Source organism: Corvus moneduloides, chromosome 2, assembly GCF_009650955.1.
Source record: "Corvus moneduloides isolate bCorMon1 chromosome 2, bCorMon1.pri, whole genome shotgun sequence".
Lineage (NCBI taxonomy): Eukaryota > Metazoa > Chordata > Aves > Passeriformes > Corvidae > Corvus > Corvus moneduloides.
In genome coordinates this window covers 52,136,641-52,280,819 of record NC_045477.1, presented here as the reverse complement: position 1 = coordinate 52,280,819, position 144,179 = coordinate 52,136,641, and the positions used below count along the sequence as shown (strand labels likewise).

At 39.4% G+C, this 144,179-nt stretch overlaps 3 protein-coding genes across 17 annotated transcripts; 2 read left to right on the top strand and 1 right to left on the bottom strand.

Moving 5' to 3' along the window:
- The first annotated feature begins 71,793 nt into the window (after positions 1-71,793).
- On the top strand, positions 71,794-101,832 carry SUPT20H (SPT20 homolog, SAGA complex component). Of its 12 annotated transcripts, none has more exons than XM_032099616.1 (24): positions 71,794-71,871; positions 72,589-72,686; positions 74,663-74,698; positions 75,821-75,879; positions 75,963-76,029; positions 77,348-77,474; positions 78,085-78,188; positions 78,725-78,841; positions 78,979-79,032; positions 79,231-79,370; positions 80,619-80,775; positions 80,862-80,918; positions 82,532-82,603; positions 83,575-83,732; positions 85,929-85,961; positions 87,855-87,966; positions 90,133-90,238; positions 90,488-90,646; positions 92,398-92,710; positions 93,714-93,868; positions 96,108-96,163; positions 99,697-99,802; positions 100,334-100,461; positions 101,305-101,832. In XM_032099616.1, the coding sequence occupies exons 2-24, from the start codon at positions 72,669-72,671 to the stop codon at positions 101,440-101,442; spliced, it is 2,472 nt and encodes an 823-aa protein (XP_031955507.1). In that variant the 5' UTR covers positions 71,794-71,871; positions 72,589-72,668; the 3' UTR covers positions 101,443-101,832. The 12 variants fall into 12 exon arrangements, 11 of the variants coding, with proteins under 11 accessions (XP_031955507.1, XP_031955504.1, XP_031955513.1 ...); XM_032099613.1 differs by having other exon boundaries at positions 90,130-90,238; XM_032099620.1 differs by having other exon boundaries at positions 71,806-71,871; positions 77,345-77,474; positions 92,641-92,710.
- Positions 101,759-111,400, bottom strand: EXOSC8 (exosome component 8). 2 transcript variants are annotated; one of them, XM_032099627.1, is made up of 11 exons: positions 111,339-111,400; positions 109,610-109,646; positions 108,432-108,495; positions 107,808-107,881; positions 107,193-107,238; positions 106,077-106,182; positions 105,946-105,991; positions 105,585-105,681; positions 104,437-104,584; positions 102,377-102,483; positions 101,759-101,973 (listed from the first exon to the last, which is right to left on the bottom strand). In XM_032099627.1, the coding sequence occupies exons 1-11, from the start codon at positions 111,353-111,355 to the stop codon at positions 101,858-101,860; spliced, it is 858 nt and encodes a 285-aa protein (XP_031955518.1). In that variant the 5' UTR covers positions 111,356-111,400; the 3' UTR covers positions 101,759-101,857. The 2 variants fall into 2 exon arrangements, with proteins under 2 accessions (XP_031955518.1, XP_031955519.1); XM_032099628.1 differs by having other exon boundaries at positions 104,437-104,557.
- ALG5 (ALG5 dolichyl-phosphate beta-glucosyltransferase) lies at positions 110,951-131,970 on the top strand. 3 transcript variants are annotated; one of them, XM_032099626.1, is made up of 10 exons: positions 110,951-111,052; positions 112,779-112,920; positions 113,771-113,817; positions 114,483-114,551; positions 115,812-115,904; positions 117,355-117,468; positions 118,782-118,841; positions 121,529-121,680; positions 129,447-129,532; positions 130,706-131,970. In XM_032099626.1, exons 2-10 carry the CDS (start codon positions 112,812-112,814, stop codon positions 130,816-130,818), a joined length of 843 nt encoding a protein of 280 aa, XP_031955517.1. In that variant the 5' UTR covers positions 110,951-111,052; positions 112,779-112,811; the 3' UTR covers positions 130,819-131,970. The 3 variants fall into 3 exon arrangements, with proteins under 3 accessions (XP_031955517.1, XP_031955514.1, XP_031955515.1); XM_032099623.1 differs by lacking the exon at positions 110,951-111,052 and adding an exon at positions 111,545-111,674; XM_032099624.1 differs by lacking the exon at positions 110,951-111,052 and adding an exon at positions 111,907-112,181.
- Positions 131,971-144,179: the final 12,209 nt, after the last annotated feature.

Below are 144,179 nucleotides of genomic sequence, written 5' to 3'. Positions count from 1 at the left end.
TGCACCTAAATATTGCCTCAGGAAAGCTATGACCACATAAATAGTCCATTAAGACCCTATTTTGTTCTTAAATAAACTAGACCTGAGACCTAAGTAATTATGACATTCCTTCTCGTTAAAGTGTACTCTTCCTTTCTTAGTCTCCCCATAGACCTCTGTTAAATCTGGGCCTTTTGCTCCACAGATAAAATCATAGGAATTGCAGTATTTTGTCCTAGAACTGATAGTGGGAATAAATATACAGAAATAAGAGTAGCAGTTTCTTCACAGACTAGGTTTCCCTCACCTAAGCTGGTAAAGCAATACAGAAAACAACCTGGTCCAAACATGTTATGATAACATAGTGTGAGATCTAATTTAAGCCTTCTATTACAGTAGCATCAAAAATATCCTAGATGCTGCTGAGAGAAACAATTAAAAACACTTATTTGGTGTCAGCAGACAGATTATCTGGTTTGCAGTCAAGACATATCACAGAGGCAGAGTTTTTGGTGATGTCTCAGCACATAATATTTTGGGATGACATAACTTAGTCCTGCCTTATTAGGCTCCATGCTGTGCAAATAACTGCAGTCCTCCTGAGGTCACCATATCTGCTTTTTGCCACCATTGGTTGACTACAAAGTGCCCAATGGCTACCTCTGCTCTTATGTGGCAGCCTGCTGTTTTTTAGAACTGCAATGATCTAGTCAAAACAGAGGAAATTTAAGTGAAGCACAGGACAAAAGTTTATGTGGACAAGAATGTATTTACCTTGACTTATTAGGAGAATTTCCCCTGATTACCTGTAAGGAATAAATGTTCTGTTCTTCCATGAGTGAAGGCAGTAGAAGAGAGCCAGGGGAAGAATCTGGAGGGCTGAGGACAAAAGTTACACACTGAGAGCGCAGCCAAACTAGTGAGGGGACTGAGAAGCAGGGAAACACCAGGGCAATTCCTGACTGAACCAAGCCTTGAAAATAGTGTCAAAATGCCCTAAAAGGCTGTGCTAGGAACACAGGGAGGGAAGGTGAACACTGGCAGCAGCTGGAATGCAGGCTTTGCACCACATGCTTTGTCAACAGTGTTATGCCCCCAAGATGAAAGCTGTTTCATAAGGCAAGGGCACTCCTCCAATATGCTGAGTGACATTTTTCTCCAGGCTGCCACTGCTGGCAGCTCTGTGCAGATGTGCTCTGAGAGACACCACTCAACTCCCATCCCCACCCCACAGATGCCTGGGCAGGGCTCACAGCCAGAAGGTGCTCCTGGGCTGGGGAGAAGGTTCAAGCTTGATGGTGTTGGCAAGCCCTCCCATGCACAGGCAAGAGCTGCTCAGAGCATCTGCAGTGAACTTCTCTATCCCAGACTTCCTTACAAGACTGCAGGCTCTTCCAGTTGATGACCGTGAGTGAAACACAAAGAGAAATACATTAGATTTATATGTAAATTTATGTATTAGAATTGTATTTCCAGCAGCGCGGCTCTTGAGTAGCAACACGGAAATATCCACTCGGCAATACGCACAAGTCTTATTCCAAAGCTGTGGTGGCACTGCCCTGGGGTGAGGTGTGTGGGCTAAGTGAGACACACTCCTGCACAGGGCACAGCAAGGAGGGAACAGCGTGGCTGCCCACATAAACTCTCCTTCTGTCCACCATGGCTCATTTTTTGTGCTTTTCCCTCTAGACCAATCTTTTCTCATGTCTTGTACAAAGATTTTGAGCTCTTCAGGGAAGCACATCTTCGCCTCTGCTTATTGCTTGCAGGTTTGTCCACTGATTTCCTCCAATGCACTTCTGTCTGCACCAGGACCTACACAGGACTAGCAGTTTCTCTTCAAAATATGCTAAATCTATACTAAATCCCAAAATTAGGTCTGTAAATCCACCAGTATAGGGCAGGAGGCCCAGAGCACCATTGAGAGAAAGACAGACAGCAATCTTGCTCTGGTCTTTCCATCTTTCTCTGCAAGACTACAGTGTTCACGCTGAACCAGAGCAGCCCTCCTCAGTCACAGATGTGACTTCATTTTATTTTTTTTTTTACTGCAGAGGACTTCTTTATTCCAAGGAGCAAAGCCTACAGGTCACAAAGGATCTGGTAAAGCCATTTCTGTTCTGCTAGCTGGAGCCCAGTGGCTGGGTCAGGCACCTCATCCTAACCAGATTCTTCTAAGAGCAAAGGTGAGTGACCAAACCCAGAGACTCTGTTTCATGACAGATGAACATGGGAATGCCAGCACTCAGAGCAACCCACACTTCTGGTCTGGCATCACTTCCACAGGGCTGCTCCACCACTGCACCTTGTCCCCTCGGGCTACCTCTAAAACACACAGATCAAACCACCTAGCAACCAAACTCTGGGCTTAAACACCTGTAACACATTCAGGCAGGAACTGCAGAAGGAGAGACGCTATTGACTTTGGTCCAGATAATTATTCTGCTTAAGAAAGCTAATATAATCCTTATTACTGGGATAATGGAGAATTTTAAAATAGCTATGAATAATTATAATTAAATAAAAATAATAAAAATAACTATCATAAATATAGTCAACATGAATCACAATAATGTACTTTGCATATACTTCTGATTCAATATCTTTGACATATCAAAACCCAAATGATTTTCTTTGTCATTTCAGGTCCCTAAGTTGAGAAATTCTCTTGGAAAGGAAAAAGATGATGAAAAACCTTGGGTTTGTTGGCTCAAAGTTCTAAGCAATCCAGGTTTTAAGTTTTATGTTCCTACTTTTGTTTGCATAATACTTGGGTGATGAACCTGCAGACAGAGAAGGAAAAATAGGGCACAATTATTAAAAACAGGAGGTGATGTTCTTCATCACTTCAGCTTCAAGCAAAACCAGCACTTCCTCTATTACTCAAGTCAAGAGATGTTCTAAAGAAAAAAAGATAAGTTACAAAATTGGTGCAGATGATGAATATCCATGGTGTGCTGAGAAGCAGCCAAGTTACTCAGCTTTTTCATGTGTTCTGAAAGTAGACCTACAAAATGCACAGAAAGAACTGAGGGAAGAATTCAAGGTTAGATAAATGTTGCTTTTGTTTTTAAGGGAAAAATAAATAAAATCTTCTGCAATTTTGTTTCTTCCTTAAAAAAAAAAAAATTAATTTTCTTTGTTTAAAAAAAAGTCCATTACAATTATAGTAATTCCAAAACTGCAGAACCAGCCAGCTCCTGCTTCCATGTCCTTTGGAATTTCAGCATTTGGACACAATAACTTATTTTGCCTAAATTATTGTGAATCTGTCAGTTTCTGGAATGGGAGCGAACACCTGTATCTATATGAAATCCAGGGTAAGACAAAAAACTTCTGTTTGACCCAGCATGTTTAGAATCAGTGAAAAGATTCCAGATCTTAAAAGTGTTACTACATTGAGACCCTTTGAGCTATCCTCAGATAAACCATATTATGCAAAGCATAACACAAATCACAGATAATCAGGTGAGAATGTTTATTTCTCTTCCATATTTCTGCTAAGATTCTTATCACAGTTGTATGCTTTCTACCCATTACAATCAATTTTTCTACATTTTTTTAACATGCTATTGTAAAAAAGAATTTAGTATCACTTTTTTTCCTGTTTACAAAACACCTGACAGATTTTTCTGGGACATCTCTTCCTGCAAACTATCTGGCTCATTTAACGTAGGACCTTGCAAGAAGCCCAGGGAATGTCCCTATGCTAAGAACACCAACATAGAGTACAGATGACAATGACTTGCTATAACTTGTTGTGGGATTGCATCTTGCCTAGGGATCAGGCTGGATTAGGACATGCTTGCAGGTCTTCTTGAGTTGTCTGCCGCTCAATACTGTCTCATCTGTCCGAGGTCACCAGGCCCAAAAGCCATCCATCCCCAACTGCACTGTAGCAAAATTCTCCCTAAGGTGAAACTAATGTTCAAGAGATGTTTTTCTTTTTCTTTTGGGTCAATGTTGTGCTGAGCGGATCAGAGCAGATACAGCTGGGTCAAGTCAGTGAATTTATTTTCCCAAGGGACACATTTGTGTATCCCATATGATGATATCAAAAATCATTTAGATACACCTGTGTGAATTGGGGGCATTAGCACGGAAGGATGTCTGACTCCCTTTCCTCAGAACTGTGATTTACTCCACACAAAATAAATAATCAGTTGTGCAATATGTGAAGACAACATGGTGGACTGGAGTGACCAGGTGTTCAGTAACACAAAATAGACTCCGCAAGCTGCTGAATTGCTCCTCACAACTGCTTCTCCTTAGTTCTCTGCTATGGAAGTGACAAATATTTAACATTAAAGTTTGTTTTTCATTTTGTTTTTCTCCTGGCTCTCAACATGGCATTCATATTGCTACTCTTACGTTTGCAAACAACCATTATTTTCATCATCTCTTCTCTCACATTTAATTTTTAAAAAAACCCTACACTTCTAAGTGCATATTTCCATGTTCTTGGAAAACAGTACTTTGGATTGTAGTAATTTTATACTCTTTTTTATTATTAAGATAAAAAGAAAGAAGCAAGAGGGATAGGGAGTTACATGCCTCCAAAATCACATCCTCTTGCATACAGAATGGAAACAAGGCCAGACACAGAAGAGCTGGAGAGGCTGCCTAGGATAGATGGTGTTGCCATTACTGAACATGTCCTGTTTCCATTAAAGTAGGTTCAAAGTTCAAACTCACTGTCATGATTTATCACGGGCTACTATTTCCATCATTGTGACAAACCAGGCTGTCAGTAAATCAGACGTGCAGGCCGCATCCTGAGACTTTGAGGCTACAGTTTCAAGACACAAAAATGAAGCTGATCGGCAGGTTTGCCTCATCTTTAATCCCCAAGCTGAGCTGTGTCCACCGTGACACCCCAGGGCCTGTACACTTTTGAACTGTGACACCCCAGGGCCTGTGCACTTTTGAACCCTGAGTCCATACTTTCTGCGAGGAGCCACAGTGAAATCAGTGATCACAACAGCTCTCTCCAGTTACCATGAGTGAACAGCAGGACACTGTGTTACCACATTCCTGCATGTAGTTTCATGTCCTAATGACAGCTTTGCTTTGAAACTAGTTATGCTTTTTAACACAATTTTAAGGGGTTCCAGAAGTAGAAAATGTGGAGTGCCAAAAGGCCCCATGCATTTCAGATGGCTGCTAGAGAGGCCATTAACTCCAACTTCATGAACCCTGATGGCCCAGGAAAACAGTGCATGCCTGGAAGGAACTCAAACAGCAACTTGAACATTAAATGAAATCCAGACAGACAAACTACAGACCCAAGATCTTTCACCCCCTGTCAGCAGTGGCAGGCAGAGAAACTCACAGTGTTCAGTGCACCACATGAGGATAGAGGCGCAAAAAAAGACGGAAGTTTAAGGAATTGATGAAAAACTTTAAAGATAATATCTAGACAGCTTACTGTGTGTTTTTAATAGCTACTTGGGGTAACAGTAAAGGAGAAGGGATAAATAAGATAGAAGTTTTTCAGAGTTCTGCATCTGCAAAGTAAATTCTGTGAATATGAGATATGAAAAGGCTCTTTAAATGGCAGATTGTATGAATAAACATATACAGGTAACCAGGGTGACCGCCTATCCACAGTTGAAATGCAAACAGTAGCTTTATTTCATTACCTTGCTAGCAACACCAGGCAGCAGAGACACACAGGGGGACAGGCTCCCTTAGGCTTAGCTCATCCTATCAAAAAGGGGGAACCTGTTGCCTGCCCCAATATGTCAAAGGGCTTCATGCATGCACAGTTTATTACAAGGCTGTGATTTTATTGTCTCTGTCTCTTCCAGCAGAAGGCTCAAGCATGTCTGTGAGAGTGTATTTTCCCTGCACAGGAGTACTATTAAAAACAGGCAGAGGATGAGCAGTAGGCGCAATAAAAGGAGTTGTCTCAAACTGATATTCTTAGCATTCCCAGCTGAAAGGTAAGTTTGAGTGAAACTATTCCTCCCTCACCAAATCTTCTGGTTTTAACCCTCTCTTCCCAACTCAGATTAACCTGGCTTTTAGTAAAATTATTCTTGTACAATTACTGAGGAAGGTCATTCGATACTGAAAAATGGCCAATTACAAGAACATGCATAGTAGACCCGAAGCCACATCAGATAAAACATCTAGTCTGTCTATGTTCTCTTCTGGTTGAAGGTGTTGTGCACATAGTGAATTGTTTTTTCAGACCAAGCAATGTAGTAAGAAAACTCTAAAAAGCCAAAAAAGCACTGCTGACTCTTGTCACTAGATCATTTAGTGAAGTCTTTTGTAATGCAAAGGTGCACAAATGCCTGAATACAAGAAGCAGGACACACAATAAAGGATGTCTTAAAAGATGGTATTTCAAGAAAATGACCAGAAATCCAAATTTTTACAGGAAAGAAATAAGGTGCCTTTCATCACTATACGCCAAGAACGAACGGGGAATTTGAGTGATTGACATTGGTCAGTCAGAACTTTCTTGAGTTAAAAATTATCCAGTTGCTTATGCCTGGGAATCCCAAAAGAAAGTGGAATCCTAGGAATAAACATTGAACACCAGCTCAAGACACCTGGAAATTTAGCAGGCAGAAGCTGAAAATTATTCACAAGCTGCTCCTGCTCGGTGAATAAAACCCAACTGTTTGTGAGCAGTAACAATTTTCCTAACAATGTTTCTTACTATAGGACAATTGCTGATGCACCAAAGATAGAGATGAAGAGAGAGGCAGACACAAATTGTGTTTGAGCAGTGTAAAGGGTTGTTCTATTGCATTTGTTATAATTTCTCAGTTTAATCTAGTCACGCACCAGTTCTTTCAAAAGCAAGGTCACGTAGCTTTCTCCACGTTTCCAGTAACACACTAACACACTGGTGCTAAACAAAAACATGTGGAACTATGTAACTATGTGCAGGTTACAGCCACTCAACAGTAAGAAGTTCTTGTTACCTTATTTCAGCATATAATTTCATTTCTTCTGGATTGAGACCAACACTAGCTAGCAGCATTGTTCTCCTTCATTTCCTAAGAACTTCGTGGTAACTGGTCTTGCTGTGCCACTGTCCTAAAGCTGTGGGAGCCCCCTCCTCCACCACTGCAACCAGAGACAGACAATATACCTCTATCAGACAGAGCACATGCATGTGCATGCATCTCAGTGTGAAGCATCCCCTAGTCATATTAGAAATCACATTTGTCACTGTCAAGGTTTCCTGGTGATGCTGGGATAAACAATGGGAAAAAGAGGTGATGGACATAATGGCTGGTTTCTGGTGGGAGCTGAAGGAGAGACAGATGTGGAAAAAGAAGATGGAAAATCCTCAAGACAGCATGGAGGATTGGGATGAGCTTATGCTTGGGGTGGGGGGGAGATGAAGAAGAAAAACAGAGATAATTCAGAGATGCTCACTAAGTACTAATGGAAGGGAAACACTATTGCATCTCCCACATAATCCACAATTAGGAAGAGATATTTGTAAATCCGTAGCAAGGGAGTCACAATATACAGCCATCTTCATACCACCTATGAACCGGAATGACCTCACCTTTAGTGGTTTGACTATGGCTAATACTTTTTTTCTTAAAAACATGAAAAGATGAGCTCTGGCCACTCCCAAAGCAAAGAAGGAGAGTATCACACATAAAACTGAAATACTATTAGTAAAAAATACTCTATTAACCCCATAGCCTTTGCATTATATCTTGTTTGATAGGCCAGTCCTTCTCTGGAAAAAAACAGAGAATGAGATAGCTGCTTCTTCCCTTATAACAATCGCAATAATATGACCGTGCAAACTTCAGCCAACAGAATTCTTTAGGGTATGAATTTTGCACGTGTGACGTTCACCAGGTTGCGATGAAAAAACAAATGAAGCATTTTGCAGGGACAGATCCAGGCATACACTACCAGTGCCTTGGGATAACAGCGATCTCTCTGTAACACCAGTAAGAGCTCACCCCAGGCAGGATTAAGGCGTCTCCTGCTCCCTTTGCACCACCTGTGCTGCCTGCTCATGTGCAGGACTGAGAGCTCAGCTCCCTCCCTCCCTCCAGGACCTGCTCACCCAGCACATGCCAGGTCAGCCATGTTTGTACAGTTCCTAGCACGATGACTCATGGCTGCAAGACAGCTCCAAATCATTCATCATAGAGGAACCAGGACTCGTGCTGGCACCCTCTTACAGATTAACTGCCAGCAGTGGTTGTGTTCTCAGATTATGATACTATGACCTTAACTGTTTGTAACATTATAAATTTCCCCTTTGCTTTACAAGACTCAGCATAATCTTCTAAAGCTTTCCTTTTCATTTTCAATAAGGATTGTGATTATTAGAAAATTCTGCAATACACCTGTATACACTTTATTCTTGCTTTTTCAATGTTGTAGATGCTACAATAAGATTTGAGGTCTTCAGACCCATTTACTCTTAGACTCTGATTATGGGAATTTTCTGACTTTTTTGCAAATTTGCAGATTTACAGATTTCTTCTCTAGGGTGTTTCTTTCAGGTTCTAATTGTCCACAATCCCTGGATTATTCAGAAATAAAGAGAGGATAGAGGCTGTGGGAGATGTGTTATTTAACTAGTTTAGATGACTTTAAATGCTTAACTCAAGTGCAAGTGTAGGATAAAAGTTAAGAGTTTATGTTCTCAGGAGAATCCAGAAGAGCAGATTCTGGCAGTGCGAAGGGAATAAGGAGCTCATTGAAAGAGTTTTAAACTAGGGACAAAAGGATAAAATGAGCCTTGCTAGAGATAAACCTGTGGGCAGCATATCAATATTTGAATGATGGTGTGTAGCCAGGTCTTTCAATCTGTGAAGGTAGAGCATGAAGATCCTTGTGTCAGCAAAGACACAAGGGCTATCAATGTGATAAAAACCACAGAAGTGCCTGAGAATTGTCACAGAGAAATTTGGGCTTCCCTGTCCAAAAATGTGGCAGGGTCGATGACCAAACTGAAGTACATCTACCCCAATGCACACAGCATGGGCAACAAACAAGAGAAGCTGGGAGCCATTGTGCAGCAGGAAAACTATGACATAGTTGCCATCATGGGATGACTTGAACAGCTGGAGAACTGCAGTGGATGGTAATAAACTCTTCAGAAGGGAAAGGCAAGGAAGGAGGGGTGGTGTGGTAGTCCTGTAGCTTAGGGCATGTCTCAGTTGTCTGGAGCTTAATGATTGTGACAATAGGGTGGAATGTTTACGGGTAAGATTCCGGGGAAGGCCAATGAGGCAAATATCCTGATGGGTGTCTGTTATAGACTCCCCAACCAGGATGAAGAGGCAGAAGGAATATTCTGTAAGCAGCTGAGAAAATTCTCACAATCCCTAGGCCTTGTTGTAGGGGGACTTCTGCTAACCAGAGGTCTGCTGGAAATACAGCAGAGCAGAGAGGGAACAAACCAGGAGGTTCCTGGAGAGAGTGTTAAGACAACTTCCTGACACAGCTGGTCAGTGAGCCAACCAGGGTAGGTGCCCCACAGGATATGTTTTTAGTGAACAGAGAAGAACTAGCAGGGGATGTGATGGTTAAAATCTGTCTTGGAAACGGTAATTGTGAAATGATAGAATTTTCACTTCTTGGAGAAGTCAGGAGGGACACTGGCAGAACGGACAACTTGGACTTCCACGGTCAGGTTTTGGCTGGTTTAGGAGCCTGGTTGACAGCATCCTGAAGGGCAAAAATGTCCAGGAAGGCTGGATATTCTTCAAAAAGTAAATCTTAAAGATTCAAGAGCAGGTTGGACAGACCAATCAGGAGGACTACAAAAATTTTGTGATGTTATGCAGAGAAAAAATTAGGCGGTCAAAGCCCAATTAGAACTTAATCTGGCTACTGCAGTAAAAGACAACAAAAAATGTTTCTATAAATACAACAAAATTAGCAACAAAAGTAGAACTAAGGAGGATCTCCATCATTTATTGGATACAAGGGGAAACGTAGTGACAGATGATGAAAAGACTGAGGCTATTTGCATGTCTTTAAGAGTAAGACCAGTTGTTCATGGGGTACCCAGCCCCCTGAGACGGAGGACAGGGACACAGAGAAGAATGAAGTCCCCAGAATCCAAGGGGAAATGGTTATTGATCTGCTACACCACCTAGACACACACAAGTCTATGGGGATGGATGGGATCCACAAAAGAGTACTGAGGGAGCTGATGAAAGTGCTCACAGAGCTACTTTCCATTATTTGCCAGCAGTTCTGGCTAACGGGACAGATCCCAGTTGACTGAAATTCAGAAAATTTCCTCCTCAGCAAGTTCACTGAGGATACAAAACTGGGAGGAGAGGCTGATACCTCAAAGGGCTGTGAGACTCTTCAGAGGGATCTTGACAGGTTGGAGAGACAGGCAGAGAAGAACCTTCCAAAATTCAGCAAGGGTCAATGCAGGGTCCTGCACCTGGGGAGGAATAACCTCAAGCACTGGTACAGGTTGGGGGCCAACCTGCTGGAAAGTAGCTCTGTGGAGAAGAACCTGGGGTCTGTAGCACACGTTCTGTGAGGATCATCTGAGGGAATTGGGGTTGTTTAGCCTGGGGAAAAGGAGGCTCAGAGGGGACTTTATCACTCTCTGCAACTACCTGAAAGGAGGCTGTAGTGAGGTGTGTTTAGTCTCTTCTCCCAGGTAACAAGGGATAGAACGAAAAGAAATGGCCTCAAGTTGTGCTGGAGAGGTTTAGATCAGATACTAGGAAAAATACTGAAAGGGTCGTCAGACATTGGACCAGGCTCAAAGTCGTTGAGTTTGAAAAATGTGTGGATGTGTTACCTGGGGACATGGTTTAGTGGTAAATGTGTAACAGTGTTGGGTTAATGATTGGAACTGAAGATGATCTTAGAGGTCTTCTCCAACCTAAATGATTGTAGGATTCAAGGATCTACCTGAGATACCTACACCAACCAAAAGGTCTCCCTCTTCTATGCATTTCTTTAACCATATTTCAGTCCTAGCTTTTCTTTGATGGTGCCTGTCATGCATTTACTTTTGGATAGATAGATAGGTAGATAGATAGATAGATAGATAAATAGATAGATAGATTTTGCATACATATTCATTGATAACTGTCACACACAGTCACCTCTTTTTTATAAGTTATTTTGCTATACCTGTCACCAGTAGTACAATGAGAAGTATTTCTCTCTCAAGGAAGCACTGGCATTCTCTAGCTTGTTTAATATCCAAAAGACAGCATAGTATAACTGCACTTTATCAAAGAGATGCTCTAAAGATTGATCATGACTAATGATGTAATCTTGACTTCACAACCTGTACCAATGAGTTCCCACAAGGCCCTGACTGATTTAATTAGCAGTAAGCAGCTATATTCTTCAGGTAAGTGAGAGAATGTCATGGGTTAGCAAGCATAGTCCTGGAAGTGATGTTCTTGCAAAGGGGTGCTTACAGCTTCCTCTGTGACTTGACAGAACCTATCAGCTGGCCAGTTTGAATATGGACAATTCTTTGAGCCACTTAAGATTGTGACCGCCTCTGTGATCCACACTTAAGAATAGACAAACCCTGGGCAGAGCTCTCTCTCGTTTGTGGTGCTGGGACAGGTGGCTGCGAGCCCCGTGCGGGGGCCAGCGGGCCCGGCCCAGACCATGCTTGGGCCAGGCCGGGCCGGGCCACAGCCATCCTGGAGCCGATGGGCCCTGTTCCACCCGCAGAACTCCCGACAGCCTTGCTGTGGGCAGCCGGAGCAGCCCGGCTCCCCCTCTCCAGTGCAGCCAAGATTCAGCTGAAGCTGCCCTGCTGTCCGGCAAAGATCATGTGACCAACAGCGATAAGCGACATTCCAGCTGCAAGGCCTGGGTGAGATTAACACTTTTAGCACTGTGAAGAGCTGAAAACCTGAGGGAAGAGAAAGAGGAGTTGCTTAAAGCTGAAATTCTGTTGTAAAGCTATGATGTATCAGAGTACCCATTGTAATTTCATGAAGGCATGGGGGGTGGAGCGTTCAACTCGTAAGCAAAAGCACCTGCGCTGAGATAGGCAGATGCTGACGCAGCTGTAATTTCATGAGAAGTTTGAACAGGGAGAGACGGAAGCGATGAGGACTTTGGCTCCAAATGGGAAAGGAGAAACCTCAGTTCCTAGAGATGCTCCCAGAAATAGTCCTAGAGATGAAGATCAGGAGGACCCTTTGCTCCAAGGGAAGGAGAAGGGCCTCTACTCTTAGAGATTAAATGCTCCCAGAGATGGGTGAAGAGAACTTTTGTTTCTGAAAGGCTCAACCTTTAAATTCTACCCCAGTAATTCAAGAGTGGACCCTCGAAAGCAGCTGTGGGAAAAGCTGCAAGTCGGGGAAGGGATACATGCAAGCAGAGAACCAACCTGGGTGGCTGTCTCGTTGTGATAATGCTTTCATAGCATGGGCAAGAGAGACTCCTCTTCCTAAATGGACCGAACAAGGTTATTATGGAAGTGGTAAACAGACTGAACATCTCAAGGGTTGTCTTTTTACATTGTCACTGGGAGAAGGGAGAAAGGTGGGGGAGAAGTGTTCTGAAGGTGTGGTATGATTTCACACCCCCCCCCCCTTCTTTTAGGTCTGTTAATAAATTTCTTTACATTCTTTCAAGTTTGGTGTCTGCTTTGCATTTCTCCTAATTCTTATCTCCCAGAGGGTAAATAGTAATGAGTATTTTGGACCAAACCACTACACTAAATTGGTGTTTCTGCCCGGTTACAAACCCAACCCGCTACAGAGGATTACATGAATACATGCACCCATTGACATGTTTTGGCAAAAGGAAACATCTTATGAGAACTGGGGCCTTTTACAATCACACACTCTTGCTTTGCAAAGCATTTTCCATAGACTGTATCTCATAATTATCCTTTAACAACTTCATGTTTTCTGTGCTTCTGCAAACTGAACTTATTTTTGATGATTGAGCAGGATCTGGATGTTTTTGGTGTAATGTCACTAATGGGTGCTTCCCCTTGGGAGGTTTCCAAGAGAACATTTTTTTAGTGGAGTTTGCTTGTTTATCATGATCTGATGGAAACAGTCCCATTTCAACAAGACCTGTCAGGTATGTATTGCTTGATTTTCCCTCGGAGATTGCTGCACTCCTGCACAGGCAGTCCCTGAGCAGGCAGCAGCCAAATATCCCACTGTACATCAATAATTTTCCCTGAAGGATTTTGAAAATGGGAAACTCCGTTATGGGATTTCTGGAATTCAAGCAAAAAAATATTTGAAAATTTGAAGGTACACTTTACCAAGCCCAGGACAATTTCCACATTGGGTCCACATTCTCAACCAGATAATGAAAACAGAAGTTATATTTTTGGATATTAGATTCAAATGTTGCAAATTTCTTTGTTGATTCTTTCCAACAATAAAGCAGTAAAGACAGACAGATATACCTGTAAAGACAGCCCAAACACCATGCAGGCTTTTTAAAGATCTGTATTTTCCCAGTTCTGCCTCATTCTGCTTCTTCTCACTGACATCTCATCCACTAGTTAACATATTTCCTCCTTGTTCTTAACTTTTACTTCACTCCAGACTTTTCAGTGTAACTTTTCTTGACAATGTTTCAGGTTGCAGTTTTCAAAGCCATATATGTGAGAATTCAACATCAATACTGCAATTCCTGATGGCTTTACTGTCTCTGCTCTACCTTTCCCACATGCTATTTGTGGGAGTTAGAGGCTGCTCAGACAGGGAGACCAGCAGGAGGCGCTGAGGTACCTGCCCTGCTAAATGAGAAGAGACTGGGAAGCCAACTCAGCCACTCCACACAGTCTGTCCACTCTTCTGTCATTTTATCTTGCACTATGGTTCAGTCTTGGTGTGCTCCACCTAGCTGTCTCCCAGACAACATCTGAGTATGGCTCTGGGGTGCTTTACTCCAGTGGCCCCTCCAAAAGTCAATGAAAACTGCATTACATCAGATTTTGTACCTGTCCTTCAATACTCTCTGCACTCTGAAACATACCCCACAAAATTCCCGGCTCCCTCTCCCCAGAAGGTTCAATACACAATCTAATTTTCAGGTTATGAAAACACAATTTTGCAAGCTGCAACACAGCCCCTGCACTGTTTTAGATACCACGAATGGAAGCTTGGCACATGCTCTTTAAATCTTAGACTCACCAGACAGGGCCTAGAGAAACCCAGGATAAAGAATTACGTATAGTGTGGCTGCCATGTTGACACTGTCTTTCCAGGAGCATTGGTCACAATGCAGGGAGATTGCAGATGTCAGAGAAAAATTTCCAACCATACTTTTTCTAATCATTACCTGATGTCCCTTGATGTTCCTTTTCTCAGAGACAGGGCACTTGTTCACAGCCCATCCTTTGGTTTTACTCGTCTCTGCATTTGCCCCCACAACTGAACCAAGCTATTGAACTGTTACAGCTGCAGTTCCAGCAGCCTAGTCACCCCTCATAACGGTTCATGTGCAAACCTCATCTCCAGCAGCATTAAAGCATGCCAGACATGAGGTGTCTCATTAATTCTTGTTCCCAGCTTCCAGCAGCAGCTGGCACACTCTGATGCAGTTTAAGCCTCAGATGTCAGATGTCATTGTGCAAAGCTTCCAGACACAACCCTCTGGTCTCCTCCAGTACCTCTGCTACTTGTCAGACCTATACTCCACAGTTTCCATTCTTCACTTGGCAAGCACTCTGAGACACTGATTCCATTTCATTTTCCAGTGAAATCTCAGTTCAGTAATACTTAATTGGCCTGGCTTCCTATGTAGATATTTCCAAAGTATTTTTAAAAACAAAGATAAAAAAAAAACAACCTCTGGATATCTCTCTGAGGTACCTCTTCTCAGCTTGATTGATGGAAGGGTTTTTCTTCCACTTCACCACTCATCGTAGATGTCTGCTCATTGATACATTCTCCTACCAAACTGTCTGCTTCCAGACTTTCTTCACCTTGAGCTCACTGAGTTTTTCCATATGTGGCTAAGTTTCACCTGGGAGACATGGTTTATAATTCTCTTGCCTTTTTTAGTGAAGATTATAAGCTTTTGCTATGATGATGACTATATTTTACCTTAAGCAGTGCTTCTTTGGCCAGCTTTTATCCTTAAAGCAATTACTACCACCTACTTTGTGCCTCATCTGATAGCTTGGTATCAACACCTGCTATGTTATTTTCACTCATCAGAGAGAGTTTGAAAAAATAACTTCACATCTGGTGATCCAAAATATTAGCACCTGCTCATGCTTTAAAAGTAATCAGATTTGTATCTTTATAAGACATTTGCATCGTTGTAAGGGATTTGTATCTTTATATATCTTCATATATTTCTGTATATCTATTTTTTTCAGTATCATGAGAAAAAAAATTAATGTGTGGTATCAGCACGCCTTGCAAGCTTTTAGACTTGGGAATTATTTACTAGTCTATGTGCTTCAGTCACAAATGAACCTAAAGAAATTCCTTTTTGATTACAGCCACCAGTTTCCTTATCCTTCATTCATTCTGGGCTGCAGTGCAGTAGCAATGCCACCCAGGTTTAGTGTTCGATCTGAAAATCTAGCATCAGCCCTTTAAAGTAACCAGAAATTCAGTTGTGCCAGGCACAGAAAGTGTTCGAGGCCAGGCTGGATGGGAGTCTGAGCAACATGATCTAGTTGAAGATGCCCCTGCTCATTGCAGGGGGGTTGGACTAGATGACTTTTAAAGGTCCCTTCAAACTACTTTATGATACTATTGATGCCTTAGGTTTTAACTTTTATATTTTTCAAATCCTGTACTGCCTAGTGTGTAACTCTGAAGTTTCTTGTAACCTGTTTATTTCTGCTCTCTCAGGCTAGGTAGACATAACAAAGCCTCTCCAGGCCTGCTCTCCAAGGACACCCAGACTGTCCTAGGCCCAAAAAGTATAAACCAAAGAGCCTCTGAGAGGGAGGCAAGCTGAGGGGAAATGACATCATTAAACTGAAGCTTTAATTGGAGAATTAACCCTATATGCAAATGAACCAAACCTATAAAAGTGTGAAGAACTCGTGATGTGGGATCCATCTTGGGGTCCCTCTTGGCAATAGCCTCTGGCTCCCCAGGGGGTACCTTTGAAGGCCTTTCAAATAAATACTTCTTCTAATCCTTTACTCCTATCTAGTCTCTGTTTCTAGGAGGCCTCTCAAGGCATCACTATCATCCAAAAGCAAAGCTAAGTTCCCATTCAGTTATTCAACTTTCAGCACATGCAGGATGTATTTTGTATTGAAAGATAAGGAAAAAAAAAATACTGGTATGCTGCCTCTTTGAGACAGGAAAGACATTGTCATTCTTTCCTTGTCCTCTCAAATTGAAGCTGGACAGAACCAGAATAACTTGAAAAGATGTTAATAAATCCTTGAGTAAATAAAGATCATTTTAAGTGATCAGTTCGACTGAGTTGTAGGCAATTAGGATTAATCAACCTAAAGCATTTTAAAATTATTTCTTCATTCTTAACCTCAGTTTTCCTTTTAATCCCCTGATCCTCCTTACTTAGCTTGGCCTCTATGCACTGCTACTCACAGTGAAAAAAATTAATGTGGTGATGATGAGATGGAAATATCAGTCCCTGCAACTGAACTCTGCCAACTGAACCTCTGACTTCAGCATGATGTAGCTACAGAGCAGAGTGCTGCTGGACTACTCAGAAACGCTGCAATTTTTATTTTTTTTAGTTAATATAGGTCAATCATGAGTGAGTTTACTTCAGCTGTTATGAGTATGACCCCAGAAAACAATTTCATGCAGTGTATAAATGACACAAAAATGCATCTTTCACATGCAGCTTTAAAAAAATTAATTGGCTGGTTTGGACTGTGAAAAACAAATGTGTTTTTCATAAAGGCAAAAGATTTTGCCTTGCATTTAGCTGCTCCTCCCTTTGGTCCTGCAAAGATCATTTCCCAAAAATTTTTGACTTCTTTAATCAGATTTTATTCTAACTGAGGGGATTCCTAAAATTCTTTTTCCAAAACAATAGGATTTCAAGAAATAAATCATAAAAGCATGGAAGAAGTCACTGCTGCAGTAAAGCAGATGAAAACTCAACACATATCTCCCCATGAAGCTGACAAGTTGATACCCACTTCAACAGCAATTGAATAGCAAATGTACTGCAAAATGTTCTTTCTTTCCTTGATTTTCTCTTTATTTCACTTAGGGAGGAAGCAACTGCCTTTCCACTGTTACCAACTTTTCTAATGCTTCACAGAAATCACTGTTGAATGCATGACTATAAAATCTACTTTTATATTGAGGCACTGAAAGTTATAACAAAGGGAAAATATCTCCCCTGAAAAAAAATAGTCTGATTTTTATCTAAGAAGTCCTATCAAAAAAATACTAAATATCAAGGAGAACAAGAGCCATCAGTGAAATCAATAGTTTCTAAGGCAGCTCTAGGATTGCCATAGGATTTCTGTGTGCCTCAGTGGAGTAGTGGTTCTAGAGTCTAAAAAAAACCCTGATGGATGGTTCAAATGGTCAGTGACTGTGCTGCTAATGATAAAACTTTCATCTCCTCAGACTTAGGGCTCCAATTCTCATACTGATATTTGCTTCTCAAATGTGCAGTGAAGACCTTAGAGATACAAAGTCAGAGACAGAATTTATAAATGTTTTGAAATTATTTGCAAGTATGAAAAATATCTCAAAAATAAAATAATTTACAAATCTTCTACTCCCAGAGTTGATTCTTCTCTGTTAATCCTATTGTACATCCTTCAGCAGCAGTTGTTAACTTCATGACCACTGTTAGCCAGGAAAGCTCTCCTTTACTCTTCTAAATGGTGGAGAATACTTGATGGATAGCAAGGACCACTGAACTGCTTGTACCTGTTGATCTTAGTAACTATAAGTAGTAAAAATTATCTGTCTGAAAATCAAGCTCTGATTGACTTGCCTAATGTCAGAGTGAGAAAGAAAAGCCCTCCAACTGCACAGCTCTCTTTCCTTGGGCTAATATGTCTTATACATGGAGAAGAATGTAAAACACGTTCCCTTTTGTATGTGGTAAAGGTAACAGAAATACCTTCAGCAATGGAAAGTACAGACTGGGATTTTTTTCATGTTATGCAAAAATGTACACGTACAGTAGGAAAGCACTGCTTGTTCCTAAGAACAGGGGATGCCAGGGGAAAAGAAATAAAAATTCCACACTCTTTCATTGCAGTCTAGGACAGCAGCACAATGCCTGTAGCTCAGGAATATCTGACATTGCTTGAAGAAGTACTGATCTCAGAGCAGGTTCCTTTCCTGTTTTCTCAAGTGGATCTTTCATCCTATCTGGAGCTTCGTGTTTTCTTGGTTACCCAGCCGGCCATATTACGGACAGTGAATTAAAAGCTGCTCAGTGGCTGTAACCACAATGGAAATCTACTCCAGAGCTGTGACTTTCAAATCAAATTAAAAAAAAAACAAATACACCACTTCATGGTTTTAAGACACACTAATGTAAAAGCAGAATATTCAGTAAATTCATAACTTCATTTACATCAAACGCTGCAGCTCCTCATGTTCAAGAAAAGCACACCCATTTGTCTCAGCCAGAAATCCAGCCCAAGAAACTTTCTGTCACTGAAAGTGCAAGTCTGGATCTATCTCTGAAACCCGGAGAATTATTCCAAGTTCACATCAGCAGAACAAAGATCAGAATCTGACCCAGATATTAACTGATTTTTGGAGTCTCTGTGTCTGGCCATCAAGAAACGCCTGCTGGACACAAAGTCTGCAGTCTTCAGGCAGAACACAAGGAGACTAGCGAGTAAACAGATGTGGATGGTATTTTCTAACACAGGATTGTTGAGCAAAGTGTGCCAAGAGTTGTACATGTTAGGTACTGAAAAGTGGAACATTCCAAAATTAAATCACTCCCCATACCAGAGACTACATCTCAACAAAGGAATGGTTTGCAAGAATTAGCTTGCTGTTATATTTTAATCTAGATGTTCTTTTCCCTTTAATGGGTCAGCCTATGGTACTACCCAGGCAGGTAGCAGTAAGGAGTCACCTCTGTTGCCTTGCTGCCCAACTCCACTAAACAGACCTGTGGTATCTGTACTCTCTTTGGAGCATCTCTTGTCTCAGTAGCTGTCTTCATATCATACAAAACAGCATGCTGATGCTGAAACTAGCACTGAAAGAGTACAAATATCCATGAAACACTACTGGGACATAATGGAGATAATCTCCCAGATCCCAGAGCAGCACAGCAGCACTGACATATGAGCTAATGAGGGCTCTCACAAACACTCTGTTGGGGTCCCTCCCCTGCCATGGAGCCCTGGGAGATGGGCCCTGAGGGCACAGACACGGGGTTTCCCTGCCCCTGGTCACCTTTGTTTCCCATTGGTTGGTTTGTGTTCCCGGGGTGGCCAAGGACCCGCGGGTCCCGTGACTGCGGGGTTCCTGGGGACTGCCCCGGCCATGCAGCTGGAGAAATAAACATCTCTGAAACATCTACCACGAATCTGTCCATATATACTTCCTTTCCACGGGACTCCTGGTTTGAAATATACTTGTTGCAGTAATCCCCGCTGCAACAACACTCCTCAGCTGCAACATTGCGCTGGCCCAGCAGACCTGCCACTAGATAGGAAGAAAGCCCCAGCAATGTGAACTTAAGCATCTCTGTGCCTTTCTCCACTGCATGGTGTAGAGTACCTGAAATATCACAGGGGGTGAGTTTTTGTCTCACGATGAGGAATTCTATTACAGATGAATGCTGGAAAGTGAAATATTGTTAATGAACCCAGGAAAAGCTACTTCCTGTAAGAAGCCAGAAAGGCAATGTAGTCCAACTATTTGGGTCATTTCCTCTGCCACAAAGTGTCTAAGAGCTAAATTTTGTCTAGTTATCCTTAACATTTCTCAGCACTCCTAAATAATTATATTGATTATTTTTATGTAAAAATTGGGTAAAAAAATACCAGAAATACAATATGCAACTTCTTTCGAAACTGATTTGGAGTAACACTGACAGGTGATCTGGGACATTTTAAAGAGAAAATACTTTATTTTTTGTAAAGTTATAGGAATAAAAAATTATTATGAAGCCTACCACTTCATGAGATGGAGCAAGACTTTGTTGTCTGCCACTTTACCTGGCAGAGGGAAAAAGAGAGTCCTGAGCTGTGCTCCCTTCCTCCCTGCCTTCACAGGAAGCAATTAAAAGATAAAACATGGGGCTTAGATGTACAAAAGTTAATCTCCTTCCTAGTTCAGTGCTCCAACCAAGATGCCACAAATCTGTGTCCTTCTGTTTACATCTACTCACCAAGGAGAACCCAGAGCTTTCTGGTTTCGGTACAGCTGTGGAAGGTGGAAAACACAAGTTTGAAGCCCATGAAGATGAGACCAGGTGAGGCTGCACTTTGTGAGACGCTGATCTGGCAATGCTCAGGTACTGGGAAGAGCACAGAGACAAGAACATGTGGCATGGCCCTGCCAGGCACGAGCATGTCAGACTTATCAGGCAATGCCATGAGCATAACACCTTGCTCAGACCAAGGCATGTGCAGGCCATGTCCAATGCGTCGGGTTTGTTGCTGGGCCTCAGCAGAGAAAGGCCTGAGGCAGGGCCGGGCTTGAATTAGAAGCCAAGCTGGAGAGACAGGCATGGAAACTGATCCCAAAGCCACAGGGACCAGATAAAAAGATCTCTGATGAACATCAAGGTTATTAGAAAGTTTAAACATTCTCAGTGTTGGCTTGTATTCAGCAGAGGAATAGAACATGCATTATTTTGTCTAAGCCTTTTGGTAAATCCTTGTATCTACCCTGAGGACTGTGAAGGAGACCCTTGTGTTTATTCTCTGACAGTACTCAGCCTAAGTACAGTGGAGAGCAAAAGAAGAGTGTTGGAGACTTGGACAATACTCTAAAAACAAATAGAAGGTTTCTTTCCAGGTTTCACCTTTGCTCACAGTGACAATTTGCATGTCTTCAGCTCAGTTACCTTTGTGTTATCTCATCTGCCAGCAAAGCTGGTGACAGTTCCTGCCAGCCACATCCACAGCTACGTGAGCTTTTCGACCATGCAGGCCTCCTCACAGGCCTCCCATATACTTGATTTCCATGCTGCTCTACCCGATGCCAGCCTGTGTATTCAGCCAGTAGACTCAGTCAATTCATTTTGGAGAGAAAATACTCAGGAATATTAAGAAATTCCAGACTTCCAGAGCCAAAAGGTCAGTAGTGAAAGAATTGGTAGAAGGATAAAAAGTGAGCTTGTTTTCCCAGGTAATGAAGATCTAAATTTTTCTAAAGTTGTAGTAAAGAAAAAAAAAACAAATAGTGGAAATAAGGATGTACAGTAAGATGGTAGGATAGATGCTGACTTCATCCACCCAGCTTCTCTATATCTTATAGAAAATGGTTAGGGATGCTTCTTCCAGCTCTCATGGATTATCACTTATCCCTCATGTTCTCTACTCCAAACTGTACTGGACAGCTTAAAAACATCTGTGTCCAATCCCCTCCTTGGTCTATACTTCTTCATCATGAAACTATGCCTTCAGCATCACCTCAGTACAGTGAGAGGGACCCAGAGGTGTCTGGGACCCAAACTGAGGAAAAGGTCAGCAGGTGTTGCAGAAGGGAAGCACTCACACAAAGACACACATCCGACCTCCCCAGCTCCAGCAACACAAAGAACTGATACCTCTGGGAAAAGGAAGACCTCACAGAAATAAGAGCAATCTCACCATCAGAACAAATAATTAGCACTTCTTAATCTTATTATTGTATTAATGCCATACATCCCAGATTTTAAGATCCCACTCCCATGAGAAAAATAATTTTAAAGGGTGGTATTTTTTGCATTCCAGTCATTAGACAGCTACAGTACAGGGCCACACATGAGGTATCCAAGATCTTTTTGAAATGTAAGGTTTCCTGTAATAGACAGTTTATGCTTTGTTGGGAAAGACCTGACCTACTCCATACCACAGCCATGAATCAGCCTTTCATGAAGCATCTGTCTGTAAGCCAAAAGATACTACTTATGCTTTCTCATGATTTATGGCCTTGAACCCCTGTAGGCACAAAAACCCCTGAAAACAACAAAATTAGTACAGTTCAAGCCAACAGGAGAAATAAAACCATGAAAACATCAAGCAACACACTTGAGATGGTTTTTTATCTATATTTTCTTATTTTGTTTCTTGGTGGAGATGTGGGGGAATAAATTTACATTCCATTCACAACCTCCACAATATAACCATTAGGAAGTGGAAAAATACTAATCCTGTAAAGAAATAGAAGTCCTTCCCAAAGGAAAATAATCACTTGTTTGTCTTACACTGGCCCTGACACCACTTGAAAATAGAGAGCTATCAAAACCCACAATAAGAAAGAATCCCTGTCATCCTCAAAAATATCACCAAGAGACAATCCCCATTAAATAATTTCAAATCAACAACACCCATGAGAAATTGCCTCCCTCAGTGAAGCAATGCTTTTATACTACTATTATTATGTTATATATCATATAGTATAATATAATCATATATAATAAATATTAAAATATTGTAGTGTATTATTATTAACAACCCTTTCCCTAGGGGTCTTCACACAGGACAGGAAGCAAGATGCCAATACCTTGGCCATACTCATGCTGTGTCTCCAGGGAATCCATCAGCAGGTGATCTACAGGAAAGTGGGTTATACCTGACATGCAGGTGAGTTGCAGGGTGCACATAGTGTAGGGGCAGACTTATGGGAGTACTGGTGGCATTGCCTTCCCTCCTACAGGAGGCAGCTCTGCAGCCTGAAATTTGTGCACATTCTTAAACGGTGGAAACTATAGTCAGGTTATCCTTTATTTCCTCCATGCACACAACCTCAGCTAACCTTTGTATGGGTTTGTCTGTAGCTGTGATTCAACAGAGCCATACACTGAAGGTGCAGTTCCTCACCAGTGTTCCTGAACACTGTTTCACACTGGCACCCAGAAGCCTGCCATGTCATTGCCATGACCTTGCAGCTAGTGGTACCTCATCTTATCTTCCCTCCTCATCCCAGAACAGATTCCAGGAACAGAAAACATTCTGCTCTGACAGGTCTTTCCCAGCTGACCCCTGGCACTGTGGACCTTCAGTTCAGCATCCTGTGGTTGCACAACCTGACCTTGAGATATCTGCTGGGCTTAGTCAGGAGGATAGCCCTGCCCCACACACCTCCAGCCTCCTTTCCCACAGTATTCTGAGACATCACCTGCTTTCTACATTTCATAGCTAGAAGCAAGAAGGTATAAACACCATTCTCAGAAATCCCTACTTATAATAGCCAGCCCTCTTGTGAGATGTTATGGGGCAAAACAAAGAGCAGGCTATGAAAAAGTTGGTTCACATGCCTCAAGATAGGTAAAAGATATCTCACAATTGATCTTCTCTACCATTGTTGACATTCCTAAATATTAAAATACATTCTGTCTCAACTGCTGCCTTTACTCATCGTGCATGGCAAGGGCAGCAGTAAGCAGATGTCTGCTGCTTTGTTCTCTCTGTCATAAAACTTTCCAAGTTAACAGACACAAAATACTGTTTCCAGAGAGCTAATTATAATAGGTCAAAAGAAAACATCCTCTGAGCAACTTTAACTTCTAAGGAAATCTTTCTTACTCCGGGAAAGCGGAGATTACTCATAGCATGACAAATCTGGAAGAATTATTAAAGGTTTCACTCCCACTTGTCACCAATACATTAAAACTGACTTCCAGCTTCCAAAAATATTAATAATTTACCTAATATGTCCTTGGAAGTACATTTCCAAAAACGAGAAACTTATTTCCATCCTTTAGGGGATGGTAGATATTATGAATTCAGCACAATTTTTCATTAGTAGTCATTTGCCCTGATATCAAAGAAATTATACTATTGCTACATGGACCTAATAAAGCATTTACACATATAGACAGCTTCAATGGGAATAGTCATGTGCTTAAGACAAACATACCCCTAAGTACTATTTACAGATAAGAGCACCTTTTTCCAGGCCCATTTCCCTAGCTTGTTGAAATACAACATAACACAGCCATATAGAGCAGCAATACACCAGTTGCAGATACTTTAAAAGACACCCCACCTATTACATAGGATCAGATTTATAAAGAAAAATATCCAGTAGCTGCCCACAGAGGAATAGTCCTGACAAAGAGGAAATATGAGAAATAAAATAAGCAGAATAAAACTGAGACTTTCGAAAGAGTTATACAATTTATGTAACACGAGCAGAAATTTCATACTGTTGGGAAAATTCACCAAGTTTTTCCCTCCATAGGTGTACAAATAGGAGAGGGATACAGCTGACCTCTGACTGAAAACCCAATAAAACTAATGAGGTGATAGAAAGGAGACAGGATACGAGAAAAGTGCTGGTCTGCGGCAGCTTCATTCGTTGGGTATGAATGTCTTTGAGGTTTTGAATCACAGCTGTGGAAACAAGCTACTGAATTTCCTCCCCTAACTCCCCCAGTAATTTTGTTATTTAAGTATAAATTCTCAGGAAGTCAGCATTAACAGCAAACTGCTGAGTGCCCTTTGTGAGCAGAGGATGCCAGTGGGAGAGAAACTGTCACTTACAGCTGTGTTGTCATGCAACTAAGGAGGCACAGAAATGAGCCAGGCAAACACTGCTCAAGCTGGTTTTTTCCGCATCAGGAGCTGATCTACGTTATCTGAACTTTATAGCAAAAGTTAGTCCATTGATCAAACATTTTTAACCTTGCTGATTATACTAGATTAAGGACTCTGTGTTGCAGTGCTCTGCCTGAATCAGAATAAAATGTTTTCTATGAAAGGGAAGGTGACATTTGGATTTATCTTTATTCCTCAGACACATTATTTTAAGCACCTGTCATTTTTTTGTTCCTAAGGGGCACTGTTCTTACTCCAGGAGGTGCTGGTCCACTATTATTCTGGTAAGAAAGTCACTCAGACTCTATAAAGTCTCATTTTAAAGATTTTTTTTTTAATTAGAGCTAACTATAAAGAAAGGAAATATACTACAGATAATCTCATGTACCTTTAGACCCTGGGAACCCAGAGTTGTGTAGGATGAATCAGGTTCCAATCTGCATGCAGACCCTGTCTGGGGAGAATTTGCTCCATTTGGGTCACTCAAGCTATTGTAAGGTTTCCTTATAAGAATACAACTGTACTCATCATTTCTGCTGTCAAGTGGAGACATCTGCAGAGTTGTTATTGATGCACTTATAGATAAAGGCAATGACATGCTGGTGTTGAGTGGAACTGCCTTGCAAGTTCTTCCATCACCATCACCAGACTGAGTTTACCCAGTGCCAAGGGGGATGCACAGCATGGCATAGGCCTGAAGACAACACTGCAGGTGCAGAACAGCACAGTCCTGCACCTACACAGGTACCCATTGCTCCACAGAACCCTGACTCCTTGATGTGCAATGCTCTTCCCATCAGCATCATCAGAGACATCCTGTGCTCACCTACATTGTAGGAGACAAACAGGGCAAAGCATTACAGAGTCCTTAGGGTACATGGAATAGATAGATAGGTAGATAGGTAGGTAGATAGGGAGATAGATAGGTAGATAGACAGATGGATTTTCTTACAGGCTTTCAGGGACATGTCATGTTAGGCAGCTGTTTCAGAGGGATGAGATCTTCTTCTGGAGGTTTTCAACATTATCTATCTCTCTACATCAATAAATACTCAATGTAGGGGCTTCTGACTGCTTTGCTATGTGCTCAAATGTGAGCACAAGCTTGTAACTCAAGTTAGGCAGAATATATCGTGCAATCTTTTCTTACCTCCCACAAATTCACATTCTCTTGGACTGCCTTGATGTGAGAACCCAGAATAAAGAGAATACTTCTCTGCCTGTTTTGAAGGGTTCTACCCCCCTGGACAACACTGTTTTTGACCTTCGCCCATGGAGAAAATTGCCTACCCTCTGGGAAGAATTAGAATCTACACTGGTGTGAACTAGGTGATAGAATACTATGTAAGATTGTCATAGGGTGAAAAATTTAGAGGTTTTGGGTTTATTAGTATAGTAAGTAGATAAAAGCAAAAAACATCAAAATGGAGGATTGTTATTGTTCTCCAGACCTTCTTCTTCTTCTCCATCTACTCCATGTTCTGCAGTAGAAGCAGTCTGGGATGATTGGATAAAGAATTCCGCAGTTCCTGTTTGCATGACTAGATGATTTATTAGACATTGGTAGAAAAGTGAAAATATCTTGCGTTTTAAGCTTTCATTGGGTAATTTACTTTTAAAAAGGCTGTGCGATGTTGATAATTCAGCTTTTCCTGCATTCTCTGCTTCATGCTATGTCTGGGTCATGTCAGTGGCCTGAACTTTTCTGATAAGACTTAATAAACAACTACAGAAGAAAGAGAAGGCCAAAAGTCCCGTTCGTCTCTGACCCCAAAAAGTCTCCCCCATCAGGGGAGGCACAATCAAGGCGCGGACTGCGTTACCTTGACTTTTCCAATGGCCACATCTTGAAAGACTCTTATCTTCAATACTTAAGGAAGACTTTTTTCTAGTCCATTTCTCCTCATCCATGTATGGAAAACACTCACATCATTTCAGCATCACTACTGGCTCTGTCCCACTGTCCTGTGGGAAAGGAGGAGCAGGGAGAAATAGGGCTGCAGTTCAGATGTAGCTACCTCATGAACTACGAATGCAGAGAAGGGAGAGGAGCCTAAGAGCTCAAGCAGCTCAGAGGAAAAGGTTTAGGTTGTGGCAGCTCAACAAAATGCTGCCTCTTTCTGCCCACCTCAGCATTATGCCAAAATCTTTAGCAGGTGCAGATGGAAATAATTGCTGAATTCAGTTTTGCATTCAAAAATCTGGGGTTTATTGGCTCTGACATACTTTCAAGTGCCATTGGAGGTCGTACAGAGCTCTCCAAAACATCAGAAAGTCCTCCCGGGAATAAGGTAGGACAAATTTTCAAAATTTTTTCACTAATTTCTTCCTGGTTTTATAGCCACCCATCCCAGCAGACATTAAGTGCCTCTAGTTGAGCAGACAGGAAGATGATTACAAAATATGCAACACTTTCTTTGGAGTCCCTGTCTCCTTCCCCTTTTGATGACGAGCACACAACCCAAAGAAACACTTTTTTTCTCTCTCTGTTTTCGGTAACATTTTATTTCGATCAGCTGAGGGAAAGCTCTGAGGACTTCTTAGTCACACTTTGTAGCCAACAGGATACAATCAAAATTTTATTTCTGGGTAGAATTATTTTAGAGCATTAATCTCCTGAACCCCTTAAGAGGTGTGTAACAGACATGTTACACACATCAGGACACAACAGCACAGGGCAGATTTATTCTAGCTTTCTAAGAAAGAGGCTTATTTCTCTATAATTTATCATAATCTGTTGCCTGAATTCTGGCAAGAAATGAGGCAAGCTCTGACATATGGCAGTCTTTTATGCCATTATATTTGAACAAAAATAAAGAAATGAAAAGGAGGGCAAGAAGGAAACTCCTAAAGGATGGTGTGTTTGGTTCTCCTTTTGAAAACATCCTCTGGCAGCACCACAAGAAAAGGCTGTGCCTGGATCACCACTTTCAGACCTTGACTCATTCATCATAGCTGAAAAAGTCAAAAGGAGGTCAGGAGGAAGGAAGAGTCAAGCTTCATCAGAATCTGTTCCAGAAAGACTTCACATACCCTATTGCTAGCAAATACCTGAAACAGTCAAAAAAGCCTAAATTGGACTATGGAAAAAATCTGTAAACAGTCCTACAACCAGAAACATGTTGTGTTTGCTGTTTTCCTGGTGTATCCAGGGAAACTGTACCTGTAAGGTGGTTCTGCTAAAGCCAGCGGACCTGCACTGCTGTGGATGTTGCTGTGTCACAGGGTCAGAGAGACTGTCAAAAGGCAGACCTGACTTTATCCTGTCTCTGCCAGGCTCCCTGGGATGTGGAAATGGCCTACGGCTCTAGAGGTAAAACTAAAAAAATTAATTCTCTCACTAAAAATGAATACCTAACACGTCTCACTGCCCAGCCTGGACACTTGCCATCTATGCAAATAATAACTGGGAAAGGAAAGCCTCTACCTGAAAATTAGGCAGCAAATTAGAGATGCTAACCTAAGGGAGACACAGAATCACAGAATCACAGAATCAGAATGGGTAAGGTTGGAACGGACCACAGTGGGGCAATCTGGTCCAACCTCCCTGCTCAGGCAGGGCCATCCCAGACCACATTGTACAGAACTGCATCTAGACAGTTCTTGAATATCTTCAGTGATGGAGATTCCACAGCCTCTCTGGACAATCTGTTCCAGTGCTCGGTCACCCACACATCAAATAAGTTCTTCCTCATATTCTGGTGGAGCTTCCTGGTTTCTGTCCCTTTCCTCCTGTCCCATTGCTTGGCACCACTGAGAAAAGCCTGGCTCCATCCTCTTGACACCCTCCCTTCAGGTGCTTATAGACACTAATGAGGTCCCCTCTCAATGTCCTCTGTTGCTAATGAAAGGTGTTTTATGGTGAACTACTTTATGAGTACGTGACAAATAATCCAGCATGCTGAAAGGAAAGAGACTTGAGACAGAAAAATACACAGAGCTCAGAATTAGTCAAGAAAAATCCAACAGAGTCAAAAAAACCCTGCATGCTGTGACAAATAGCAAAAACCAGTCTCTGTGAAAACAGAAGGAATAATAATAACTGATTACACTGCTTGCAGGAACTTGACAATGTCATCATGATGAGAGTAACGTGGACAAAGATGACAGCAGAAATACAAGAAAAAATTGGAAAATCTTTCTTTCCTAGTACCAAAAAAAAAAAAAAGTCACAGCTGATAGAGATACAGATATAGATGGTACAGATATAGATATAGAGATAGATAGATAGATAGATAGATAGATAGATAGATAGATAAATAGATATAGCTGCCAGGACAAAAGCAGGAGAAGGCAAAGCAAAACTTGGGACTTAAAATATCCATCTTGCTTTGCTAAAGAAATATGGGAGCTAATAGCAAACTAGAATAAATAAAATGTCTAACATTATCACTAAACAGCTAAAAATATATTTGGCTTTTGTTGTTGTCTAAAGGCAGTACTAGGTCTGGAGCCAACATATTTAAGCAAGATCTTGACACCTCTTCAGAGTTTGGAAGCTCTCAACATACAGCATAGAATAGTCCAGAAGTCCCATACAATGACAAGAGGGAAAGCAAGCACTAAAAGAAGAGTAAAATAAGATAACTTCTCCAGAAATCACAGCCAAGCAAATGACACCACAGGGTTTGTATTCATCCATGATCACTGTAGGAAATAAATGTAAAAACTCTATCAGACAGTACAGACCATAAACTTAAAAAAAAAAAAAAAAAATATATATATTATATATATATAAAGAAACATATATTTTTTCAAAGTTTTTTCAACTGAAGCAATAAATATTTTAATATTTGAATTTTTATATTTTATTTATAGGAAATATTTTCATGCTTGATGAATCAAAGAGGCGATAGGAGGTACCCATAAAAATACAGTGATCTTTTTGCGCAGAATACCCTTTAAGGCATATTCTTTCTTTAGTCTCTATCTGAGCAGTTAAAAAGTTTCCCTGGAAAATATAATCAATATTCCAGAGTAGATAGGAAAGTATATGTAAAAGTACGAGTAGGAGTCTCTGAGCAGATTTCAGAGGACACGTGCCACTCTGATCTCATGTCATGTTAAAGAAATAAAAATCTATAGGAATAAATGTACCATGAGTAATGCTGAGCTCATTGCCCACATTCTGTGGATCGGAAACCATTACTTGAGAGCAGCATTGCTCAGATGAGGATCTGAAGTGGTGTGTAAGATATGAGAGTGATGTGACTGGTCTGTGAAATAAATGCATCAAAAGTATGCATATTCTCACCGTACAAAAATGTAAAGTGGAAACTGATACATCTAATAAATTACCATTAGAAATACATTCTATTTTTCAGCTGATTGTGAATTAAAGCCAGGATATTGTACAAGACAGTTGGCAGAATTCTTTTAAGAAAAGTTAGGCTGTTTCTCATCCGAAAAAATTTCAATTAACACATCTCTATAGTATTTGAATGCAGCGAAGTAGAGAAAAATAGGGCTGTGTGAGGAACACTTAAGACTTAAAACAAAATTTGCGCTATCTTGAGATTCTTGTAAAGAAACAGGAACAGTGTCATTCTGCCTGAGTTCGTGACTGAAAAGGGAACAACTTGAGAGGACCCCAAACCTTGTAATGAAAGCAAATTTGAATGCAAAAGCTGTTGAAACCTCAGATTAAGGACCCAAGATAGGACATGCCAAGATAGGACAAGCTGCACACTTTCCTGACTTATGAGGGGTTAAAATAGCTCTCCTCAGTGTTCTGTGATTTAAAATTGTTATAAAATTGGAGGCTAAATCAACCACTACGCATGGTGATATTTCCACTTTCCACCTTCTGGAATTCAAGGAAACAGCACAGATAGAACTATTACTTCCCCGGTGAGGAGGCCTATGCTAACAGGCTCTTGGATGGGATCAGTAAATGATGGGAAGTAGTAAATGTTCATCCCAAACATTACTAGGGCAGTCAGTCTAATCACACACTGATTGGGATAACAAGCTGGCTCTTTTCTCTAGGTGCTTCTTTCCCCTCTTTCCATTTCCCAGATTATTACAGAGCATTTATTCAAACATGTGTTCTTCCATAAGCAGCAAAGGATGGGACATGCATGGGCCATTAGCTGTAAGACTTGGAAATTAAACATTTGGAAGTGCTAATAAGCTCTCAAGCTCTCTAGCTATGCTTAACCCTTGAGCCAGTGCTCTAACAGGAGAGAAACACGCTGCTCTTCCTGTTCTCCCTCCAGCTCTCCATGTGGTGATAAGAAGCTTGGATACATTCCCCCAGTAAGAGCTGCAAGGTCCTCCAAGAGACGAGTGTGTGTGTGAACTATGCTCTGTTCGCCTCTGCTCAGTGTCCAGCAATGACGTGTGCTGTTTGTGCTCTAACTGGAAGGATGCTACAGAGAAGATGTATCTAGCTCTAGGTCTGATTTCAGCCAAAGGAAGCTGCAGAGACCACACTTTAATTACAGGTCTGACGTGGTTCAGTGGACAGCAGGAATAATCTTCAACATAACAGATGTGACTATACATGACAGAGAAAGAAACTAAAACAGACAAACCAAACCAAACAAAAAAAACCCAAAAAACTTTGAAGTGAAGACTAGATAGGCCTTTTACTCTACCAAATGTTATATAACCAGTGCATTCATCATGCCTTCATTTAATAAAATCTTCAATGTAAAAAGGAAAAGTCAATTAAAAGCAAAATAAAGTCACCTCAAAAATGACCAAAATTCACCTACAGCTATATCCTCATCTGTTCTCACCAAATTTCAGAGCAACCAATGAAAAATGACTGCCTGTGGTAGAAAGTCTGAGCAGTGAATGTATCTCACACTCCGGCAGCTCCTCAGCAAACTGGAGGCATGATGTACCTAGTTAACGCAATGTACTGTTCATTGAAAACAGTGAAAAACACAGCAAAAATTGGAACCAGCTGTCATAACCAAGAAGCAGGATAGACCCTGTACTGCTGTGAAAGTATGTAAACACCTACGAGCCCATATTGTGTTCACAGCAGAACTTTCAGTGACAGCAGCGTTTGCAGTATGAGTGTCCATAATGCATCCATAATCATAGGCAGAGTCAACAGCGAGGGAGGATTATCTTTTAACTAGTCTGCACTAGAGCATGAAAAGAAACTTTGATCCCTTGGAAACCACTTCTTTAAACAGGAATAGGATTAAACACTAACATCTTCCTTTTTCACCTTCCTACACTGTAATTCATCTGGAGTGAAACAGAACGAAGCACCAAGCCTCAAAGGACATTGAAATTATTGCCTTTAGAATACAATGTATCCCAGAGATAGTTTCAAAACATTGCTCTTTGAACTTTTAAAAAAGCCAGTTTCTTAAGCCAGTTCTTGGAAACTGATAAACCAGAGAACCCCAGAGCCTACATCTGCTGTCTGTACAAATTAGGAATTACTCAATCACTGAAACTGAGATCATCAGAGCAGCAGAGGTGAAAGAGGGCCTGTGTTGTCCATTCTCCCTCTCTTCTTTCCCTATATCAAACCTATATTGAGCACAAGGGCATGCATATAAAGCCACACGTACTTGTACATAATGATTTTTCAAGGAAAAATTATGAGTTTCCAATGAAATACATTTTCACTTGTTTCTTTTTTTCGCTCTCTGCGCATGATTATTTTGCTCATTTCTTGGTATGGCTTACTCATAATTCTGTATTTGCCTGATAGTATGCAACTTTGATAAACAGCATGCTAAAACACAGCCAGATGTTTTCAGAGGCTGTGTGTTTTTAAATAATTCCAGGGGATAAAGGTGGTGGAACCTCACTTTTCCCTGTAGTGGGAGAAAACAGATGGCAGTAGTTTTGACAAGAGCCAAAACCTATAAGAGGAAGGGACATTCCAGGAAATATCAGGGAAAGGTTATAATTATGAGAGCCCCCTATTACTGATGGATTTTGAAATACCAAAAAAAAAAAAGATGTGAGACTAGGGAAAATACAGGAGGCCTTTCCCTGGCATTTTCATGGCTGATCAGGTGATCTGTGCCAGGAGGACTGGCACAATCAGTTTCAACTTACCAACTGTTCCTGAAATCCCTTCATGTACACATAGTCACGTGGTGCGTAATCACAGTTGTGTGTGTGGCCAGACTTACAGAGCTCCCCTTCCTGCTGTTGGTCAGGCCAATCCACACATTAATTTTGCATTAGGCTTATCAAGTTATTATAGTGGCTATTTCAGCTTTTCTCTTCATCTGCTTTTCTTTTTCTCCAAGATCTCCAGGACTTAAAATAACTCCTGCATTTCTGTTTTGATACATTAACTAATGTTCCATGGCTTCATGCCACTATCCACTGCCTTCAGCTCTACAGAATTTAGGCAAAGCTGTCTATAGAAAGCAGCCAGAAGAATAAATCATAAACCACATTACATTTCATATAGTGGAGTTAAATTATTTCACTGCTACCAGGAGTAGTATTATTATTTTAAACAAGAAAAGAAGCAAGGATTTACAAGTAAAGCCATTTAGTTTCTCTTAAAAGTTTTGATATTTACATAAAACTCATTATTGGGCAACTTACTCATTTGCACCTTAAATTCAATCGTCTATAAATTCTTTCATTTTTAAATGCCTTTGACTGTTGTGTCCTTCAGACCCATTCAAGCTATTTTTATGACTTCTTGGTTTCTGTATTGCAGTCTCAAGTTTGTCATGGCACACCAAAAAATGGGAGCTTTGTGTGATGCCCAAAAAGGATGTTCCTTGGCTCTGTCTGAGTCAACAGACTATTGCAGTCTTATATTCAGCTTATAGCACAAACCCATCCCTTTCCTAGCAACTCCTTCTTCTATCCACCCGTTATGGCAGCTTGCTGAATAGCTGAGGTGCAGTAGTGGCATTCAGCAGTGAAGACCATACTATGCAGGGAATGAATTTGGGAGGATAATGTGGTAGGAATCAATGCTCACTGGAAGAGATGAAAATGTATGAAAAGAAAATTGCAGACTTAGGGCTCCTGAGGCATGGAAAGAGGAGGCTTTTGGAGGATAGAAAATAAAAAGGCCACTACATGCAGGGACCTGTCTGTATTTTCATAGTATTGGACCAAGTATTAATACTCCTATGCAGTGTAATACTGAGAGAAGACATAATAGATGATATACTTCATGAAGACAAAATTCAAGATTTAGAGTGACTTGAAATCGTATGGTTTCAATTATGGTTCCATATGAATTCATAACAGTTTCCATCAATAAAGCGTGAGGTGGAAATGCACCATAATGCCAATCTGCCCTTCAAACCCTGTCAGCAGAAAACCCACCCAGCCTGTGGTTTAAACTCAGTGAACTAAATTCACACTCATTCAACTGCTAGAGAAACTTTCTGAGTTTTGACAGTATTGGTGTGCCTTTTTTTTCCTCATTTCACAATGTTCCAGCATAATCATATCCTTCAGTCAATTGCACTTGTACTGACAAAAACCAGTTCAAAATGATTCAAAGGTACTGTAAGCAGAAAAGCCTGCAGGTCGTTTTTAAGTTCAACAGAAATCCCTCACATTGTTTTTGGGTTTATATGTAGTAAAGGACATGCATTAAATACATCATTATTAAATACACATTAAATACATATGTGCCATGGATGAAGGTAACTTGCTTACTTTCTTCAGGCACAGACATTTGCTCACACTTGCAACAAGAATAACTTGCAAACTTTTGCCAGATTCCCTCACATGCCCTCATGCTTTTCCCCAGCAGCATATGGTGGACCCCATCTCCAGCTGGTCTACATCAGATGAGTTTCACTGAAGTATATTAATTCCATAATAAATTAACCACAAAAGTTCAAAATAGCACATAAAATTTTGAAAGCACTTTCCCAATTTTCCATAGTATTTAATCTGCTAGGAACTGTACCTGTCAATAAAACCTGTTACTTCAATCTACTGTGTTAAGACTTGTGAGCCCTTTTGTGACCTTACCTCAAGGACATTTTCACTGATACACCCTGCTGCCAACTAAATTAGTCTTAATATAACATTTTAACAAATTATTGGAAAACTTATTAATGGATTTTCTTCCATTCTGAAAAGTCCTTCAGACAAGACAAATCATGTCCAGAATCTGCCATTGTCAATGAAGAAACTCTTTGTTGAGTTCAGGAAACTTGAGTAGGCTTCTATGTGTGTACCAGCCTCTTTACCAACCAACAAAGCTGAAGCTCCTGCGAAGATGACTGCTACCAGGTAGAAACAGAGTAATTTGAAAGCATTTTTGAGGAATTTGAAGAATTCCTCAAAGAATGAGAGAAATACTTTGTGTGGAAAAAAAAACAGAGAAAAGCCATTCCTCTGACGAAAAATAGAAAACACTGTCTTGCTGAACTGTTCTTGTGAGTTTTCCTGGTTAACACACTTTTCTTGTGACAGTTCTTGTGAGTTTTATTGGTTTACACACTTAAACACACACCAGCATGGAGCCCAAGAGGACAGAGGCAAGACCAATAACATGGAATACCTGAGCACATGAGCAATGCTCAATAATTACTGAAAAGGAGGGTCAGCTTCCCAGCTACTTTCAAAAACTCTGGCAGGCTCAAAGCCTGTTACAGCTTTGTCTATATTAAAAATTAAAAAAATTTTCTCTTAGCCTAAATTGTTCCAGTAAGCAAAAACAAGCTCAGTGAAAATGAAAAAAATCAGTGTCCCAAATCAACAGAACATGCATCAGTTAAAGGGACTTGTTGCAACTCCCTGTATCTTTTTTTCTTCGTGTAGCTGTAACAGAAATCCGTAATGCACGTTTTTGTAGACCATGTGCCATTTCTCGTGTAATGTTAGTGCTTCTAAACTGCATGGTTGTAGAATGAGAATCTGGACCTTTGTGTGAAACTGGTCTCTTTCTGAGAGATAAGTTTTGGAAGAAGTCTCATGCAAACAAGTCTTCCATAAACATAAGAAGAAAAGCCACAAGAAGTGAAACTGAAGGGAAATAGGTTTTACAGAGTTGCTTTTTACATGACATAGCATTACACCGTGTGAGTCATTGCTTTGTGATTCATTCAAGCATTGGCCAGCAATAAACATAGAATTAGACATTCATACAGATAATAAGAACATCCAAAGCTCTTTTTGAAAAGGTTAAAGATATGTATTATTCTTACCTTAGCTCACAAACTAATGAAACAGCCAGGAGGAGGAAGAACCTTCTGAAAGGCAGGTTAGCTATCTGTCTGACCTTGCATATATCTTTCTCAGATGTCGGCTCTGCTAGGACTGGATACTGAACTGAAGGAGCAATTCTTTCCAGCTCAGAGATAAGTACAGAGTTCCTGCTGTTATCCATGGTGTTCTCAGGTATTTTCCAGAGGCCCCTTGCACATGCATTACATTCCGTTGCTCACTGCACTGCACCCGTCCCCATGGCTCCTGAAGACCTCGTGCTTCCAAGAGTTTCTCTTGCTGTCAGCTGGCCTGGAGACTCCAGTGAGGGGTCCACAACACAGAGCTGCACCAGTTGTTATGAGTTCAGTCTGCAAGAGTTCAGCCCATTTCTCCCCTGAGATCTTGGAGGGGAGCACTCAGCAGAGCAGGGTCTGCAGCCCTGCTCAGACAGAACTGAGGTGCACAGCCACTCAGAAGAGCTTCCCAAGATCTGATGGACACCAAAGCACACTGCAGAGCAGCAGTATGCCAGAATACACAGTCATATGCAAAGGGCCATGTCCATCTTGAGGAAATGGGCCCAAACCAAAGCCCATTTGCAAACCATACGCGCAGATGACCCATCCGTTTACCCTAGACTGAATCCAAGACTCAGCCGTAAGGCCACAAGCAACTCTAATACTGGAATTTGTTCGAATTGGGATCTGAATCAGAGATTATGGCCACGATTTATGTTTAATATTTGGTAATATTTTGCTCACTGTAACACAGTGTGGAGGCCAACTCTTCTTTCTAATTGCCTGGCGTCACACTGTTGGATGGAAAATAATATTCCGATATAGTCAAGACCTCTGGTTTCCAAAATATATATATATATTTTTTTTTTTTTAATATCAGAACAACTGAGCTATAGGTAAGAGAATGCTTTCATTAAACAAACAATCAAAATGTCAAATTCTTATATCCTAGTGGAATAAGAGGCTGGAAGCCTGAAAGATGCAGTCACTTGTAACTTAAGCTACTAACACTCCAGAGAGTACTGACAGATTTCCAGCAAGGCAAGCACTGGGCCCCTCTGTACATGAATAGGCTGTATCCTCCAGAGGAGCTCAAGCTGCAAATGCCAACATGATTTTCCCAGAAACAAACTGTGCTTCATAGCAGCATTCATTCCAGACTGCAGGAGGGACAACACCAGAAGGCCAAAAGAAAATCAGCATAACGACCAAGTGATTTATAGCACTTATCGAAGGCAGTGTTATTACAAAATGAGGAAAATGCCTCCTCTTTCAGCACTTTAATCACTTGGGGCAATGTAGATGCCAAAGGCTCACACCTTTGTATGCAGCCCTATAATTACAAGACATAAAGCAGAGGAAAGAGACTAACAACTCAGCTGTGCTGAATGAGAATAGTTACAACATCAAGCAAAATCTCTCACTAGTCATTTTGAAGAACCGGGTTAGGAAACAAAATAAACACATTCTCAATTTATACAAAGCACTTTTGAAGCTTTTCACCCTGCTGTGGTGTTCAGCAATACAAATTTCTCTCTCCCACTGGCACAAGCAAGTAGCAGTGCAATAGTATTGACAGGAGCAATGAGATCAGCAAATACTTTGATTTCTACTTCACCATCTGCTTTTTCTCTATTGAGCTTCTCCTGATAGCTGGAGAATCATTATCTATAAAGCTGTAGTTTTCTGCAGTTTTGATTTGTTTTGTCTTTCCAGTTGCTTTCAGTGCCAATTCAGTAACTGCAAAGATGCCTTAGGAAATAGCTCCCAGAAATATGCCCTCTAACCAAGGAACTGGGCTGCTCCCTCACATATTCCTTCTTGCCTTCCTGAATGGAAATGTACCTACTTTCTACACCAAGTTAATTATGTGGTGCTGAATGGGCTCAAAATAGATCTCCTTGCCTACCTGAGACTTAGGTGAACAAGAAAACAATTTGCTGCTAATGGTCAAAATGGGTGATAAATAATCTGAGGTTTATATATCTCACTTTATTTTACTGAGCATGGAGGACAAATAGAAAGTCTCCAGTCCAGGATTTGCAAAGCTACAGAATACACAGACTCAAATCTGAGAAACTAGACAGATCATAAGAAAAAGGAAGATTATCGGTATATGAATTCATGTTCTTCATGGAAAAAAAAAGAAAACCAAAAAAAACAGAAAAACCAACCAACCAAAAAAAAAAAAAAAAAAAAACCCAAACCACAACTAAACAACAAAACAAACAAACAACAAGAAGAACCAAAAACCCTCCAAAACCCACTTTATTTTCTAATCACTTCCTTTAGTAATGAAAAGATCACTCTCTGCTTCCATGTGTGCTGCCATTCAGACTCCTGGCTGAAACTAAAAACGCAGATGAGGAGTATCAGAGCTCACCCTTGGAAATGCCACTTTGTGTTTCCGGGTCTGTTTTGCACTTGATGCTTAAAACATACAAAGGAGGGATTGCCATATGAGAGCAGACTTCTGATCCATCTATCCAGTAAAAGCTTTTGGGATAACCTATCTGAAGAAGGAATGCCTTGCTTCAGACTAGTTGCTCCAGATGGTTGCTGGTATTCTGAAGTCCAGGTACTTATCCAAAACTAACTCAATGTTCCCATTATATAAACATGTCTAATCTCTGGATGCCTGCCAAATTTTGCTCCAACAGCTCTTACCACAATCACCTAAAGAACTTCACCATTAATTGGAATGTTTCAGATCCTGATGAGTTGTCCAGACTCATCTTCTGATGAAAATGCCATGATTTAGAAAACTAACATACAACAGCATTGGCAAGCCTGGTAAAGACTCAATAGATAAAGCATTAATTCTCAATCAAATGAATGTCTCTTATTGAAACTGAGTGTCAATGGCATGCAGGAAGAGCAAGTCTTGATTTGCACTTTGCTTCCAACAGAAAATGTGTTACTACAGTTACAAATATGTTTTAGAGATCTGGTGTCACTGGAGGAAAATTAGGTTATAAGAACTAGGGAGCTACTCAGCCTGGATTTCAAACCTCAATTCTGGAAATATTATTATATTAGTATATGCTAACTAATATATGTCTATGTAGAAGAGAATAGAGCCAACCTCCTCTGACTCATTAGTTCAACTCCTGTCCAAACAAATTAAGAGAGAAAGTTATCTATTCATTATATGGAATGGAATGGATAATTTCAGTTGGGAAGGTCCTACAACAATTATCCTCTCTAGCTGTCTGACCACAAGTTAAAGTATATTGTTAAGGGCATTGTCCAAATTCCTCTTAATCACTGACAGGCTTGGGGCATCGACCACCTCTCTAGGAAGCCTGTTCCAGTGACTTACCACTCTCCCTGTAAAATGATGCTTCCTAATGTCCAGTCTTATCCTAATGTCAAGTCAATGTGATATGTCATACATGATCAGACATATCAGATAACTCCACGAAAGGCAGATTTTCACACTACATTGAAGTTGGTGCTCTATGTCAGTTCTGTGATAAGCAGGAGGGCCCTTCAAATCGTGCACATAGCAAAAGTGAAGAGATGCCAGTATCGAATAATAACTGCTCCCCCAGTTTCCTTAGGAAGCCCTCTCTGACAATGGGATTTAAATGATGGGAAAGAAAAAGGCTCCCTCTCAAACTTTTGTTGTTTTGCAAAAGAAATAATGCTCCAGGCTTTCCTAGAGACCTTTTCTATCTATAAAACATATTTTAAAGGGCAAAAGTTGTGAAAGAAATGTCTCTGATATGCAGATACAATGTCAAAGTGCTGCCAAATATCTGTGAAGTCAAGATTCTTCGAGAAACACAGTGTCAGCAAGTACAGTACCCTGGCTAGCTGACTCCAGCTGATCTGCTTTGTGTTTACTAGCAAAAACACAATTTGGTTTTTGGGGGTTTTTTTAGAGAGAGCAGTTTGCCTTCCCCTAAAACACAGAGTTTTTTAAAGACATCCATCCTTTTCAGTTTGCATCTCAGGAGCATTTTCTCAGAAGAGGCGATTTGGTGCCAAGAAAACAAAATATCTAGTTAGTGCTTCTGCTTGCAAGCAAAGCAAAGAGGTCAGCAGCCCATCCAACACTGCATCCCTCCCTGCTTCTGGCAGAGCAGCAGCACACAGAACAGAGCAGCTCTTGGGTGAAGGGGCACCCACTCTCCCTGGAGCTGCCAGTCCTTAATCTGCTCAGGCGTTCAAGTTTTCTCCACCCATTTTGCAGTTTCAACCTCTCCTTAGCAATTTGTCCAAACAAAATACAGAACCCTGTAACTTAAGCCCACAGCACACATGCTGTACAGATTTTCTCAGAAACTATTCACAAAACCCAAAGAGCTGTGGAACAGAGGTGAAAAATACCACCATCCACTTAAAAATAAGTAGATAATGGCTACACTTTCCTGTAAGGAAAGCTTAAAATGAAATTACTGCATTTATCCAAAGACTGGGGGCCCACATCTCTCAGAGGAGACTTCCTTGACAGCTAAAGCGGGCAGGCTTTACTGGGAAAAGTCTCCCAGTCATGACAGACAGAAGTAAATAAATTAACAAAGAAAAAAAGGAAAATCTTTTATCAGGCAGTTAAAGAAAGATCCTTTGACTGCTTTTTCCCAAAGCTTCCTTCAGGGCTGTACATTAGAAAATGATTAATGGAGTGTTATTTAGCACCACCTTGTGCTGACTTGTCCTTTTCAAAGGAATGCAATCAAGGGAGAGAAACAGATTCAGTCTTGACAACCCAATGCATAAGGCACTGGGTAAAACACTTGGGTGACTGGGGTGGGTTTGTTAGATTGGGATTTTTTATCACAACAGCAATTTCAGAATGTAATTAGCAAGGGTAAAAATTGCCATTTTATACCATTTAAAAATTACAACAACGATTAAACCGACCAAACAAAACCCCCAAACCTGTATAGGCAAGAGTGCATTTGATCATAAATAAGAGGAATTTCTTAAAGTTTGTACTTAACTGAATATATTACAAAGCAAGCAGATTATTATCTTTACTATACTACAGATAGTCTTGCCTCTAGAATAAATTTTTACCACACTTAACTACTGAAATTAGATATCAGTGTAAAAAATATAAGTTTACTTAAACCAACTACTTTTTGAAAAATGTGAGAGGGAAAAATCTGATTTTGAAGCCTGTGTGCCACAAATTTAATACATCGGGGCTGATCTCCCTGTGTCCATGGATGGGGCTTTGGAGTCCTGGTCCTCTACCTCAACCTTTCAGTGTTGACAGTGATGCTCACAGTCCTGCTCACAGACAGACCTGTACATCGGTTCATCCTCAGACACCTCTTTGGAGTAGGAAAGGGCTATTATCCCTCCCTACTGTGAAAGGCGTCCTTTGCTTTACCCCCTGCCCACAGTTGTGTAGCACAGAGTTTTTGGACCCAGAACTGGGGTTAGATTTTATTTCTGTGACCTCTTCTGCATGTCCTTCCAGTACCAAATCCAGTTATTGATGTTGTGTATAGACACTCCCAGCTCTGGGTAAAGGGTCCAGTCTGAAGCCTGACAAAACTGTAGTAGCATTTTCCAATTGCTTTCTGTGGTTCTTGGATTAGATGCTATGAGAACAGGTGATGTTCCATAAAGAAAAATTTGAGTCTGCCAAAAACTCCTCTCTCCCTAACAAGAAAAACCTCAAAAACCAAAAAACCAGAAATAAAGTATTTCAGTGATTTCTAAGAATCCACTGATACCTCGGAGCTTGGATTTTCTAATACTTTTAATATGCAACCTTTCCAAAGTCTGTGAGTAGTTGTGAAACACAGCAAAAAAGCAGCCTTTTCCCTCATTTTGCTGCAGAAAATCTGCACAAGGCAAGCCACACCTCTGCAGGGAGCTCCCACCCTGCATCAGCCCTGACACTGAACTCCCTGCTTCCAATCCCAGCTGGGAAGGTCAAAGGACTGCTTTCCTGGATAAACTGTCCATAACAAGTGTGTAAATAACATGTAGGTTAAACAAATGCTAATTATGGGCTGAGGCCCTTGGCAGCATCTCTACTTGCTGCCTGGACAAGGTGGTCAGGGATTTTGCATCACAGTATGCCTCAGAGAGAAAATTCAGTCTTGGAACTGCCAAAGGTTTATGGAAGAAGGGAAAGTGTAATTAAAAATTCCCCTGAGAGAAGCTGCATTAGGCCAGGTTGGATGGAGCTCTGACCTAATTCCAAACCTCCTGCCATGGGCAGGGACACCTTCCACTAGGTCAGATTGCTCAAAGCCTATCCAGCCTGGCCTTGAACACTTCCAGAGATGGGGTACCCAGAATTTATCTGGGCAGCCTGTGTCTCATCACTCCCATAGCAGACAATTTTTTCCTAATATCTAATCTAAGCCTACCCTCTTTCAGTTTAAACTCATTACCCCTTCTTCTATCATTATGAGTGAAATCATATACATATGAAGCTGCAAAAATACTTCTGGAGTACTGTTCAGGATGCTTTTTAAAGGGAAAAATGAATACTTAGCTTCATTATACTGAACAGCCCAGAGTGGATTGGAAGTATGAAGAGGTTCAATGTCAATTCATTAACAAATGACAATTAGCAAATGACTTGAATCACAAGTCATTGATAAAGACAGTACCGCAGATCTATCACTCATTATCACACCTTTGGTGTCTTCAGTCAAAGAGCTGACATTATCTAGAGGGTTTGAACTTGATAAATTTCAAAGGGAAACAGTGCCACAGCAAGTGATCTGACAATGAACCTAATTAAGTTTAGACCACAGAGAAGGAAATGGTTTTGTGATCAAAAATTATTAAAGGAAATATTTCCTTTGGTGCTACTACCAACTAAATCCTGTCTTGCAGAATCTACCATGATCTGCAATCAGCCTATACAAAATTATAGCCAAATAAAATAAAAGGAAACAGGGGAAAAAAAGACAAATTAGCCTAATGTCTCTGGATTAGGTATCAGGCTGTAAAATGGGTTCAATGTGCCATTGCAAGTGCAAAGAGACAAGCGAAGTTGAAATATGAGGAGTTTCTCAGTTCAAATAGAACAGGGAAAATTGTCCAAATTTATTAATTCTGGCCTGCATGTATCCCATTAAAGACAACTATTTGGAAATAGTTCTTTTTAAAGGCCTGTATTAATCTTAGGTTCACAATAATTCACAATGCACATCTTCATCGCCCATTTTGTGCACTCAGCTTGCTTATGTTCAGTGGTTGCCTCGAGGATATGAGTTAGACCTCCTAAAATTTGCACCCAGTTATGCTGGAACATAAGGGAGAGAAGCAACAGTGTCTGAAAATCTCTGAAGGGAGATCCTGTTTCCTTGCTCTATAGTCAGAGAAACTGATACCTAGATCCACTTTGGATCAGCTACCTCTCTTTCCCCTGAAGGACTAGGGACTTCCTGGCCACATCTCCTACCTTCTGCAAAGCTGCAAGAGCACTTTCAATGAACTGGCTTCCTTCAGTCAGAAGAGGTTCAAACCCACATCTTCCACAAGACAGCCCTGGGATTCAGGATAGCAGGTCACTCAGGACAGGTGATCTACCTGCTGTGTGATCAGGCATGCAAGAGTCATCAGACTAAAAGGAGAGCAGCTACAAGTGATTAGAGGCTAGCAATAAGGACACTCAGCTGGGACATAAGTATGGAAAACCTACCTGAAAGTCAGCAACAGAACTCTGGATCAGGTTCCGCCCCCTTTTCTTTACCTTTCAAATCACAGGTTTCTCTCTATACATTGGTGAACAAATCTGATGGCAACATCTTCTTGGAAGCCATCAACTGTCTTGTTGATACAGAGTTACAAAACTCTTCCTATCACCAAGAGATATTCTGCTTCAATGTTTGATTGAAGATGCATGAACTTTCAGAGAAGTGATTCCCAGCAGACTTAACTTACACTGATTTTCCCACAGCACATCCAGACCTATTTACCAATGCTGCTCACTGAAGAGTCACCAAGGACATCGAGTATAATACTTAATGACAAAGATAAGATTTCCTAAAATTTATGGACATACATGACAATCTTCTGGTATTCTACTAAACTGAAACTTTCCCCCTGGTTTTCTGAAGAATAGTTACATTGTATCAATACATTCTTCAACAGTCCTGTGATTCGTATCTGTAAAACCGAATGAAGAACCGGATACTCTGCCTGTGGGAGTCCTAGGATCTAAAAAAGATTTGCTGAATTGAAAAAGAAGTTGTCTCTTTTTCAGCCCAACTTCTGTTCACAAAGAAGTTGAGTTACATCATCTGAAACTTGAGCATAAACAGGAATTGGTGGGTTGGGAAGTGTGAGGAGGAACAATTTTTTTTTTTTTTTGAAAAATGTGTTTCTGCATAGAAACATTCTTATATATGCATGAACATGTTCTTTTGCTAAGTGTACAAATAACTTTTTTCTACAATATTTTTAGAGCTATAGTTTTCTTACCAAATTCAGCAATTACATATTATATGACAAATAATGAGTTCGTTTCATGTCCACAAATCCAGTTCAAAGCTACCTACCTCTAGTAGCGGTAAGACTGCCAGATCACCAGCAGAGCTGCAAAAACTACCATACTTGAGAATTTTCCATTATTAGCTTGTCCTGAAGCAGCTGCATGAGGAACTCAGTATCCCTCCTGCTCAACCTGGGAACTTTTCAAGCTTCCCATAGCCAAAAATCTAGTACTTTCTGTTAGATCATGTCTAGACACAGTCTAGACCATATCCAGCCCCCCCAGACAGGTACACATCCCAGTTCTCAGGCCCAGATGTCCATATCCCAGCTTCTCATCCTAGTGGGTGTGTTCCCTGCCTACACACCTCATCCTCCCACATGCCCTGATTTTTCTTGCAAAGGAAACCCACACACTTACCCTGGACAGGCTCTACGCAGCCTCCACCAGCTGCTGAAGATGCAGGACTGAGAGGCCAGGACCTTGAGGACAGCTGATGTGGCCAGGGTCCAAGCTAAAAATCCCATTTCTGAGATGCAGGGAAAAAGGAATCCAAGCTGATTCAGTTGTCTGGACACTGGTATCTAGAGTAATTTTTTAATTACTTACAGTAATGAAGACACAGATCTGGCAGGTGCGACAAGAAGCTTTGGATGACACATGTGCCTAAAGAAAGGCAGCTCAGCCCAGAGAGCCTACATTAAGACCTCCAACACATTTCCAGAAACCCCAACTAAGTTCCTCACAGTTCTATAAATGATGGAAGTGAAAAGCCATCTTTGTTTTTTTCAAAGGCTAGCTAAAATATTTGCAAAATAAACAGCTAGTACAGAAGTAATTTATCACCTCTAGCTTGATTGTCTTCCATAGCTTATTCTTGATTCCACCAACAACCATACTCAAACTCATCAGTAATATTTTTTTCCTGAACTTTACCATAACTAATGTGCATGTAATGTGTAATACACTTTTTTTTTGCTTTCACTCATAAGTCCATAAATATCTATCTCAGTGTCTCTGTAAAACAGCAAAGTTAAGGCACACCAGTGCTTCATATTCAGCTCCACATGCAGGAAGAGCAAAGCATCCAGCATCGTATTTTCTCACGCCCAAAGTGACTGAGCACCATTGCCCAGCTTAAACGTGGTGATAGATGAGCAAAGTACAGCATCTACAATGAGTAAAATTCCAGTTTTGCAGCAAGACAGCCTCACCATTTTTCAGAGTTGTGTGCATTGACGGAGCTAACTTCAAAAATCAACCCCAGGTTCATTCTGCTACTCCTCTGACATAAAGAGGTCTAAAATTGTCTTAGCTGCCAACTACCTGCACTAGATCAATCAAATGTTACTAATCAGGCCATGCTGGGGTCTGGCGCAATGTGTGCAGTGAGGTTACAGACAGTTTCTCCTGCCTGATCCAGGCATCTAATCATCTTTTATACTGTCAGAGCATGAGGTCTTCGATCAGTCCTTTCTGCTGATCATTTATGCCTTGGGAGTATGTAATGCCTTAGCAAAGTTACTATACATTTTAACCAAAATATTAAAAGCCTGAATCTCCACCTGAGGTTACACTTCAGATACTTAGAGCAAGGTGTTGTTTATTTTAAGTTTAATTAATTGTGTCTCCAATTTTTTCAACATAAAACAGGATTTCAAAAGCTTATAAAATACATAGTTTCCTTTTTCTTATTAACAATTTTTTATTAAAAGTTCTTTCTCCCTGAAATACATACAGAGAAGTAAACAGCAGAATTCTCCAAGCAAAACCAATGTCAATCTCATTGACACCCAACAATAAAATTTTTATTGACTACTTAAAGATGAGAAAATTAAAGCCAAGGAGTAAAGAGTATCAGTGGAATGTGACCTAAGTATCAATCTAAAGCATAGGGTTAAACCCCAATCCAAATACCCATGGAGAAATAGTAAAGACACTGCCACAGTATTCCTCAGAATGAACTCTTTCCATTGCAAACTATCCATGAGGTAGTAGAAGATAAGGTTTTAAAGGAGCTCCAGCTGGCAATTTACTGTGCCTCCTCTGAGACAATTATTGTAAAATAGCATCACATGGTTCATGATTATTGGGCCAAGCACAATGAGTGCATACTGAATGTATGTAAGTATTTTTTTCCCTAGCACAAATGCAAACAACTGTGCCTGGCTGCATTAATTCAGGTTCACGCAGCATGGCTAGACATTATGAGGGTAGGCGAGAATTCTGTAGCTAATTCAGGAGTTTCTGCAGGCTCCAGTTCTCCTTCCAAGACATGTCAGGTGTTTAGTGCTAGAAGGAGTCAAATCTAAAGAAAATTTATCCTCAGAAGAAGCTGAAATTACGTGGATTGCTGCCTTTCTTTTCATATACCAGCAGTGGACTATATACTTATATCCTCAGAGCAGGGTCATTTGACATCATGTCGAGTCATTTTACTTTACTGTCTGGAGAGATAATATTAAGACCACTATTTCTACAAAGAGGACTGGAAGAGTAAAATCGAGGCTTGCTGCATAAGTTCTCCAGTACAAAATCTTGAGATCTATACTCATGAAAAACATACTAAGAATGTAAAGACAGCTTATGAGTTACCATAAATAAAAGTTAAATGGCATAAGGAAATACTCCATTTGCATTTTGAGCCTAAAGTGGACTTCCAAATCTCTCTGCATACTCTTGCGTGGAAGGAAAGGAAAAAAAAGCTGTTAGTTTGTTTCACTGATTGAACACAGTGTAATATGACTAGTTTGGGCATAACTGGGACAAATGTCCTGTTTTATATTTATTCTTCTCTCTGATTATTACAATACAATCTGAGCTACTTTCATTTGGAAAAAAGGGAACAGAAGACTATGCAATGTTGTGTCTTTTTCCCATCAGTTCCCCAGTAGCAGAAGAGAGCAAAAGAAACAGAAATAGGACAGCTTTGTTCTGTTGCAATTCAGGTTTTATTTGGTTTGAGGTTTGGGTTTTCTGAAGGAGTTGTTTATTTCACCATTGTATTAAAATTCAGAGTCACATATACTTTTCTTAGAAAAAGCCAGATTAAAAGAAAAAAAAAATATGCTGGCATTTGCAATGATTCTTAGCTCCCCAGTGACTTCTTTTCAAATTGTCAGACTTTGCCAGGAAAACTTCATGAGTACTGCATTGTACAGAGATGAAAATCATCAACCAAGAGATTTAGAACAGATTTTAGATATCCTTGGCCTGAGGCACTGAGTGTTTTGATGAGCCCTTGAAACTTAAAACAGCCACAGGAAGCCAGAGTTTGTCTGAAAGACAAGTTTGATGTTAGTACCTGTAAAACTGAGAACACATGCAGTAGTAAACTGCATTATTTCAAATATGCTGAGAGTTAAAGGACTTATGTCCAGCTAAGTTACATGATAATAGTGAATGAAAATATTAAAAAGGCATGATTAACTAACTCAGCTTAATTACTTTATGTAACAAATATGTCTGATGCAGGATATTTTTTCCCTGGCACATCTTCCCAACGGCTGTCAGCCAGTGGTTTAGGGTGTCCCTGAACCAAAGGTCACATCCAGATTATGAAGTTTACTTGTCATCTGGGGATCTATATTCCACAAAGAAGATGCAGTACTTTTGCCTACTTCTGAATTAGACTTCTGCTGCCACAAGTGTTTCATGATATAGCAAATCATTATGTAGAAGATAATTCATTTTGTTTATTTTATCTTCAGGTTATCAGCAACTATCTCTTAAAAAGAAAAAAAAAAAGCTCATTATTGAAATTAATTGTTCCAAGTTTTTAAGAATCATGCTTTGTTCACCTTCTCTAACAGTCTTTTGGAGATTGTTATCAAATTCCCCTATTTAGACTCATTTCTCCCCAGCTCCAACCTGCTGAGTCAATCAGCAGGTTCTGCAGCCTTTTCTCACTGCCAACACTTTGTCTTCGGGTGCTCATGACCAGTTCTGGCATAGTGTGGCTGAACCTTGGGTGCAGCTGCTGGGACAGAACTGTGTGAGAAAGATCTAAGAGACGCCTCACTGGGGACCTCTTCCCAGCTTGGGATCTGCTTTTGGCCAGAGTCCTCGCCCACAGTCTTTGTCTGAGCAGCACTCAGGGATGCGGGTGCCTGGCCTTGTGCTGCGCCCATCTGCTGCCTTGCCTTCCCAGCATGGCTTCAGACCAAGTCTGTCACCACAACCTGGTCTAGAAATGAGGGTCATTGACTGCCCTGATAACCCCCCAGACCTGCTCTGCTTCTCTTGTTTGGGTACCATGGGACAGGGCTCTTGTCCAAGGGTCTCTACCCTTCAATACAGGCTCTATTTTCTTTCCAGAGCAGCCCAGCAACCACTACACCCTGACAGGCCTGAAAATGTCGAAAGACACTATGTTGGAGATATAAGCCTCTTTCACTACTCAGAAGATACATTCCTCAAGGAATTCTTCTAGTAAGCTAACCTGGATATTACTTCTCCTTGAGGCAAGATATCTCATAATCTGTACTGCTGAAAGCTTCTAAGAGACCTGACAGATAAGCATGGGTAATTATACATTGCTCATTGTTAGGAAAATTTATCCTAATTTTAATGACAATAAGATGGAATCAATTCTGTGAGCCAAATGGGTGATGCGGTAAAATATAAACAAATATTACATGGACATGAAATTTAGGCATTTAGGCAGATAGTCTATAAATCTACTGAAGAACAAAGGATGTTATAAAGGTTGTCAGATGGCTAGAACTTACATAACTTAAATATGTTTCCATAGTGTTTTTAAGACAATTCCCAGTCTTGTCAGTTTTAATCTTTCCGTAGGGGAACCTTACTAATTGAAGAGCTTTTAAAGGAGTTTTTATCCAAAGTTAAAGGAAAATCACTTGCCAGAGTAGATAAATCACTACGAATTCAAGAACCTTCCTCCTGATATAGAACCTTATCTAAGTGAATAGTTCTACACTAGTGTAAAAATCAAGTGTATGACCAGGAGAATTGTCTTTCTTATCTGATAGCCCATCTATAATCCAGGTGTACTACAGCAGATGCAAAACAAGACCTAAATATTCTAACCCCCTCAAGGATCAGTCTAGATGAACAGTTTATCACGTATTCTGAGTAAGGAAGAAATGACCACATTCAAATTGAAACACATAGTTTCAGGGCCCAAAGCTCCATACTCCACATTACATCATAAAAAGGTAAGGGGGTGTTGGGGGGAGTGTGTGTCTGTCTCCCTGTCTTTTTCAAAAGAAAGTTTCCATTATTATTCTTAGCAGCACAGAAAAAGAGCACGGTTGTGGGGGAAAAAACACCAGAGGGAAAAATCACATGAAAGTATTCCCATTCACATTAGCTTGGATGTCTAGACATAAAACGTGATAAGTTATCATTAGCACATTAACTTAACACATGTCCTTTAAAGATTCATATGCAAGCAATGAACTTGTTTTATATTTGTCCCTGGCACAACTCATAATCATTCTAAGCCAATAGCTGTAGACATGTCAGGTTTGCAAATATCTTTAACATTTTTATTTTACTTTTATTGCTTGTCTTCTTTTTACCCTGCTTCTCCCTTTACAAATTCTTTATGCTTTTGGAAACTGAAATCTTCCTCCATGAATTCTTGCCTTAATTCTGAACCAGCTATAATTTAAGAAGCTACAGACTACACTTTTCAGGTTAGACTTAGTGGAGTATATACAGCTCTTGGATACTTGAAATAACTAAAAGATTGCCTAAATTTCAGGATGGAGATTTTCTGTTGGAAAACTGGTCAACAGAATTTAACTTGTAACTTTCATAAGTCCAGAGTAGATAAATTAGGAAAAAAGTACCCAGGAGCAATTTTACATGCAAATGAGATAGAATATGCTGAGCTGGAAGTAGCTGTCATAGTGATGTAAGGCAAGTACAGCAATACAGGCTTTATTCATCACATGAACACCCATATACAGAATGCACATGGATATGCAAAAAAATAGGGAAATAAGTTCTTTGTAATAAAGCTAAAACTTTACATAGAACTACACAGAATATAGTAGAGATAAAAGAGACCAATTACTTGCTACAAATTCCCTTAAATTTATATGAAACTATTATTTTCTTCTCTGTTGAGAAAATAAACATAAATCCTTCAAACAGAAGCACATACTGGTAAACTGTCAGAAAAAGTAGATCACAGCATACTTACAGCCTTTGCTCACACACACTGGAAAGCAAACTGGAAAAGGAAGCACATAACTCAAAGCTCATAGTGATGCCTATGCCTGAAGTGAGGATCAGAACATCAAAGCTTCTGCTTCTGACTATTTTTTGACCTCAAGACAAGATACTTAAACCCATTCACTGGGACTCACATACATGCCTTCATTTCCAAGGAAGGTGAAATGAAGCCACCCACTTGAAGACTTACTCAAATTCTAGCACAAACCAGGTTCTTTGCTTCCCCTTATTTCATTTGTTCACACAATAAAATATTGTTAAAAACTTACCTAAATGAGTTAGTATAGGATTTTAAAGGACTATAAAATTTTACTATTACAGATTCCGTCTATTTTCTAAGGCTTTCTAATAGACTATCTTAATGGTGTTTTCAATGTCTTGAGCAGTGGTAGTTCAGATGCCTTAGTTAAAAGGTTAACTGTTTTTGGGTTCACTGCCATTGTCTGGGTAGGCCCCAAAGAAGTTTCTGTAATACCAAAGGAGACAGACAATAATTTTACAATTAAGAATCAAACTTCTTAGTCAGAGCTTCATGTTTTACTGGAAGATGTGGGCTTCTGTTCATAAGAATTGGAATCTGAGTTGATTCCGACATCTGACAAACAATGACCAATTCTCACGCAAGTAGTTCACTCCCACCTTCCTTCCCCACAGGACCTTCTTTACTGCCTGAATTAGTCATGTAGTCAGACTGATGTCTTACCACCACAAATAAGCAAAGTTTTTTAGCTGTAAAAAAAACCAATTTCAATGAAAAGTGTTGATTATGTTTCCACATGCAAGAAAATAAATACATGGTAAGGATGATTCACATTAACTTGGAAATGTCTAGGAAGTCATCAAACCTCACTGTTCCTCACAGAGAAATATTTTGCAGCATACTTCACTTGTCTGTCATAATAAAGTCCAAGTATCTCTGTGAGCCATAAGTATTTCTTAGTTACAACATATTTAACCTGGAAATACTCAGAATTTGAGATGAATTAGTTGCTACAAATGTCTGTTAAATTTATACAAAATTAGTATTTTCTTCTCTGCTGAGAAAACAAACATAAACACTTCAAGCAGAAGCACATACTGGTAGACTGTCAGAAAAAAGCAGATCACAGCATGCATACAACCTTTGCTCACACGATGAAAGCAAGGTGGAAAACGAAGTGTGTAAATCAAAGCACCTGTCCATATTGATGCCTACACCTGGGATGTAGCTCCCACTGCTCAATACACATATATGCAGCTGTATTCCCTGCCTCTTTAGTACCACTTTTCCCACAAAAGTAAATCAGCACCTCCCAGTGGGTCTTCTGGGAATGGCCAAAACCAGGTGACATTGTCTACAACAGGTCATATCCAAAACCACATTGTTCCACCTCATTCACTAGTGGAAGTTGAGCATTTGGAAGACAACCCATCACTGGGGCATAAACCGAGCTCAAATTTTGACAGTGAAAGTACTCAAATATGACTCAGCTTCCCAGAGCAGGGACACTCCCAAGCCCTGAACTTCTGCATGTTCTGAAAATAGGTTAATGAAATCTCTTAAGAACTAGCCGGCTACATATTGCCTTTTCATAATCTCTTTCAGATGTTCACTAGTTTGTTATGATTTGTATTGTCATAGTGACTGGAAGTCTCAGGGACTCTTATGGTAAATGACACACAAAAATGTACTGAGTCAAAACCCCTGCTCTGGAGAGCTAATTTAGTATTAAAGTGCTCTGATTCCTGAATGGAGACATAACAAAACAGGGCTATTGATGAAACTTCCACCCCAGAAGTCCACCTTGTCTCCAGTGGAAGGAAACAAAATGCATTAAACCACTTACAAATCACCCTCTGAACTGCTCCAGTAAAGATTATGGAATGTAAGGAGATGAAAGCTAGTGACACTTTACTTTAAATCATGACACTGCAGTTTGCCACTTCATTAGTTGATAAATAGTGAGTTCAGCTGCCCTCACATGAGAGGGGTGAAAGGAGAGGGAGGCATTAACTTCACTTTCTGTTCTATTTCACATGAATTGAGGCTTAAGGCAGAATACACTGATGAGACTTTGAGGGCAAGTAGTTTTCCCACAGACCCACAATGGTTGGAAACAATATTCTGAACCCAGATTTTTAGAGTGACATCTCAGGGTTGACCACAAAACACTTTAACTACACTCTTCAACTCAATGTTATATTGCCTTTTCCCCAAAACACTGTACAAAAAACCCCACAGGCAAACTAAACAAAACCAGTAGGAGAAAATCTGACTGGGTAAAGAAAGCCCTGCATCTCAAGAAGGAACACCCCTGTGGTTACAACAGTTTAAGAGACTTTATTTTTCTAAATAATTTTAATAATTTCTTTGTTCAACAAGATAAAGTGCAAAGTCCTACATGAGGGGATGAACAGCATTAGGCAGAGGTATATGTGAAAAGCACACACATAAACCAGGTGAAAAGCAGCTCGACAGAAAATGACCTGGGGTTTCTTGTGAACACCAGGTCAAACATGAGCCAGCAATGTGCCCTTGTTGCAAAGAAGCCAAGGTTAACCTGGGTTGCATTAGGCACAGCATTGTCAGCAGGTCAAAAGAGGGATCCTGCCCCTCTGACACTGGTGAGGCTACTCCTGGAGAGTTGTGTCCATGCTGGGCTCATGTGTGTGTCAGTGACTGAAAACAGTTCATGCCTCAAACACTGATATAAAGTTTTGCGCATTATAAAGAAGCCACAACCAAAGAAGCTTCCCTGAAGAGTGGGACTTTGAACTGAAAGTCAAACTGATGATTAGATAAAGCGTAATGTCCTCTCAGGCTGAAGGAAAGGTTTGCATCCACAAAAGGCCAAAGCCACCAGCTGCAACTATCCCCGGGTGAGTTTGGGGTGTGGGAGAGCACAGCTCACAGAAGCCAGGTTTACACAGACTGCCCCCAACCGAGGGGGAAGGAGGAGGTTTTGGGTACAACCTCTGGTGAGAGGCACTAAACACAGGGGGACATGGCCAGACATGCCCACCCAGCCTGAGCATGTACACCCATGGGACTCTGTGCCTTCCGGGGGGGACCTTCACCACCAAGAGACCAGCTGGAGAGGATTGTCAAGGCACCAGTGGGATCCATGGAGTGGTGATATTTTCCTTATTCTGTCCCTGTCACTCTTTCTGTCCCCCCCACTTATTTTCTACTTCTTTCTTTCTCTCTTTCTGTCTCATCGAATAAAACCCTTACTATTGTCACTAGCATGTGGTCTCGTTTGCATCTTAATTTGGGCAGAGGCATTTCTAAGAACCTTAAAAACAGATCATAACTGTGTGCAACAGAGATATGGACATATTGTAGAGAGTGCAACAAATGGCCACAAAGATGATACAAGAACTGGAACCTCTCCCCTATGAAGAGAGGTTGAGGGAGCTGGGACTGTTCAGACTTCAGAAAAGAAGGCTCAGGTGGATCACATCCACGTATACAAACACCTGAAGGGAATGTTTAAAGAGGACAGAGCTGGGCTCTTCAGTGGTGCCCAGGGAAAGGACATCAGAAAATGGGAAAACACTCAAACACATGACGTATCATCTGAACATCAGGAAACATTTTTTCTTGCTGTGAGGGTGACCAAGTGCTGGCACATCTGGCCCAGGGAGCTTGTGAAGTCCCCACCCTTGGAGACACTCAAAACCCAACTGGGCACAGTCCTAGGCAACTGGCTTTAGGTGGCCCTGCTTAAGTAGGAACATTAGCCCAGACAACTTCCAGAGGTCACTTCCAATCAATTATTCTGTGTTTCTGTGAAAATAAGCAGTTATCTCAATATTTACAAGTGTGTGCTCATCTTTAACTTATTTCATCTTTTCTTTCTTTTCTTACTTCGCATTTTATAAAGTAGTTGTAAAAAATGAAATGCAGAAAAGACTTACCACACCCTCACACTGCCTGTCATGTAAACACTTCATTTTTTGTTGACTGTAAATGTTTAGTAGACTAAGGCCAGGGTTTATCTTCCTTAACTCTGTTTACCTAAGTAACTAAGTAACTCATTTGTCTGGGCTCCTGCTGCAAGCAGTACAGTTCATTACAGGCATTGTTAACTGTGGTTAAATGGGCATTTTCATGCAACAGAAACCTGAACTGTTACCAAAAGGGACGTTTCCACATTCCCCAAGCTCTTGCATCCCTCCAGGGAAAGAGACAGTACACTGGAACCTGATCCTGCTCATTTCAGCAGCTGCTAAAAGAGACACAGAAGGAGCAATGAGATGAATGGAGCCAGAGGCATGCTGACTTAGAGTGGGCTTCTGGCCATGACCTCAGTCTACTTTTCTCCACTGGCTTAGAGGAGATTTAAAAAAATAGCTCACACTGGCCTGTCTGCTAGAAAGAAATTAATCTCTTCTGCTGTAATTAAAAGCATTTCATATTAAATCTGATCAGTTCAGCTGTGTCCCAGCAAAACCCTACAATCTTCAGTGGTTCAAAATCAAGTCTTGTGTGTCTGCATGCAGTTCCCAGTGATGAAAATATATGCAAGAAAAGAAAGGTAGAATTTTATTTTTGTTACTTTGATCAGACACCTTTACATCAATTGTTAGAATTTTAAACTTACTGAGAGTAGGAATCAAGATTCCTGCTACTACCTAGTGCTATGTCCAGATAAAAGTGAATGTGAATGACAAATATCCAGAAAGTACCTACTGAGAAGTTCCACTTAGGCACAGCAAAACACATTCAAACATAGCATGATAATAGCAAAGAATGTGCCAATTATCCAGAATAACACTAACACAGAAACATGCTGTCTTTGTGATAATAATGTGATCCACAAAAACTCTCCCAGAAGGAATGAGATCAGATTCCAGTCATTTTTAATATGGTCATTTTTCATCTGTTCATTAATCTAATTCATCATTTACATTCAAGATTTGCATATTTAACTCACTGGACATCTGTCCATTGCTTTCAGTCTAGCTTGTCTGACACAATGCTATAAATGCTCCCATATGTCAATTACTTCATTCTAGTAAACACAGAAAAGGGATGAGGGTGCCAATGAATCTTGCTAAACTTCTCCCAAAACTGAATCACTGTGGCACAAAAAATAAGATACTATAAAAGAAGTACTAGGAATCAGTCACAAGAAACAGCTGCCTAGATTCACAGCCTGGATTAAAGCAACATAACTGATGTTGGAACCTCTGGGGCTATGACTCAAAGGAGAAATAGACTGTTTGTGGCTATTCAAGCGACTTCTCTGGCTTTGCCTGAAGTGTTACACAGCAATACCCTGCCATCCTACCGCTCCCAGCAATCACCTACTGACTCTTGCATGTCCAGAAGCCCTTGAGAAGTGCCAGAGGCACATGTACAAATCTGTTGCACATACACAGTCTAATCCAGGGGACATGGAAAACTAAGCATCTCCAGGTTTCAAAAACTTTCTATGCAAAGTTCATTCTTTTTCAAAGAGCAGGCAAAAGGTGAGCTTAAAATAATCCTACCAGAAATATAAACATTTGCATTCACATAAGTGAAGAAAGCTGCAGAAGCTATACAATAACTTTTTGAATACGGAAATCACCAATTCATTACAATATTTGGTTTTGTTCTCAACCTTTCTAATCAACTACGGACTTTGGTGTCTCCAGCTTACTTCATGACAAAACAAACATTGCTACACCACCTCCATGCAGTCAGCTTCCCTACCTCTCTCTTTTCTTCTGCCTCAAAGCCAAAGTAGTAATGCTAATTTAAAGCCCCTACCCCCTGGGACCTGAGAGACTTGGACAGTTCAGAGCTACTCAGACAATCTGAAGTAGTGCATACAGAAAAAGACCAGCAGGAAGACTGCAGGACAGAGGATCCTTGGTAACAGGCTACCACATATTAAGCCACAATTTTCAAATGCTTTACTAAGAATACAAAACCTTTTCATTAGCTAAAACTTCTCCTTGAATGAAAAAGAAACTGAAAAAAAGAGTAGAAGAACCCAGGTAATGAAGTGGAAAGCCTGGAAGGGAAAGGAAGAGGGAATGATGCATTGTTCTGTAAGTCTGTAATATTTCTCTTGCCACAGAAGACCAAAAGAAAATTAGACCCCAGTTTTAAGCCTATTTAATTTTTATTAATTATTAGCCTCCAACTATTACTCTAGAGGTGCAAATATAAGCTGAGTCATCCACATGAACATTAAGATGTTCTTACAAGTTTATAACTGTTAGAAGTTACTTACAAGTTTAAAACCGTTCTTACAAATTTATCTGGACTGATTTCATTTCCCCATTTAATTTAGCTGAGTTATGACAGCAGATTATTTTAGATGTGCAACTATGAAGAAGGTGGAAGCACAGAAAAACCACAAAGAGAAACATTTTTTTTTAAGTATAATCCATAGTTTTCATATAAAGTTCTTCATCTCAGCTACACCTGGTTCACTCTCCAGGTTTTCAGATTTCTTGCAGGTAGTCTTGGCAATATGGGTGCAGTAGAATCACAAGTACAGAACTAACAGCTCGGTTACTTCTCTGTAAATCAGTGTGGTGAGCATGGAAATCCCCTCTGTCCAAATGAAGATTTGCAGATTGACTTCCCTGGTCACTTGCTTACAGCTGCTACAAGAAGATGTGGCTAGTCAATGGAAAGAAGACTAGTTTACAGTTTTCTCTTCATTTTTAAATGAATGACCTGTTTCATTCAAAAAATACTTTATTGTGATCAACCCATGGCTGTTTTTCTCAGCTTTTCAAATCAAGTTTCTTCATCACATGTAATACATAGAAATACAGTAAAGTTGGCTTTCTGCCAAAATAATTTCCCACTCAAAAATGAGAACGCTAAAAGTCAGTGAGAAAGTCATACAGTGACTCAGCAGGAAACATGTAGGACATAGACAGAATCTTAGTCAGAGACGCAGAGTTTATCGACTGTTGTGCATCTCCCCAGGAGAGAGATGTCAAACAATGGGCCCTGAAACATCTGACTCTCAAAACAGAAAATCTAAAATGAAGAACAACCCTTCATTCTTATGGCAATCTGTGTGGATTTGAAAAGTGTGTTAGCACATAAAATACTCAAAACATAAGGACAATGCTGTACCTTAAGAACATAAGAGCTGCCTTCCTAGCTACAAAAAGAGGTTCATTTGATTGAACAGCGTCCTCCAACACTTGATTTAAGGAAAGAGAATAAAAATATAAGTATGGAGAGATCTTCTTTTAATATTTTTTTCATTTCTCTCAATTTCCAGTCCGGGGACATGCTGAGCGAGATTTTGTATCTAGACCACCACTACTGAATTATGCAGAACATCTTTTACCCTTTTGACTAACCAAAAATACCCTTTTTTTCCACTATTTGTATAACGAGGGATTGTACAAAGTCATTCTCTTACTCAACTTCTCTACCAAAGTATTCAGAAAGTACAAAAATTGACTGCAAATGCCTTTTCCTCTTTGTATCACTGAATACAAATGCGTAAGTAAAGTTGAAAAGCTTCCCCCATATGTGGACATAGTTTTCTTCCTTTTCTTTTTTGCCATATTACCATTTTTTCCAATGAAGAGGCTATAAACTTACAGAGAAGAGGGGAAAAAATAAAGAACATAGCACAAATCTTAAATGCTATTCTATTTCATTCTAAGCGGAAAAGGAACAAGGAAAGAGTAGTTGTGAAAAAAAAAACCTTACACCATTTAGTCCAACTCTTTCTGGGTTTGCAAGAAAACTCCAGCTGGAAACCTTAGCTAGACAATACTCCAAGCTATGTGGTTTTCACATTTATCTGTCCAAAGAATATCTACTATATCTGCTATGCAAGCCACGTGTTATTTGCACTGTGCTGGGGGCGTGAGGTGGCTGCAGAAAAGGAAAATCTATCAGTGACAAATCAGACACATAATGAGGGGATGACATAATCCATTTTTTAGTGAAACTTTGCACACCCTTTCATGCAATCTTGAGCTTTCCACTTGAGTGCTTGGGTAACTTTCTCCACATTTACAGAGGTTGCTCTTTTTCTCAAAGTGGGACTGATTGAAAAGAGTGGGATTTTTTCTAAAATCACAACAGGAAACTTGAAGCAAATATCTTACTGGGTACACTTTCAACTGCTTTTTCTTTGGATAATTAGAACAACTCTGAAGCAATGAAATTAAGAGGTGAAGCTCACTGGTCAATGAAATTATGTATTTTATGTGCCATCAATTTGTTGCAGCAATCATATTTCTTTTACCTTGTATTTCAGTGAATTTCAGTACTGCTCAGCTGTAAAAATAGAATACTTTTGGCTAATAAAAACAGCCCCTCTCTATGCAACATGTTTGTCACACAGGACTATCTATGTCAGAACTAGGTGGACAGTGTATGAGGGGAATGATGTGTGACACTGGTCAAGACACGTAGAAGGAAAAATTAGACTGAAAAACCCCAAACTTTGAGAGACGTATTAATGTTAGCTAAAAATTTTTCTCATATAGTCCCATGGGCAATTTTTCCTGACTGTAATAATTAATGATGATAAAACTGATAGAGTACCAAATTAAAGAAAATATGAGGAAATCTGGAAATAAAATTTTATATACCAAAAAATAAAAATATTTTAAAAAAATCTGTGGAAGAGCATCTGCACAAAAAAAATTACTTGGTTACAACCAAGAGAAACCTGGTGCCTAAGTGATGCTGGCTTGCTGATATCTGGAGAGCAGACTTCTGTCTTCTGTGAGAAGACAACAGAAGCTGCTCCCACATTGGACTGGGCCAGTTCCACCCACCTTCATGATGAATGCACCACTGGCCAAAGCTGAGCCCATCAGAGAGACAGAGGTAATGTCTCTGTCAAAAATGCTGCACAGCAGCATCTGGGAGAGAGGAGTAAGAAAACATGAGAGAAGCAGGTCTGCAGACACCAAGGACACTGAAGAAGCAGAGGGAGGAGATGCTCCAGGTACCAGAGCAGAGATTCTCCTGCAGCCCGTGATGCAGATGATGAGCCAGGTTGTTTCCCTGAAGTCCCGAGGATCACAGTGGATCAGATATCCACCTGCAGCCCATGGCAGGGCATGCTGGAGCAGATGGGTGTGCCCCAAACAAAGCTGCAACCCATGGGCATCCCACACAGGTGAAGGATCCTGGCAGGAGCTGCAGCCTGTGGAGAGAGCCCAGAGTGGTGCGAGTTTTCTGGCAGGATTTGGGAGCCCATGACGGACCACACTGAAGCAATCCATTCCTGAAGGACTCTTCCACCCTGTGGAAGTTTGTGAAGAATTGCAGCCAATGGGAAGGACTCACGTTGGAGAAGGTCACAAAGGACTGTAGCCTTTGGGTAAGGATCCCACACCGAAACATGGGAAGAAAACAGGGAGGAAGGAGTGGCAGAGACATGTGATGAACTGATCACAGCCCCCATTCCCCATCCCCCTGTGCTGATGAGGGTAGGAGGAGATGGAGAAGTTGGTAGTGAAGCTGAGCCCAGGAAGAAGGGAGGGGTGTGGGAAGGTATTTTAAGATTAATTCTTATTTCTCATTATTGGAAAATAATAAATTAAATTAATTTAATTTTGTCAAGTTGAGTCTGTTTTGCCCATGGTGGCAGTTGAAAAGTGATCTTTCTGTCCTTAACCCACCTACGAGCTTTTCATTGCATTTTCTTCCCCTGTCCTTTTGATGGAGAGAGAGCGATAGAGCAGCTTGCTGGGCACCTCATGGCCCAGCAGGACAGGAAGGCACTGGAAGGTGAGGAGTATACAGCCTGTAAACTCTCACAGCTAGTGAATAAACCTTTACTTCTTGTGACCACAAGAACTGTGTCTCCTCAGTCTTCCTGCTGTGCCAGGAGTCTTCCTACATCTTAGACTGTGACATTATTTGAGTGTTATTTGAGTAATCAGTACTGAACTAAACCTTCAGCAAAATGTTAAAATAAATTCTGAATCTAAAGTTGTCTCTTCTTTAGAGAGAAACACAAACATAAGCCACACATACTCTGATTACTCCTTGAAAGTCTCTGAAGTTCAGAAAGGCTACCCTAATAGTTGGAAAAACTCCATTTGAGGCATTTCTATTTATTCTTTACTATGAATTCTTACTCATTTATTGTCATGAAATGTTATCTACTTTTTGATATATGGTAGAGTAAATGCTGCATTTGAAAGAGGTAGCTGTCTGAAATGATATACAAGTAGTCATTGCAGAAGGCATTAGTTTCAGACAGAAATAGCAAAAGGCAATGCCAGAGACTTCTCCAGCTTACAGCTGGATCAACTTCAAAATCTCATTTATTTGTCTAGCCATTCAGAATAGAAGAGTAAGGTTTTTTAATTAAGCCTGTTCATAGCATCTGCAGAATTGGAGAGTTGCTGTCTACATCAGAATAATGCTTGAGCTGCCTAAAAGACAAGGTTATGAAGTCAAGAGAAAGAACATACAATATTTATAACCCACATCATTAAATTTGTAGTAAAACTCTTCTTTAAAGAAAATAACAATTACACCAATTACATTACTTCTGAAGGATCCCAAAATTGCAATTAAGAATTACTTCACAAATAACTGAAATACAGCTGTACTTGAAAAACTACTATTTATTATAGTATAATAGTAATGCTATTCAGAAGGCCTTTTGTAAAGACAACATACAGTTACATAATTTCTGATTTAAATTTCTAATTAAAAAATTTATCAGGATGTTTTAACTGTCTGAGTAGCACTGCGAACTTAAAACCAGGACTGGATTACTCATATGACATAAAGTTTAAAACAAATGCAGGACCACTGTCCAACACTTTGGGCATGAGACAAAAATCTAAGGTAGATTAACAGAGACATGATTAGCAGAACAGTAAAGGATAAAGGCTTGAATCAGTGTCAGACTTTGAAGATGATATTTTGATGTCATCAGACCTAGAGAGGAATCCAGTGACCTTAGAGATTTCCAGTTTCATGGACAATCCAGAACACCTGCACAGAGCTGACAGCTACGTCACAGGACTTGCAGGAAAAATGTGGAGCAGCTGAATTCCAGGAATGTACCCCTACCACCAAAAAAGGGCATTAAGCTCCCATGCATAGGAAACAAAATCTTCTTCCCACCTATATAACAAACTGATCCAGTTTATCCTAAAAAAGACACCTACAAGTGATCAGCCAAATAATCTTTGAAGAGTATTGGGTTGAATTAATGCAAGTGAATCCCACTCTGTTCCCTGTACTGATCTGTACTATATCAGCATCTGAGGCACCTCACATGACTATAGAAACTTCTTTTGAGACGCAGAAGCTTATGTGACTGTACTCTGGGCATGACTCCCCCCCTTGAGTCCTCAAAGATACACATACTTGAAAGATACCTGTAAATATAAATAGGAATTTAAACCAGAAATAGCATAGCCTGTCTGGAGTTCTTTAGCGATTACAAATGTATAGGAACAAATAGAAACAAGTGGGATGTCCTCAAGTATCAAGTCTATTTTTCCACAGCTGTAGAATGGCAAGTCCAAAGTAAGAAATGTCCTTTCCTTGCCTTCACACACACCAGAAGCCATGACACACTTTATTTCCCATACCAAATGTGGTATTCTTAATACAAAAAAACAGTAGCACCAAAAAACAGCCCTTGCCACACCAAGAGTTTAGACAATACCTAAAAGCACCACTGACTTGAGAATATGCAAATATATGTGACCTGCAAAGTCAAAAAATATGTTATTTCCGAGGCAGCAGTTTATCCTGGGCATAGCATTAACACTTTTAGCAAAACAAAACAAAGACAAAACAAAAGAGACCTCAGATTGTGGAGGGACCCAGGTCAGTGAAAGGTGCACTATACTTCTTTTAAAGCCACAGGTTTTGGGCTGGCCGGTCTCTTCAGTAAGCCTAACTTCCTACACCTTCTTTCAGGACTGAAATGAAATCCATAGGCAAAAAGTCCTTAAAATCATGAGGAGTAGATGTTAGTTTTGATAAGACATTTATTTTAACACATAAACAGAATTTAAAAGCCAACTTTTCAGTAACATATGGAATAAATTGGCTGTGTTCATGTAAGAAAAGCCCAGATACTTTAGATTTCAGTATCAGTTCAAAGCTTTGGATTTATTTATCATTTACAGCATATGTAAACAAGTAATAATTCATGAAAGAAAGAAAATAAAAAGCCAAAACAAAAAGCAAGCAAATTCTCATAGGAGAGCTTTCTGGATTCTCTAAACAAAAAGATTCTGTCTGACTCTATCTGGAAAGCAACAAAAAGAAAATGGCTTTGAGTCAATGTTCTTCTTAACAGACACACTTGAGGCTCATAAAGCTGAAAAGCAGAGGCTGCCAACAGCTGGAAAGAAACATATATTCTCAAACAAAATTATGACCTGATATATAAGACAAAGTTACATCATAAGGATACTTGGCCTGCTAACCATGCGATTTTTTCCATGCTCTGTCAGCTTAGTAATATTTAATCTGACTTCTTTTCAGAACTACTTATTCATAAAAAAGACTATTATTTATAGTGAACACCATTTTAAATCGACCTAAAACAGAGGCATATTGAAAAATTTTAAATTTTGAGGCACAAAAATATAACACAATGACATTCTTTCTGGGCTTGAGAGAAAAAAAATAAAGGGTCCTGCTTTCAGCTATTTCATTCATCATTTATTAATTTTACTACAGTTAAAACTAGTACTAAATAACTTAATCCAGACTTCCTTTAAGAGTCTCACCACAGAGGAGTCCCAGCTGCCATTTCAGGTGTGTTAACTGGAAGCATAGCTCAGCAAAATCAGTGTTTGGTATCTCTTCGATTCATACAGAAACTCTGCAGCTGGCTACGTTTCTGATACCAGAACTCACCTGATGCCTAGGATGCTGTACCTGGGGCTTGTCAGAAGAAATGTGCTCCTGATAGCTCTGAAAACTCAGCACCTATTTCATGCATAATAAACCAGGTAAAGTGTTCCTCCAGGCCGAGGCCTATTACATTGAGAGTTCAATTCTTGAGGCATGTTCAGAGCACATGCAGTGTATCAATCTCTCCATAAGGGAGATTGAAGTGTCTGTCCTTCCATCATTGCACAGTGATTAGTGTGACTAGCAAAGATTTTGTACAATGGCTATATAAGTCCACTCCTTTCTTGGGTGATTAAAGATATTGCTCCTGCTGTCCCAGGGAATCCCCTCCCCACAGCTCTAGGATGTTCAGAAAAATGTATGTTTCTAGCATAAGACAGGGTGAGGGAAGAATGGAGAAAATGGGAGTTATTCTTGTTAGCTCCATTCAAATTGGGCCATTTTTCATTGTTAAGAAAAGGTTCTTCAAACTAGATAGGGAGAAAGAACATGGAAGACAGTGAGAAAAAGCTTCAGAGAAAGGACTGATAAATGTGGATCTAATCTTTGATCATCTTTTGAGAGCAAGGACTGATGTTGCCTTAGTTTTGTTACTATGGCTTTACCTTCAAAGGAATTCCTGTGTAATGATCCTGCTGCAGAGAAAGCTGGGAAATGTTATGATTAACAACACTGCTGTTTACAACAATTTCAACAGTGCAGTGTATATGATTTCCCAATCAGCATGTTGACACTCATGAAATATCCACAGGTACTTAGCTCTGCCTAACATAATTATAGTATGTTTCCACCAGAAAAAGGAGCATGCCAAAGCACTTGCTCTGCCCCTTCAGCAACCTGACATAGCATGGTGTGCATGCAGCCTGGTAAACTCACCACCTTCCAAAACAGAGTGACCTTGGGCCAGATGCCAGTTTGATGGCAGAGACTTGCACATGGAATCCATCTCCCAGAGCTTGGAAGTGGCCCACACACCTCTCTGCATGTCTGATAGGCCACATTGAATAACTTCAGACACACAGATGGGCACATGCTCACACATGGGCACTTGCTGAACGCACTGTGTCTTAACATGCTGCCTCTGCATGCTCATATTCCCAAAGCTCCAACTGCTTTGATTTTTTATTACTTATATCCATGTCAGACAGCTTTCCATGCTTTCTGAGGCTTGCCTTCTTGGTTGGAGACAACAAAATTGTTAGTCAGCAAAGAATTCATGACACGCTTAACCCACACCTTGTCTTGGGACTCAGCAATACAACAAAGAAAAGTGCTACTGAGGCCCAGAATTCCTTTCTAAGGCCAATTGTAATAAGGAGGGTCTAAGTTTGCTATGCATTACCTCTTAAGAGAGGAAAGGTCTAAGGCCTGAAAGACTAACACCCATTGGCAAGACTACACTGTGCTACAAGTGGGATGACCAACAATGGATGAAGAATTTCCCCATACAGAGGGCCAACTTTGGAGTTCTCTGTGGAGAACTGGCCCCGGATATCCACCTTGAGACCATGACAAGCCACCATCACAATGGAGAAAAAGACTGTCATTCTTTACTCTTCATTTCATTACCCCAACTTTTGCCAAATGCTGGGTAACCAAATTAGTTTCAGAAAGTTTCTGGCATGCAGGAAGGTGTATGAGATTGCTGAAGCAACCAACTACACCATCTACACACGACTACTACATAGCAGCAACGCTTGATTATTATTTTTGGCATAAGTAGTAGGACAGAGATGCACTGAACAAGTAACTCTTTTTAAATTGAGTGTCCTGAACGACAGTATCATGTGAAAAGTAAAATGTGAGAGTCAAAAGACTTAAACAACTGAGGCTTCAAAACCACGGTTTGTTCATACCACAACATGGGGTGGATCAGCCAGGTCTGGCAAAAAAAACAAACTATCCTGGACTGTCAGTGCGCTACAGCAAAAGTTCAATCAAGTCTACAGTAACAAAAAATCACAACATGTACCACCCTTCCTGCTGACAGAGATAGGTAAGTTTGTTCTGCACCATCTTACAATATTGTGAAAAATTTAGAAGAGTTCACATTGCTTTTCCTAATTTTGGTTCACTAAGACAAGTTGAAAACAAATCCCAGCACATAGCCAAAAGGATTTCCTTTGCTAGGGAGTATTAAAAATGCACAAACACATCACATTGCATTCTCCTGCAAATACTGGTATCAGACCTGCTCAGAAACATAACAACAACTTTCATTGTCCAAATTCAATCAAATCTGTCAGTGTGAGATTTTAAAAGAATAATTAAGCCAATTATCAAGGAAAGAATCTTAGTTATTCTGGATAAAAACACAACTGCATATGTGAAATTTTAAATCATTGATTTTTTCAAAAAATTAGGAAAGGAGGGAAAAATGATAAAAACAAAACACTATCAGATCTTTCAAACATCTTGCTCTCAGTTTAATGTTCAATCTTCTGGCTCTCCCACAGTCCCTTCAAGCTGTGGTTTTGCAGCTTCACTACTCCAGAGCCACACATGGCAGACGTCACATGTCAACCTGATCTGGGATTTGTTGACTACTGGTCACGTAATATGGCTACTGGGCTGGTAGAATGCCAGCAAAGCCAGGAGCACAATCCCACTGCACTTGCCTCTATAGCAGCCACAGCCCTCCCCTGCAGCTCCCCCAGCACTCACTTGGAGCACACCTACTCCACAGGCAGGCATGCATCCGTCCTGCAATGCCACGGGCACAGCAAGGAGCTGGTGCTGCTGTTCTCACCCCCACTTGCAGGCACACATCCATAATGCACGTAGACATCAAAATGACAAATGAATGCTGTTTTTTTAAAGTCTGGTCACTTGAGAGAGATGTCTCAGATATGTTAGACACTGATCTCATAACAAACAATGGCAAAGAAATGAGCATCACTTCCAGTCTGGATAAATACTTATCTCTTCAGGTTGCCTGCTCTTGTCACAAGATGGAGCTGGTCATCTCAGGCTTACAGTCAATACAGGAGAAAAAAGAATGTTTCCTTTCTTACACCAGAAGCAATTTGAAGCTCCTCATCTGCTGTCCCTTGGCCTTGACATGCACTGGTGTAGTCAGAGTGTTAAGCCTTTGTAAAGGTTTGCCATGAGCCTTGTGGCTCTCTTTGCTTTAGCATGCATGGATTTTACAAAAGGGAAACTACTAAAGAGCAGAATAAAATATGAACAAAGTAGTGATCATGTGCTGTATTTTAGCTACTCATAACAAGATTAAATCAGTTCTTACTATCACCAAGTAAAGTGCAGAAGGCCCAGGACCATGTGTGAAATGCTATGTCAAAGACCTTGCCCATGCTTTGGGTTACAAACCATTAGTATTGTGACCCCTTCCTTTAAAATGTTGCTGAGAAGGTTACAGGACTTGAAGAAACCCTTGTTCTACGGAACTAAGAAAAATTCCTTATACCTGTCTCTGATCTTCTTCAAGTAGACACTTAGATAACCAGTGTATAAAATGCAATCACAAAGCTGGAACTAAAACGGCAATAGCAATTTAATAGAATTTTAGAGATATATGAATTAAAAAACAGATTAGATATTTTTTGTCACTGCTCTATAATTTTATAATAACCATGGACCTGCCAAACTGACCTACTTCAGCAGTAGTAAATACAATGGATTATTTAGTATTGGCTGAGTAATGTAACATATTCTAAATTTCCATAATTTTCCATAATTTCTCAAAAAATTCTCACTTTGGCAACCTCCTAAGAGATTTCTCTCTAGTTGATTTTTAATCATTTACCTTAGCAGTACAGCCCTGACCTCTAGTGGGTTCAGTGCACACTACTGCAGGCAGAATAACATGCTAACTTGGTTTCATAAACAGTATCATTTAAACCTGGAAAATGTAGAATTTCCAGCAAAGCCATGCAATCAGCCAAGGAATAGCTGTTTTATTAAACAGATGAAAATTAATTGCAGGCTAACAGCAGTACTGTGTTTGTCTTATGCCAACATCCATCTGGTTGATGAGGTGTTTTGATTCTCAGCAGATGACTGCTCATTCCCATTGGGAACTCTGTATTAGGTAAACCCCATTATTAGTCTCTTAGTTATCCACATAGTTTGCTTGACTTATCTTTTTTTTTTTTTTTTTGCTAACTTACCTTCAGACCAAGAAATACCTATTATTGGATTCAGAAAAACAAGTAAGACAGGTTAAGTACATTCCCATTTTTCTATCATCTAAGAATTAGATTAAGACCTAATTGCTGCAAAGGCTTATGAACCTCTATTACATTCAGTAAAAATTTAACACTTGCATGATACAGTCCAGTTACTCAAAGACTGAGGATCTTAGGTTTCCTGTTATTTTTGTCCCACAGTGAAAATTAAACCCAGAGCTCTGAAAAGATTACTGCAATGATTTTCCAATTAAATATGGGAGGCTTCCACATAAAGACTGCAGAAAATATGCAAGAGACAACATTAAATTCAGCTGCCTTCATCTAGAAGGTCAAAGAAAGACACAAAGTGATAGAAATGTGGTCTGCCTCTTTCAGACCACATTACCCCTGACACAGGGTAAATGATGCATGGACAGCCTTAACAGGATAGCCACAGATACCCTGCCATGCTCCTTCCTACATGCCCTACATGTGTCTCCAGCACAGAAGTCCTCATGAAAACACTCATATAGTTGATTCTCTTAGTCACATTATGTACCCACATTCACATATATAATGTTGTTCTGATTTGCTGTGAACTAAGCAAATGGGAATCAGACCAAACTAGACAGAGAGAACATTGGAATTATTATTATTAATAATAATAATAATAAATTAAACAAAGATACCTCTTCCAAAGAGTGACAAATGTGCTGCACTTTCACATCATCTGTAAAAGTTAAAAATGCAAATATGCAGATATGTTTTCCAGATTCTGAGTTCTGCAAGAGAAGGCCAACAAATCTTTTACTCATGAAGTCTGGAATACTCAGTCAGAGCAGCCAACCAAAAATTAATTATGTAGAAATAGTACATTTCTTTGCTTATTCATTACAGAAGCAGCTCAATAAAGATGCACTTTTTATTCTTTCAAGGAGAAGAAAATATCCTATTTCTATCCTTACTACAGATTAATTAATTCAATATCTACATTAATTTTGTTCATAATCAAAGCACATATTTTATACTTTGCCAAATAAGAATAATGTTACAAAAATTTCTAGGGATCCTGAGGCTGCCCTTAACTTTGTTACACTGAGATTCTTGCATTCAGACATCATTGTCTTAATTAGAGGGCCTTGTTTTATTGTTCCACTATGGTTTGCCATGGCAACCTCATTGTTTAGTTGACTGCTTTGATTGGTCATGTTGGATCAACTGGTAGTGGACAAAATTCTCTTCCCTGAAATACTCTAAGTATAATGGCTTCGTTGTAAGCCTTCCTTTATATGCTAGCAACCTAGGTAAGTTTGGCATCATAGATTCATACTTAGATTTTTTGGCTGTATCGGTACTGCCCTAAGTTCTCCTTAATGTGCCTTCAGTGCCAAACTCCTCCAACCACAGGTTCCCTGGCTCTTGGAAAGAATATGACACTTATTCCAAATCCAAATGCAAACAACAGACTGACCTAGCACCATGAGACATTAATTAGTATAGGCATGCTTTAGCATTCTCATAATGGTTTCTGTGTAAGCCCACAGCAAGAAAAGGACCAGCCAGAGCAGCCTTCCTACATAAAGTACAACCTGGATTGCATAACCTCCTCAGGCCCAAGCTAACACTGCCTTGCCTGCCTCCAGATCATCAGGGAGCCGATCTACCCTGACCACTGTCCATCTTCTCAGTTCTTACTTCCTTCTCCCCACCTTTCTCAAGAAAACAGAAAAACTGCATCCAAAAATCAGTCCTAGGAACCGCATCCTCTGGCTTACTCTCTGTGGCTCACAACATTTCAGATTTATCATCTCTGTTAAATCTCCTTGCTTTATTTGCTATCCTGAAAAGGATTATTAGTTCCTAAATTCATTCCCTGACATCCCCATTTCTGTGTACAGAAATCCAAGCAAGTCTTTACGCACCTCATCTCCTACTGAACAGTTTTTGTTGTGTCCATTAGGAGCCATCAAGTTTAAACAAGTGGGGAACAATGGAAGAAGGGATGGGAATTAAATATTCTGGGCCAGGTTGCCCATCCTGCTCCTCTTTTATGTCTCCTACATGCTGGTAGGAGTGAGACAATCTTTTATGTAGGACTGGGGAGTAAAGTGTTAGAGGTGCAAATAAGTTCAGGGTAGAGAAAAATGGAGATGTTGAAGAAGTCACAGAATAGAGATTGTCTCCATGTGTTCCATATATCTGCAGTGTGAATTCCCTGATCATCCTCCTAAGGTTTCACAATGTCCTGCAGTGTCTATAGGATAGTCCAGCTTTAGGACCTTCACCGCAACTTGCATCAGAAGAAAACTTTCAAAATAATACATGATTGGAAGAGAGTAGCTTCAAGTGTTATATTTGTCTCATAGAAATCATAGATAATTTGCAATCGTAAATCAATTTCTTTAGTAATCGGTCCAGACAACCAAAAAAGATGCCTAAGACACTAAGTCAGACAATTCTGAAAATCAAGGCTGTTTTAAGGTGTCTCTACTAAGCATCTCAAAACTGAGGCATGAACAACTCTTGCAGAAAGGCCCAGTTTGAGATGGAGACAGATAATTCTAGGTGTCTCTATGTGTTAATGGTCCCATAGTCAGAGGAACCCTTTAATGCAGCCAAGAGGTCCCAAGGGAGTGACTTAGTTGACCAGCAGGAGGCTGACTAAGACAGGGGCAACGTCTCCAGCTGAAGAACACAGATCTCCCTCAAGTTCTGTGCTACATTTGCCAGTCCTCTAAAATTCTATTTAAACAGTCAAATAAGAAATACCTGCCTACAAAAGACTGGATGGTTATACCTGACAAGGTGTATCTGACCTTAAAAGTAAATGGAAGCTGTGGGGCTTCTGCATGTCTGCAAATCATTTAAGTCCTAAATACAGATGTACATAACCAGGGTAGGAAATGATACCACAGGGATTTATAACTGCCCACACAGAAAGTCAATGACATAACTGAGTCAGAATTCAGGAGTTCGCATCTGTTTGCCCTAAGTATCATCCACATGCCCACAGTCTGTCTCACTTGAATGAAGCACTTTCTACTCACAGCATGCTGTCATTTCTTTTTAATGTTTGTACTTAAATGAGAGAGACCGTACTTGAACCACTGTCTCAGCCTCAGCATATAAATCTGACTCAGATTCATAGGCCTGCAAGCCATTTAATTTTGAAACAGGACAGGAAAATGTAAAACAGCTTTGCAATTTAGTACTGGGACAAGTTTATCTATATGGCTACAGAACTCTGGTACTCCCAGGCACACAACACAGAACTTTAGAGAATTTAGGTCAAAGGATGGCACAACTGCATCCTCAAAGGAGCTTCAAAGTTGGATCAAATGCAGCTGCTGAACTGTTGGACCATGTACCTATTTAGTACCTAGATGAGTCAAGGAAGAACTGCCACCCGCTCCTGGACCAAGACAGGATCCTGGTCATCTTTTCTCTGGTGTTCAAGAACAACATGGGCTCCTAAAAAAATCAATAAAGTAGCCTTCCAATTGCTGAAATTAGGCGTCCAACTCATTTATGCCCAGAGCTGAAGAGCAGTGATCTCATCAGACGTTTTATTCTACGCACTGAGAACATCCGAGAGACTCCAGGCACCACTGGTAATTGATTCCCAACGTTTCGGTTATCCTGTAAGACACAGAAGGGCTACTAAGAATCCAGTGCGGAAACCAAAGCAGTGTCAGCACCAAGACAGAGTACCTGGGTAGTTCTACAAGAAGCATTTCACTCTATCCAGAGCTACCTGGAGCTCCCAATGTCTGAATTTTCTCGGGTTTTCAAGTCACCTCTTGCTAGGACATGTCTGCATCACAAGGTTAACAAAGGCATTGAAGAGTGGTGTTAGGTATGGCTTTTCCTACAGGACTGGCTACTGGTTCGCAGGATAACACATTTGCTCATTGCTGTGAACAAATAAATTATGACTCAGCCAGAAGTGCTAGAAACGACTGGGAAAAACATGCTACAAGTCATAAAAGTGCTCTGCCTATGGACATATGTACAATGTATGGCGTAGATGTCCCTGGTAGAGCTTGGAAATACTTAAAGAGTATGGATGCCCATAGACTCCATATGCCCATGGGCTCCCCAGGCAAGTGGTCACAGTACCAGGTTGACAGACATCAAGAAGTCCTTGGACAATGCTCTCACGCACATCGTGTGACTCTTGGGGACGGTCCCGTGCAGGGCCAGTAGATGGACATACCAAAACCCTTCAAATATCCTCACAGCACCCCTGACACACACAGAAGCCTATCCTGACCTTCACACGGGCATTGAACCTTTGGCTTGCAGCGCTCTTTACTACCACCAAACCCTCCGAACTCCTCGGCCCCCATCCGCGTCCCTCAGGCACGCACCCTCCCGCCTCCTCAGCGGCGCCGCGGCCGCTCCCGGTGCTGCCCCGCCCCTCGCGGTCTCCACGGCGACCTGCCCGCCCCTTCCGGCCGCGGCTCGGAAGCGGCCGGGCGGAAGCGGCCGGGGCGCCGCGGCGGGGGCGGATGCGCGGGCGGGCGGCGGGGCCGCTGTGCCGGGGGCTCCGCGGGAGAGGCCGCCAGGTACCGGCGCTCGGCGGGCACGGGGAGCCCCGCACCAGCCGGGGAGGGGGCGGCGGGCACGGGGCCGGGGCCGGGGCCGGGGCTGGGCCGGGCGGGACGGGGGGGCCCGGCCTGCGGCCTTGGCTTGGGCCGGCCCGGCCCTTCCCGGCCCTTCCCGGCCGGCCGCTGCCGTCGGTGGCTGCGCCGCTCGCTCTCTGCCCCGGCGGCTCCGCGGAGGCGGCCGCAGCAAATTATTTTCATTTCCTGATTGACAGCTTGCTGTGAGTCAGTATTAAACCAAACAATGCCACAAGACACCGCTAGTGGAGGTGTTGGCTATGGAATAACACCTTCTCAGAAGCAAAACAAAAGAGCTGATGGGGTGTGCTAAACGCTCTGCTTGTCATTAAACGTTTTAGCCTTGTGTGCATCTGAGGATGTGACATTTGGGATAGTCTAGGTAGACTGCTGCAGTAGAGAAAAGTATATATACACTTATAGGCTTTTTGCTTTACTATTGAGTAAAACCACTGTAAGGTGATTGTGAAAAGCAGTAGTAGTCATTGGACTGAACCTCTGCACTAGCAGCGAATGGAGCTCTTGTTCCTACTTTTGGAGGAAAGGAAACTATGCAAATGAGATTTAAGTACAATTAACCACTAAAAATGTTGTATTTAAATAAAATGCCCATTTAGTTTTTCAGTGGTATTTTTTTTCCTTGATTTTTTTTCTTTTCAGTACCCCAAGTCTGACCATCAAATATGATTCTTTGCCTGCTGCATGAAACTCCTTAAGTACTTCTTTTGCCATTTGGCCACATGGCTTCAACTACAATGGTAAGTTAAGATTCAGATGATATATTTTCAGATCTTTTTCCTCTAGTCTGCTAGCTGTCTGGCTGATGAGAAGGATGCCATTAATATTTGACATTTTCTTTAAAAAAAACCTAGTTTGCTTGGCACTGCTGAATTCTGATATTTCCTTCTTCAGGGGTGTCTTCTTTCATAGTTTGTGAATACTACTAAACACTTACTGGCCAGTGCAGCATAGGAATTGCCTTATCAAGCTAATGGTGTCTTTTCAGTCAGGAGTGTTGGCAGAAATTTGGGTGCATATAAATCCTGCTTCTACATAGTAGTCTTGTATTCACAGATGCTAGTGTTGCCATGGGTTTTTACCTAACGCTAAGCAGTCAGTGAATTGAATATCTGAAATCATGCTGTAACCCATTAGACATAAGCACTGTAGATGTTTCTACTAGATATATCCACTTATATAGAAAGCGTCAGTATTAGACATTTTCTTAAAAACACCTAGACATTTGAAAACCTAAATGTTCTGTCGTGGCAGGTTCTACCACACAATAGCACAGTAAGTAGGTGGGGGCATTTTCATGAACAGGTAAGAAATTTTGTTTTAGGTGCATTACATGAGTGGTTTTGTTGTATATTTCTTTGTTGTTCTTTTGTTGCTGTGTAGTATGGTTTTCTTCACTGCATCATATTCTAATATTATCTCTGTAATAACTGCTGCTATCTTGGATTGGACATGGCTCATGTGTCTTCAGTTCCTTGAGGCTTGAGTAGAGGTGTTTGCTTTAAGGAGCAGCTGATAGGGATGGTTTAAACTGAGGAAATAGGGCAAACACACATTTGGGCAGAGGTACCTATTACAAATGTTCCTAAGCTTTACTGAATATTAGAGCTTGTCATATGTACATTCCTAAGGACTTTGTCCACCTGCCACCGAAGTTAATGCATTGCTTCTCTGGACTTACCTGGACATGAATCAAGACTATGGCATTCTCCTACAACACTTTGGTTCTTAATATTGTCCTCTCTTTCCTCCCTGCCCCAAATCAGTTTCATTGTCTGGTTCATTTAGCAGCTGCACATTATTCCCACACAAAGGAAGTGTCAAAGCTTAAGTGAGTGCCAGAGAAGGAACATTAGGAGCCAAGGAAGACTTTCTTGGTTTTTTTTGACACTGTTGTCTAAAAACTTGTTTATTCTGGTTTGAAATACTTGTCAAATTTTAGTCCAAGAACTCATAATTCTGATATATGAAGCTGTTTGCTCTTTTTGACATAGAGGTATATCAACTGCAGGTGAACTGAAGTAACAGACATTCCAAGGGAGCTAAATTCATTAAAATAAATGGTATTGAGTATACTATGCTCTGGGATATTGAGAAGCTTTTGCAGGTTTTGCTGTGTTTCGTAGGGTTGGGCGGACTTTTAGCATGCCTTGGAGGAAGTCTGTAGTGGGAGCTGGTTTTGTTTCCTAGCCACCTAACAGTATGTTCATAAGGAACACTTGTCAAATTGTATTACATGCCAAAATAATGTTCTGAGCACAAGATCTTTGTTTCCATTTTGTGAAAAATAACTTGACCAATACTTGGGCACCAGTATCTAAAAGTTAAATGTTTTCTTCCTGGATGTCTGTTCAGGGATATTTTGGCCTGTTCTTTCTGTTAGTTAGTGACCAGCTTAACAAAGGAGGTCAGGTTTGCTACTTGTCATCACTAATTTGGTTAGATTTGCTACTGCTTTTATTAGGTGTAATTTCCATTCCTACTTTTAATTCTAATTGCCTTTCATTGTTCTAAGGCTTCATAGTTTAGCCAAGCCTTGCGATGCAGTTACATGAGTTTTTAGCTGCTAAGTTTAGTACGTGCCAAAGAATTTTTGAGCCCATCTTCTAATTATAAATTCCTATCAGGAGTAGTAGAGTTTTTGGGGTGCTTTTAATGTATGAGGATGTTTAAACTAGTCATGTAATTTCTAAAAATCCCTTTGTGATTCTTGCAGCAACAAGCTTTAGAACTGGCATTGGATCGTGCCGAGGTAAGAAGCAGCTAAATTACTTATTTGCACATAATATATGGCTCTCACAGTTATAAAAATACAACAGCTGTTTTTTATTTCTTTTGAAAAGCAGTGGAAAACCACGTTATATAAATATATACGAATGTAACCACCTGTATATGTAACACTGAATTTGCGAAATTCTCACTGAAATTGCTGTCATGTATTTTTCTCTTACTTACTGTACTGAGAACATCAAGTGCAATGGTGATAGACTGTGCAAGTGATAGACTTGAGCTTTCCCCTTTTAAACCGGTAAATCTGTGTGTTGTGAAATAAGCAGGGCTCTACAGAGACACCTGGCAGAAATATATGGTAAAATCCTGTTTGTGTTTTTAGGAGTAGCCCAGTGAAAATGAAGAGGCAAGTGCCTTCACATTCATGTTCTTTCATGCTGACATCTGGTATAACAGTTATCTTGAACCCTGTTATGGGAAAAACATGTTCCTGTGGGAGAACCTCTCTTCACATAAATTCTGAACTAAGCTGTTAATCAAAATACTTCAAACAATAGAGATTTGAAAAAACTTTGTTAGAATATAAATCACATTTACTGCAGGATGATATTTCTCTTGTTCTTTTTTAATTCAAATGTTTAATGTACGTGAATTGTATTTATAATGTAAAGCTCTATAGAGAAAAATAATGTAAATGCAAAAGACAAAGTGAGAACTTCCTGAAATTATCATGTTGAAGAGTACTTGATTTGTAAATGTTGTCAAGCCAGTATGCATAAACTTGGTTATACCTTAGCGTGTTAACCACACTAATTTCAGTAGTGGTAACTAAGTACGGTAGTGTTGTAGTGTTAGTTGCTATTGTAATTACAAGATGCGAGTGTAGAATCAAGACCTTGCATGGAACTGATGCAAAGCCATGAAATGCTGTGTTTGACAGCTAAGTAGAGCTGTGTTCTTATTGATGACTGTAACATAAACCAGATGGTCTTTAGTGCACTTTTGGAACAGTCATGTACCATAACTTTTAATTGCTTTCTGTATACATGGAACGCAGTCTGGTAGTGATCTCAAGTTGTGTGATAACTAGAATTAAATTCCTTTGTAATATATGCTGGTTTTTTGGTTTACTTTTCTCTTCTAGTATATCATTGAAAGTGCCCGTCAGAGACCTCCCAAAAGAAAATATTTATCCAGTGGAAGGTACTAAGAGTTTCAGTATTTAGTTTTTTAATAGCACTTCTTTGATTTAATTTTGGTTACATGTTGAGTTTTTTTAATTTCAGAAAATCTGTATTTCAAAAACTTTATGATTTATATATTGAAGAATGTGAAAAAGAGCCTGAGATAAAGGTAGGTGGAAATTGCTGAGAAGCTTTTCATTTCTGTCTAAACAGGCAAGTTGAGAAAATACTTTGGTTTTAATTTCTTTGTTAAAAGAAGTATAAACTCTTCTTACTGTAGTAGTTACCTAAAGATAAGACTACATAATATGAATAGTAAGGCCTAGACTGGCTTGAGTGACCTGTTCATTCTGCCTTAATCCTGCGTCATCAAAGGCACTTATGTTCAAGTTCCGGGTCCTTGTCAATGCCATGTGCATTGTTGTCATTATCACTGTTTCACAATCAGCTCCTTAGCATGACTGCCATGGGAAAAATGTGGATAATTTTTTAGACCCTGTAATTTTGTTGTAAATTCAGATTTATTTCTCCAGCTGCTGGTAAACTAAGAAGTTTTGTGAAAATTTTTCGTAATATTGGCAAAGAGGCTCAAGCAGGCTTATCAATGCTAAATATACGGTGTAAAAGGCACAAATTACTTTGCTAAACTCTGAATGCAAGTGGAACAAGAAGAACAAGCTGTGGAATCTGCTGTATTGCTGCTTTCAATGAAGTAAAAATGAATGAGAAGACAAATGAGCACTCAGGTTAACTCCTAATTAATGGTTGTACCCAGAGCTGGTATTCAGAGATGAAGTGTGGCCTCCAACCAGAAGTTGTAAAATTTTCTGAGGTTTAGAATTCATTGTCTTAAGTTGTAAGGGGATTTCAAATGTTTCAATTTGTAGGATGTATATGTGGTCTCTGAAACACACTAAGTGAATTATAAAAATCTGCTATATGTGCATCAAAAAAGTAGTTTTACAGTTAAATAAGGGAATAATGTCTGCAGCTGCTGGATGAGATTTCAGCAAATACAGACAAGAAAATGCAATTAAGAAAGCTTCCAAATGCTCCAGTTCATTATTTTAATCCTGGAGAGAAATATCTTCTCCTGTTAGGAATGTCTGAAAGTACTAAATATTTTGTTGTTGTTATCAAACAAGTTGTACTGGATTGATGATCTTCGTAGAAGTGGTACAAATAATGGTGCACGCTAGAGTTACAACATTGTAGCATAGGGGTTTTCTTATTAACTGTTGTCTGTGGACTTCCAGTTCTAGGGTTTGTAATTTAGAAGTGGGATTTTTTACAAAAATCTGTGTGTATAAGGATGTGTGATAATGTATAATATGTTCTCTCTGTTGAACACAGTACAATTAAATTTAACTGGGTTTGTTTTCATGTGTAATTTGTCATTAATCTAAATCATGTTCTAGCAATTGTTTTTATTTCTGCTAATTATTTCATAGTATTATGTTCATGAGCAATGTTTACTTTTAAAGCAGAAGCTGAGGCGAAATGTGAATTTACTTGAGAAGCTGGTTATGCAGGAGACGTTGTCATGTTTAGTGGTGAACCTCTATCCAGGAAACGAGGGTTATTCACTGATGCTCAGGGGAAAAAATGGTTCAGGTAATATTCTTCTCATGAATTTTTAAAAATACTCAGAATGCTATATAAATTGTTAGGATGTGTTGTTGCTTACATTTAACTGTTTCACTTCCAACATAGTTCTGGGGCTGGATGGGGGCAGGGAGAACAAACAACTGTACTTGAACTAAAAATTTACATAAAGCTCTAAGCTGTTTATCTACAGTGTAAATCTGTAGATAGGAGTCTTTTTGATAGCCTTCCATTCTCTTTATTTCCCCTTAGTTTCTGGAGCTGCATGTCCGAGTTTATCTCGCTTCAGGTTCCTTCTGTTGGATTGTTTCTTTCACTGCTTCCCATGTCTAGGTCTGTCTAAAGGCATTTGTGTTCCAGTTTGGTGACACGTTCATGCCATTTGTACTGTCGTGCAATAAGAGCATACGCTATGTCACTTGGAAGCAAAAACCAGCACAGTAAGAGCAAATTAAAGCTCTGGGAGCAGAAATGGATGTAGAAATTAATACTATGCAAAAAAATGGTCTGTGTGGGTAGGTTTCTGCCAACCTTGCTTTTTCCTGTGGCAAGTTTTAGGTTTCTCATTGGTAATGTTTGAACTTGAAACACAAAGGTAATGTGTTTTGTTTAAATTCAGATTCTGAGACCATTCGTCTGCCTTATGAGGAAGGAGAGCTGCTTGAATATTTGGATGCAGAGGAACTACCACCTATTTTGGTTGATCTTTTGGAAAAATCTCAGGTTTGAAAGCTTTGTTTTCAAAAAGAACTTATGTATGGTACCCAGATAGACCTTGATTTTTTTTTGAGTGCTTCACATAGGTGATTGTAAGCAGAAGACATAAAACACTTATGCATTTGAAACTGTAGTATTTAATGCCCCAAGTAAACTCTTTATCGATATATAGGGAAAAATATATATCTATATCTCCTGAAGAGAAGGAGATAAAAGAGAGATTGCTATGATTAGGGCTGTGGAACATCATCAACTCTGCTCTAGCAAAATTTCCTTTGTTCTTTATCATTATGGATAATTCCCATTTGGCATGGAAATTCCTTACAACTGCATTGCTGGTATATGAAAACACTGCATTTGAAGCTTGTATTTTTGGTATGTCTAGGTACACAGGAAAGACCATTGGTCTGAAAAACACAGTCAATAGTTTTATTCATAGTTTCACTGAATTTTATATGTTATGTAACAAACTTCTTTGTAGAGGCAAGGGCAGATTGGTAAATATTTGTTTATTCAAAAGTTGGTGTTTTTCTTTCAACCAGGTTAATATTTTCCATTGTGGATGTGTCATAGCAGAAATACGTGACTATAGGCAGTCTGGTAACGTGAAATCTCCAACGTACCAAAGCAAGCACATTCTTTTGCGACCTACAATGCAGGTAAAGAAGAGCCTTGAGTAATTTCTCAGTGTTACTGTACTGTAGTTCCTAGACTGGATATGCATTGTTACTGAACATATATTAAGAAATCCTGTTATTCAGCTGAAAGCTAATTACCATTATGTCTTTTTCCACAGACTTTAATTTGTGATGTGCATTCTATAACAAGTGACAACCACAAATGGACACAGGTAGGTTAGAGGTTATTTAAAAACTTTACAGTGATGTTATAAATACACAACAAAATAAAATTTATTAAAATTTTTTGTTTGCTTAGCATTTTTTTTCTGGTTTTCTAAGATAATATCCACATGCATAGGTATATAGGAACTTAACTAGTGTAAAAGTTGTCGTATTTTCATATTTATTAATAGCTGTGTATATTACAGGAGGACAAACTCTTACTTGAGAGCCAACTTATTTTGGCTACAGCAGAGCCTTTGTGTCTTGATCCTTCAATAGCAGTGACCTGTACTACAAACAGACTCCTGTACAACAAACAGAAGATGAACACTCGCCCCATGAAACGGTAGTTTTCAGTACGAAACACGTTTTCAAAGAAAAATATAAGTAATGCTTTATGTGAAAATTTAGCTGCTCCTATGTAATACCTGCTTAAATAAGAACGTGTCAGAAACAGTAAGAAATTATATCATATTTTTAAGTGCTTAATATTGTATTATATTTCAGTTACTAGTAGATGCTTTAGTATGCTAATTTTTGTATCAAAGGAAAGTGTGTATATTTATTTTCTTAACATGATCTGTTATATTTGCAGTTTGGATTTGGGGTTTTTTTTGCATAGATTTTGTGTAAGCAAAGCCAGATGGCAGCTCAGTAATGTAAAATACATAAATATTTTGTTGCATATTGGTTTCTAATTTGTTAAAAGTTATGTATAAGTTTAATCCTGAATGAACAAATGAAAGGAATTATTTGTCTATTTGATGTTGGGGCCAAAAAGAAGTGTAAGCATATAAAAATCATGGAAAAATTTAAAATAGTGTGGTATGTACTATGTACAAAATGTTGAAATTGTTTCAGTTTTGTGTATGGTTGGGCCCTTTTTTATTTCCACAGAAGCCTGAAACATTTGTTCATCATGTTTGTTCTGCCACAAGAGTTGCATTCAGTCTGTAAAAAGGAAAGATATTAATGGTCTGTCACAATTACTGAAATACTTAAAACTGGATTTGCATTGAAATACTGTGCTAGTGCCAAACCAGTGATAATTTCTAAAAAAATTTAAGTAATGAAATTGATCAAACTATCCTTGAAATTAAGACTTGGTGGTCAACAAATACTCCATTAAAATAATAGGAAAAGTGCTTAAATGAATGTACAGAATGGCATTACTGTACCTATGAGTTTGTCATGAAACAAAGACTACAGGGTAGTTACTGTCTTTATAACTTTATAGTTACATAAGTATTACAGAGATCTTTTGCTGCAATGGAAATCTATGACAATACACAAATATTTTAAGCTTGGCAACTTCTTATTTACTCATTTTGATTATGTACTTAAATTACGCATTTTAAAAATAACCCCATTCTTAGTGCTGAAACAGATGAACAGAATACAAGTATGTTTTATGAATATAATCAAGTTTTGAGGTTGTGCAGTGTGATCCAGAAAAGCTATTTCAAACTGGTATTTAAAAACTGTCTAGTCTCAATGTACGCAGCAGTGCACTGCGTATTTCTGTGTTTGTACACAAGACAGTGGAGAATTTAATGTTTATGGTTTCACAACATTAAGTGTCATTTCACCATAGGTACTTCAAAAGGTACTCAAGGTCCTCTCTGAACAGACAGCAAGAAGTAGCTCACTATTCAACTCCACCTCAGCTCAGACTACTTGACTACTTACAGAAAAGGAAGGAGAGGAAAGCAGCCCAGCAGTATGACCTCAAAATTTCAAAAGCTGGAAATGTACGTGTTCTGAAAAGTAATGTAATACACTTCTAACTATTTAATTAAAGTATTTAATATATTAATCCTGCTTTTTCATCTTCCAGTGCGTGGATATGTGGAAACAGAACCCTTGCTACTTGACTGCTCCTTCTGAAGTAGATGTAAGACCACCAATTATGTATAATTAGCAATTATTAGAAATTGTATTATATGAATAAGTATCTAAGAAGTAACCAGTATCAAAGAATGACTTTTAAAAAAGGGGAGTGACTTTAACATTTACAATTACTTTTCTGTACCATAAGGTATAAACACAAGTTATGCCATACTGTAATGTATTGCAATTGTAACAGAATAGTTTGGATGAAGTAATCAGTGCAAACAAATTGTTAGTATTGTTCTTCCATGGGCTCAATGAGCACATGTCTATTTGAAGTTGTCTGAGAGCACAAAACCCAGAAAAACAAATGAGGTCTGTAGGTTATTTAAAAATTAGTCACTTTTCATCCTGGTAGAAATTCCTCTCTTTTGCTGTATTATACTATGGGACATTAATCTTTTGAAAAGTTTTAAATTTTATACAGAGAATTCTGGTTGAGAGTTCTTTTGTTCACTCTGTGTGCATTTTTCTCCCAGGCACATTCGCATTCTTAGTTGCTAGCACTGCTAAAACACATACTACTAGTGTACAGAAGGGACTGACAGAATATCCTGAGTTGGAAGGGACCTAAAAGGGTCATCAAGTCCAACTCGTAGTCCTGCAGGACAGGACAACCCCAAAATCATACCATGTGTTTTATGCAAACACTTCTTGCACTCAGGCTTGATGCTGTGCCCTGCTTGATGCTGGGGGGTTGGGGGGCCTGTTCCAGTGCCAGCCACCCTCTGGTTGAAGAACCTTGTCCTAATATCCAGCCTAAACCTCCCCTGACACAGCTGCAGGCCATTCCCTCAGTTCCTGTCACTGGTCACCACAGAGAAGAGATCAGTGCCCGCCCCTCCTCTTCCCCTCAGGAGGAAGGTGTAACTGCAGTGAGGTCTACCCTCAGTCTCCTCCAGGCTGAGCAGACCAAGTGATTTCCTCATATGGCTTCCCCTCCACAACCTTCACTATCCTTGTGGCCCTCCTTAGAGCACTCTCTAGTAACTTTATATCTTTCTTACATTGTGGCACCCAAAACTGCCCTCAGCACTCGAGGTGAGGCCACCCCAGTGCAGAGCAGAGCGGGACAATCCCCTCCCTTGCCCAGCTGGCAGTGCTGTGCCTGATGCCCCCCAGAACATGGCTCCAGGCTCCCATGCTCCTGGCTGCCAGGGCACTGCTGACTCAGATTTGACTTGCCACTAACCAGGACCCCCAGGTCCCTTCCCACAAGTCTTCTCTAGTATACTGAGATTCTGAGATTTTTTTAAAAGACTGTAGACTAGACAAGACTGTAGCTTTGGACATAGGGCTGGCAAGAATGCGAATTACACATGAAATGACAGTGTAAGTTTTACAAACAAACCTCTCTTTTCACTTCAACTGTGTTGTACCTGACATAATCAGAGGCTTTAGGAATTACTGTTACTGTGAAGTTACGTAACCATTCCACATTGCAGGCAATGATTTCAATCTGTAGTCTGAAACCATGTTTCACTCTTTTGTTAAGTTTAACGTAGCAAATATGGTGTAACGCTAAAAATGTAAAGTTCTGAAGGTTCTTCAGTTAAGTTTCTCTGAATTCATAACATAGGGAATTCTTTCTTTTCTGATCTCTCTATTTTCTTTAAGGTGGAAAAATATGCCAAAGTGGAAAAGTCTATCAAGTCTGATGACTCACAACCAACTGTCTGGCCAGCACACGTGAGTAGTTTAGACCTTTGGCCAAACTTCACTGTCTCTAGTTAAAATGCCTCTTAATTCAACAAAATCAATGTAATGTGGAATAATCTTCCCTCCCCCAATTTAATTAATCTTCCATGTGTTACAGAGACATGGGAAGATTACCAGAGATACTTGTAATTTTATACAGTAAGCAAGCATGTAATCAGTCTGATTTCCTCGAATTTTCCAGAAATACAAGGATTAGCAGCTTGTACGAAAGAAAGGATAATAATTTACATGGAGCAGTACTTTGCACAACAAATTGCTTTCTTTACTCAGACACTCAAAGGCTGATGAAAAAGAGCTTTATTGAAATCAAAATGTTAAATTTTGGAAGTGATTAATATTAAATGCCTCTTACAAAAAACTCTTTCTGCAATGTTTAAGTTGAATCTTAAGATTTTTGGCACAAACTATGTGATTTGATCAGAAGTAGTAATTTAATATAATCAGACATAAATAATTGATTAATTTTTATAATTTCAGAGGCAAGATCCTATCTTTATTAACAGCATGTATCATGATATCTTTGTAGTTGCATATTGGAAAAAAGTAATACTTTCCCATATAACTTAATGTTCAGCTCCAGTATTTTACTCTGAACGTTTTTCGCATTTTCATAATTCATATAAAACTGTTTCTATATATGTTTACCCAGTCTGCCTTTCCATGTCTAACATGATTGTTTGGGGTTTGCAATATCTTTGTATTTTTAAGAGAATCTTTGTATTTTTAAGAGACAATAAACTCTTTTTCCTCTCACCCTGTTAATATAACTTCTGGAATCAGTTTCATTTTAGATAATGCACCCCTTCCTAGAGAGTGTGACTTATGTTCAGAGTTACTTATACAATGTTTCTTACTCAATATTGTATATAGAGCTGCTCTGTTTTACTCACTGTTTCAGCTAACGCTTGTTCAAGACTTACTAGTTCATTCTGTCTTTTTAGGAAATGAAGGATGATTATGTGTTTGAATGTGAAGTTGGTAATCAGCTTCAAAAAACAAAACTGACCATTTTTCAGTCTCTTGGCAATCCCTTGTACTATGGTAAAATTCAGACACTCAAAGGTGATGAGGAAAATGACAACCTATTAACTCCATCACAGTAAGTTACATGTTCTTTTTTAAACAATGCTGCGATCCAATAGGTGAAGGAAAACAAACATTACTTATCATTTTCAGTCATAAAAATACTCTAGAGCTAGATGTCTGATTTAAGATTTTTTAACACGAAAAAACTCAAACCAAAACAAAATGTGTACAAGCAACCATCATATTTCAAATGTGCTTTCTTGTTAAATTGGTGCATTCTTTTACATTAAAGATACATAGAGGGGAAAATAAGACTACCAGCAAATCCAATCATGCAGATTGTGGAGACACCATAAGAGATTATTGCTGCACTCTTTTTTGGTGATACTCAGAATTTTAATTGTTCTCAAAATTTGCTTGATGCTATGAAAGCATAAGGCTTGACTATATTCTGTTTACTCTTAGATCCAGTTAAACTAAATAAATGAAGAAAAACATGAGCTTCTAAGAAGCTTCATAATTTTGAATTGTTTGGAATATGCTGGGTTTGGCTGTGATTCTACAAAGATTCTCTGTTCTTGGCTCTTTTTGTTGTATGTACCAGATTATTTGTGTAGAGGAACCTGTGCAGCAGAGTAGAGCCCATAAATTTCAGTAAGGCAAGGAGCAGTGAGACTGAGCAAACTTTTTAGTTCTGCTAATGAAAGTTACTTTTATCATCTAGTATGTAATCATTCTCTTATTTTTATGAAAATCTTAAAAGTATTAAGAATATTTTATCCCTAGACTTGAGCTATTTACTTATTATTTGTTTCCATACTGTTGTGGTTTAACCCCAGCTGGCAACTAAGCACATGCAAGCACTCACTCCCTCCTCCCCCAGCCTCCATGGTGGGATGGGGGAAGGAATAGCAAGGGTAAAAGTGAGGAACCGTGTGGGTTGAGATTAAATACAGTTTAGTAGGTAAAGGAAAACCCACACATGCAAGCAAAACAAAACAAGGAATTCATTCACCACTTCCCATGGGCAGATAGGTGTTTTCCTGTCTCCAGGAGGGCAGGGCCCCATCACACCTGATGGTTACTTGGAAAGACAGATGCTTTCTCTCTAAATGCTCCCCCCACCCCTCTCTTCCTTCTTGCCCTGGCTTTATATGCTGAGCATGATGCTGTGTGGTATGGAATATCCCCTCCTTTAGTCATTTGGGGTCAGCTGTCCTTGCAGCATCACTTCCCAACTTCTTGTACACCCCAGCCCTTTTGCTCATAAGAGACAGAAAAGGCCTGTGTAGGTACTGCTTAGGAATTGCTAAAACACCTATGTATTACTAACACTGGTTTCAGCACAAATCCAAAACAGCCCTGTATCAGCTACTATGGAGAAAATCGACTCTATCCCAGCCAAAACCAGCACACATACTTAGTACTGATGTTCCCTGAACAGCAGTGCTAGCTTAGAGTTCTGTAATAAGGCTGAAAATTAAATTAGTTGAGAGGTTTTAGATGCCTGGAGGGTTTTGGAAATAACTGGTAAGACACTGACAATTAAAGTTCATCAAAACTTGGATAACTCCTCATTAGCAAACTGCCATATGAAATGAAAGGAGAAGTAAGCATTTTTGTTGTTCAATAAAATAAAAGGGTTTTTTAATAGCTTTTTCTTTTTGGAGCTGGAGAAAGAGAAAGTTCTGTGAAGTTAAAAAGCATAGTAATAAGTTTGCGAGCCATAACTGTTACACAAAAGAGAGATACTTATTTAGGAGGTCTGGAAGATCACAGGTATTGCAATTGGCATAAGTAAAATCAAACAATGCAAACTGAACGTTTCTTAAAATATTATGCCTAAGGCTGTTTTTGACATCCCCTCAGGACACTTGTATTTCAGTCTGAGTGTACTGGTATGTTGTTAATTTATACATAACTCTTCCTTTGTACTTTTTACACTAATAATTCTGTAGTAGTTACTCACTCCCATTTTTTTAATATATAAAATCCAAAATTTCTATATTCTGCCTTTTGCTTTGTAGGTGATTTACTATTAAAGGAGATCATATTAGATCATATGTGTATATATTATATATATAGATAGGAAGTCAAGTGTGTGTTTCAAGTACTGAATAATACCCAGTCCATTGAATGGATACGTTATTGTTTGTATTTTGAGCAGGTATGAAAAAAACACAGCACTGTCATTTGTTTGAAGCCTTGTGATAATAAAAATATGTTCTTTTAGTCCAAGTCATGACTGAAAATGTACTTTACATTTTAGGTTCCTTATTGGTTCGAAGACTGATGCTGAAAGGTAAATTAATATAGTTTGTGCATCTATTTGGATTGATGACAAATAATAAGCTTTGTTCCTTTTTGGCAGTTATGGCTGCCAGTGTTATGGTTTGTGGAAACAGATGCAGAACAAATGAGGAAAAATAAGAGGAACTAATCATCATAACAAGAAGTAGGATAGTGTGTAGTTTCTGTATTTACCAAGCAAGGAAGAATAGAGGACATCAAATACGTGAGTACAGCTTGTCATGCTACCTGAACTCTGAGAGCATTGCCATTTGGTATGGTAAATTAACAGTGATGGAAATGGTTCATTTGAACTTGTCATTTGAAGTGTAATCTAGGATTTAAGATTTATATGTCTTAGTTTTGTTCACTGTGCATGTCTTGATTCAGCCTTCCTAGGGAAGCAAGTAATAAAACAGTTTTTCAGCATATTTTAGTTGTAGAATGAGTAGGAGTAGCAATTCAGGGATATCTGAGGCAGCAAAATAAGTGGTTTTTAAGTGTTTTTCAGCATGCATCACCCTAGATTGCCTGTGCATATGAGCACAGAACCATTAAAAAGCAACCTCTGTCAGAGCCAGTTGTGTTTTTGTGCCCCCATAGGATACCTCCATCTGATGTACATGCCATAGCTCTTACCCCCTGCACCCCTTATGTGCCTGGCAAATGAGTCTTCTATTTGATCAAAAACCAGTAATAATGTTCTTTTTTTAAATAGGTAATTTTGATTAAGAAACTCTTTGCTTATATTCTCTCCTGCCTCCTTTGTGCTGATACTTTTGCTGCTTGTTCTGTAAGCTGAACTGGGGGGGGATTGGTTGGCTGAAAAGTAAAACAATGTTACAAGAGCCTAGTTTTAACTGGGATTGATTTCCTGGTCATGTTTATCACTGGGTTGCACAAGTCCTTTTGTCAGAATCAGGGTTTCAGGGACAAGGACAACTAGAAACAGTAGAGGGAGGCAGGATGACCTTTTCAAGTACATGGCATTTTATTACCCTGATTCCACTGTAATTTTGAGTCAGTCTAAAATCTAATTGCTAAAAAAGGTACACTCCCCCCTTTCCTCTGTTGTGTGTGTTGGGACCTTTGCTTATGTCTGCAGTAGGCAGGTAACAGCACATGACAGAAGCAGGGCTATATCAAAATAAAGTGTATTTCATCACATTTAGGTGTGAGGTAATGGAAATATTCCAGCAGGTTTTCACTGAGGTCTAGTCTGCCAGAGTGTAAGTGACCACAGCACTTCAGCTTGATATTTCAAGGTCACTTTGTATATTCTGCTCATCTTTGTGAAACAGTATTCCCTCAACTTGTTTCAGATTAGTAGAGACGTATGATTCATTTTGATAGAACAGTATTTTAAACTTGTTTGCCTGATGCTTTATCAAATGTTTGTCATAATGTTCACAGAGGAGTGATTGTTCAGCCCTTGCATTTAGACTCCTCACCTGACATAGAGCTCAAGCTAAAGGAGGGTCAGCTGTTCCACAGGCAGAAGAGACTTCTGTGAAAAGATTCTGGACCTCTGTAATAAAGGGGGAATGGGATCCCCGTTGACTGACATCCCAAAGATCTGCAGTTGCTTTTGGGAATGGAACTGTTCTGTCTATTGTTTCCCATATTCTTCCAATAGAGTGCTTCTCACACTGTACTTTGCATTAGAAATAAAAGAGATTAAAAGTTAAAATGGAATAAACCTAAGAGCCCAGGAATATAATGTAGAAAGATACAAAGAGGTATAAATACGTTTTTTATATGTGAATCTCTATGTTATGTAGAGATATGCTCACATAATATATAAAATATATGACTATAACATTCACAATTATGTGTTTAATCTATACTTATCTACTTTAGAAGTTCAAAGTTGTTAATCTTTTTATGTCCTCATTGTTTGTTTCAGGGTGGTGAACCAGTACCAGGAGTTAGTGCAAAATGAAGCTAAATGTACTGTGAAAATGTTTCATAATTCAAGTGGATCAGTCAGTCATCTTTCTCCAGGGAAGGAAATGGAAGTGAGTTTATCAAGTTACGCATTTCTTTTATTTGTCCTTAATTATTGAATTAGTAGAATAATTTTTGCTATCCACATTTAACAGTAAAATAACCTAAAAATGTCATCCTGAATGAATTTTTAAATGTGTTATGGTCATGATCATTCAATGTGAGTATATTGGAAAAGTTAGTGGAAAGCATTTATGTTTCCAATGTTCAAATGTTGTCTTTTAGCTGTTTTGAGGGGTGGGGGGTTTGCTGTGTATCATGTAGTTAGCTCCAAAGTTTTGTTTTAGCATTTTCCCCTGTTCAGATGAAACTTTCATAGAGCAGTATAGTAAAATGCAGCTGTGTGTCTTGTTTTGCAGGTCAGTAAACACAGAAGCAGATGGAGTAGCTGAACTTCTTTTACCTTTTAGAAATTCAAATTATTTTCTCTTCAATTTGAGGAGGAAAACTTTTAAAAAAAAAAAAACCAAAAAAAAAACAAAGGCAAAAAAACCTTCAAACAAAAATGGCAAAAAAATAAACCCAAACAGACAAAAAAAACCACCAAAAAAACCTCCAAAACACAAGCCCCAACAACTTTAAAGTGTGTATGTTTACATGCACACGCATTTCTACATTTCCAGTATAAATTCTTGCATTCCCTAATTTTCCTGCCTGTTGGCATTGCCTTGTGTTTTACTTGCTGCTTCTGGCCTTTTTTGGTCAGAGTCAGTGCTTTAGCAGTGAGCTGTATGTTATGCTCCACCTAGTAAATGAGATTTGTATCCACTGGGGTATTTCCTAAATACCCTAAATACCTTCCTATGAATTGAATTTCCCCTAAATATCTATTTATGAACTCCCAACAATGTGTCTCTGAAAGAGGTAGTTCCTGGTGTCAGCCAGACCAGCAGTGTTCCAAGGCCAGCAGTTGCAGAAAGGGATATGAACGTTTCTCTGTATGACTGCACACGTACAGGCATGTACATGCACGTGTGTGTATATACATTAAAATCATACAGTGATTGGGGTGGAAGGGTACTTGTGGAAGTCAACTTGCCTGCCTTTCCAAGCCTCCACCAAAAGCTGGACCAGAGTTACTCAGGTTACTGTATTTAATCATCATTGGAATGGGGCGTTGGTCTTTATTTTCAAAATCAAGAAAGCAAGAAGCAGATTTTAATAGAAGAAGAGAAAGGTAGTCCTCAGAATTTTCCTCAAAAGATTCGTTTTTATAAGCAAGCAATTAGAAAATTAGAGGGACTGTCTCTTAATACTGAGAATGAGTGGAAGCTAAGCTCACCAAAATGGGTGATTCTGCACAATGCTCTGATTTCTTAGCTCATGCACATCTGATTGAGACTCCAGTAATGAAATATTCTGTTCACTATACTGCCAGCCTCATTTCCTAGTTTCAGCAGTTTGTGAACTGTATGTTTGTGTAGACATTATTTTCATTTATGGATACCTGCTTTATAGGTAAAAACACATAGACTGTAACTGTGAATGTGTTTCACTGCTGAGTCTTTTGACAGTGTCAGCTATTGGAATAATGGATTTAGGGTCTGTTGTGAATGACTGAGAACTACAGACTCGAGTAGCTGAAGTAGATTTATGTTCAGACAACCTAATAATTAGGTTATAAGAACAAACAAAAAGGCTGCATCTTCTCTCTAAAAATATGAAGTTCTTGTCCCACTGAAGCCAGTGGGGAAATGTGTCTTGATTTTTCTGCATTCAGGATTTTCCTGAACTTATTTCAAATCCTGCTCCCAGAATGAAGAATTCTGATCCTGTTCTTTAAGTCTGTCTTGGTTGAAAATGGCAGGTATATATGAATGAATGAATGAAATTATGTAATTTTTCAATTAAAACCTAAATGTTCTGTTACTTCAAGTGTATTTGTCACTTTTGCATTTGTGAAAATTACTAAAAGAATTTCAGAATTATGGAGTAAATGAAACTCTTTAATTATTTTACTTACTTCTTTGCTCAGTTTAAATTTTTACCAGCATTTTCATGCTGCTTCTTGATGGTAAACACGTTATCTAAAGAGAGTTCATCTGAAATGTCTGAAAGGAATTTTGTCGTAGTTCTAAGAAGCCTTAATACAAATCAGTCAAATTGTCTTTTCTGCTAGCTATGTGGAAGCTCTTATCATTGCTCTGGTAGTGTTAATTTCTCTTTCCTCCCAGCAGCCAGAAAGTGTATCAGGCTCTGTTCAGTCTTCAGTACTGGGGAAAGGTGTAAAACACCGACCTCCTCCTATCAAATTACCTTCAAGTTCAGGAAGTAGCTCTTCAGGTAATTATTTTTTGACTCAAGTGTCTCATTTTAACATGTTCTGCCTGTTGTAAAATGACAGGATATCCCTTTAGTAAAGATCTAATAAAAAAATACCAGCATCTTATCTGTGAGAAGAGCATGGTTTTTTGTGTTTTGTTTTTGTTTTTTTTTTAAATTTCTGATTATATTGTTCACAAAATTTTATCCTAATATTCAAGTTAACATGTACTCACAGAATAGTAATGTATTTTAATTATGCTTTTTCAGGTAATATTTTTAGTTCACAACAGTCAAGTGGCCATCTAAAATCCCCAACTCCACCTCCTCCTTCTAAGCCTCCTGGTCTTTCTCGGAAACAATCTATGGATCTTAATCAAGTTAGCATGCTCTCTCCAGCTGCCATGTCTCCTGCGAGCTCTTCACAAAGTGAGTCACGACCTAAATTCTCCATTAAGTCTTAGGCTTTTGCATAAATGCTTCCTGAGATAAACTTCTTAACCTGTGGAATGATGAAATTTAAGTGTACAGTGTACCCTAAATTGTATAAGTTGTGCAGCTTTAGGCAGGTCTCTTGTTCACTGTATGTATTTTATGTTTATTGTAACTGTGTTCGTTTTCTGTATATATATGTATGCACCCTCTGTGTATACGTTTTAATACATTTTATGCAATTAGCATGATCTCCTCATATATGAAAAGGCTGGTAGATGATGTGATGAGATAAAATTCCAAAGTGTAGATTTTTTTTTCCTCCAGTGTAAAAACAGTATGTTAGATCAATTTGCCTTTACGTAATTTAAGCATCTGGTTTTTTAAATGTTATAGGAGCTGGTGCAGTTGTGTATCTATGTATGTATATAATCTGATCAGTCCCAAGGTGATGATACAATAAACAATAAGATGATTTTTTAAAAACACTCCTACACTGTTTTACAAATCATTGCTGATTGCAAGTGTGGTGGTGATGCTGCTGATGATAGCACCATATTCTCAGGTGTTAAAATGCAAATTTCAATCAGAAGTGACATCCTAGTTAAAGTATTTTCATTAACACTGACAGAATCATTGTAATCATAGCTGTAGATCATAAACATTTTCTAAAACATGTATGCGTCTTGAGCCATTTCGTGAACAGATCTGTACAAAGAGGAAAACCATAGCTGCAGCTTCTCAGTTTTTTTATGAATAATTGTATACTGCACATTCCAGTATCCTGCATGGTATTATAATATGCTTTTTGCATTAAATAATTTAAAATCTGGGTAGCTCAAAAGGTGTAACTTCTCTGCCTTCTTGTTTTGCACAAGATAAAAAAGGAAACTTATGAAAGTTTTCTTCCAAAATACTGAGTCTGGTTTTATGTTAGTATTATGAATTGTGTAAATCTGCTGCACACAGTTGTTACTTTAAGGCTCTGGTCACCATTCATATTTATTTCCTTTCTTTCTGCAGGACACGAAAGCTAAAAAAAAAAAAAAAGAAAACCAAAAAAAAACAGCTCAAGCTTTTTAGGGGTTTTGTTTTGTTTTTCGATTGATAGACTTTGCCTACTGCATCCACAACAAATACAGCTGTATGTGCTACATTTAAGCAGAGGGAATTACACAGTAGATTTTAAAGATGCAGTATTATCCTCTGATTCTTAAATATTAATTAATTGCTTTTTATTTGGTCAATATTTGGCAAATGGCAGTTTGACTGTCTGATGAAATTTAGATCAGCCCCAGGATTGTTGAAATAGTACATGTTCCTGCTGACTCTCTTGTTTTCCATATCTTTTCAACACCATGCTATTGTGCAGGCAGTACATGGATACTATTTGTTTAACAGTTTAGGACAAACATTAATTAGGTTAAAATGGTCACTAAGAAATTATTTTAAGTATTCCTGAATGGAATTACGACTTAATGTACAATAAATTATGGCAGCCTTAAAGGAAAATAGAAATTGCTGTATGCCACAAGGAATGAAGCATGGCAAATGGGTTTTCTTTGTGATATACTGCATCCTTAACAATGAGTGTGTGCTGCAACACTTGTGTCGTGTAGAAATTAACACTTGCAGTCTAAAAAACAGAAGAAATTGTCAGTGCTAAGTAAGATTCCATTAACCTTATTATACAAAAAGGATTGGCCTTTTATAACAAACTAGCACTTTTTATTTTTCTCAATGAGCAGGGTCTGGAACTCCTAAACCATCTACTCCTACTCCAACCAACACCCCTTCATCGACCCCACACCCTCCTGATGCTCAGAGCTCAACTCCTATTACCCCTTCTGCCACCCCTACTCCCCAAGATTCAGGCTTCACCCCTCAGCCCACTTTGTTAACCCCGTTTGCTCAGCAGCAAATGTCTCTGAGCCAGGCACTGCCTGTAATGACCATTCCTCTTTCCACCATGGTAACATCCATTACTACAGGAACAACCTCCACCCAGGTCATGGCAAACCCTGCAGGACTTAACTTCATCAATGTAGTGGGCTCTGTGTGGTAAGTCTTTTGTTATGATGGTTTCTAAATTTACCATGGGGGTTGGTTGGCTGGTGGGGACGGGGTGTGGTCCAGGACTGTCCACCATCCATTAGGGTAAATATTTTTCAGGATGTGCAATACAAAACAGATCATTCACCATCTAATTACAAAGTGAAGAGCCACTAGAAACTATTTGCATTTCTCAAATAGAAGTCACCTACTATTAGAATACTGAAAAGATCTATTAAGAAAGGCCTTCATTGCTTTCATCTTTTTGGAGTCATATAGGTTCATTTCTTCAGGCTTTATCTCAATTTAAGTGATTTCTGAAGTTTTGCTCTATAAGTTTGAGAACATCTTTTTATTAACCAGAGAGGAGGTAGAATATCATATGGAGACCAATCTAAATGAAAAATGGGAACAGATTTGTTTCTATCAACTTAGAAAAGCATTGAGGTTAAACAGTCTTTGATCCTTAAAACTCATTCTGTGGTTTGAAGAAAATGATAAATGCTGTCAAGAATAGATTGTACGGTATAACATGAACTGCTTTTTAGACTAAGGAAAATTCTACGATTACAATGGTCAGTGTAAGACACGTAGTGTGCTTCAATGCAGGTATCAGACATTTATGCAGCTAAGGTGTTCAGCAGTTGGTCACTGTTGATAAGTTAGAGATATTTTTAATAGGGGAAAAAGAGAATGCAAACCTGTTCCTTTTATGATAGTACAACCATTTTGAAAACCTTTTAGTATTTCTAGAATAAAAGGACCACTTGTGGTTTATCTTCCTCAGTTGATAGCAGAGAAGAAAAAAAACTGTATATGCCAATAATATGGAATGTATTTGTTATGCTCTGGGCAAAACAATTTTTTTTAAGCTGCAGTGCTGCTTTATCCATAATTGCATAATTTACACCAAGCAACTGTTTTACTTGCCATAAGACAGAGGGCAAAAATTTAGTTATTCAGGTTTACTTGTGCCACTTGGGTTTGATGTGTTGTCTTTCCTCTTCTACAGTGGAGCACAGTCACTGATGAGTGGTTCAAACTCTATGTTGGGGTGCAACACTGGTGCCATAGCCCCTGCAGGTATAAATCTGAGTGGCATTTTACCCCCAGGAGGTCTGGTACCAAGTGCGCTGCCCGCTGCAATGCAGTCTGCCTCTCAAGCAGGTCAGTGTGACTGAGTGGAAAAGCTGCCCTTCAGACAGGGACAGTGTAAAAACATTTTGTGAGAAAAATGGACTGAAGCGGCCATTATGTGAAGAGGGTTGTGTATTTGATAGCTGGAGCTCAGGAACAACAAACTTGCTTTTGCATTTGAGGTGTAGGCTGTGTTGGAGATTGTTTGAAGATGGTTTTTGGTGAGCTAGGCTGGGGATACATAGTCAAAACCTGGATTGTTTGGTGTGCTCAGTAAGAACTTTGAAAGAAACTTCAAATTCAAATGCAATCTTTGAATTGCATTTGCCAAAAAAATGGAATTGAATTTTTTGCCAAAAAAAAAAAAAAGGCATGACTGAACTCTAGGAAGAGGCTTCACTTTTTGAATGTATGGGGCATTTTATTCTGGTACTGCTTTATTCTTGTACTACAGTTAAGTAGTTCCTCATTGCCTTCAAATGCAACTATATAAATCTTAAAAGCACAATTTAAAATATCAGTTTATTTTTTCTGAACATATAATAAAGAAAAAAATCTAATGTATGATTATAGAAAGAAAAGAGTAAAAGACTTCAAGATATCTGTCCCTTTTGCTAAGATAGTCAAACCTGTCTAAGCCATACTGAACCAATGTTTATCTAAACTGTCTTTAAATACCTTCACTAAAGAAGATTCCAATCTTTCTCAGTAGCTCTTTGGAGTAGTTCATTATCCATGCAAAATGTTTCCTTCTAATTACAGTGCATCTCCTGAATTGCAATTTTTTTTTCTCCTATACCTTTCAGACGTGAAAAATAGTTGTTCACTCTTTCTCTTTACCTTCTAAGTTTCAAACATGCTGTCATGTCCCACATTTGTCTTCTCTTTCTGATAGGTTGTATTTTTCAAACCTTTCATACTCCTGTCACTCTTTTCTAGACTGTCCAATTTGCTTACATCCTTCTTAAAATGTGATAACCAAAACTGGACACAAGCCTGAGCTTGGCTGATTTACCACTGTGGAGCACAGCAGAATAAATGCATCTCATCTCTTTCACAACATTCCTGTTAACATTTCCCCAAATGAGGTCTGCCTATTTTTTATCTGTATTTTTTGCAACAGCATTACCTTAACGTAAGAATGGCTTTACTGGTTTAGGCCAAAAATCCATCCAGTCTATATTCTGTCTCTGACAGTTGCCATTAGAGGATACTGAGGAGAGAGTATAAGACGAGGCAAAAGTGTGAAGTGAAACATCCCTTGTCTACAACTGTACCTCTTCTGGCAATCTACAGCTTTGAGACTTTCTCAGCTGAAGAATATCCACATGGATCTTTGTGCTTAAAATCCTGTGCTAGATTTCTAGTCTGTGGATTTATCTAACTGGTTTTTGAATCCATTAAATTTTTGGAATCTCTAAGGCATCTTGTGACAGTGAATTTTATAAATGTAAACTGTGTGAAGAGGTTCTTTTCTTTTGTGTGCTCTGTAGTTTGTGATATGGATGATTTGGGTATGTTTGTGACTTACTGTAACTTCTCATGTCCTTCCTTGCTGTATAGACACAAAGCTAGTTACAATTTTGTACTTGGTCATTTGTCTTTTTTTAATTCAATGTTAGTGAGTTTTGGACCATTTCTTCAATTCACAAAGATCACTTTTAGTCTAGTTCTGTCCTTTCAAGCACCATCAGCCTCTACCAGTTTGGTGTCACAGATTTTTACATGCTGTGCTGTCACCCACACAACAGATGAAAGTAGTGATCTGATCTGGGTCTGTGCAAGACCTCCTGGGCTTCTATTTGATAGCTGCTGTCTTAGGGGAGCATTGCTCAGATTTGGGGTGGGATTGTTTCCTGTTAAAGGTTAATAAGAGTGTATTGCTTGATTGAGCCCTTGGATTTTTTTTGGATTTACTGTACCAACAGTAAAACTTTTTAAAGGAAGAAGGATCACTGACAAATAACTGCTGTGGTGTTCTCCACAATCACCTTCATTTAAATGCATTAACAGGTTATAGGTCACAGGGTGTAGTGGTTAGTAGTGGTACAGATTTCTTTTCATTTAGTCAGCTCTTTTGTGCTTTGAGCCTGAATAACTGTGAACTGCATTATGGAAAATGCAGCATTGTATTAAGTATGAAATTTACACTTGCCAGTTTTCCAACTTCAAAATGTTTAGAAATAGTCCCAGTGAAAAGGTGTACTGCAAAGCACAAATACAACTGAGTAAAGACTCACTACTAATAAAAAGATGTTTTCTTTAACAGGCAGCCCATTTGGTTTGAAAAATACATCAAATCTTCGGCCCTTAAATCTTCTACAGGTAATTGATATACTTGGACACAATAATAATAATTTCATACCTTTCTGTAGAGACCTGCTTAGTGCTGCTTACTGTGCTGCCCCACACAGATCTTTGGAGCCAGTTGGTCAGACCATTTACTGCAAATCGTAATTGCTTATTTAAGAGGCTTAGAATAAGACAAAAGACTACTTCCATAGAGATACCACGTGGAAGTTATATTCCTAGCTCAGAACAAAGCAGATAATTCTCAGTAACAATAGATGCTGACATTTGGGTTCAAAAGATTAATCCTAAAATAGAATCTTTCAAGATTTGCCTAAGCTTTCATTGCAGATCATTCTTTATACTAAGGTTACCATTACAATGTACAAAATAGTGTAGTAGAATCACTCAGAGGTTACACACAGAATGCCTGAAAGCCAAGCTCAGCATGCACAGATAGCTGCAGTAACAGGTTTAAAGAGCTTCTGGTCTAGGAAATGGAAGTTCACGTAAGATAGGGAGTTTAGAAGGTCTGTAAATGCTTTCTTTGCACTAAGCAAAGAAATACATACAAACATGAGCAGATGTTGTTTGTTATGTCAGAGTTGCATTTAAAAGCAGAACAGGGACTGTTTGTGGAACTGGGTGGAGTTCTCAGACTTTGAAGTCAGCTGCCAGATGCAGGTGCACAATTGCAGCTTCAGTGTTCCACATATGTTGCACCATGCTTCAAAAAATTATTACCAGCTTTGCTACTTCCTCTTCCCACTCCTGTACACACTCCAGAAACATGGAAAAGGGCAGGCACAGGAGGTAATTACGTCAGACTAGAGCTCTTCTGTAGAATTAAATGCTTGTATTCTAGTGATTCCACGTTGAAGGACATCCTTTCAAGCTAGCTCTGCCACTCATATAAACCAAGGACAATTTGGCTGAAATAAGTGCAACTGAAGCTGGGGTAAGGGAGAGGAATCAAGGCCATTTCACTATCTATTAAAATTCAGTGGAATGTTTTGAAAGTGGAAATTATATACAGTGCTTTTGAAGACTGGCATTTACCTTTCAAATATCAGTATAGTATCTGCCATTTTAATTAAAATAATTAAAATGTATTTTTCTATGGAAGTATCTTGCTATAAGTTCATGGAAGTTTGTTTTCAGAGCATGAGGCTTTTTCACAAACAGCAACAGTTGTAAACTGATTGATTTTAAAGGAACTTTAAAACAAAAACCAAGCCTCTAGGAAATGCATCACTATCAATACTGTGTTCATCCTAGAACAGTGGGAAACTCAGCAGTTTGATTAAATTATGCCTTTTGTTTTAAATCTTTAACAGCTTCCAGGTGGTTCACTTATTTTTAACCTGCTCCAGCAGCAGCTGTCACAGTTTTCCCCATAGCAACAATCCCAGCAGCCTACAACCTGTAGCCCTCAGCAACAGGGAGAACAGGTGTGTGCTAACAGCCCTTAGTCTGGGGTGCACGGATGAAATAGTTTCTCTTATTCCCCCCATCTCCACCAGTAAATGAGCCATTACCCAATAGATCTGAAGCAGAGGGGGAGAAAAGCCTTCCTCCTAAACCTTCTCAAACAGCAAAGTCTGACTACAGTGGCTCTGTTGCTATGGCTGGAGCTGGGTTATACTCCTTTATTTATATCCCACATAGAAAAGCTGTAACAAACCAACTGGCTGAGCATTGTCTAACTGTGTCATGAAGAGACCCAGCCCCACTGTATGAGTAGTATAAAATCAGCTTAGTGCTATGTTTATCGTAACTAATAGATATGTCAGATGAACAAAGAAAAAATGCAGTCAGGGTTATTAGAGTAACTAGAATTTGTTACTTACGCTACTGTGAGTTGGCTTACAACCCTCACTGCTGTAGTTCAACAGAATTTTCTTTGCACCAAAGGAAATACCAGTTGTCTTTAAAGCTGTAATCTTAAGACATTAGCTCTACTGCTGCCTGCAATTAGTGTTAAAGGCTTTAATCACTGAGGAAGTCTAAAGTCTTGATAGAGACCAGTCTGTCCTCAAAATGACAAATTTTGAGTGGTCAGTTGCACCTTAAAAATCCAAAGGTGCAGGTACCAGGTCAGTACTTAAAAATCCTAACCAAAGCTGATGCAGCAGTTTGGGAAAACTAGCTGCTCTGTTTTTGTGTTCTTCTTCCCAGACATAAGACTCTTTACTGGATACTCAAGTTTGTCATAATTTCACTTGTGCTACTGTAGACTTCATAAATAAGATGCCTCTTTCAAATGTTTTATGGTATATAGCCTCCTGTGCCACAGGCCTTGTTCTGGATTGTGGGACAGTTTAATGGGAAAGTTTCAGATTTGTTCTCAGCATCCAGATCTCTGAATGCCATTTAGTAGTTGAGTTACTAAAAAAAAAATCATGTGACCTTGTACTGTTGGGTTTTATTTTCTGGACGTTGAACATCAAGGGTGTTTACAAAATGGCTGATGTAAGCATAGTCCTTGTGGCAGAAAGTTCTTCTGGAGAAAATCAATCTGCGCATTGGTTAAATTGCCCTAGGGAGCTTCTCTCGTACCTTGCATTATAGAGTAGGAAGTCATTGAGTAAAATGAGCTATTAGGAACACTAGATGCCTTAGCTTTTATAGGGATAAGAACGTATGTGCTCACAGTGCTTAGTGGAAAAAACCTAGGCCCAAAAAGAACAACAATCTTCTGTGCTACCAACATAATATAAATATGCATTCTCATCTCATACTTAGGGGTTTTCCCCCACGGTGGTTCTATGACTCTTAGTCATCATGGAGGTGATGATGTCTCAATGAGCTCTCTTTTGGTCTGGTTTTCCTAGATCTTAGTGGCATTATAATGTAATGGTAAAGAAGCATTGCAACTCCTGGACTGCACCAGCTTTTTTCTGACTGATAAGCCAAGTTTTCTTGGTTTGTGCATATAATGCTTTATTTCCCTGTGTTATAAATCAATGCATAATTTAAGTTCTAGAAGAGGTCATAATTTAGCACCCTTTGAATTCAGGGCACACTAGGTCAGACTACAGTAATTCCTTTTAATGTGATTTAAAGTGATTACCGTGAAAACTATTCTGTCCTGAAAATGTAGTTTTAAAAGCAGGTTTTGTATTTTTATGAAATTAAGGAGTGTGTGTCACAGTATGAACATGGGAGTGTGTCAAGCTTTGCACAGTTTGATTAGGACCTTTGCACGTGGATGATTTCAGGGGCCCCTGAAGACTTTGGGGCTGGGAGTGGGACAGGAAATTGTCGTAAGATTACAACCAAAAAGTGTAGTCTCTGCTAGACTGCAGAGAAACTGACAACTACATGGGACTTCTGTTGGGTAACAGGAGCAGTACCATTTCTGCCAAAACAAAGCTGTTTTGGGTGTTCAGTATCTGTTTGTTCTGCTGTTAGTCACTACATTATAGCCTGTACCTACGCGCACTGGATGACATAGCATTAAATGTTTTTAAATGGCACTTCAGAAGTTTGCCTTCGCACTGGCTTTATTTGCTTATTCATTGATACGGAAGTTTTGTAATAAGGATCAAGCTTTTCATTTTTGCTAGGGGTCTGACCAAGGTCCATCCAATCAAGATCAGGCATTATCTGCCCAACAAGCTGCTGTAATTAACCTGACTGGAGTAGGGAATTTTATGCAACCTCAAGCCACAGGTATGTGCTTGCTGAGCCTCCTTTTGGTAGCTAAGTGTTTATGTTGATGAATTCACACTGAAATGAAGTTTGGTCTTAGGGAAGTCTTATGTTAGATCAGAATGATTTACTGTTTATTATCAGCACATGAATTATATGAGAAATACTTGACTTCTAAAGCATGCACTTCTCTGCTTTGTTTGGCAGTTAAGTGCCATCAATTGGTAGTATCACATGAAAGTAAGTTACACTTGAAATGAAAATGCAGGGAACTTCATGCCAGACTTCATTAAGGAATGTTTCCTTAACTGTGTGCTTAACATCCAGTGTGAGAAACCTTTGTGTCTCCACAAGCACTTCATAATCTAATTATGTTCTAACTAACAGAGTATGTATATCATGTATACTTTTTTCTGCAGTGTTTCCAATGTGACTCTGAAACTAATTCTATTGATCCCCCTTTCCTGTTACACTGTACTCCTACATCTTCCTCCCCTGACCAACTCAACCTGACTTCTTTGACCTGCCTGCTTTCCCCTTCTCCTTTCTCAGTGTTGTCTCAGCTTGGCTCTGCCGTGAACAGACCTGGGCAAAGCCTTCCTCAGCAGAGACTCCAGCTCTCTTCTGCCTTGCAACAGCAACAACAACAAGCCTTGCAGCAGCAGCAGCAACAGATACAAGTAATCCAGCAACTTCACTCTGACTGTGTTTAAAAAAACAAAATTAAAAATACAATTCTTGGCTCCAAAATCAAAAATATTGCCCTTTTGGCTCTCTTTTTAACTAATGCATTTATGGTCTCACAAATTGAAATTAAAAAAAAAAAACCAACAACAAAACCAACATGTATTTGGCAAACTGTCATGCAAGACCTGAAATCTGTGGTTCTCTCAGCTTGGAGCACTGAATTTATTTTTATTCATTTAAGCCCTCCACCTTCCTGATTTGCAAACATTCAAGGGGTGCTTGTGGCACAAATCTAAATACTATGCCAGGTGCCAACAGATTTCAAAATGGCATGGACGAAAGCACCTGGAAATTCAAATGTGGCACTGCTACAGTCAGTACATGGAAGCAAGAGCTCTGCAAAGCATTCCTTTAGCATTCAGATGCTTCATGAAAATATTTTAGTATTTTTTTAGCACACAGTCTCATCTTTGCAATACATTCAGAAAATTCAAACGATGCATACACTGAGAAGGTATTACATTAAAAATGTACTGTGTAACCCAAACACTCAGTGAAGTTGCTGAGTTACTGCAGTTACTGCAATGAAGAGAAAGGGCAAAGAAACAAAGCTGTGCACATATACACATGTAAAATGTTAGCTTGTGCCCTCAGCAGGCTTCTGTGCCACTGGTGCTGCTTGACTGTACCCATTGCCCCAGTACATGGTGTGTTCCTTTTGTCAACCTGGTGCTTCCTCATTTTTTTCTTTCTTCTCCCTCCCCCTTCATTGTTCCTGATGTGAAAGCTTTATAGTCAACACTAACAAGCTTTTTCTCCCTTCTCCTTCATGGCAGCAGTTGCGATTCTTGCAGCATCAAATGGCTATGGCAGCGGCAGCAGCACAAGCAGCTCACCTGCATCATCAACAGCATTCAGGCAGCCACTCAAAAAGTAAAAGGAAAAGAGGCACACCGGCCCCTCCAAAATCATGAGACTTGCCTCCCCCCAAAAAAATTGATTCAAAGGGGGTTTTTTTTCAGATTATTAAGGAGAAGGCTTAAAATTAAATTAGTGTTTTATATTACTTGTGGGAAAATGAATTTTTGACATTACACTAAAAGAAATGAACTGATTTTGGAAGCCAACCTTACAGAACTTAAAAAATTCATCTATAAAGTGGCTAGAGTCTGGTTTCCTCAAGTCACATAATTTTTTAACAGAATGTTTTATCTTGTATTTTTTACCACTCAACAGCATTGTACATAGAATAAGGGTGAAAAACATTTTAGAAAAAATGAACTTTGTAAATGTAGTATTGGTATTTGTTTATTTAGTATGAAAGGTTTGTGAACACTGTAACAAATACAATTTTTACAAATCCATTTTTGAAAAGAGCTCTCTTTTTGTTCACTTGGGTGTTATACTTTTTATTACTTTGTCTATCAGCTTCTTTACTTCTTTGTGTCTTGTAATTGCTCTGGTGATACAGTCCTGAAGCTTGGCTCCTGTAAGAGGACTTCCACCTAAACATTGAAGGGAACAATATGATTTTCTACTTATACTTCAGTTACGTGTATCTAACTGTGATTTCCAAACATGAGTATAAATACAGTAATTGTCATGACCAGCACTTTTCACCTGGGGAGCATACAGCTTTCCCAGCCCTAGCTTCAGGCAAAGATAATGGAAACAAACTAGAGCTGTAACAGGAGACAAAATTTGTCCTCTGCTATATGTAGGTCAAGCTGTGACTCCTTTTTGAACTTCAGTCATGCCACCATCTTAAAACTCCTTTCAAGAGCAAGTAATTTAATGACTATTCAAGCACTCTATTTCCATAAAGCACCTGCATCTCACAAAGCAAGGCAGGTACATAATCTTTTCTTGACCTAACATTAGGTTTCTTTGTAGTGAATTTAGAAGTACCTGGTTTATGGACAGAACACAGTCTGCCTTCTTCATCAGTTACAATGGTTACTGTTCCAGTTGCTAAATCTTCTTCTTCAGCAGTTGGATCAACAATGAGTAATGTGCTTGTGAAAGAAAAATGCATGCAGATATGTTGGTATACATTGCTCCATTAATGTTATTGTAAAATACAATTTTTACTGTAGTCTTACAAAATACTTGTAGATGGATTTAGTGCTCAAGCTTTTCTGTTTTCCTATCAAAATGCACCAATTTAAAAAAAAAAGGAAAAAAAGCCAAAAACTGTGGGAGATTCCACATAATCAAGTGTGGAATGACTGTGGAAAACAGGCATAAAAGCTGTAGGTTTCATAAATTTGTGACACCAGTGAATTGCAGAAAAATGCCACTCACCTGCCATTTGCAGTAAACAATATGAAATATTGCAGTCATTATTTTGTAGTTCCACAAAAGACTGGCATTGGTTTTAGGCGTAGGCTGCACTAATTTCTACCAGACACCTTAAAGCAAAACTAATTTCCAATGGTAAGTTCACCTAAGTAGTTCTCAGTTTCTTGTCAGTGAACTCTAACATCACTCAAGACAGGGAATAGTTCAAACCCAGATTCACTGGGTTGCTTAAGACAGCTCATTTTGGCCGTCACACCTCACATGAGCAGCTCAGTGCATGGCTGTTGCTGATGTACAGGAGCAGCTCTGCACCAGCAGTCCTCAGCCACAGCCACACTAACCAGCTATCTACCACTTTCATTTTTTCAAGGAGGCCTTTTATGTAAAAGAAAAATGCCTCTGGAAGCCAGAGTATGTAAAGCATTTTATTTTAAGGGCTGTGTCAACAGCTCTAGAAAAACTAATAAACCAGAATTTAAAAAAAAAAAACCCTCAAACCACACATCACAAGCACATGCCTCCTCAATCTGTAGTTTTAGGAGCTAAAAGGAGACTTAAGTAATGTGTTTGATGCAACAGCTGGTTTCAGGGAAGGAAACAAACCCCAACAGACACTTGTGGAAAGCTGCCTTCCACATGCACCTTTTTGGTCTATGTGTAAGTATGTGTGATTTGTGTGTAAATAATATCCTACTGACAGCTGTCTGTCTGGTATGTTACCCCAATGCTCAGTGTACATCAAACTTCAGACCCACCAGAAATGGTATTAAAGCAATTAACAGGGCACTCTAAAGTACCAAGTCCTGCTCTGATGCATTTTGGTAATCACTTGGTCAACATTTGAGATGACTGCTCTCCCCACCCTATTTGTTACTTGGATGAAAGGCCCTACTACTGATTTCTGTGAATACAGATTAATGTGCCATAACCCTGCACAGAAGAGATTTAAATCTTGAATAGCACAGTGAGCACTATTGTCACTTTATACTTTGCAAATGGATCTCACCAGACTGCACATCATATAAATAGCAGCAGAACACATTCTTAACATTATTGATCTAATGAAGAGCCAGTAAACAATTTCAGATGAAGTTATCAGATGTGATTACTTTGAATTTTCATAATCAGATGCTTTTCCTACATGAACAATGACTTAAGTGTGCTGGTTACACTTCACCTTGGGTAATTACGTTTTCAGTTATCCACGGGTTCTATTGTTCTGACTGGACTCTTACTTCCTTTGTTGACTACATCCTTGGAATAAGCTGTTCAAAAACTACCATCTTTTATATCAGTTACTTACACAGGCGTCTAAAACGTTAATTGCATTGGTAACGTTTTCATCTCAAAAGATACTTCAAAAACCTAAAACAGTACCTATGCCTGTACTTTTAAGCTTATCCTTTAGGTTGGGAACTACTTCTGCTTTAAGCCACAGGAAGAAGCTGTACAGACTGCACTTTGTTCTGCACACTCATTACATCACAGAACTACAGGCCTGTTCAATGAGAGAGGCCATGGATTTAAGATGGATGGAGCAGCGCTGCCTGAGGCTCCACACTGGTCACAGGCAGAAGTGCAGAAACATCACTGGTGGCATCCTCTGTCTTTCATTTGTTTTATAGACACTGTTGTTTCCATAAAGTACAAAACAGTTTAGAACTTACTCATCAAATACAGCAAATGATGTGGCAACCGGATGTTTTCTGATAATCAAAGGATTCTTCTGTTTTAAGTTAACTTCTGATAGACCAGTTTCTTCATTTATCATAACTGACGGCAATTGTACTGAAGAGATGAAACGAATACAATGGTCTAAAATTAAACATTGCTGGGTTTAGCAGGCCTAGAGATGTTGACAACTACTGAAATATTGAAGCTGTTCTTCTAAGCCACTGAAAATCAATCAGAATAGAGTTTTGCCTACATTAATGGTACTCTACAAAAAAAAATTCAAGAAACTATTTAGCTTGGAACTACCTGTTCAAGGAAGTTATTTGCTTTTTGTACCTAAGGTAACAGAAGCTTTTCTCCTTACACAGAAGTTTTTTCTACTTCTAAAATGCCACACAATTAAAATACTTTGGAGTCATATTTAATGAAAAGCATTTTTTCCCCAGTAATGTCTACTGGACATAAAAAATTAGGAATATAGTCTCATGTCATGAGCTTTATATATCTGTAGAAACAGTACAATCTGACCTTCAGCTAACTCTTGCTGTGACAACCCATACATTGTTGGAGACAAAGAGAAAAAGAGCAAAGTAGCTAGGGGAATTCCAAGGCTGGCAATTCAGTTAGAAAGGGAGGCCTTGCCATCAGCTTCCCTTTAAACTGCTGCCTTCATGCATCTACAAGCCACACGCCTGTGAACAGTCAGTCCATACAGTTTTTTACGAACTATAATCCATTAAGCTAGGAAAGGAATATTCTGTCGTGACAAAGTATTTGTGTAAGCAAAGCCTCCAACTGCTCATTCTGCCTACACAAAATACATTATCAAAGTAATACCCTGATTTAGATGTTAAACTTGTTCGTGGCCACTGCTGAAAGGCTCAGGTATCCAACACCAAAGAACACGTGGCAGAATAGCTGTTAGTCTTTTAAGAAAGCAATAATAAGCATACAAAAAGATCCTGTTTTCCAGGTGTTACACACCTATGGCACCCCACCATCATTTCCACCTTGTGTTTGCATTCAAATGACAGGAAACAAACAGTCCCATGAACCAGTTACCTGCTTATCAGGGTTCAAAACTAATGGACTTCTCCAAGCAACACTAATCAGAACGTCTCTTGCTGTAAGGAAGACTTACCATTTTTTAATGCTGCCAACAAAGCAAAGACACTGGCATCCAGAAGGTTTCCATCATAGTCCAGACATATGATGTCACAGTATAACACCCAAGCAAGCTATCAGAAAAGGTTTGCACATGTGAGATATTACATCAGCTAAGCAAATGGTGCAATATATAAGAAAATTCTGGCCACATTAAATACAGATACTTATTTCTATCATTTGATTTTCACACTTAACATGTAAACCAAGCCATGAAGACTGAAAAGCAAAAACAACAATCAAACCCCCTATAACCCTGAATACTTTTGTATTTGTACTTGTGTACAAGTACTGTGATCTTGTTACTATCTCCCTCTTCATTCTGAGATACAACTTACCTTGCCATTGGCAATACACAGATCTTCTTTCACTATCATCTGTGAACTAAAATAAAATGAGAGTAAGCAAGGAAATAGAAAACTGTCTTGCAGAGTTGCTTGTATTTTAAAAGCACTAAGATGGTTCTTACTTTTCAATCACATCTGCAATGAACTGGCTCGCTGCTTGAGCCTCTTCACCCGGTGGTCCAGAGCGAAACCTCTCTGCACAGAGGGATGGCAGCTCTACATTTGGAACTAGGCAGCAAGAATCATTAGTCATTAACTGAACAAAGCAGGCAATAGGTAATCAAAAATAGATAAATAAACAACAGACGCTCTTAGTACCATTTTACATACTTCAAATGAAAGGCAAGACCAAGAATTTTTCAGTCGAGCCTTCCTACTTCTCCCCTCAAAAATAAAAGTTATGCATGAGTTTGTATTAAAGAACTTGTAGTACTCTCTGTACTCAGAAACTATATATTCCATAGAAAAGCACATACTCCTAGCTACCACTTTCTGTTTATAATCCTTCTCTGACTATCATGACCCCACATAAACTCTTCTTTATGTGTTAAGTGCTCTTCAGCAGATCAAGAAACAGCAGCATTTCCATCCCACTGCCTGACTTTACTGGTATGCTGTCTGCTTTTCATCAACCATTAAAACCTGAGCCTTTAGACTTGAAGCAAAAACATGCATAAACATTCATGAAAAAACTCTAAGCATAGTCAAGCTCACTGAAAACAACAAACTTGGGAGATGCCTTAGAAAAAGGGGATTTCATCTAAGCTCTCAGTTCCATAGAATTATTTTATTTCCAAAGAAACTCCAAACAGGAGTGAGGAGGTACCACCAGAACTTACAGTTCTCTGTGAAATAAACAGGTTTTTATTTCACTGTTTTTAGGAGTTACATTTTTTGCCTACTCGGACTTTGAAACAGAAGTTAACATGCCTTTGCACAACCCTGCATGCCACTATCTTTTATAGATTACCTTTCTCCCTCTTAATATACACACTGCTGCAGGTTTCTTTCCATGCCCAGCCTGGAATCAGCAATAAAAACATAGCTGTATATGGAAAACTCACAAGCAGAGCAAAGGGAATTCTAGATTCCTAGATGTCAATTTTGAAATTAATTTCAAGGTATGTAATACAATTTGGTCCAAATTCATACTTTTAAGAAATCTTCACAACAGAATCTTACAACCTTTTAGCTGAAGCAATACAAAACCTGAATAAGATCCATACTGAAACACTTACCAATATATCCCTTATCAGCAGAATCCACTGCTGGTGCAGCAAGTTCCTGGAGAAACAGAAAAGAAAAATGAAGACCAGAATTTTGTCCAAAATATTTTCCAGCTGTTCTATATACAAATGGTTGTTTTCTTCCAGTTACCATGACAATGAGGTTTACAAAAGCCATTTTTAATCAGTCCTTGTCTGTAAATTTCCTATGGAAAAACTCAGTATAGGAATGAGCAGTCATTTGTCTTGTAGGTCATGGCAGGCCAGCAGTACAGTTGAGGCTACAAGGCATTTAATAGTCCAGCCAGCTCATTCCCAGTGCCCTTACTGATCGATATTCAGTAACTTTTCAATTACAGAGCTTTTATCTAGAAATAAAAAAGACTTTAGTTTTGCACACATCTTTCCCCATACACAATGGGCATCACAAAAATACATGTTCTCAGACTATACAGGTAGGATTATACAATTACATTATATATTAACTTTCAGGTCTGGAAGTAACTCAGGTGAAAGACTGTAATTGCATCTGACTGGCACATCATTGTAACTCCGAGGGTGATAAATTCTAAACACAAATGCATGAAGTCAGCTAAACAGAAAAATAAAGATAAAAACCAACCATACCGCTTTTACTCCACAAATCACCGTGGTATTTCCTAACTTCACCAGGGCAGAACCATCTGCAGTTGTAATTGAACCTGAAGAGAAAAAGGACTGTTCAATAAAATCTATTTTCCATTCAAAGGGCGGTAAATAACGTCCAACCTTCACAAAGTGTTTACTTTCCATCATTTTATACTAAACACAGGCTAAGCAAAGTCTCAAATGCAGAGTGGGACAGAATCTCAGTATTAAACAGTCAGTCACACAGAATGGCTGAGGTTCTCCAGCCTGCTGAGGCCTCTCTGCATGGCAGCACAACCCTCTGGCCTATCAGCCACTCCTCCCAGTTCAGTGTCATCTGCAAACTTGTGAGGGCACCTAAATTGTGCTGCACATACAGGAGCAGAACTGACTAATTACATTGCGCACATTGGCCCAGGAACAGGACTGAAAGCAATGCTCAGGGATACTATCGTACCACCGATTCTCTTTCATGCTTGTTGAAACTGTAAAGAAAAATCCTTCCTCTTCCTGGTTTCCAAATGCAAGAATCAAGAAAACCAATCAGCAAGTCATTAAGGTCACTACTATAACCTGATATTAATAATAGCTCCCCCATTATTATTATTGCACACAAGCACTTGCCTATGTTGACAGTGGTTGTCCGAAATTCACCTAACTCTCTTCCATCAGGCCGACAATTCTCTTTCTAAAGAAAAATCACAAAGTTCAAATTAGAAAACATATTTTATCAAATAACACAATAATATTTATGCTACAGAAGTTCATAAAAAATAATATTCTCTTCTTTTTAGCAGAATTATACAGCCTCAAACATGCTAGGGAAATCTCGGTCACCCTCTAGCTAGCTTTTCATCAACTGATAGTTTGTGGTTGTAGACCTGCAAAAGAAAACCCCTGATTTTTAAAATCCATTTTAATTTATTTTGACAATATAACAATAGACTGATTGTCTCAAGGGTAGGTACTACAAGAGGCTAGATTCAGAATATCATCCAAGAATGAACTGGTAACTTAGAGTTTCTACCTGTCTGCATTGTTTAGTGGAGCTCTTAAAATCAGACTGAACTAAAGGTAAACAAAAGAAAAACCCTGCACCCAAAGAAAACCCAACATTCAAATACCATCAGTCAGAAGCTGTACAATACATAACCCTTGTGTTAGAAACTGAAACAATATTCCATCATAGATCTGAATTGTTACCACAATTTCAAGCTTTTCAAAAGCAGACTTTTGGTTGAATTATGAGAACCCAAACTGACTGCATGTAGTGGTTTGGTCCAAAATACTCATTACTGTTTATCTTCTGTGAGATAAGAATTGCTAACCTATGACACTGCAATAATACGGGACCCATTTCTAAGTCAATACAACTTCAGTAATAGAGGAACTAATTTAAGGTGACAAAAGTCAGTGTTTTTCCTCCACAATTACAGTGTGCATGGCTAGCAGCAATAGTCTCTATTATTAATTTCTGTAGCATCTAAAAGCCTGGTTTGACATAATTTTGTACTAGACAAAAACCTGCATCACCATCTTGGTCAAATTTAAACTGAACTCCTTTCAAGACCAACAGAAGCATTTACCCATCAAGATGAACAGCACCAACACCAAAGATGGAAAGAAAAACATGTTCTGAAGAGAACAACTGTTTCTCACTTGCTCAGGGAGTTTCTTGGGGTTTTTTTTCAGTTTCCATTTCCATAGTTTCAGATTTCCATACAGACAAGTTAGAGGAGTGGAAGCAAGCAAGAAAAAATTCACTACAAGGCATTTATACAGGCATCTCATGTTTCACTCACCAAAAACCTCCTGTAATATTCCAATGGTTCCACAGTTCTAGAACAAATAGAAAGAGAAATTCAAATGCAAGCTCCTGAGTAGGCAAGAGACAGCAAAAAAAAAAAAAAAAAAAAAGATCAGCAAGCACAAACCCACAACAATAAATAATCTTGGAATCAAGATGCCTGACAAAACTGCTTAGCAATATAGTTGCAGAACAATGAGGAAACTCTAAACTAATATAAAACAAAGATGTTTTCCTACATTCAGTTCCAAAATGCTTCTTCCATACAAGGAACCTGCCTGCACATACACTTAACAAAAACTGCTAGCTTTCACTTCAGTAATCCTATTAGCTTTAAATCTAAAGAAGTGTTCAGTGACAGAAGGGTGTAGAATGTCTTTCAAGGAATGCAGAAAGGAAAATCTTACTACAGTGTGTGAAATATCTGTTAGTTCGAGGACTGCATTCAGATGTAGAAAATGGTATAAAAACTTTTAATTATTCAGTTTTTCTTAGAACATTTGAGAAAATATATAATTACAAAATATGCTTCATGCAGTACTTCAGACGAGAAATAATTATTGCTTATTAACTATACACTACTAACAGTATTTGTGTATTAGCATTTTAAGCAGGAATCAATAAAGTAAACAAAAGCTTTTATAAAAAGTCTTGCTAATATTTAAACAAAGCATTCACAGTTTTGTTATAAAAGTGCTTCGGGGGAGGGGGGAGGTGGAAAACAGATAAAGGAGACAGGCAAGTTTTCCAAATGCAAACTAGCATACACAGGCATCACAAACATAATGGCAAGCAAGAACTGGCTCCTGTTGGCTCCACATATGTTCGTCCTGTACTACTGGATTGTAAGCCCAACGCAAGGTCTGTTGTCTTCCAATTCATGTAACAGGACTTGCTAAACCTTGTTTGACACATTTAAGACATAAATACAGAGGAATCAAGGATGCTGAGACAGACTACCCAAAGAAGTTGTGGATGGTCCGTGCCTGGAAATGTTCAAGGCCAGGCTGGATGGGTCTCTGAGCAACCTGGTCTAGTGAAAGGTGTCCCTGCCCACGGCAGAGTGGTTGGAACTGGATGATGCTTGAAAATCCCCTCTGACCCAAACAATTTTATTATTCTAAAACGAGTAGCTATAAACGGGAAGCCACTGAATTCCCTACAGTCTGAACTTCCTTATAACGCTATCAGCTGTGTCAGGGGAAGTTTAGGTTGGGTAGTAGGAAAAGGTTTGTCACCTAGAGGGTGTTTGGGCACTGAAACTGGAACTTCCCCAAGGCATAGGTCACAGCAGCAAAATTGCCAGAGTCCAAGAAGTGCTTGGACAACGCTCTAAGGCACATGGTGTGACTCCTGGCGCTGTCCTCTACAGGGCCACGAGCTGGACTCGGTGATCTCTAAGGATCCAACTCGGGATACTCTGCGATTCTGATCCCAGGTAGCTCCGGGCCTCACTGAGCTCCGCTTTTTGGCCTTTTTCCGGCTGGCCAAACCCCGCTCGCTCAGCCTTTCCCGCACACGTCGGGGCTCCGCAGCCCCCGCAGCACCGACCGCATCCCCACAAGACGCGCCGATCCCGCTCCCCTCGCGCGCCGCCGCGGCAGAACAGGCTAAAGGCCTCGGGGGTCCCTGCGGGGCCTCGGGCTCGGGCAGGGGCGGCGGGGCGCGGGCGGGACGCGCTGCGCGGCTCCGGCGGGACCGCGGCCGCCGGGCCCAGCACTTACTTGAAAGCCGCGGCCATGGCGGCGCCGTCCCCACCCCGGATGTGGCGCCCCCTGGCGGCCCGCCCTCCCGGCCGGCTCCGCGGGCGGACCGGCGGCGGCAGCGGCAGGGGCGGCGATGGGAGCGGCGGCGCTGCCGGGCCCTGACCGCCGGGGGGCGCCCGCGGCTCCCAGCGGCACCCGGCGGGCGGCGCGGCCGCTTCCGCGTCCCTGTCGCGGAGCGCTGGGGCCCCGCGGCTGCCGCGGGCGATGGCGCTGCCGCCGCTCCCGTGCCTGCCCCTGTCCCTGCCCGCAGCCGCGCTGGCGCTGGCGGCCCTCGCCGCCTTCCTCTTCGTCCTGGTGAGAGCCGCGCACCGCGGGCACGGAGGGCCCGGGGGGCTCCGTGGCGGCGGCGGTGCGCGAGGCCGCCCTGTGCCCGCCCCCCGGTGCGGGGCAGAGGCGCTGCCCGGGGTCCCGGCCCTGCCCAGGGCTCCCGCGGCCCCGCCGCGCCCCGCAGGCGGCAGGGCCGGCCCGGGCTGGGCGGCAGCAGCCGGCAGGGCTGCGCTCGTGCGGGGGTTGTGCGGGAGACGCGTTGGGGCAAGGCGTGGGCAGCCGCGCCCGGCAGAGGGGACCGAGACGGAGCATTTCAGCCTTGCAGCACGTCTTGGGAAATGTCCTGGTAACGCCTTCGCGTTAACCATTTGGGAAGCGGCTGTGTTTCTGTGTATCTAAAATGCCGTGCGAGACTGAGAAGTTCGACCCCCGGGAAAGCGAAATTCTGCTGCCTGTCCACAGTGCCACGTATGCATCCTGCCCAGGGAGGTGGTGGAGCCACCGTCCCAGGAGGTGTTTGAGGAGAGACTGGACGTACGTGTGCACTCAGTGCCGTGGTCTAGTTAACGTGGTGGTTTTGGGGCATGGATTGGTCTCGGTGATATCAAAGGTTTTTTCCAACCTAATTGATTCAGTGATTCTGTGTAAGGTGCCACCAAGTAAAAGTGCTCCAGAACCCAAGTTCTACCACTTTATTTTAGCCATGCATAAAGCAATCAGACCCTCGGTTTTGCATGCACGTATGGCTGGCTGGTCATGAGCAATGCCATTGATTTCAGTGGCTTGGTGGGGGATCAGAGGTGGCACCTGCTTGTGTGCTCAGGGTTACTTGGGGAAGGGGCTTGGACGACAACTTTGGAGGCATCTGGATGCTTTGCAGTCAAAAAACAGCAAGAAGCCAATGATGCTGACAGTGATCAGAGTGGGAGTAACCATGCCATTCATGAGAGGTTTTTGGACCTGTGTGATTTAGTCAGTGGATGAAATTCCACCATTGACCCACCTGTTACTGAAATATACTTGGTTACCAGGGTAATCATGTATATTTCAGTAATGAGGTAGCACATTTAACAGCTAGGTAAACTTCTAATAAAATGCTCCACAATTTTTCTCGTTTCTTTTTCATCACAGACTTGTGCAATTGCTCATGTAACTGCCAAAACAATGCCACACGAAGACACTGAATGCAGGAAAGGTTCTGCACCAAATATACGTGATCCTGCTACAAGAGAACTCTCTGTCGTTGTGCCTTCATACAATGAGGAAGACCGGTGTAAGATTTTTCTTGTTTTGAGGAAAAGAAGAAAATCTATCTGTTGTTACTGTAATAATGCAGAGGTCAGTTGTGTTAGCAGTAGATTCTGGCAGGCCAGATTATGTATCAGATTTTGGACACAGTTTCCAGAAAACAGTCCAAGTCCATTGAATTTCAAAATTAAGGAATTGTGTAACTTGATTTCTACTGCTAAAAATAGCACTTGTAAGAATCCTCTTTATTTTAATGATCCCCAGAAGAATGGCTGTTCATTTCCCCTGTAAATGCTGCAAGTCAAGAAGTAGAAAAATAGTTTTAAAATTGATTTGAGAGCTTCCCACTCTTTAAACAACAGCAGCAGCTTCAGACAAGCAGAAAAATGGATGGTCTCACAGGTTTGTGTTTGACTTGGCCGTAGATAGGAGTACCTGATACTGAGTGAAGGCTTTTAGATGTGATAGAAATAATCAAGCTCTAAAGCTGATGTGGCAGTACACATGCCAACAGGTTCCTTAAATAAAGTCAGTGCTGGTTTGCAGGGTCAGTCATGAAGACCGATTTTTTTTTTTTTCTTTATTGTTGTATAGAGAATTACATACTTCAAAATGAAAAGTTGGTTCCTCAGAAAAAATGTTTTTATCCTGTCTTTTTATCACGTGTGTGATTTTCATCAGTGTTTTTTTCTGCAGTCATAAAGGACAGCACTTAGAGTTGCAGCTGCTAAGCTTTTTTACTGAAGGTAGTGTTGTATGAAAGAGTTGATTTGCTCAGCTTCGCTTTGTGGTTGTTTTCAGCTTGCTTGTGCAGGTGCTTGTGGTGCTCTTCCTGTTATAATCTACTAACCTAACCTCCTCCACCTTTTCTCTAGTACCTCTTATGATGGACGAAGCTTTGGATTATCTAGAAAAAAGACAGGTATTCTTGCATTCAAAATTCTTTTTTTTTTTCTGTGTATTGTGTATAACAAGTCAGTGATCAAGTCACTTTGTTATGTTAGTGTACATTAGAACAGTAATACCTGGCTGCTTATAAGTAATGCTTCTGTTTCTTATCAGTTATTTTTAGATCAAGTGCCAGAAAGGATTTTTAAATTAAGTAAAAATTTAATATACTATTATAGGATGAAAAAATCTTCGTATGCATGAAATCTGTCCAAGACAGAGCTAAGGATTAACTATGCATTTAACTTTCTAAACTAAGTCCTGGTTTGTTCCAACGAGTTTCTTAAGCATCTGTTCTGCATTAGGGTTTGTTCTCTGCATAAGAAGCTCATTGTGAAAGTTTGTGGATTTTGTTTTGGTTTGTTTTTCTTAACAGTGATGTTCTTCTGAGCTTTCATCTTCTACAATAAATTGATTTCTCAGTTCTAGATGGTAGCATGACAAACCAATGTAATTGTACATGCATCAAATGCGACAAAATTCTTTAATTATCCCATCTTAACAAATTTTCTGCATTATATTAGTGTCTGTTGGCAGCCATGAACGACTGCTAGGGAGAAAAAAGTAATGATGTTTGAAAGTCCTACTGCCTACTTAAGAAATTGGATGAAATGCATTTTTTCTGCTTTTATTTTCAAGAAACGAGATCCTTCATTCACTTATGAAGTGATAGTGGTTAATGATGGTAGTAAAGATCAAACTGCAAAGGTAAGAAAAAGAAGTGTCTTCCCAAGCAATCAGAGGCATGGATTTTTGTTTGGATTTTTGTATATTTGTGGGATATAACAATGTTTCACGTTTATATTTTGGTGCTTGAAGCAGTTGACAATTGAAGTTCACATTTCTGATTACTTTCTGTCATTTTCCTATATGCATCGTGGATGTCACATATGCACATGAATACACATATAATTCTTTTGCAAGTTCTAGTTTTCTTGATTGGCAACTGTGATAGCCATTTTCCTGCAGCTGAGATTCTAAGAATTCTAATCCTAACTTCAAGAAATTTTGCATTAAATACTCCACATGTGCATAGCGATGATGTGAATATGAATTCGAGGAAGCTAAAAAATCTTTTTAAATATCCCATTCGTACTGTGATTGGCAAAACAGCTGACACAGTTCTTTCCCACACCCTTCATGGGATTGTTCATTTAAAAATCGACGTGCCAGTAGTAGTATTTTCAAAATAGTTCTGTATTCTTCTGCTTCAACTTTGGTGCATGTGACTGGCAAGGAAGGCCAGCCAACTTGCAGTGGTTTTTTCCTTCTGCTTGGAAGGTGTTTGAGGTAGCTACTAAAATGCATATTGCTTTTTGATTTTCTGTCCTTAAGTTTGTCCATTAAGGATTGCTCATATATGTATGTGACTTCTGTGCATTCTTTCTGCCATCTCTTTCAACTGAGCATACAATGGCTGCTGGCCTCTGGACTTGAAAGGACTCAAGACAACCGTTAGAAAAAATTAGGAGAAAACTCAAGCTTTCTTTTCCCACAACATGTACTAAAATGTGCAGATCCTTACAGTGTGAATGGGATTTTAGATCAATGTGAATTTTTCTTCAAACCCACAAATAGCAGCAAGACAAGTGAGAAATAGGTAGCTGTCACAGAAAATTCTATTTCTTTTATTAACTATTGGTGTTAATAGAAAAGGTCTGTAATAGTATGATAGAAATTAAATTAGGATTGAGTTTTTTGGAGGTGGGAGGATGGGGATTGAAATTGCTTAGGGAAATATCCTGTTCTTATTGAACATTACTTAGTTTCTTCAGTCTTCTTGTTTTGATTGTGAACTGTTTTTTATTTTCCCAAACAGACTGCAGCGAACACTGGCAATGTATTGTGCCGACTGAAGTGGTTATAGCTCTGTGCTATTAATTTATTTTCTTTTGGAGGGTGAGCAAATGTAAACTTCTCCCTTGGTTCCTGGTTTTGTTTTATGCTGGCTTTTTGTGTATCTGTCAGGTTGCAAAGGAGTACTGCAAGAAATATGGAAGTGACAAAGTGCGAGTGATATCTTTGGAAAAAAATCGAGGGAAAGGGGGAGCAGTCAGGACGGTAATTAATACTTTCATCTCCTTCTCTGTTTGAACTACCTGTGCCCAAATATACAGAAGATAGAGCTGTTCTGACATTTTGAATTTAACGCATTAACAAAATGATTATGAGAAAACTGAGTACAGATTCTATAAATTAAAGCAAAAACTTTTTTCAAAATAAGTTTATTTTAGGTCTTGGTAGCAGTGTTGTCTTTCCAGAAAGATCAGTAGCAAAGACATTTTTTTAATATGAGAATTCAAAGTGGAAAAAAATGCTTGAATTTCATATTCATGTTCTACTTAGAAATAGGCTTGCATTTATAAAAGCCAACCAAAATAAACCAACCAAAACTGTTACAGATTAAATTTCAGGTTTTGTAGACAAAATAGAGCCGAAGTTGCAAACTTTGCTCTCCAGGTCATAGCTGTGGTTTTTAAGATTGCTGATAAACAAGCACTCATCCAGCAAAGTTTATGTTTACTGCAGCCCACTGCTATCACCCACACTCAATAGTCAAAACAGCACAATTTATGCTTTCACATAGACATTATTATAAAGTGAACTTGTTCTAAAAATAAAATAGCCGTTACACATTTAGAAGGAACATTTTATTCCTGTGATGAATGACACTTTGCTTTTCTGAAAAAGGGTGGTATCATCTGTGGCTTGTCAGTGATGTGTCTTTATCTGTATTTTCAGCTCTATCTTTAATATGTCAATTTATTTTTTAAGAAAAATGAGTAACTATAGGAAATGGAGAGAACATATGGAACTGTTTTGAGGTTATTCCAAGAGAAGGAGAGCAATTTTCTGTGTGATACACTTTTGTAATGCATAGTATAGAGTGAATGTGTGTACAGCTACTTCCTTGACAGGCTTTTCCAAATGCTCACATGCTTGGTTGTGACAGTACTTTTGTCAAACCCACTGCTAATTGTTTTTCAGTGATACTGTAACTTGAGACTTAATCTTAAATTAGTTTTGAGAAATAGCTCTTGAATTTTCTTGAAACAGTGTTAGGAAAAACTCGCACTACATCCTGCTTTCCTTTGCTCACATGACAAAGAAAAGCCATCCAGTGCAGTGGCAGCTGCTAATCACTGCTTCTTAGTGCTCCCCTCTAGAGCTGACTTTTAGATTTAGATTTTTAGTAGCAGCTTACTGACTTTTAGATTTAGGTTTGTAAAGCTTTTAGTTTGCAAGCTTTTCCTGAGAGAGATTGTTAGCCTTTCGTGTTCATGCATTGTCTGTCACTGTGGACACCTCAGTGTGAAGTCCCTAGATGTTATTAGACTATAAATAAGTAATTTATTGTTAGTAGCAGAATATTAATATACCTGTTGTGTAGAATCTGTGAGCTATCACTGTCTTGTTACTACATTAGGTTTTTGCAGTGTCTTGCACCTAGCTTTCAACAAGTAATTGATTTCAAATGTGTTGATTTTTTTACTGACTGTTTTCATTGCAGGGTGTCTTTAGTTCTCGAGGGAAAAAGATTCTTATGGCTGATGCAGATGGAGCTACAAAATTTGCAGATATTGAAAAAGTAGAAGAAGGTCTAAACAATCTCCGGCCATGGCCTGTGAGTATAAATTCTCATGCTTTTACTTTAATACACATGCATACTTCAATACACAAGATTGGCTTTTGTAATTCTCTTCAACTTTTTTGAGATCCAGGTGAAGATGTAGTTGTAAGTCTGAAAACTTAAGTGTAAGGTTAGAAACCTCAAGAATGGGCTGTCAGAAGGAGCTTCCAATGGAGTTCTGACCTCCTTTGCATCCGTTGTGTCTACTTCAAGGCAGTACAGAATGTTCTATTTGCTGTTTATGCTTCCTTCAAATTGTTTGAAGTTGTTCTGTTCTGTATAAATACCATGTGGTGCCTACTTAGTTTTCTTTGTTAACTGTTTTGTTTTTTCATTTTATCTGATGTCATCCTATATACCTTTAAGGGTGCATCTTAATTCCACCCTCTTTTATACAGGTTTTCTTTTCTCAGGGTCCTTAGTTTAATGACATTATTTGGAAGAACTTTTATTGTAAACAAAAATTCAGAAACCTGTGGAACAAGAACACCTCCCTGCATAGTCATTCTCTTTTGTGAGCTTGACTTGAAAGAACCGAGGTTTATTTTCTGCTTAAAGGCAGATGAGTGAGGTACTTGTAGCAGGTTTCCCAGAGTGCCAGAAGGGATGTGCAGCCTTCCAGCCAGAGCTGCAGGGGATGTAGCTGTGGAAGGGGTCACAGTCTGCAAGTGCAGGAGCACAAGTGCGGGACCCGATGCGCAGCGTGTGGCCCTGATGCTTTTCTCTACCAGGGTGGCAGCAGCTGCTGGTTCTCCAGCATTGGCCTCACACTCTCAAATAGAGTAGATTTGAGAGATTTCATGTGAGAAATAGTAGTGCAAGAATAATGTTAAACTTTTTGTTCTGGTCATGTTGATTTGAGATTATATTTTTGGCTGATACCATGGCATTTTATTTGTTTGAAGATACATCGGTGCAACAAGTACCTTATTCTGTTATCCCTTCCATTGTGCAATATTTAAGGAAAATGTACATTTTAACAGAATTTAGTTCTTAGGAATTCTATGTGCTTATCTGTGCTGTTAAACACATTTGTCATATGTGTCCAGTAAACAATGTAAGCTAAACCAGACCTGAATAAATTGAGGCAATTTGTATGCACCATGTGCAAATTGTAATAAACTTCATATTGTCTCCTTATTGTAGAAGACTGATTTACACTCAAAACCTAGCAGTACAAGAAATGCAGCTACAGGAAGCAGAAAAGTATACTGCTTTGAAGTTTTTTATTTTACAGTTGTCAACACAAGGTTCCACTGATTCAAAAAAAATTTGTTTAAGTAATAACTCTTTGAATTCCTGTACAGAAGGAGATGGCGATTTCCTGTGGTTCTAGAGCTCATCTGGAGAAGGACTCAATAGCAAAGGTTTGTTTCCGTTTCCTGCTGTGTACTAATACCCAAATATTTCTATTATTTGTTTCTGCTCTACAGATTTTGCAATCAGATAATCAATATTTGTAAAAGAATGGAAGCTAAAAGTAAGAAAAAGCTTATCATAAGTGCAGGATGTGCTCCATCATATACAAAGGATGTGTTCTAGATTTCAGGCACTTTGAACTCATTTCAGTTAGTGTTCCAATTTATGGATTTATTTTTTATTGTTAAGAACATCTCACAAGCAGAGCTTCTAAACCCTGAAAGAATTACTAGCTAGTAACCAGTACTAGGGCTGGAATGGAAGGCAGCTGATGAGTTCATTATTACTGATTTCCTTCCAGTGCAAGAACTTGGCCTGCAGATCTTGAAACCTGTGTAAAATGAGTTAGGGACAATTAGCAGCCAGCTGTTTGAAGAGTACCTCTTTTCATGGGAAAGTGGTTTCAGTTTTCTGTATTACTCCTAGTAAAATTTTTGAGTTTTGAACACACAGACAGTACTGTTCTGTGTGTGACTCTTGTGTAATAAAAAGTGATGCACAGGCACATGGCCTTATCTTGCATCTGATTTTCTGATGTCTTGGCAGGCAGTAATTGACAAAGCACAGGCATGGAACTTGTATTGCAGCAGACACATTGCTGGGCTCGTTTTTTTCAGTGTCATTGGATGTGCTCATCATGGTGAATGTTTGCAAGAGTAAGCTTTGTTTATACTGATGTTTAGTACTTGAAATTATTCAAAAATACATACACAACTACTAAAATAGTTACAGAAGCTCAAAAGAAGTTACACTGGTAATGTCCAGCCTCTGGTAGATCTGTAGTTTTTTCTCCTGGTTTATCGGATAGTATTGGAGTGGTTCACTCGAAAGAGATCTTGCAAATACTGCTGCATGTATATTAGCATCCAAACAAAAAAAAAGAAACAAACAAACAAAAAAAAACCCCTTCATCAGTATCAGAAACTAGGAACTACTACAGGGGAGCCTAGAAAAAGTATTTCATTGCATGCTCAAGTACTGAATGTGGGCACTTTTTTCAGTGCATTCATACTTCTTTTCATCTTTGAAGCTCTTGCTACATTAAGGAGAGGAATTGGAACAGGACTTTCATCTTTTAATACAAAAGTACAATTTTTAGGACGTGTCCATCCTTTGCTTCCTGTTTTTCCCCATATTTCTGATTTTTTAATAGAGGAATCACAAACTGGTTAGGTAGTACTGATTTGCTTGAACTGTGTAGCCCATTTTGTTTCATCACCCAGCTGTCCCTAGACTGGAATAGAAAGACTACATTTACTATAGTGGAAAAAGACTGTTGTATAGTGCAGTAGGTATAAAAAAATTGCAGAGCAATCTTTTAGATGTTAGGATTTCTCTCTGGACTTACTGGCATCTAAAACAGTAGAATGAAGCTGTGATAAGCAGCTGTATTGAATTTATTAACATCAGAATTTCACCCTTGTGTTCAGTCTCAATACATCAAGAATTCTGGTCTGCTTCCAGAATTGTTAATGTCCTTTAATGAATCTATACTATGACTTGCATAAATAGTCTTAGGAGTGATAAACATAACCCAGGAACTCCTCTTTGTGTAGTAAGTGCACAGTTTGACTGTCTGACAGTCATGCAGCCTCCTAGCACTTCCCTTTTGGTACTAGTGTGAGCCTTATGTTCTTGGTCACAGAGCCAAAAGAGCCAAAGAAGCTACACCAGATCCACCATAAACCTGGGGCAGGATCATTTTTCAGAAGGCAGAAGCGATTAATTTGGTTTTCCTTAATCAAAGGCTATTACGTAATAAGCCAAGCATTTTCTCATTTTTCAAGTGAGATTCTAAGTTGTTGGCTTTAAAGGCATCTCTTATTACCCAGAGATACTTAACAGTTGAATTGTTGGCTCCAAAAGATTTTACATGATATGTGGCTTGCAGTCATAGATACAATCACTTAAACAGAGCTTGAGAATGGCAGTGAGTTCAGAAGCAATTTGTGGCTCAGAGTTCTAGTTGTTTAGGAACTGTCTTGAATAAAAGACTAGGGGGTACCTCTGCAAATCCAGGCTCCAGCCTCTGGAGTCTGTGGACAAACTTACCTGTATGATTATCATGCCAAGAACACAAGTGTAACCAAAGAGTAGTTTGGGAACGTTCATCAAAAATATAAAATACATCTGTGAAAGCAAAAGAACAAAAGACATGACTGTAACATTGCTGGAAATATAAAATGAGATCTTGCACAGCAGCCTTTACTTTAGACCTAGTTTTCACTTGGTCCATCATATACTTCCAAAGAATCATGCAGTAGATACTATGGCTGTACCACTAGTTATTTAAAATCCAGGGGCAGGTTCCTGCTCTAGTTAGTAAAGCATAATCCAGAGTGAAAAACTGCTCTGAACTGGGGAGAGCAGAAAAAGGGACTTGGATTCCTCCTATCCTAGACCATACACGTGCCTGGCAAGTCTTTCCCTAGATCAAAATCTTTCCCTTTCAGCTAAAATTTTGTTTGACTGTAACAACTGGTAAGTTCTGTTTTCATTCCAGTGCAAAATACAACCAGTTTACAAACTTTGAAAGCTATCACAAAACAGGGTTACTGTCGTGTAAGACAGCTCTCTTCAAGCACTTCACTCATCACTCCAATGAAACCATCTAACATCTTGCCTTTGTCCACAGCGCTCTTACTTTCGAACTCTCCTCATGTATGGCTTCCACTTCCTGGTGTGGTTTCTCTGTGTCAAAGAGATCCGGGACACACAGTGCGGATTTAAACTTCTAACCAGAGAAGCTGCCTTGCAGACTTTCTCAAACCTTCACATAGAACGCTGGTAAATTGTTCCTTTTTTGGTTGCTAGGTTTTTTTTATAATTGAACATGGGTTTGAAAAAGTAATTTCAGTATTGCAGCTACAGCGAAGCATGTGATGTCTGGGTATAAATCCCAGCTGCTGAGTTTAGCCATTATAGTACTGCCTGCATGGCAGCTTCGATTTCTTGTTACGTTAAAGTATCCTGGTAATCACTAGAAATTCTATATTCCTATTAAGATACATTTTAGGAAAATAGTTGGGTATTTAATTTTATTCTTTATTTAATTTTATTCTCTTTTCTCAAAAGAGTTATGTAATCCTAGGTAGGATATTTTGGTTTTGTGTTGTCAGAGGAAATGGTAATTGATTAGGAAGGAAGAAAGGAAAAAAAAAGAGGAAAAAGGCCTCAAGCAACAGAAAATCCTAGTAATTCTTCCTTATTCAGCTCCAGAAAAAATTTCAAACAGACAATTTTTCATTGTGCTGTAATCCACTCCCTATTTCTGAGAGTCCTCTCTCCTTTTGCAGAAATGAGCCATGCAAGCAGTGTAAAAAACGGAGAAAAGCTGTTATTGTGATAAGGGAAGTTGAGAGTTACTAATCCTATTCAAAACTTTTATCTGTCTTATTTTTTATACATTACAATTCAGTACTGCTTAACCAAAATATTTTAAGTAAAATCAGTATCTGATAGATACTTAGAATTGCTGAGGACTCCAAAGTGAAAGCAAATGCCTATTCTTTACTTATTTTCTAGCTAAAGTGTTTTATAAGAGGACTACTGATAGATTAATTTAAGACAATAAAAAATTTTGCATAGTCTTTTAATTAGTTTAGAGCTCCTTTAGTTGTAATTTAGCTAGAACAGTTCCCATATGTGAGTGATACAGCCATGACTGCTGTTATGGGACTGAAACACTGTTTTCACACAAATACCATAATTTCTGTACATTTTCTATGCCTCAGTTGTTGCTAAAAGGGATAGTTTAATTAGGTATAATCAAACCTTTTCAAACTGTTGTCTTCAATCAAGAAAATCGCGCACGGGCTACCGCTTGCTTGACAGGGAGCAGAACTCTTGAACAATGTTCCTGTACACAAACATGTGCAATCCTACAGTCCTAGTCAATTCCAATGTGTACAGTTTTAGGTTGACCTTTGACAGCTACACTTCTCCTACAGACTGCAATTGCAAAGGTCATGTTTGGGCGCACAGATCTGGTGTGGAATGTAGAGCTACTGTTGCATTGAATCTGTAACTGAGGAGAAACAGACAGAAAATCACTTTCCCACCCAAGTGGTTTGCTTGTTGCTCTAAAGGAAACTGTAGCTGAGCCAGAAGTATGATTTGAGCTGCTACCTCCAAACCCAGTCTTGATCTATAAAATTCTGTAAATTTCAGGGATTTTCTAAATACAAGGTTAAAAATATATGTGAGGCCCAGAAGTGCACATCTCAAAATTGCCTTATTTAACTTCACTTTTTAAATTAAGCACTTAAAGAAGAAAACTGAAAGAAATAAATGAGGATAATCAGTTTCAGCTGTAAAAATGCAATCTTAAATTTTATTGTTTTTTGTAATTGCACTTATTGGTTATATAAAGTGTTTTCTAGATAAAATCTTAACAAGCTTTCTTCTGCTGCTTCAATTATCTAGCACTAAAGAAATGAAAGAGAAGAAGTAATTGTGCTGTACCCCATTACCCAGCAATAGAAGCAATGAAAAAGGGATATTGCTAACATTTTACAGTAATTATATTGTTGGTGTGGAACATACCAGATCTTCATGTCTTAGTTCCATGTGCCTTGTATATGCCTCTAGAAAATGAGCCTACTATTCTTGCTCTTCTATCTACAGTAATCCATAAACTAATCCCCTGTCTGTTTTCTTATTTATCTGAAATGTCCTGGTTAGTGATGAAGAATGCTTGTTTTGTGTCAAGAAAAGAACAACTCAAATTCTTCCAAGAAAGAAGTTCTTCCAATAATTCCGAGTCACAAGTTTGCCTAAAAACGGCTGTAGGTTTTTTGGGGTTTTAAAATTTGGTTTAATTCTGCTCAAACTGGCAATGTATTTTCTGGTTTTATGCTCATCTGTCAATCAACAGTCTCTTCATTTCCATATTGAACAGTAGAGATTTCAAAATGAAAAGCTGTGGCAAAGTTTGTGGAAAATGAAACCCTCTTAGAGAGAGAAACTCAGATTATTGTCACTGCTGAAGAAAAAAACCCTATAATAAGGTCTAGAAGGTTACTTACCAGTTCCACAGCTAGTCATTGAGCATGTGTAACTAGAAGATAGCATGTCAGTGCACAAAACAAAGTACTGTCCCTTTCCCAGTTAATATTTATAAGATCTGGAAATAAACTGGGAGATGGGGAGGTATAAGTATGTGGGGAGAGTGCATATATTCAGGGAAATGATAGTCCTAAGTGAAATGTCAGTGTTGTACAAACAATTGGGATAATTGCAGTTGGAAATTATATAGGGATATCAAACATTCATCCCATAGACCTCCCATTAGATTTCTTTGTATATAATTTTGTAAGAATCTGAAACAACTCAATACTGGAAACTTCTTATTTTAAACAAATCTGGCCCCTGATATCTTTCCATTGTGTAACATGTGTGTAAAAAGGCAAATAAAAACCGGTTAGACATTGTGCCATGGAGGTTCTGTACATATCATGAGTACAGAGACAGAAGAGTAAGAAATAGTAGTTGGTATTGTATTTCTGCTGACCTGGAACAATGTGGAGCCCCCCGCTGGGTCACAGCAACTTTATATTGAGACCATCAGCAAGGGGTAGCAGAGACACCACTATCGTGGCACTGGATTAGAGGCTCTGAAATGCGGGTTTATTTCTGCTTCTGCATCACTGCAGTGGGGCTACTTGACATCCAAGGAAGTTACTTGATTCTCTTTGAATCTTAAAATGCCACAAGTGGGGTGCAGCTCTGTTAGGTACTGGAGTGTTCAGTGCAGTGTGCTCTGTGCTCAGATGTTCTGGGAATAATGGAGGAGAGTGCTGGAGAATATTCAAGGAACAAGCAGCATTTAATAGGATAAAAACCATCTGAGCTAAGCACCCTGGTCCTTGAGTCTGCCAAGGGCTCCCCAGCTGCTGCACTGGAACACGTGGTGAGCTGCTGAAGGGAATGAACATCAGGCTTCTGCAAAAACCAAATCATCTGTCCTGTCTGCTCAAGCTTAGTCAGACTTGGATTTGTGGGGGTGCTACAGTGCTAGGTGAATTCTTATGGAGCACATGACAAATTATTTAGATTAAAATTGATGCATGACATGTTTACTGATGAAGTCAATATAAAATTACTATCAAATCAGCTATCTAATAATTCCCGCCTGTTTAGACCCTCACTTCTTTATGCTTTCTCCATGTTTTTCCCATTCCAGTGGACATTGATGTGAATATCACCTTTTGCATATTAAAAATACTAGAAAACAGACCAGATTTTTCTTCTTACTGTGCTGAATTTGATTTATAGATGCTTATATTTAGAAAATCTTGAAACTGAAGCATACAAGGGAAAAGTACAGTTTTATCATTATGGCAATAAGGATCACGTAACACTTTTTAAAGAGAGACCAAGATACTTCCTAGAATATTTTTTTAATCTAACCCTGAATTTTAGAAAGCATTTGAAAATTAATAGATTCTGCGAACTGTTTATGTATTTGATACTAGGAAATAATGCTTACATCCTAAACTAGCTTTTTTTTGTGAGTGTTCTCATTGTCTTTTTTGTTTAACTATCCTTTGGCTGTGTATATATGAATATAAACGAAACATTCTTGAAATTTACTTTCTAAATAGCAGAGTTTTGACATTAGTTTGAAATGAGAGCAACCTTTTGAACAGAGAGCATATGCTTTGTGTTTTAGATTCTGAATCTGATTACACAACTAATCTGTTTTGCAGAAATGGATGGAGCACATTTTTTAATTTAAAACTTAAAAGAAAATTAAAAGAGATATTATAAAAACATAACAGAGACAGCTGGAATTACTTCAGGCTACAAAAGAAGGTCTAGTTCTGCATCTACAGTCTTGACCTGAGAAATGTAACTGTTCGTGTTAAGTTTTGATGCGTAGGAGAAATACTGGAAAATTAAATGGTCTCACTGGCCAAGTTTTCCTATCCTAAATTTGGTCATTGATTTCTTCTGACAACAAAAAAAATGATGGATTTTCTTCCAGACAGAAAATGTCTATCCCTAGGAGAGCTAGACATAGCAATTATTGTCCTTAATGATAAAAGGAGGGGAAATTCAAAATGTAGTTCTAGTCCTGGATTGGTTGACATATTTTTGTGAAGTGGCAATTTATAATGGCATTGTACAAGCCAGCAGATCACTGAACAGATCAAATTGTGGCTATTACTTTTGTCTATAAAATTTGCCTTGTGTGCTGAACAAGCCATGCTGTTTCACATATAAAACTGTAAAGAGCAATATAAAAAAATGTTTGTTTCTCCAGTTTGTCACTAATCTCTAAATATGAGTTTTTATATAAAAATTCAGAAAAATAAGCATTCATATTGCTACAGGGATTTTTTTCCATTTCTGTGCCATTATAGACCAACACAAGCAGTGGAATTAAATGGTTTTTTCCTGGTTTTGTTCAGAGCAAGTAGAATTGTTTATGAGTGTCTAGTCAATGCAAAAATATTTTTGCTGTTTTAACTGTGTCTGTTTTGTCTTGTTAAAAGTCCTGCTCTTGGCTGACATGTGGACTTTCAAAAGCCCCAGTTTAGCTAGGGCAGTGCTGGCAGTCTAGCCCACTTGGCATCATGTTTCATTGTTAGACCTCTGACCACTGGCAGTCTTCGTTGCCTGTAGGAGTTCACTGGAAAAACATATCTTGGGTGTACAAAACTCGTAAATTCCAATTAAAATGTTATAACTGAAGGCCTGATTTTGTTTTTTGAAACACATAATACTGGACCAGAAAAAAAGAGTCCTAGTGCAATTTTAAAATACAGAATAATTTTTCAGGATAGATATTTTATAAGCTCAAGCATCTTACGGATTCAGTTTAAAAGCACTGAATTCAATTAAACCCCTACAACTTGGTGTTCAAATGAATTTTAGCCAGCATTGTCTTAAATTGTAACTTAACCAAAACACAACCATGTGGAGAATTTTTTCTTTACTTTGCATTCCATGTTTGTGGTAATTGAGCCACTGTTAGAAGTAGATGGGGAAATCATTCACACTATATATTTTTGGGTATCTAACTCTGGGTACTTAGATTGGAGCCTGAATTCTTTCAGGCTGGAGCCAAACTTGGTATTCTGAGCTGTGTGTCCCCCTGCCAAGAGGCAGCAGAACTCAGTACATGGTGTGAATAATACCTTGCTGTTTCTAGGAGTGGTTCTGTCACATGTTGACTGCTCACAAATGGCTTTGTGGCAAATTGCATGAATTGTGCTTACCAGCTCATCCACTGGTGTGGCTTCGATCTCCTCTAGGGTAGGCTCCATCTAACATACCCATGCTTAATCCTGGCTGTGGAAGCTTCTGTATGGTTCTCCTGTACCATCTGGATCTGGTGGTGTGCAGTATGGGTGTAGTGTAATGCTGTCAGTATATTGAACATACTGTGGTCTGTATTCCCTAACTATTCTGGTATACTGAAAGGTGGTGGGGAAAAGGGAAGAAAAATGATAACCCAGTGGTATTCTACTGAAGTCATTCTCCTTTCAGCTTTGAATAGTTTTTTTTTTTTAATTTCAGGATATGTTCGCTGTTACCCAAATGGCAACCACATGTAACAATATTAGTGTTCAACCTGATTAATTCCTGTGCTTTTAATCTTTTTCTTTGAGCCCTGTAGTTCACAGAACTATTTAATGTTGTTGTTCTGTGATGTATGTGCTGACATTCCAGTAATCAGTTGTCCACAGGAATTACTGCAAATAACTATTAGTTCACTAGGCTAATAGTTTATGTAATACTTTTAGAGCAGCTCATATAGTCTAATTCATCAGACAATTATTCTGCGTCTCTTAAGATTTTTAGTCATTTAAATAGTAAGTATCACAAAATTAGATTTCGTCTTAATACACGATTCATAAACAATCAAAGGTGAATACATTGGGGTTTTGGCTTACAAACGTAAAATGTCAGCAAAAAAATTAAATAATATCTCTTCAGTAGAAGAGACCGTGGAGTGATTAATAAAATAATATTTAACTGTCATGTAAAGAAAGCAGTGAAATGACAAGGCTCCTTGGAGCAGACTTAGTTCACTGAGGTAAAAAATAATTTATTCTTGTAACTTTTTTGCTGACAGTGAGAAGGCCCGTGTCCTAATCAAAATCAGATTTACAAAGTAGCTCTAAATTCCCTATACACAATAGCTGTAGTCTCTGTAGATAACATCTGTCTGTGCTGCTTTTGCTTATTTTAATGCTGTCCCGTGTGGAATCAGTGGCTCTCCTGTCACAAACACAGAGAGCATGAGTTCAGGTTGGTGCATGTGTGTCTGTGATTCCAGCAGCAAGCCAGCGTGCTGTGGTCTGTACTCCAGTGGGAACTTACCTGTGTCTGTCAGACCTACGGGCACATTTCAAAGTGGGCTGCTGTTGTTGTTGCGCTCATTCATAGTTTTACAGAAATGCACTGCTTAAAAGGAGAGAGTGGCTTGGAGTAGAAGGAAATAACATCTGAGCTTGGCAAGCAACCTGCTAAAGTGTGTCTTCTTCCTGCTCTTGATCACCTTGTCTGTTCCTTTCCATCTTTTCTCTGGTGTTAAATGGAATTACCAAAGACATGAATTCAAGCAACGCTTTAAGCATGAATTTTCTTTTTTTTATTGCTTACATTTCCTCCAGTGGCAAAAGATTTTCTTGCATTTCAAAGGAAAACTATCTTGGACTTACCAACGAGAATTTAAGGCAAATCACCAGAATCTTCTTAATTGTGATTTGTGTTCAACCCTGTCAATAGTAGCTACCGGCAGCTTCATGTGCTGATTTCTAAGCAACCATTAAAAGCTGCTGAACTACTGGTTGAATATCAAAAGTCTGGTGTGTCACAGGTAGAAGGCCTACCTGAGAATGCAGTTGCAGGAATGAAATACACAGACAGTTCTCTGTGCAGAGAACTGAGAGGATTAAGGTGTGTTCTGGACAAACTGAGCAGGGAGGAGCACCTGACAGTAGGATCACTGCCCCAATTCATTTTGCTGTACAACCTGCAAAAAATTGAGCCAACAGAAAAGACAAGTCTCAAGAGAGGTTTTGTGTTTTGCATTAAGGGGTCACTAAAGTACAGCTGTTGTTTGGATTCTGTTGTGCATGGTAACATAAATAATGTCTCACTTCTATGCTGCTACCTTGAGTTCCTTGACTGAGAAAGTAAAAGGAGAACCCATCAGATCAGCATAAAGCCACAGCAAGTAGATGTCCCCTTTGATGAAACTACTAGAGATGTGGAGTGACACTGTACATTTGACTGCTTGGTGTTTATGGTCTTCAAAAATGCTTAAACTGTGGCAGAATGAAAAGCAAACAGTGGGCTGAACACAGAGTAATCTATACCTTCAAAAACAGAGCACAGTGAAGTATTGTTATTGTTGTCTGTATGTGGGCTGTGTTCTGAGATGTTTAGTCAGGAAAATTAATTTCCCTTCCATGTGTATCTGACCCATAGAACAATGGTATCAACTGCATAACTGAACAATCATTTAATTAACTTTTGCACTGTCTTTCTTCTGGGAGTATGTGTGACTATATTTGGTATTTCCTGTTCTTCTTCAGGGCGTTTGACGTGGAACTTCTTTATATAGCCCAGCGCTTGAAAATACCTATAGCAGAAGTTGCTGTCAACTGGACTGAAATAGAAGGTAGGGAAATTGTTCATGTTCTTATAAGGTTCCTTACATGTCAATCCAGAATAACAGATCCAAGGTTATTGCCATACTTATCCAGTTTTGATAGCATACAGCCTTTTTTCCATAAAAATTTTGAATTTCATGTCCTTGCCAGCCTTCTGCCATGGCTTGGTACAGAAAGACTAGGTGAAGGGGTAGCACAGGAGAGAAACTCTGTGCTCCCACTGGAGACAAAAGTAGGGAATTACACTGCTAGGACAAAAACTGCTTTGGTATGTCCTCTTGCTGTGATGTGTTAATAAATTAGTGCAATTGTAAAACCCTGTGCAGGGAGTCTAACCATCATCACTTATTGGTTCAATTCCATTTCACCATGTCTTGTCTTCCAAAATCTTAAGATGTGATACTCTTTCATACCTGTAGGGAGGTCTCTGCCACTGAGTTACTGGGAAGTATAGCTCCATGCATATTTCTTCAGTGCAGAGCCAGCTTAATAGTTACTGGTTACTGCTTGCTTCGGCTCACTTACCCCCCATCAAATGCAGTTCCTCTATTTTTTTCCCTTTTCATGTCTTTATCTTTTTTTTAATCGGAATCTCTCCTCCTCAGCACAACCCCCGAACAACAGAAATGATAATGAACTGCAGTGATGATGAAAGGTGGAATCAGAGAATGTCCTGAGCCAACTTCACTTGCAATGTTTCCTTTCAGTGCAGTTCCACATGTACTTTGCACCTAACCCAAATGTTAGCAGAGATTATAGAAGGCTTGGTTTTGTAGTGTGGGTTCCTTGCCTTGCCTGAAGATTGGCACCTTCATATTATTGTTGTAAGACAAGGTGGCAGTCCTCTTCTCCAAAGTTGCTAGATAAATCATTTGCTTAATTGTTGATGTTCAGGTTCCTATTTACTTGAACAAAGCCTTGTCACAGAGAACACTGTGCGTTTTGTCACATACATGGAATTACTGTGCTGCTTGCAAACTAGAGTCTCCCACCTATGGCATAATGTAATTTCTATAAAGCAAGAGCTTTCAAAATGTAAGTTTTTTATTAATGTTGAGATCTAGGTTGTGGGGCTGAGTGTGCTGAGAATGCAGAGGTTCATGACTGCTTAAATGTGTGTCTTGTCAGTGCTCATTTTTTTCTAACAATGTCATTCTGATTTTCTTCTTCATTAATCACAGGTTCTAAGTTAGTTCCCTTTTGGAGCTGGCTGCAGATGGGCAGGGATCTTCTTTTTATACGACTGCGATATATGACTGGTGCCTGGAAGCTTGAAGCAAAAAAATGTAATTAGGTTATTTACATTTTCCAAATATATTATTATGCTTAATGGAACACGAGAACAGTTTCAATCAAGTGAAGTGGTGGTGAAAGCTGAGGTAATTCTTCATTGCTCCTGTTGTATGTTTCATTTTTGCAGCATGTATGTGTTTTATAAGATTGTCAGCAGAGAATTTGTACATTTTGAAAAAAGAAAGCATTTCCAAAAAGATTTTCTTACGTGGTAATCAGGTTTTTATTTTATTAAATACTAGCTTTAACATGTCTTATAAATTCATTCAAATAAATATATCTGCTTTTGTCTCATCATACATCTGGAATCTCCTTTTGCATATTAAAAAGAGGCACTCTGTTCTACATTGTGCATTGTTTTGCTGTGAATGACCATAACCATTTGTTTCTGTTATATCTGGAAATTTTAGGCCATATTGCAACTTGGAGTTACCATTCATGGTTCACACTGCTGCATGTTTAGATTCAATGTTATGGAAAACATTAATGGATTTTACTGAGTTATAACAGTAATATTCATAGAGTTGTTCTCAGGACTTTCAGTAGTCCCTTGACATTCCAAACGTTTTTGTCTGAAGCTGAAATAGTTTTCGTGATATAAAACTGCAGATCTTTTCCAGACTGTAGAAGGTCCAAGAAGAAAGCACATACAATTTTAAAATGTCTTTTATAAATATGTTTTGTTCATACATACTTATTACTGTGTGCTCAAGGCTAGGAGTCCTTGGCATCTACAGATCTGTAGTGAAAAGGGTATGGAAAGCTCAGAGCATGCAGGAGTGAGACCCAGTGTACGCTGGGGACCTGTGCATTAGTAATGCCAGTCTGGTGTTGTCACACTTCAAATGAGATCAGAGATGGAGGGAGGGGTCTTGGCACTTTCATACTAATGTCACTCTGTGGTACAGTACAGAACAGTTTCATTTGTGCTTTCAAAGTAGCTGTGAATTGCCAACAAACTAAGCCAATCTGTCTCTCTGAAACTTGTACAAATTTGAAGAACTTTAAAGAATGAACGATGTATGGTTGTACTTTCACATGTGAATTTACTGGTGATTTTTCTTACTTTTCTGTAATACTGTCTTGAGTTTTGCTTCTGTTAGGGTTACCTCAGTTTTCTATAAAGTGCTGGAATAAATTCTCAAAAAATATATTCAGTTTGACTTCAGAAGCTTTATTCTCTTACCTTGTCCGGATATATCTCTGTCACTTCTGCAGAATCAATCACGACTCCTCATTGCCATTACTAGAATCAAATATCAGCTTCTCAGGACATCTGCTACAGTGTGGATTCACAAAATCACAGAATATTCTGAGTTGGAAGGGATCTACAAGGGTTGCTTCTATAGGTGTAGCTTAACACATTGCAGTGGGGATAAAAGATGAACTGGAATAAAAAATGGAGCCAACTGGGATCAAAGGAGAGTAGGGAGAAATAGAAAATGAGAGTGACCTGGAGCTGAGGTTGAAAGCCAGAGAGAAACCGAAGATTTACTTTAGCTGAGAAGGACAGTTGGCTTTGCCTTCTGTCACTCATGTAGCAATCACAAGTCTTCTGGGTAGCATATTCAGCTCCTATGCAGTTGTTTACAGGTTATAAAATACAAGGCACACAGGCTGTAACAGCAGACCAGGACTCACCACACACAGGTTCCAACAGAAGCATGTTTTAGACTCACACTTGGGTTTAGATTTTTGCTCTGCTCTCCTCTGTGTTCCTTCAGGCCCAGCTCACCTCAATTGTTGCACAGCGATCCTAGAATCACAGAAAGATTCTCCTGGGTACAATTTCAGAAGCAGATGTACTGGTTTAATTGCACAGAGCCATAAAGAGGAGTATTCCTGCTCCCTCTACACCTGTTCTGCAGCCGCTTAGTCTCCCTCAAGCCAGTTCAGCTCACTAGAATGGCAAGATGCCATCTTCTACATGTTTGCTTTTTTCCCCATCTTCTGAGATAGTTTTGTACCATTTCAGTGGTCTAAAATGACTCCCTGAATGGTCCAGCAGGCACAGAGTGCAACAGCAAAAGGAGGGCTTCCCCTTTTAATAGCTGTGAACTCAACACAAGTTTGTAGGCTGACTTGTCACCTGTAGGCTAGTACACTTTCCAAGGGCAGAGAACAAAGATGCCTCCTTCTTTAAGCCTACACAAGACCTGAGGTCTTGTTGCCCTCTCAAAATGAGACCTTTAATTACTGAAATCCATCAAGAAAGATCTGACTCTGGCTCTTGATATGTTCCAGAGACCCCACTTGATTTTACAAAGTGATACAGCATGAAATGGGAGGTTTGAGTAGAATGTTTCTGTCATTACTAGGAAAAAAAGCTGGTTGATTCCCACTTGATGCAGGCCTGCTTAATTGCAGAGATTGTGTAGAGAACCAAGTGCCTTGGATATAAACAAAGAACCTCCCTGATCAAGGCTGTCACTCAAACCAGTGCTCTGCCTAGCTTGTCCTCATGCTTCTCTTTGTAAAATTGCAGAAATACATTTATTTGTATTTCAGTGGACTCTTCACTTTTACTATTTCTTCCTCGACTTACATTTGCAGGGGTGACCTGCAGGAGGTGAAAGTCTTCTGTGTTACTCACTGTCCTGCATGACCCAGCTCTGCAAAGACTCAAGACAAAGAATTCTCACAGACTGTGAAAAGGAAATAAAAACAAATAGAGAAAATCTACATGGTAATTCTGTAACATTAATGTTTTTGATGACTACTGACATCAGTGTCTGCATAGGTAGTGTTTTCATAAATACAGATTTCAGGTTTTTTAAAAAAATATTTTTATATCTGCATAAAAACCTTACTTTTCTGCACCACTTTACTAATACTTCACAAGAGATTTTTTCAAAAAGTGACTTAATATCAAAGAGTTCTCTTTAAAAACACATCCTAAAAAAAATCAAGTTAGTAGAATATGTTCAGTTTACACAAGTTTTCTTTACTGTTACTATTTTTTATCACAACCCAAAGCAATAGCAATGCAATATCCCTTGATACACACATAGCTTTTATCCTTACAAGCTACATTTTTAACTTGTGTTTTAAATACCAATTGGAAAAACAGTAAAAATCTCTCTTTTTACTCTCAGGCATGTCTGCGGATGTGCAGTATGTTTCCTGTGACAGCTCTAGCAGCTAATATCTCTTAACAGGTTTCAGCAACACTGCAGCATTGTCACAAGGCAGGGTAACTCTTAAATGAGTAATCACAGAGGTTTAATCAGTCTTAATCTATGTGAAGTACTCAGAGTTCACTGCTGTGAAGTATAAGCAGACAAACATAGAAGATGGCTCCAGTTCGTTCTGCAGAATTGTGTTCAGTAATACATCAATTTGCAATTCTCAAAGCTTCTGTGCAGACTCTTCAACCACCACCAATGTCCAGGTTAGTTTTTCACCATGGGAAATAAAATTATTGCAATATGTATAAATACAGCTTGTGTTTCCAAGCCATGGAATAGTCCCAGCCAGCATTTAACTTGAATTCTCTGCTAATGTTTAAGGCTCTGGAAACCTATCCATAATTATTTATGTACCTATTGTCCAAGCGTTCCTTGAGTTCATAGTCATAATGCTGACTGCATGCTAAAAATAGTCAAAATGGAGAGACAGACAAAGACAGAAGGCTGCAATGAAATTTCTGTATCTTAGTGTTTATTACTTAAAATAACATCTAACCTTATTTATGATCTGTGTGTGTTTCTTAGAGATGCAGTAGCATGTCTGTAATAGCTCAAGGGGCATGAGTTAAAGTAGTGTTCCAGCACTGTTGGAGTGCTGCACCTTGCCAGCTGGACCATAAGTTATCTACCTCTTTGGGATAGGGATTCAGAGGTTAAGAATGGGATGCTACCATGTCATGCCTATTGCGTTATCCAACAGCACATAAGGGAGTCTTGAGCACACAAGCCCAAGGGGTCATCGAGGCTCAGGGGAGAAGCTACAGACAAACCTTTGTTTCTTACTGGGAAAAGAAATTATATTTTCATATGACCAAGCTTAAGTAATAGTTGTGAGATCATAGCTGAGAGGGGTGTGCTAGAATATGATTTCATTTAATAGATCCATCAGAAAAGAAAGGGCTAACTAGCCTCCATTTCCCTTGATGTTTTTTAATCTACTTAACTTTTCGTTCATGGATCTGTTCAACTGCCCTGGCTGCATAATTAGATATTTCCCTGGTGTAAAAAGAAACAAACAAAACTTTTCCAGTCCCACTTGCTGGGCTTAGTCTTCCAAGTACCAGAGCACTCTTCAGTATTGACGAAACAGCTTCAGACCAAACATCCTTCCAAAAATGGCTTAGCCACAGGTGATCCTTCTCACCTACGTGACCTTAACTCCCCCTCAGGTCCATCCCTTTGCATCAGTCAGGCTCTGCCTTCCTTGCTTCTTTTTTTTCTGCTGTCAAGACCACTTTCCTCCATTGGCTTTTCATCAATTTGTTGTCTCAGCAGAATGAACTTCAATATCTAGACTGAATCCAAGCCTTTGTTGCTGGCACATTCTATGCAATATTCTTGAAGAATGAGGTGACATGAACTCTGACATTCCCATCTGGTTTTTGCCATGTTTTGATATTTCATCTGGGGTTATTCTGGAGCTGTATAAAGATCCCATTACAAAACAAAGGGAAATATTGAGTGTCAGCTTTTGGACTGGAGATCAGAAGAGGTACTTGAACCACAGGATGATGAAGAATCATGGAGTTCTGCAAACAGTTTTGGCAAATTCACTTTGCCTAGTCTCTGGAAAGCAGCCTTCCACATGTGAGACTAATCCTCATCTTCCTATCTTTGTAGAGTAGAGAAAGGTTTAGCTAATTTTGTCAAGGACAGGCTTCATCCTGTAGCCACACTACAACCTCAGTTGCACAGGCTGTCATAAACTACGCACTGCATACTCTCAATCATCTGCTGTCAAACTAGGAAAAAGGTCAAAACCACAAGGAATTTCTAACTCTTTTTGGCTGACTAGGTCTGCCATTTAAGGTCTCAACAACAGAACTGCTGATAACTTCCATATCTTGGTGCCAAAAAACCAAAAAACAAACAAAAAAAAAAAGCTAAAACCATATTCATGGCCATCTTCCAGTTTTTAAGCCAAGTCATACATTTTGGAAATTGTAATCAACTGTGTCAGCTCTCCCTTTGGTTGTTTTACAAGTCTGGCTAGGTTCTGCCCTGGTAGAAGGTTTTGTGATAATGAAAGATGAAACACAGATGAGGTTAGAGCAACCTTTACTGGTTTTCAATCAAACAGTAAAACTGTAGTCTCACAAAAATGTTTTCTGATGTTATGTCTAATTTTACTATTCTTGACCATTTATTTTCTCAATAAAATGCTTCATAAGAACAGAAACAGAATAAAAAATAACCAGGTTTCTGCAGGAGTACTGCAAGAGGACTACAAAAAGGACAAATACAAAAATTATTCTCATAACAGAGACAGCAAGCAATTTCATTCCACTATTTTCTAGAAAGCTAGAAAAAAGAATGGTTTACTGCACAAGAATACATTAGATTCAAGCAACCTCTGCATGCACTACTCGTGTTTTCATGTATTTCCTCAACTTCCATGACACCTCTGAAATTCTTGCACCCCCACTCATATCCGCATATAGTGATCCCATGGCAGAAGAAATCTGGACCTTTTCAGTTCACTTATCAAACTAATTAACTACTGAAAAAGTCTGTTTACCAAAATGAGTAAATAGAACTAGACAACTTAATAGAGCCATTCATCTTTAAGTATCAAACAAAGAATAAGGAATGCTGTGATTTGTCTGATCGTACAGAAATACTGGAGAGGGAGGATGTTACTCACCATTTTGTCTACATGTGTGATGTTTGTCTTTCACATAATTGCCAGTGCCTTCCTAAGCCTCATAAGAACCAAGGAAGAGCTAACATCATATCCTGGACATGCCCTTTTCCTGAAAGTAGAAGAGGATCATGGTAAAGTCTCAAATGCAGGGTCACTACTCATGTACCCCAGAACAATCATTCAGAGCTGAGAGAATGGGGTTTTATCTTATATTGAGAAGACAGAAGGAAGGAAAGTTCAGTATAAGGCCCACTCCATTCCCTGAAACCATGGGTGCTCTGCCTCCAACACAGAGAAGTTTTGGAGAAAGTAGTGAGGGAAGAGTGATCTTACTGTGTGCACCTTTGCCCATCACAAAGGAATTTCAGGAGTGCCTTGAACAGACCTGCATGGTTTAGAGGAATCTAATTTCACATGTAATGATTTCTCTGGGTTGTAAAATAATGAAGCATTCTTTCTATTCCTGGCTACTTCTGATTTACTCAAGATTATACAGTAAATCAGTCTAGCCCTAATTTGGAAGATGGGCATGATAATTTAATTACCCTCAAAAAACCCCTACTGAATTTTCCAGTGGTAGGACGAAAGATTTTAATATGTTGGAATAGAAGCTCCTCTCTGTGAACAGCAAACATTCACAGGGAATATGAAGTCATTTTGTTGATTATCTGGGACCCCAATTACCCCGCCTGCAGGCTGCACTAAAAATCCTGGGGTTTTAGCTCCTCTGCTCCTGAGATGTTCTCTATTAATGCAAGCATTAGGCTCATAGTTCTGTAGGTGTGCAGTCAACACCAAGCAATTACATTCCCCGCTTTAAAGAAGCTTTATTATGCACTGTGATTACTTTGGGGAGAATACTGTCTTTGCTACTAGGTGCAAATCTAAATGCATAGTATCACTGCACAAGTTCGAGCAATGTGCAAGAGCTTTTATTTTTCCATCAAGCAAGATGTTTGGGGAAAGCATTTGCAGAATGGTCATTCATAAAGCCACTGCTGCACTCAGTCAGATATTTAAGAGTCAGGAAAATTCAGTAGGAAAGTAGACTGCTGCTCTCAGCTGTGCCTAGATAATAATTTATGAGGACCCTAAAAGTTTCTTAGGAAATTCCTAAGTTTACAAAAGGTTTGTTCTTTCCATGTTGCTGCTGCCGACTTGTCAACATTTTTCCCCCAATTTAATCTGCATTTATATTCACTCAGGGTTGAATCCCATACTAGATGGGACTGTGTCCTGTAGAGACTAATTTTTCATACCCAAAGGACAGACAAAAGTACGCAATGCTCCTAAGATGGCTGTTGCCTTTGTAGTCAGTGTCACCATAAAGAACTTCAAAATAAATTGACTCAGGTTTCCCAGGTCTTTGCTTAACATAGTAAAAAACTCACGGGAAACATTCACTGGATGTGAAGTCAGTGGCAAACCTTATTTTTCATATCTGTGAGATAATGTAATTAAAAAAAAAATAAGAATATGTGGTTGTCATTTTGCTGGGATGCAAACCTGACATCAGAATGTTATGTAACCAACACACCATTTGGTGTTGGATAAGCACTGCCAAATCTGAGAGAACAGACCTTCCAGAAGAAGAAGTGTTTGCAGCACAGAAGTAGTTCCACACAAGAAACTCAGCAAATGCTGGTGTAGAGCCTCAACATGGCAGTGCTACCAGTATTTGCTTTCCATTGTGAAGCATTATACGTACACACAGTATTTCAAATATAGCTGTCATTTAGTAGATTGATTACATTAGTGCAAGGCTTCTCAAGTTTTATGGTGCCATGGCTTTCCCAGCAGCAGGGAACAGTCACTCTTACAGATCTACTACATTTTTGCCAGAAAATAAAAGGCTAATGACTTGAAATACGAATGCCACAGTAAGGCCCATGATTAATAGCCACTGAGTAATAAAATCATTGCTGACAAAATATGTCAAATGACAAGTTTAAATCTTTTCCAATGAGAAGTTTAAATATCCCCTTGGGAAAGGAGTCTTCTGTCTTGTTTCCAGTGCCGCAGAGGAATTTATTCAATTGCTTCTCAGGCAAATGCTGTAAAGCAGTTTCCAGCACATGGGCAGGAACCAAGACTTCCAATTCTCAGACACATTCTTCTGTTAAAAGGGAGGGTGTCTACCTCTCCACTTGGTCTGTATCCTCAAGAGTCTCTCACTCCTTGCTGAACAGTGGCCCAACAGAGTTCAGTGGCCTCGTGCTGGACCTTTCCATAGCTCAGTGACTTTCAGAAAGGAGGTACCACAGATTAAATTCCTTTAAGCTAAGCATGATCCAAAACCTCTCTGCTCCATTTTGCTGTAACTATTACTTTGCTGTGGTGATGCAGCCCCTACTGCCTACCTTCCTCAGATGATGGTCCGATGCTCACTCTCCTATGAGTACCAAGCACCACCTTTTACACCCAACAGCTTTCAAATGAGGGGCTGACAGGCGGGGAGAACTGCTCTAACTCATGAAAGCTGTAAAAAAAGGGATTATACAGCCGTCTTGTGGAAATGAGATCTATTTCCCAACTCTTCACTAAGAAGGAAAATTAATTGTCAAACCAATGTTTTGTAGCATTGCCACAGAATGACTGGTTACTTCTTCTAGAGAAAACTAGATTGAGAGTATCATGGGAAAATACTGAACAAGGAAGTTTTTCAAAATATGCTCAGTCCAAGGTCTCATTTCTTCATCCCCTGAACTACGTGGTAGTTGTTTATAGTGGTCAGTCCTAAGTCTTGTCTTCACAAGCTACACAGTACAATACCCCAGTAAATAGCACCAACCCACTGGAAATACCAAATTACATTAAAGAAACCTGAAGGGAGATGTTGCTTCAGCCAAGAAGAATGTGTGCCAGGTGACAGATTCCAGCTTTTGGAGTGGCTGCCCCCACCAGAAGAGTCCTGACACTGTCCATCACAGTCAGCCATAACACAGCCCCTAAGCCAAGGAAAAGATCTGAGCTGACATCCAGAGACGGCGGGTAACACCATCACACCCTGGCCCCTACCCTCACTCTCTTCACATTATCATCCTTGACCTGAAATCATCCCAGCTGTAGGCCCAGCTGGGCTATAAAGGGAAAATAGCAACCACCTTTTCTTCTAAAACTTCTGGTCATTCACCTTGCTCACATAACTTGTCTCCAGGGCATGATACAAGAGGCTACAACAAGCACTAAGTGCCTGCCCCTCATCTTCCCTGACAATGTCTCTTCCCAGCAAAGCCCCACAAGGCTGCACCCACAGTGAACAGTTAGTCCCAGTGCAAGCAGCCCAGACAAGCATTACTGCTGGCTTCTCCTTGCTTTCAGGAGACATCTGCAATGACTGTCACTTTTATTACTGGCCCAAAGCCCACAGCTGCTGCTCTTTCCACATGGGCATTGCTGAGTCCTTATTTCCCTAAATTGCTGCCTCACCACCTGCATTCTCTACCACCTGGAGGCTGCCAGGCAAGAGAGCAAATACTTCACATGTGCTGATGAAGAAAGTCTCCATCAAAGCTATCTAAAGCCACAGAGGAAAAGAGCAGCCCTATCCAAATACCTTCAAAAAGCAAGTAAACCAAAAACCTTTAAGAATACACCAACTAGCATATAAATTCCTGCCAATTCCTTAAGACTGCAACCTAGTTTTCCTGCAGTGCTGGGCTACTAGTAGACCCAAATGCAGGCTTATGGAAATACAGGCTGATGTACAAACTGAATTAGACACACAGCCCTTAATACTGCAAAGGGTAACAGAGCAGTGGTGGTATGCAATATGTATTGAAAATAAGGCATCTTTGCCTGGGACCTGGTATTTTACAGGGTTGTGATTTGTTATGCACACCAAGGCAGAGATGCTCAGACCACATCATATTTTCTCTCTCATAAGAGCTTAAGAACTCTGGCTTCCCTAAATTTAAATGGAGAGTTTGAGGAAACACAAGCCTTTGATGTGTGTGGGGAGATGTAATGCATTTAGGCAGAATATTTTAATTATGTGAACTACAACAGGACAGCCTGCTCTTTTTCTTTTTAGCATGCTGAGTCATTTCCACTTGGACTCTGCAAACATGGACCCTTGCACTGAATGTTTAAGTATTTGGAATAAACAATTAATGTTGTGCTCCAGCTTTTGCAAGACTTAAGCAGAATAAAGAAATCACTCCTTTTCTTCTCTCTTTTCGTGTGCTTGTTAGTGCCTCCTTTGGAAGAGACTGGAGCTGGTTGGGCACCCCAGTTTGAGATACACAGTGCCAAGGGCTAGTTTGCTGAAACTATCTCACCCAGTTCCCAGGGACTGACTTCTGAGCCTTCTCTGAGGCTTTCAGTTGCCATCGTCTCATTTGTTTATAAAATATGGAGGGATGAGTCAGAGTAATTTCTCGCACTTTATGAAGAAAACCTGATACCTTGTGCATAGTTGTGGTATTTCTATACACAGTTTACATACTAGCCACCAACCTAGTTTTATTTTTCTTTTGCATCTTTTGATTTTTTTGATACACTCATTGTCTGCTGAAGTCTGTAGCTAAATGAGGTGTTTATTCAGCATCTGTGCCTTCTAAATATTTACTAATGAAGACCTTTTTAAAAACTTTTTTCCTCAGCCAGTTGACGAGGCAGCGTAACTTTTTCCATTTCTTTGATCCTGAAGCCCCCTTTATTTTTAATTATCCTCCCTTTGGCAGCCAAAGGAAAATGTGGCAATATATACCGAGCCCTTCCCCACCCCTCCAGTTAACAGAGATACCAGCTGTAGATCAAAGAATCCATCAGAACAAACTGCTTCCTATGCAATAAGCCCTCTGTCTCTGGAATAAGCAAGTTTATCTTCATTGTGCATTCCGATAAGATGTTATTATAGCAGTGACTTTAATTACATTTCTCATTATTACATTAGTGTGCAGTAACATAGAGTTTCACTGAATCTAAATGTGTTAGATTGTAAAATATGGTGCCTTTAAGTCTTGTGGTGGAAGCCACAAAACAACAAAAAAAAAGGGTCCATTTTACAGTTGGACAGATGTTTCTGTGAAAGGAATGATGACATTTTTCTGGAATATGGTCTGGAGCATGCAAAAAGATGAAGAGGCATCATGAAAAAGCAAAAGTATATGCATCATGTACTGTATATCATCTCTGTAATTCAAATGTGGTAAGACTAGAAAATAAGTAGCTGCTTTATGACTTAAGGAACGCTTTTCTGTCCGATGTTCATACAATGACATACCTACAGGTATGCTTTAGTGGCAAATCTTTAAATGTTGATCTACTTTCATCCATAAGAAATAGCTTCTTCTCCCCCTGTTTCTCTTTCAGTTTGTTTCGGATTTTTTTACTGTAAGACTAGAAAATGCTGGACTAATGAACTATCTCAAAGTATTTCATCCTAGGCATTGAGTGGGTTAAAAATGTTTGTAGGTATAAAATATTCTTTAGGATTTGTACTTTCCAGATGTCTAATAGTCACTGAACAGATGCTGAGTAAAACAGATCTTTATGTATCTCAGCTTCTCTGATAACTTGATTAAATGTGAGGCCTGGTATTTGGTGCCAGGTGATTCCCAGGGGAGTGAATTTATCACATGCTTAGTCTTGCAATCCTTATTTAATAACTACTTGATCTATAACTTAATGAAAATGGTGGTGGTAGTTCCTATGAACTGCAGTCAACTTTAAATCAGGGCATAAAATACCAAATGCATCTCCCTTTGAAAGGCACAGACTTCCAAGCAGACTGTTGCTACTTGTCCTATGGAGTGGCAATAACTTCATGATCTCCAAGACAACTGCTGTTAACATATTTGCAAGGAGTAGATTGGAGTGGAGTGGTCTCCTTCTTGGAACTCCTAAGCAAAATAGTCAGTACCCAACTTGTTTTAAAGCAAATTCAGGATAAAATGATGCATTGCTTGACCCCTATTGCTTGAAGCAACTATAAGTTTGTGAGGTTCTTTTTACTTCTGCCAGATAATAAAAACACAGATAAATCTGATCCATATAAGTCAAGTTTTTAATTAAAAAGACATTGAGTTTTCTAATACAGATGGCATTTTCCCTTCTACTTGCTGCATCCTGCTTAAATGCCAACACTGAACAAATAAGATACGTTTATCAGTAAAATGTTCTTGTCTGTCAGATATCACTGAGGGTTTTTTTTCTCTTTTTATATTTTAAGTTTTAAATAGTCTAGTTCATAAAGATGTCCTTTTTTCTCTCCTGGCAGGCACATATACTGTCTTTCTTTAAACTATGGGAGTGTTTTAAAATAAAATGTTATTAAGGAGATGTTTGCCATCAACATTAATTTTGAACACCTTTTCATGTTTTCATCTGGAGAGGGAAGGCTGAGGACACCATTTAGTGATAAGAGTTTCAAATGACCTTCCAAGATGGGCTTTCTCAGAAAGTGAAACACATCTTTGCAGTCTCTGTTTTGAGAAATTTGTTAATAAGCTTTTAAGTCCAGAAAAAACAAAAGGTGGGGGAGGGAGGAGTTACTGGCCTGTTGTTGTTGTGACCATTCTTTTCCCTTCCTAGAGCAAGAATATGAAGAAACCATAAAAGCATGTGAAAATCCAAGTACCATACCTTGTAAACACAACACACAAAGGCATTTTAGGGATAACTGCTGCACTGTGACAGATAAAGATAAAACATAGTTTTCAATAAGATTGAAAAAGACTTCCAAGATCACCAAATCCAACCTTCAACTGAATCCCACTGTGCCCACTAGAGCATATCACAATGTGCCAGGTTTTCTCAGGTTTTGAACACTTCCCAGTATGGTGACTCCACCCTTTCCTGGGGAACCCATTCCAATGCTTAACCACTCTATCACTAGCTTTGCCTGGGAGAAGAGGCCAACCCCCACCTTGCTACAGTCTCCTTTCAGGTACTTGTGGACAGCAGTGGAACTATTCAAGCTGAGTTTCAAACAGAAGGAGGCACATCAGAACTAAAATTAACACGTCAAGATGATCCCACTCATTATTCCCAAAATCTTCTTCATTGACAATGTGGCCAAGTGAAAAAAATATCTCTATGGACTCACTTTAAATTTCCTTCCAGAGAGGGTCAGGAATGATACCCTGTCAGGTCAGTAGTTTCTTCTGAAGAGTTCTGCTCACTAAGGATGGCTTCCCTGGCCTCAAAAACTTAGCATCTAACATGGAAGGAGTATGTGTTAGACTAAGTCTTGACTGGTAGAGAAGTCTATCACTGAAATACAGAGATTGCTTTACAGAGATTGTGTAAGAGCAAGGTATCATGACTTAATAGCATTTGTGATGTGGGATCAGAAGATAGTTCAGACAGCTATACATGTTCTTGGAAATAAAAAAAAAAAAAAAAACTTCCACAAACAAACCTCAGAAATCCAGTCTCACAAAGCTGAAAGCAGTTTGAAGCTAAATCAGCTGAAAAGAAAGAAAATAAATAGAAAGGGAATAATAATTAGGAATTGCTTCAAACATTCTAGGAGATGCTTTCAAAACCACAGTCCAGCTGAGAACGGAGGCTTTTCTGGTTAAC

What these genes read in the sequence shown, in the direction of transcription:
- SUPT20H (XM_032099611.1), top strand. An exon ending in AAAAAGAGCCTGAGATAAAG is followed by an intron (nt 76,030 to 77,344) that starts GTAGGTGGAAAT and finishes TTACTTTTAAAG; the next exon opens with CAGAAGCTGAGGCGAAATGT. An exon ending in ACAACCACAAATGGACACAG is followed by an intron (nt 79,033 to 79,230) that starts GTAGGTTAGAGG and finishes TGTATATTACAG; the next exon opens with GAGGACAAACTCTTACTTGA.
- EXOSC8 (XM_032099627.1), bottom strand. An exon ending in AATATTACAGGAGGTTTTTG is followed by an intron (nt 108,496 to 109,609) that starts GTGAGTGAAACA and finishes ATTTTTCTTTAG; the next exon opens with AAAGAGAATTGTCGGCCTGA. An exon ending in GACAACCACTGTCAACATAG is followed by an intron (nt 107,882 to 108,431) that starts GCAAGTGCTTGT and finishes TTTTCTCTTCAG; the next exon opens with GTTCAATTACAACTGCAGAT.
- ALG5 (XM_032099623.1), top strand. Translation starts at nt 111,585, where the DNA reads ATGGCGCTGCCGCCGCTCCCGTGCCTGCCCCTGTCCCTGCCCGCAGCC. An exon ending in CCGCCTTCCTCTTCGTCCTG is followed by an intron (nt 111,675 to 112,778) that starts GTGAGAGCCGCG and finishes TTTTCATCACAG; the next exon opens with ACTTGTGCAATTGCTCATGT. An exon ending in ATTATCTAGAAAAAAGACAG is followed by an intron (nt 113,818 to 114,482) that starts GTATTCTTGCAT and finishes TTTATTTTCAAG; the next exon opens with AAACGAGATCCTTCATTCAC.